The following is a 141137-nucleotide window of genomic DNA, read 5'->3' on the forward strand; positions in this document are numbered from 1 at the left end:
GCCAAGGGATTGCGGGAAAGTTCTATAATGCTCCCAAAGTATCATGCCGCATTAGCAAACAGAGCAAACTTTTGCTTCGTGCATAAACTTCCAACTTATGATGAGATTAGGTACCGATTCCGACCGATCGCGCAAATACCCTAGCACCTTCGCCGTATTTGTGTTCCTTCCCACTGTACCTCTGCAAAAGGATACAAAAGGGGATAAAAGGACGCGTGAGCAGAAAAATGCAATATTGAATAACAATGTTGGCAACTCCAGCTTCAGCTTCTTGCGCTGGAAAGCATAATCTCCGTCGGTCACGTGCACGATCGACTGTCGTTCCCAGACCTGTCGCACTGTCGACCACCCGGACCGGTATCGGTACGGGGTACCTGCCCTGTCCGACCTGTCCTACGTTTATGGACATATGCCATTTCTCAAGCCATGCACGCGCACTGCACTGGGACAATCATAAATTAGCATTTTTGCAGCACGAGCAGTGCGAGCGACGAAGAACGGAACCGTGCCAACACTGCGTCCGTACACTTGCATGTTAATGGAAATATTATGTACCACCGTTGCGGGTGGCGTTGGCTGACGGCTCCGTTGGCTCCTAGGGCTCTCGAAGGAAATGCAAAATCAAGATAGAATTCACTACCTTCTACCGCTCTGCCGGTGCTTGGTGTTGGTGGCCGCACGACGCCCGAAAGGCATTTGTTTTATTGCGTTTTATTCTGCGTTTGGTGCGTGTGTAATTCATCTTGCTCTTGGCAATCAATTACAATTTTGTAAACCATTTTTGAATAATAAATTAAGCATTCTTTTTTTTTTATTGCTGTACGAATTGAGTACAGTGCAAAGCAGTTTCCATGCTACATAACATAACATAATGCAATTATGAAGTGCGTGGAATCAGTTTGGTTTTGGAGCAAAAACTAAAACAGCTTTCATTTATCACAACTACCGAATAAATTGTATAAACTGTAGTTATAACATTCATATAAAAATTGTCTATTGTGGAAATTTGTGTATTGTCTGAGGGAAATCAAAGAGGACAATCGTGGAGTGTCATACACATCGCCCAAGATCGCTTTGAGGATTTTTGTATAATTAATGGCAGATAAGTGGCCCGAAAACAAATACAGTCATTACCCGAGATACGCTAATAACAAATTCGTGTAACTCAAATTTGCGGGTAAGTCGATTACCCTTTAAAATATCTTTTGTATCGAATAGTCAGGGATGTAATACTTCTTTTCAGGTTAGGAAGTACATTCATAAGTTTAATTTCTGAGTTTTGTTTCGATAATTCCATAGTAAAATTTTACCAAAAGTATTCTTTATAAGAGGAAAATTTAACGTATTTTTTAAAAGCTTCAATTCCACATATAAAATTACACGAAATGTCAAAACTTTGAGCGCGTATCTCGTTACGCATTTGCGTACCTCGGGAAATTACCGTACAGTAAAAATCTTTTTATTGATTGATTTAATACATCTCTACCTTGTTTTTACATGTGTGACTCTACAAACAGTGTGCAACTCTTTATCATTTTCAGCCAGGTGACAATGACAGCTCTAATGGCCCATCGGCGATTTAAAAAGCTCACAGGTCATAGATTATCATTTATCATTTGCCTGTTCATGAGCATCTCAAATGAACTTACCAATGATTGAAATACGTATATTATTTAAAACTGGTCTTAAAACTGGTTAAAGTTGTCGTTAATTGGTTAGTAGTAGACGCAGTATTAAATTACTAGTCTTTACTATTCTTAAGTGCTAGTCAAAATTGCCAGTAACATATCGCAATAGTCAAATGTTGTCAATTATCAAATATAATAACAATTTTACGTATATCGATAAGAACTGTGCCGTAACTCACGAACAAATATGAATGTGTGGATAATTCAAATCTCATATATACAACAGTATCAACAGTTGTATCAACATCAGTTAGAGTAATGTAAGTTTGCATCCAACATGCTCATACAACTTTCATCATATCTGTGTGTAATACAGATTGTAAGAATTTTTATTAAAAAGTAACTAAGGCAACTAACATTGAATCTTACTATGGAGAGTCATTCCCAATTCCAACTACTTGCCTTAATGAGGAGCATGAGTGGAATTGCTAACTAAGAGTTTCATTTTTTTTTTCGTTGAGCTTACATCTTACAGGGGTTACACAGTCAATCGGTCATCGTAAATCTGCTAAATGTCGTTATCAACAGTCACTTGTCATTGAGAATTTCAAATCGGTCACCATGGTTACCTTATTTGGCCATTTCGATTTCATTTGATTCTGACCTAATAAATTGGCTGCACAGAAGAAACCACATGATTGCTTTTAGGAAATAATTGTTGTAATTTAATTATAATTTTGCTAGATTATATGGTTATCATTAAAAACTACATTTTATTAAATTTTCTTCATGCTGTAATGCATAAATGCATACATTTTCCCATTCGTTTTAAATTCTTTACTATTGCTGAGTTTGTTTCTGTTTTAAGTTTGCTGAAATTTAAAGAAATATATAATTTTATCATATTAACCATTAAAAATATAATCTTAAAAAGGTATTTAACCAGGTTGAATAAGGTATTTATGGTGACCGATCCCAAGTTCTTAACGCCATTGCTGGATTGCTATTGCCGAATTTTTGGTTTACAGTGGCAAAGTGATTTACGATGACTGATTTGCTATGTAAACCCTGTACGATTGATTGAATGAGTCTTTGAATTTCACTAATACAAAATGTCCATTTATGGTCTATGGAGCTATTTTTATACCTCACAACACGTTACACAATTGTGAAGGAAAATAATCGAACTTCCACATAAAACGTACCGATTGGGATTCAATTACCTTACCCATTATCTTTCCTCGACCACAAATACACACTGCTGGACCCACACCGCCCGTCGGCGTCACAAATCATTGGGGTATATTTAATGTATGCCTCTCTAGCGTGCAATGCCCGCGATACGTACGTTTAATAGACTTTCGTACACTCTACGAAACACACACAAATCAATTTTCTTTCCTTTCGCGTGCACCCAATGCTCATTTGTGCATAATATCGGTTTTTTTTCCATGGCGCGCATCATATCAGTGATTGGGTCTGCATTATTAACGTTCACCGCACCGCCTAGAAAGTAAGCATGGTCCAGTAACGGGCATCGGAAACCGAGGCTTCCGAGGCATACACACAGAGATAAGAAATAGAGCCATAAACTCACTGATCACGTGATTAGGGTCAATATACATTCAATTGGAAGCGATCAAAACCCGGTCGGTGGAGTGTTGTGATGCCGGGCCCCCGCACAGTTTTCGCCGATGGATCGAGATTTAGTTAACGTGCAGGAATTTCGGTAGCCGTCGGATAATAAAAGCAAAACACAAAAAAAACACACCTCCAACAGACTTCCGCAATTCCGGTTGGTAAACGGTTTCATTAGCGACCAATTGAATGATCGCGGTACGTGATGAATAATTCAACAAGCTGGTACGAGTGCTTTGAACTTCAAAAAGGATATCCCGAGTGAAGCGAGCAAAGAAAAGGACGTTCGAGGTCATAACCAACCCTGGGATGATGTACAGCGCTCCCACGCCACTCGCCGTTAAACGTTAATCAATTAAGCGGTGATTATCCTCTCGAATCTCGTCGGCGTTTTTGGTGTCTTGTTAAAAACTCGATCGTTACTGGAAGGAGCGCGTATTGCTAATGGCGTTGCCCAGCGTTTGCCGACGTTCAGCCTGCCCGCCTAATAGTGGCATAAATGAACTCCGCTTTGAGCAAATGTAGCATTACTGCCGGGGGCTAGAGAAGTTGGGTGTTACTAAACGTATCGCTTGTGTATTTTCTCCCATTCTAGACATCAACCATCAATCGGCACATAATAGCACGAATGCCCACGGCGCGCGTTGAGCAGGTAAAGTGAAGCAATAAGAAAGCCATCGCTCAGCAAAAAGATTGCCCAAAAAAAAAAAAACAATTCACACAACCTAGGCCGCACCAGCGCGCGATAGTGTGTTGTTGATTTCCCCAAATTAAGTTCTACCGCTTCTATCTGAGCAAGCCTTGGAACTGAGCAGGCTCTGTTCGGGCTGATGTGATAGGATCGTGATTTAGATATTTGAAAAAGGACATCCCGCCGTTAGAAATACAGTGTGCAGTGAAGTGTTGGAAGTGTATGAGCGGTTCGGAGTTGGATCACCGTTGGACATTGGAAGGCACCAGTCGGTACTGGAATCGTTCGCCATGCTCCGTCGGGGCCAGGAATGTACGTAATATTTCCGGCGGATGAACTCATATTGTTGACATACGGACACGCCGTACCGAGAGTACCGCCCAGACCAACTCTGGACAACCTGCGGGAGCCTCTTGTTCCCACAGGCAGTAGGCCTACATCCACCACCACCACCACCACCACCACCACCTCCAAAACCACCACCACCACCGTCACTACCTCATCCACCTCCAACGCCACCTCATCCAAACACGCATCCACCAAATCGGCCAAAAGCACCGCGAGCAAAGCGAACACCCCGACCAGCGCCGCCGTGAAAAAGGCAAACGAACCGACGAAAGCGAACGTCCCGACGACGTCCAGCCGGCGCCAGGAGTCGGGCGAGTCGTACGAATTGGACGACCCGAGCGGTACCGCCCTAGCAGACGCGAGCGAGCTGGCCACCTTCATCGACGATGCTAGCCCGCGCAACGGCATCCCTGCCCCGGTGGCCGCCCGTGGTCCGGCCGGTACCGCGTCGCCGAAGGGGGGCGGTGGTGGCCCCAAGTCCAAGTCGAAGCTGCAGCTAAAGCTCGGCCGGCTGCGACCACATTCCTCGATCGAGCAGTGCGAGACGGCGGCCCGGGTCCGCGAGGACCAGCACATCCATGTGTCGAACCCGGTCTTCACGCGCGACAATCTGCGCCAGCGCAACTTCGACGCGTTCTTCGAGTCGGGCGAGCAGGTGTACTCGCTGGAGGTGCGCGAAAAACCGTCGGCCCGGTCGCTCGATGCGCTCGGGACGAGCGGTTCCGATCCGGGGCTGGCGGATGCCGACGGCGGGTTGCGCAGTGCCGGTCCCGGCTACGACCAGCGGCCGACCTCGCTAGGGTTCTTCCGGAAGCCCAAGTCGCCGCTTAGCATACGTTCCAAGAGTGCCGAGCACGAGTTCGCCGACGTCGAGACGTCCCAGAAAGGTGACGACAGGTGCCCCTGACCAACTAGTTGTGGTTGCTATTCTATTTTCTAATTTCTGAGTGAGTTCACAGACATTCGTGCCGCCTGTCCCGATCCGCCCTTCGTGTCCCCTCCTCCTTCGCGTCTCCATGCGTCTCATCATCCTAACCCGAAAACCCCCTGCAAATCCGCATCCGGCCAGGGGTTGGCAAGTGTATGCGGCTTCTGCAGAGTTGCAGAGTTTGGCATCCGGAATCACATTCTTCTAAAGAGAGAGAGAGAGAACAAAAAATCCTTGAAGAAGCATTTCGGATGCCGCTGAGCACGTTCTGCGCCATTCGCTCGCTTCGTACCACGTTGTACTTCCTGCATCATTAACTACTGCTCCATCGTACTGCTCCATCAACCATGCATTCATCGTTTGTCTGTTTTAAGTGTGTGTGTTTGTGTGTGTTTTATTTGTGTGTGTGTGTGCGCGCGCGCCTGTGTTAACTATTCTAGTGCGATCCAGACCGGGCGGACCTGATCCGATGGATGCGATGTGGTCCCCTGGAACAGACCAGATTATTGGGGGGGTTGCTTCTCGGACATTCGAGAAAAAAACAAATACAAACCACCCCCTAAGGAGGACCACATCAAACGTCCATTTTATGCACGATACCGCAAATGCATTTTCACGACCAAACCATCCGGCCATACCCACACATCCCGTTTTGTCACTTCAAACTCCATTTGTTCCGCTGACCCGACACAGGGAAAGGCAAATAGCATTGGTCATGGCAAGTCGTTCATTGGTACTGCAGTTCGTTGCATTCGTTCCATTCCAACGCTGTTTCTCACAACCAACCACTGGCTACTTGGACCTAGCAGTGCAGACCCGGGTGCAGGACTTTAATGACGCAACATAAACTGGTCCTGTCCCCGTACCAAAACATAAATAGTTCCCCGATGTTTTTGCCGAGTGCTTTGAGTGCCGTTTTGTTGTTGTTTTTTTTTCCTGTTCTCCAACCCCCACCCGCTCCCCCAAGGGGGCGCACATCCGGCAAGGCGGGATCGTTACTACTAATGCGAGGCTTCCGAGGCATCGCCGCATCGTTAGTGCCCTGGGAGACACACACCCGGCATTTCCCGGGCATGGGAGATTTTATGCAAAAATATGCCGCTAAATGGGATTATAATAAATAGCTTAATCAACGCAGTGATTTCGGGTCGGCCGTCGTTTCGTGACGCTCCTGATTTTTTTGTTTTTGCTCGCTCTCTCGCTTTGTCTCTCTTTCTTTCTTCTTTACCGCGTGGTTTCTCTAACTTTAGCGCACCGTTTTTTTTAGCTTTTTGTTGTTTTTTTTTTCTAGACAATTCACTAGTACCACCCAAATACGCCGGGGGGACGGTTTGTTTCCCCTGTTTCGGCACGATGTATTGATAAAACTGTGTCTATTTTCTCTCTTTCTTCCTCTCCTTCCGTGTCGTTAAACCCACCACCACCGCCACCGTCTGGGGTTTGGGGGCGCAGAATCATCAAAAAGCCATCGACATAACATATTCAGCAAGCGTGGAGCGACGCCGAGTGCGGGCCCCGCGTTCCAGGCACTCGGAGGCAGCATGTCCACCGCCGGTGGTGCGGGCGTGCTCAAGGATCTGGGCCATCCCGGCCTAAATGAGGCGCTCAAGTCACACAACAGTGTAACGTTTAAGCTAGTGAAGACAGGTAAGTAAGGATTAGGGTACCGTGCCGTGAGCATGAAGGAGTAGCAGATCTTGCAGGACATTCGGGCGGTTTACTGGTTATTGTGGTATTGCTACACTGTGTACGTACAAGCCCAGGTGCTCTGTGCCCACCATCCGAATCCATCCGGCCACCCTTACCACCCACCGTGTCCGTAAAGGAAATGAGAATTAAGAATTTATAAGCCACAAATATCGATTGTTTGGGCAAGTTTTTCGTACAAAACTAACAACTGTGTTCGGTTAGTGTGCGGTTGCAGAGTTGATAAGCAATTCTCAGGTGCAAAAAAGTACTCGTTCGTAATGTTTGTTTTCGTACTTCTGGGCGAGGCAGAGTTTTTTTCGAAACAAATAACATTGATTATTCTATTCATAATTAATGCTTTTATCATTCGTAAACGTAACGTGTGGTTTGTGTTTGGGAAGTGTTGGTCCATTTTTTGGCGAGGACTTTGCATTTTAAATTTTGATTGCTTTTTTATATTATTTAGTCATCAGTGTTGTTAACATTATCGTGCTTCAGGGTTGTTTACACCTTCTGGATTATGTTTGAAGTAATGTGGTTTTAAACAAGTTTTTCCTTCGTTTGCTTAACGATGATTTCCAATTATTAAAAGTCTTGAAAAAAGCAAAACAAATGAAAAGTGCTTCTGACATCGATAACACCACTCAGCAAATTGTTGTTTTTCTTAAACTTTAAACATTTATGTAATAATTGGGGTGTTTTGAGAAGCTTATAAAATCTGCTACAAGATATTTTTCCATTTTTTAGAACAACGGTTGAGTTCAATGTCGAACGATTACGAAATTGAGCTTCGTATGTTTATATGTTATTTCCTAAAGGAAGTATTCCCAGATGCGTTATAAAGACTGGGAACCAAAAGCGAAAAGTAGATTAATAATTGAAAAAAAACTCAGAAACAAACGAAATTTCAAAAATCGCTTAAAACAATTCCTCATCTCAAATGGCAAACAGTAATTTAAAAAACAAATATTTTCCAGTATTTAAAGCATATAAAGGCAGTCCCCGAGATACGCTATTATAGCGGACCGCTTTAACCCGAGAAGAATTCTCCTAAGTCGAATCCTGGTATAATTTCGTTTATGCTTCAGAGTCGACTTCCTTCTCTGAACTCAATTTATCTAGTAAGTTAGGCGATTTTTAAAAAGATGACATTAAAATAAATAAGAAAGAAAGGTTTTACATGACAAAAAAAGTGATTTTCCGATTTTCCTTCAATTTTGTGCTTTAAACTAGCTCAGCTGTAAAATTTCCAAAAACCGCGTATCTCGGGGACCGCCAGTACTAACATAATAAATAGTAAATATCGGAATGGTCCTACACCCTGTATGTCCTAAATGTTATAAAAAAATACCTGTTTACAAATTCCAATATTTTTTTTGTTATAATTACATCAAATTCCAATGCATCCTTTCACCAAACTGAACGAATCAAACTATAAGTTGATTGATATATTTAGTACGAAAGTTAGTACACTTGGAGCGTGCTTATAAATATTTCCAGTTACTGCTAGATTAAAACGCACCCAACCACAATGTCTGGGGCGCGCCTAAATAAATAGCATTCGTTTTTTGATTTATTTTGTTACCATTAACCGAACCGTGCACCGTGAACGGAATGAAGATTGATAGCCGCGTACTAATGCAGTCATTTCTCTTGATGAACATTTCCGAGAATCCGCGTGGTTCGATTCAGTGTACACGTGTTCTCGATATGACGAGTCTGTGTGTTTTTTCAGGGTTGTCTTTTTTTATTGGGGGGGGGGTGAGACGGAACACTTGAACCCAAGAGCACCTTGAAGCAGCGTTTGCCAATTAGCTGAGATTGAGTTACAAAACTGCAAAAGACGATCAAACCTGATGAAGGATGCTATTTTCGTACTGTTTTATCCATATCGCTTCGGACCGATTGGTGTCCTATTTTTTTCTCGTTTCGTTAAAACGTCGTAAATGAAGCCACACGGCTATCTACCTAACGCAACGACTGTGGGCTAAAGGTCAACGGAGCAGATCTGCTTTGAATGAAGTATACCAAAACGAGAAGATTAATAAAAAAGCAGGAAAAATGTCTTCCACTTCGGTGGGTTTGAAGTAAAATTAATATGTTGTTGTTATGCTAATCCAGACTTCAGATAGTCCTACCATGGTCAATATTTTTAGAAACTAGATGCACGAGCGTTTATTCTTAGACACCACCGCCAGGTTTTGCCCCCAACCGGTGGTCGGATTTTTCAGGTTTCCACCAGCAAACACGGTACGATCGATGCAGGAATTGCTGCCTATGCTGAGATATTTGGTGTTAGGTGATTTCATGTTTTATTACCACTGCCATCTAGTGGATAAGCCGAACAGAGGGAGGACGAGAGAAAGAGGTGCTTCCAATAGTTTGTTAGCATCTGCACTGTAACGGAAACATTGTGCAAGGGAGCGAATGTTTTATTCAACCAAATAGACAACATGTGGCTGGGGTGTAAGAAAGAAAGTAGTATACACTTCTCAAATTGAAGCTCAACTCCATGTCCTGTAAGGTGTCATGGTTTTGGTAAGCGGTCGAAAGTAAACTCACTAGCGAGTTGAAACTCGTTGTCTCCCCGAGGAAAGTAAAAGAATTTGTTGAAAAAACATATTACTTATTGAGCCGTCTAATCGAAAACTGCAGCAGAGTTCGGTTAGGAAATAGCTAATAAATAATTCATATACCTCCATTACTGATATTGACATATTAAACAAGAACACACAGGCGCAAAAAAACGGTGGAATACGAGAAATCAATCAGATGAAATCAATCAATTGGACGTTATAAATAAATATAGCTCATAAAGTTCGCATTAGTAAGGCACCGGACGGATGGAATTAGATGAAATCGATACAGTTGTTGATTGACGGTATTGATAGTTATGAGAATTAATTATTCAACAGCACTATTCCAGCGAGAAGACTGCCCGGAGTTACTAATAAAACGGTGAATGAATCGTTCATGAATGGTACCATGTAGCTTTAATGCTTACCAAACTCAATTCCATTCCAACCTTTTTGTGCGGTTTCACCGTAATGTAAATGTCGCGAGCAGAAGCTAAAACCACAACATGCTTTATTTATCCTGGACCGGTTAGTGTAAGGCGAAACTAAAACAAACCCCTTGATCAGCTTTAGTTGGTAGTCGGCGAGTAGTAGAGTAGAGTTAGGAGGAGTTTTTGATCATTTATTCCTGTGGTGGTGTGTATCTGATTCAGATTGAGGGATGTGAATGAATTTGAAAATTCTCTAACGAAGATATGGAAACAGTTGAAGAAGTTCCAAGGATTCAAGGAATTTTAATGATTGTAAGCACTTTCGTGATTTTAAAGCTACACATTAAACTTCGTCTACATAAACCATTTTAGCAGAAACCTTATTATGTTTAAATATAAACTGTAATTCTTAATTAGAGAACTAGAACACACTGATAAGCTAGAACAGAGAATTCACGGGAGTAAACTGAATTGAAACATACAAAATCATGCATCTGAATGCTTCTTTGATCTGAATTAATTAATTTCAGTTAGTTAATTTATTTAATTAGCTTTAGAGTTAATTAATTCATTTTATTAGCATAAAATATTATTTGAATAAATAAAATAATTCAGTAGAATTGGTTGAGAAGCGATTCCTTATTTGAATGAATCCACCAGGAAAGAGTCACATGATTGACTCTTCTCAAAAGATTCATTAAGCACAACAGCATAACATAAAATTCTAATAAATAAAATAATTCAGTAGAATTGGTTGCGAAGCGATTAATCATCTGAATGAATCCTCGCGAAAGAGTCATTTGAATCAAAAGATGAATGATTCTTTCTGCACAACAGCATAAAATAGAGTTAAAAAAAAATAAATGAATTCAATAGAATTAGTTTACGCAACGAACAAATACTAGCAGTACTTGACACAAGTTTCACAAGTACAAAACAGCTCTATTGCAGTCCATTTATTTTTTTCAAGCGCAATAATACTTCAGTAAGATGGCATTTAATGTACCTCATCCAATCGAAGCTCATCAATAGAATCAACCCGAACCATTCCCTTCCGATTGGATTGTAGTTTTTATTTAAAATATTCAATCATCCTCAATGGACGAGCGCGTGGGGAAAAAACGGCAAAGTAAACAGGTGCTGAATGGCGTTGGGCAAACGGGGAACACGAGGAAAGACATTTTCTTGCAGTACGGTCTAAGTATCTCCCCAGCTGGGTACCACTAATGCCGAGCGCCATGTGATTACCTCATTACTCGCTAATGGTTCGTAAACAAAAATATCGGCATGCCTTTTTCTCCATCGCGCCGCCTCTCGATTGTATCGATGCGCGATGCCACAGGAAAAATGGGTTGTACGATAAGTTGTGCGAAATATTTTAGCTCGACATTAAAGCACTGAGCTAAAATGCGCTAGAGCAGCTCAATGTTCATATAATTCTTTAGATTTTCATAATATCCCAGAAAAAAACCTGAACCATTATTACTCAATCAGAACAAAATGCCGATACGCCCCGGCTCGGATTGACACCGAGCACAAGGTAGAGAGCGATATTTTCGTCACAACGCAGGCAATGGCAGACCATTAGCTAGCTCGAAACCTTAGCAAATGAATGTACGAATTTTAATTGAGTGTTCCTGCACAAACCTTCTCCGCTACGGGGCCTGGGCACCGATCGCTGACACACCGAAACAGCACGCGCTTGGACGGTTGATTAACTTTCCAATCATTCGTATCTTCGTTCACATATTTCGGCAGTTTCGGATTTCAGCGAAACCTTGGCGCAGCTGTACGAGCAGCATGCCGAGGCACTGCAAGTGTTGGTCGCGAACTACCGCAAACGGAACAGCGAGCTGCGCAAGGAACGGTGCGTACCGATGGAACACCCCAGCGTGCTAAATATATATGCATTAAAGCAAACGTTGACTTTACTTCCGGTCCACAGGCCCGCCTGTCAGTCGAACCTGTTCACGGCATGGGAAACGCTGCTGCAGGAAATCGAAGCGGACTCGCAGGCAACAATCGACGTGGCCAGCACGCTCTCCAGACAGGTGAGTACCGATCAGACGCATGGCGTCATACCAGCTGCCCTTTTTTACCGCGTGGGCGTGCAATAAATCATGCGTCAACGCATCGAATACGACAGCAACAAACGCACCGAAAATAACGCAAACAAACGCTCTGCGTGTTAAGCCATTGTTTTCTTCGATACGGCTGGAGATTAGTGACTGGGAAGTTAATGAAAACGTCTTGCGGAGTAATCAATCACACAGTATTTCTCCGCCATTTTTTTGTTTCGTGTGTGTGTCGGTGAGTTTGTGTAGGAGATGGATTAATTTGCTGCCATTTACACCGTAGCTTTCGGACTGGTTGACCTCTTCGGGTGGAAAAACGAAAAAAAAAAACAGCAACCTGGCGTGACTTATCGTTTTAGGTGCACTGTTGGTGTTGTGAGTCGGTTACTTGGATCATTTAGTTCACTTTTCCAATACTCTTTTGCTATTTGCTTGGTTTTATCTCACTCTCACACTCTCTCTCCTTCTCTACTTCTTCATCTGACATCTGACAGGTCGCACGTCCGCTGCTGGAGCGGTCGTTCTATCGGAAGGTCCAAAGTAGGAAAGTATTTACACACCGGGAGTCGTTCGATACAATCATTACCAAGACTGAAGAGAAACTATCCAAGTGCCGAATCGAATACAAACAATGCTACATCGCTCACCGTCAGAGCCCGACCCAGCACACGCTGACGCAGTACATCGACTCGCACAATGCGTACGTGCAGCAGCTGCACGCCACCAACGCGATGCTCGAGGCGTACCATTGCGAAACGCTGCCGCAGCTGATGCAGGAGCTCGAGGACATCTACAACGATCTGTGCAATATCGTGTCGGAAGCTGTGCTGCAGGGTGCCGAAGCCATCGCCAACAAGGTAAGCGGGTCGCTCTGTTCCCCGTGCATAGCATCGTTCCGCTTGCTTGATAGATGGAAATTACCTCGAAGCATAACTACCGGTTGTGCTGGAGATCCGATAATAGTCGGGCCACCTGCGGGCCACAGACAAATTGCCACTGCTCGGGCCGACACTGGCGTACCTGGCTGAAACTGCTTCAACACTGACGAACGTCATTAGCCGGAACCGGGGACAGGGGATTCCGGGGGGAGAACCACAGGTTCACTTTCCAAGCACACTCCCAATTCCTCAAAGAGAACGCACTCCGGAAAAAAGATGTCCTCTTGAGGGGGTGGGGGGAGGACACACGGTGTGAACCTCACCGCTTCCGGCACGCTCATCGTCAGACGCCAGTCTCTTCATGTTTGCCGAGCTGCTTGACGACGAACGTGACAGAAGCAAGAAATAATCATCCCGAATGGGACGTCCTAAGTAACGTGCCTGTCTGGAACTCATCAGAACTCCTGCCGTATTCCTATCCCTTTCTCACTCTCAAGCTCCTTGCTCAAAGGCGAAGACACCGGGAAGGAGATTAGAATTTCCAAATTGGCGAATCCCCAAAGTACGGACGGTACGTCGGAAATGGCATGATTGTGTCACGCCCCGCCACCCTCTTCTCCCCTCCCCCCTTCCTCTCCTCCGTCACCCTAGCAACATACAACAATTAAGCGGTGGGATCTTGTAACGAGTCGTCCCTTTTTAAATTGAATGATCCACTGGATCGTCCCAGGGCAGGTTCCGTGTCGAGAACGTAGGCTTACGAAAAGGTTCCAACCGCTTCCGGTCGTACCAGAAATAGAATTGACATCACCAAATCTATAGTGCCACTTCCTTCCTTCCGTGTTGCTGCTACCTTCTGGTTGACCCATTATTATTGCCTATGCTTTGATAAGATGCTCGCTCCAAGATGGGTGGGCTTTCGGCATTCGAGGCGGACCCTTTTCGAGTTTCGAGCATGCCCGGTTGAAAATATTCCGTTTTTGCAAGCGCCACATTGAGCGAAGCAACACGTGGCCGGAAGGAAGCTTAAGCTATCCCAAACCTATATAGACACGGCATTGTCGTCAGCTGGCGCCCGACCGACGTGTGTGTGTGTGTGTGTGTGAAGGGGGATAAGCCGTGAAAACGCACGGACAATCTTGCCCCACACCCCTCGGTAACGCTGGGCCCATTCAATCAAGTTTTATTTTTGGTTTCGCTCGTTAATCGATTGTCGTTGAGGTTGCAAAACAGTGCGTACCAAAAAGTGGCGTCGCATGTCGCACCGGGGCAGGTATGACAAAATTTATACCCATCCCTCCAACCTGCCATCGGTTTGAGCTCGCCACGGACGACTTAAATCGGGATGTGTGATTGTGAATATTTTATCGCACCATCGCTGTTGTGTGTGGCAGGTGGTTGATGGCAACCAGCTTAAGCGCAAGCAACACATTTCGCTCCACACACACACTCACGCACGATTACGTGTTGATACGCGAGCGGTTGTTGTTGTTGTTTCTGCTTATAGAGACTTTGCGACTTGCGGCGACATTCGTCTCTTGTTTGTAGATGGCTCGTGTTATTTACTTTTTTTTTTTTTTATATTTGGTGGTAAAGGTCGGTAGCTTTAAGGAATTTAAGCAGGTTAGATTGGCTTATAGGGTTATCGGACAGAATGAAGTCTACGTTGTTAGATATATTAAATTTGTTGCGTTGAATGGTGTAGCCGTAGCATTCAGTTAAGATATGGGGTACGGTGATTGTTACTCCGCAATAGCAACAAAGTGGAGGGTCTGATTTGGAGAGTCGGTATCTATGTGTCAAGTTTGTATGTCCTATGCGTAGGCGTGTGAGTACTTTTTGATCTATATTGGATTTTACATCTTCCCAAGTGTGAGTGTTTGATTTGGTTAGTCTTAGTAGTCTGTGGTGTTGGACGTCCCAGTATTTGTACCAGGTATTTTTTATAGTTGAAGTGGCCCAGGTTATCATATCTTGCTTTGATATTTCGGTATTCTGACTATTTGCTTCTTCACGGGCTTTGTTTGCTAATTGGTCAGCAGTTTCGTTCCCTTTTATACCAATGTGACTTGGTATCCAACAGTAGGTGATATTTGCTTGGGTATTTAGGTCTTCAAGTCTTTGGATATGTGGATTACGTGATCTACCATTTTCTAACGCTTTGAGTACGCTAAGACTGATACGCGAGCGGTGACAAGCAAACGAGGCAAGATAAGTTCATTAATAAAACATAAGGAAGCAAGCCCGGTGGAGGAGTTGGTTACGGTTGGTTAATGGTGATACTGCACCACTGGCTCTGGCTCTAGGATGATACGCTTCCGTGTGAACAGCGCCGAGCACTTCGTTTACAAGATGGTTTGTTTATCTTCGTCGTGTGATTACATTTATTCATCACTAGTTTGGGTTTTAAAGTTCAATATTAACATTACTTTAATTTGAAGCATAGAAAAGAATTGGCACGATTGTGGTCTAGAGACCGGGGGTCATAAATCCTCGTACTTGAAGCATAGCATGCTTGAACTATATAACTTTGGAATAATTTCCTAACCTTGAATGCTTCTTAAATGAAAATTTGTATCATGTTCATTTAATCAACATTTTTTTATATAAATATTTTCGTTACAAAATCAACTAAGCATTACATTGATTTAAGTAGTATTTTCTATTGCTAAAGTATCATTTTTTTAATGCTACAGTGCGTAAAGTAACTATAGAAATATTTGTACATTCCATTATTTTTCAAAATATTCAAAGGAGTTAAATTAAATTAAATTAAATTCAAGAATTCAAATTGAAGGAAAACATAAATAGAGATTAAATTGTATTTCGAATAGCTTATAACAAATAGCTTTGCTGAAGTTATTTAATTTTGAAGAACAACGCTGTTTTTTCAGGCATTTCTTCCATGTTCAAAAACATGGCAGAGTTATATTAACAATTCAAACTTCGTTAATATTTCTTTAAAATTTAGTAAATAAAACATTTTTCAACGTTAAAATTTTTTTTGAGGTATAGTTCAAAATAGTTATAAAAGTGTTCATATAGCGATGTTATGCACTGTACTTCGATACTTTGATTATTATTTTAGCTTTCTGAGAGTAAAGCTTCGTTTTAGAAAGGATTTTACTAAACCTTGATCGTTTAATCTCCGAAAATTTCCGAAATAAATTTTCTATTGATCTGTTCATATGTGGCCCAGGATCTTTTAGACAGTTTTGTATGGAAATATTACTGATATTAAATAACTTCTTTAAGGTTATTGTTACTGGTTAATATTTGTGCTCGATCCTTCTGTAAGAAACCCAAAATTGTCACGTGCTGCATGTTGCATGTTTCAGTACTTCATGTGAAGAATTTTAGACAGACAGAGTAGCGATAATTAAGATAAACACTTCACCTGACCCAAAAAGTTCCTCGTTAAAGCGAAGCGTCGTGACTGAGTAGAGTAGAGTTTCGAAACATAGATTACTCTGCACGATTGGATTTCGAAAAGCGTGTGCAAAGAGATCGTAATTTGTTTACAGAAATCTTCCCTCCCATCTTGACTGAGACGTCTCTTCACACATATCCTCCAAAATTAAATTCATTATTTTTATGTGTGAAAAAGCTCGCGGAAAAGTTTCTACACTCGCCCGCATTCCACAACAACCCTTAAGATATCGCGTAAAAAATTAAGGCCAATTAAAATCTTAATCCCTGCAGCATATTAGAAACAAATTCTTACGACCTGCGTTCCGTAATTGAATTAAACACTCCAAACTCCATCGTTCATTTACAACCCGGACGTTACCACTTGACAATCTCGAGCACACGCACCGCGCCGTTTCGCAACAGATCGTTGTAAGCAGATTAACCGCTGCCAAGTCAGTTTAGAGGGCAATTTTCTCAATGAAAACTCATTAATAAAGCATAACTGAACGCCATACGATAAAAGACTCCCCACGGCGAGCAAAAAAGCTCGATTCATCTCGCGTTTCGGGCGTGCCTGTTTTGCATAGAAATTGTAATGCCGAAATTGACGTCGATGTTACGCGATGTTACCTTCGCGCTCATCGCATTTTTGATGTTCTGGACGTTGCAGGATTAATCAAATATGCAAGAATCTGCTTTGGTTTTATGATGGTTGCTTTTCTTTTTGCGCTCGGAACCTCGCCCCGTCGATTGATCCATCATTCGCAGGATGTAGTCGACGTGGGTAATTCTCTTCCGTTGGTGCCGGTGCCAATGTTTGCGTAAAGCACCAAGCGATATCCCAGCAGGAACGCTCCGGGATGCTAATAGGTCCATGATCCATTAGCCTCGATAATGCTGATAAATTGGATGAAACAAAACGAGGCCTCGAACCACCGTGTCCAGTGGCCAGTTGGGGCAGTAAGTCAACTATTCTTCCGTGGCGTGTGTTTTTCCCTTTGCTCCATCAGCAGCAAGCGATGTTAACCGGAGTTCCAATCAAGCTGCGCCATAAACAATGGTGGCGAGCGAAAATAAAACTGTTCCACATAAACGCCGTTCATCTACGCGGCCTGTGGAGCGTGTACCGCGATAATAAAATATTAATTTTCACCCCTTTCAACGTCATTTACGAATTCGCCGAAGAGACCTACCGGATGGGTGGATACAGCGGGAGGAGGGAAAAAGAACGTCAACCCGGAAAACCTCGGTGAGGGAGTTGTAAGAGGATACTTTATAAATCTGGTGGATGTGTTTTTTTTTGTTGCTTTGTTACGTCCGCCGGTGGTTCTCCGTTTTAATGGACTCCAAACAGACCGATTCCAACATTCATTCCAGAACGCTCGCGCCGGAACTCGAAGGGCGATCGTAACGATCGTTAAAAGCGCGCTGGGTAATTAATGAGCCGACGGAACAAAAACATCGAATCGCTAATGAGGATTCTATTTGTATTATTCACCTGCCCCGAAAACCCCGTTGCCATACGACCACGCGCAACTTACGTCGTGCTCGGAGGCAAAAGTTTAAACACAAACACACACACAAAACCCATCGCGTTTGTAAATTCGCGCGCCGTAGCATACCGGGTGGGTAATTTCCGTCTTTAATGAACCCTGCCTCGAACCTTGGCGTCGAGATGGTGGGGAGAAAAAAAATCCTCAAAACTGTTGTACTCTCCCGTTGCCAGCGGAAAAAGGCGAAAAGCCACACCGAAATAACTCCATCAATTTCGACGCTTCACTTATGGATTGTTCACGGTGAAAGTGGATGGCCAAAGTGCAGTGAAAAATCCAATTAAATTCCAGCATCAATATTTGTCACCCGAGCTGAAAGTTGCGCTTTCACCAAAACAAGCCCTAACGGCGAGATAGTTCCTCGAGAGGAGCCCACCACCACCATCACCATCGCACCGTGGCAGAATGAAGTGGCTTGGAACATTCGTGTTCGTATTCGGAAATGTCACAAAACAGCGGCCCATTTGGCATTTCCATTAACTTCGCAGTGGTGTGAAAATCGTTTGACGATCGCAACCGAACCGATACCGCTCGCATCGGAAGTCGTTAAATTCCCTGATAAAATTCTTGCCAATTACCTTCGGCCACGCGCGCGGAAGAAAAACCCGGCCGAACGAGAAAGCACTCAAGATGCTGTATGCCGTGTCGTTACCGTCGGGTACAATGTCTTTCTTGCGCTCTGGTGGCAGCAAAACTGTTGTAGCAACACATCGAGCTTTTGGGAAAGTATTTTACTAGGAACTTCTCCTCCTCCTCTTTCTTGAAGTTCCACGCCAAGCTCCTATAAGAAGCGAAGATTTGGCTTTAAAAGAAGGCATCATTACAAGACCAAATCATATCTCAACGATGGTACAACTACAGCCAGGGAAGCGAGTTCCTTCGCGCTTATTCAATCATGTCATCCTCTACTTCTGGTGAAGCGAAAATGTGCTCCAGTCGAGAGAGCACCAAGCGACACCACTTGAAGATGCCCGAGTAATTCTACCTCCAGCTCTGAAGTGTTGTTGATTCTAACGAAATGTGACTTGTTTTAATGTTTAAACAAAACGTGAAGAATTTCGCCGTCATTGACACCTTCCGACACCGACGTGGCGAACCTTTGGTGTCTTACGGTGTCAGCGTTGCTTACGCTTCTCTTGCGCTCGTTTGGAACAAAACTACTCACACCCTACTACTACCACTTTTGCATCGGTGCATTTCCGTTTCCAACCGGTTTTTCAGGCAGCGGAGCAGGCGAAGCGCTACGATGGGTTGGCCGTACAGTGCAAGAACGTTTCGCCGGCGCTCGATCTCGGGTACTTCGTGCGGACGCTTCCGGTGCCGCAAACCATGCAGCGGATTCCGCGCAAAGCATTCGCCCCACCGCAGTCGGCCAATGCAGCGAACGAGCCCGGTGCCGAGGATATGCCGGACTATGGCGGGGTAGGTACGGGAGGGGGGGGGGCCGTCTCGAGAGCGGCCATATTTAATTGGGAATCGGAAACCGGCACGAATGCCCACAATTACCGTGCTGACCGTGTTGACTGACGATCTTCCCATTTCTGCCCCACACAGCCGGACCCCATGCAGCCGGTGTTCAAGGATGAGCTCGTCGTCGACAGGGGCGCATCCATCCAAGTGCGGCCCTCGCTGGAAGCGCTACGCCGGGAGTCGCAGGAATTAGAAATTCAAATCAAACAACTACAGGTTGGTAGCTGCGCTTGCATCTGTCCAGCTTCCTGTCCAGCTTGCTTGCATGTCCGCTGCGTCACCAGATGTGGCACAAGTTTGATGTTTTTTTGTTATGAAAAATACAAAACTGCACCTCGAGTCGAGATGCGTCCTGATTGTATTTGCACTCTGCACGGAGAAGTCTTTCATTTCCACCGTGTACACGTGCGCCCACTTTGTGTGTGTGTGTGTGTGTGTTTCTTTTAGTTCTGTCTGTGAAGTGTTTTACTCGATTGTTATGGTTGTGTTGTGTTCTTTCGCTTAATTAATTCTAGCTCTTGCTGCCATCCAGTTTGTTATTTTGTGTGTTCATGGTTCCGATTCGCTGGATATCACCTTGTGTGTGTGTGTGTGGTGTCGTTAAAAACTTTTCTCTCACAATTTATCGTTTGTTCTTGTTTTTTGTTTGTTGCTCATGATCGATTTTCCAATATGCGCTCAATCGCTGTGACGACCCGGTTGTCGTTGTCGTTTTCCCGATGGGGGTTTTTCACGGTAGCCGTAGGTGCGCGTCAATTAAATTTATGGTTGTTTCTTTTTTCTCCTCCGTTACCGTTTGTTTGCATCCGTTTCTGTAGGATTCTGTAGACGCTTTAGTTCGCACACAGATCCGCGGCATCGAGGGCCAGCTGTACAGTAAGGCGAACGAGATCCAGGAGGATATCTCGATGAAAAAGTTCGACGTACGGGCGAAACAGATCCATCTCGCGGCAGTCCGTGCCCAGGTGAGTGGTTGTTTTCTCCCTTCCCTACTTTCCCCCCTCCTATTTTAGCTTTCTTTGTTGTTGGCGTATAGGAATTTGTAGAAAACAGCAGCTTAACATTTTGATAGTATTTTGAAGCCGAAAAAAAACATCAATAGACTAATATTTTACTATTATGAGTGTTATTTAGTTAGAGTAGGGCGTACGTTGTGGTTATTGAGCTTTTAGTAAGATTAGAAACAAACCTTTTTTCTATAACAAATTACACACACTCACATACACACTTATTACACACTGACACACGCTGAAACGTTGCAGGATAAGAAACATGGAAACTATTCACTCATCGGGCTAGAGCATTCGTATTGAAACTTTTCACGGTTGAAATATTTCATCGCTAAGAAGCTTTCGAATGGTGCTTGGTTTGGAGCATAAATAAAAGCTCCATTTGATGAATAGCTTGCACACACGTTTCGTCCTTCTCAAATAATTATGTTTAATGAAAAGAAATGATTCTATATTTATTACTAAAATTAGAATTATTTTTAAATTGCAAATACTCAATTGGTCTCATTTAGTCGCGATGCTCATGGCTTTTTTATTTTACAACTTTAATTAAATAGATCTATATCGAATTACTTTCGTAACGATAATAACAATTTTCGTTTGAAGAACACTCTACATAACGATATACAAACACCTAAAGGCTTTGTAAAAAACAATATTAATAACAATTGTAAATTGGAAAGATAAAAACAGAGCCTAATATGCATTTAACAAATATAATTTTGTTAGTTATTTTTCGACTAAACGTAAAAAATAATGCAGAAAGACATGGCGTATTGCTTAAATCAATTCTATTCTTAAGCTTAAGTATAAACCCCATTAGTTTAACGGTATTTTCCTTCTCCGAATAGTGAAAGGGCACCTCATTCTCGGTGTACTTGGCGAGAATTTTAACAATTTTATCAACTTAAAAACACACAAAAAAAGCCTTTCTCTTGGTAACAGCGTTAGATTCTTAATTTCATTTCAAAATACGATAATTTTTAAACATTCTAAACATTCCCAACGGTAAGTGAAACACCAGGCGTCTCCATCGAATCACGCGCCTCCATCGGACCAGGCGCCTCCATCGAAAACCGGTTTTAAAATACAATAACATTTTTTTCACATAAGTTTCTTATTGCTACGGAACCCAGTGTTACATACAATCAGAGATAGTTTTAAATTACCACATACCACCCAAATCAATACCGTTCGTCTGTAGGGAAATTTTCAACCATTTCAACCACGGCTGCCTTTTTGCCGTCCTGGCACACCAGCACATCCGACTTGCCCAGCGAACAGTGAAACCTGCTGTCACGGGGCGGTTAACACGCTTCGCAAGATGTAATGTGCCAAAACGATTCTGCTATTGCCATTAGTAAATTGCCCCACCAAAAATTGATCTCTTTTCGTTCGAATACACGACGACGGCGACCGGGCGAAGATGGTTTAACTTTTTTTCCGACCACCGTGCGCCTCACAAAGCGAAGAACCGCGGGCAGAACCCATTGATGCTGGTTCTGCTGTTCCGGTACCTACCGTTCCGTTGATTGGATCGGTGCAATCGTGTTTCGTGTTTCGTGTTTCGCCTGCCGTTTGCGTTACTTATCAATATTGCACAACCACCGCGGCGGCCGAGGCCGCGGGAATGTTTCATTCAGAAAACGTGTCCGTGTGGCCCACGAAACCCCGCAAAACATAAACACACCCACACACACACGCGCGCACGCATCTGTGCTGGAATGCTGCTTGCAACACCCCGGCCCCGGTGTGCCGCTGGAAGCAGCGCCGAAAATGGTGGAACGGTGCGCATGTGCGGCCCACCACCACTACCAAGACGTTCGCTGGCTGGCGAGTGCGAAAGCTTGCACCACCACAGAGGCACGAAAAAATAAAGGGAACCGACCGAACAGGGACGGGCACACGCAAGCGATACTCCGATACCGTCGGTCAGTTACGAGCGACCGAGCCGAGCGAAAGCTCTCTAGCGCTTCTACTGCTGCTGCTGCTGCTGGTGCTGCTGTTGCTGCCCAAGTTGGGCACCGTCGGTCGGTGGTCTATCACCTGTTCCGAGTTGTTTTCTTCGGGTCTGTCAACCCCGGTGGCGGTGGCATTTGCAACCAGGTCGCGAACCAGACAGCAGCTCCTGCCCGGAAATAAAAGCAAAGGCCTAGTAGACCCGGAAGCCTCTTCGTCCGGAGGTTGTTGTTTTTTTTTGTTCGTACTTAGTGTGAGTGTGTGGACATTTTGCAAGTGCCAAGTGCCTCCGGAGCCTGTGCTGTATTACGCCCCGAAAGGAACGAAGAAAAAACGGAAAACATATCGCCATATTCCATGTGCCGGAGCAGTTTTCGGCTGTTGGTTACATCGTTACACGCCGTACCCAAGCTGTCAGCTTTTTTTTTTTCGTTCGTTGGGTCCTGCATCGCTAGCCGAGAGCTGTCAGTTGGTTGGGTCCCGTTGTTGCGTCCCAAGCGGTGCATCCGCGGATGGTGTTGCTAGGTGCCTGTTACCAGCGCGTGGGAAGACCCAGTGCTCACTCAGTGCCCACCCAACAAAGACATCCCCGTTCGGGTTTTGTGCGGGGCCAAATGATTTTTCACGCCTGATAACAAAACAACACCGAACCGCGTGAAACAGAGAGAGAGAGAGAGAGAGAGAGAGAGAGAGAGAGAGAGAGACAGTGAGCCGAGGTGGATTTTTTTGGTAACGGACACGACACGGTACCGTTTCGGGTTTCGTCCTTCGCACGGACCAATCTCGCATCCGCATATGTCAACGTTCGGGCGTCGTAAGTTGTCAGTTGATGTGTGTTATTCCGTGCATTTGTTTTTTCACGCTCGGATCGGAGCCGGAAGGATCCGGTTTTCGGCGTATCGGGCGGCAGTGATTGTGGCACAGTGCACTTTGTCCGACTCACGGCGGTTCGAACCCATTTGCGCTCCCCGGTGCATGGCGAGGATGGCATCGGAATGCACCCAATAGCTGGCCCGCGTAACGTAACCACGGGGTGTGGGTGTGTGTGTGAGTGTGTGTGATTGTGTTACCAGTTTACATACAATCATTGTGATATCGTTGCGCGTGTGATTCGGGCTCACAGCATTCATTTGTGTATACGGCAGTGTGTGTGTGCGAAAGTGCCGTGTTTGTGTTGCGACCGTGTAGCGGCGTGTAGCGGTGTGTATGTTTATGAGCTAATCGTGCGGAAATAACCATTTTACTGCATTCGAAGACTATTCTCTTTGCCGACCCGCCCTGACCCGACGGTTTGTTTAGCGGACGCGGGTTTACCGTCGCCAAAGCTGCTAACAAAACAAAACAAAACAAAACACCCACACAAATACACACGTACACATACACAACCCACTGAAAGGATTGTGGAAAGGACGACGCGTTCGTGTCGCGCACTGTTTAGCGCTGTTCGATTACGATTATTATACAACGTAAAGGCGGTCACCCCCCAAACACCTACGATTGAAACGAAACGATTTTTTTTGTTTCGGGGCCGTTACAATTGCCACGAGAGAGTGCACAACAACAACAACAACAAACAAAAAACCCCTGCCGCACAACCTTGTTACACGTATGTAGTTATGAAAGTACGGTTTGATAGGTATTTACTGCAACAACAAAATATATACTCGCCCTCCGCCCCCCCAAACACTCGATTGTTATGCGATCACGAAATCGAAATCGAATAGTTAAGCGAATATTTTCCTAAACAAATCAACAAATTAAAAAACAAATTAAAATAACAAACAAACCAAAACATTGTGATAACAAAACGTCAAACGTCGGCAAGCAAAAGGAGCCTCCCCCTCCCTTCACCCCCTCTTTCACTCTGATTACACTGAAAACAGTGTTGTGTATGGGGAGATAGTCGAAGCTGCACCCAACCCGAGTGGCCAAATCCCGTAAGGCCACCACAAACAGCGTTGGGCGAAAACAACAACACACACAAACAAAAACAAGCGAAGCGAGAAGAAAGTGTGTGATGTGTGGAGATTTTTCGTTGTGTATGTGTGTATGTGTGTGTGCGTGTGTGTGAAAAGCAACTGATAGCGCTTATCAGCGCATCGCGATGGCGGTTCAGGCGTGATCGATTTGGCTAAAAGCATCCAGCTGATTGAGTCCAGGCGCTGCGCCGTTATCCTGACACACCACCACCACCCTGGACTTTCCCGGGGGGTTCCGGTTCCCCACCAGAAGCGAGATCCACCAGATTCGGCCCAGATAGAAGCGATACAAACCAAAAATCACAACGAAAAAAAAAAAAACTATACTTCCTCCCGGCTGGAAAAGAAAGGTACGGGCGAAACCCGTGGCCAAAGTAACGAAGAAGCGAACCAAAGAAGGAGAGAGAGAGAGAGAGGGAGTGAGAGAAAAAAAAAGCTAGCCAAGTGCGTGAGTGTAATGAAATATCATCAATTATCCTTCCCACGAGCGAATCCATTTTTGGGGGAAACGGTTTTATTGTCTCGTCCCAAACCCAACTACACACAACAGTTGTTTTTTTGTTTATTTTCCGTTGTTGCTTTCTTGGTGAGGGGTGAGAGCGGTGCTGCTTTTTACTCCAAACCGGACGTTACACAGGAGGGACACAAACACACACGCTCACACAACCTAACCTAATAGTGCCGGCAGCAGCAACTGGCGGCAGTGACAGACAGACGGGATACGGTGTGTGGCGCGAGCTGTCCGGTGCTCGATTGTCCGATCGTCATTTCCCGTGGGAGGAAAATGAGCTCCTGTCTACCCGGTGGAAAAGAAGGTTCATTTTTTCTGATGCTTTCTTACTCTACTGCACTAGTTTTGTTGTCTGTAATAAGCATTCACTATGGAAATACAGTCGTTGCCCCCAAATTTTGTCTCGTAGTCACCAATTTTTGACAGTAGGCATCAATTTTTGTCTCGTGATCACCAATTTCGGTCATTTATACCTTTGTGTATGTACACAATATTGAGCGAAAAATACTGCTTTTTATTTTAATGATAAATAACATTAAATTTATTGTGTATAAAGTATATAATTTTATGAACCTATGTAAAAACATTGAGTTTTATCAGTAATTTTGTGGTACTGAAATAGACATTTTTGTTTTCAACTTAACAAGTGAGAATCAATTTAAATTTCAATTGAATTATTTTACGCTGAATTAAACATAACGTCAACGTTAATTGTATTTGATGTTTTATTGATCGATTGATCGATTGATTCTACGTGGAGTACTTCACAAGGTGAGACAAAAATGTATGCTTTCTGTCAAAAATTGGTGATCAGGAGACAAAAATTCATGCGATAGAGACAAAATTTAGCGGCTACGACTGTAAGCAAGCCATGGACGGTGCGTGCCATACACTCACACACGCTAAAATCCCCATAGTAACGGTGGAAAAACTATATGCGCACACACAACCGGTCGCGACCGGCCATGTCGTTTTATTTTTTCTTTCGTTTTCCTTTTCGCCCGGAAAAACCCAAATCAGAAAGTTAAACAAAATCCAACCATCGAACCAACGGCAACGGGACTTTCGGCAATGCAAACAAACGGGCGCGCATGATGCCCCGGGAGCAGTCCATTGCCGGGCCACTGTCAACCAGCACTAACGAAAGCAACGCACATATGAGCACACACACACACCCACACACGCACACGTATCGTACCGAAAGCATCAAAGCAAGCGGGGGAAAAAAGGCAGTCCAGGATCGTTGGTCGCGCTTGCGGGTATCAGTTTGCGTTTAGCTCACTTGTCCAAATGGGCCTGATAGCGATCCGTTATCGTGTTGTAAGTTTCTTGTTTCTATCAACCCCCCCACCCCAACACCATCACGCTAAACGCTAGCGTGAGAGTGTGTGTGTGTGTGTTTTTGTTGTATCTTCCCAAAACTCGATCGATCGATTCTTTCCATCATCATGATGTGCCTTCTTGCTGCTTGCTGCACGCAAAAACCCATCCCACCGTGGGTTTCCTCGGTTCTATTGTTTCCGTGGCATGGCGCATCCAAACCGAATGCTCGTTTCTGTTTTACGGTTTCGACGCTAGTTACAGGGTTGTTACAGTTGGGACCGTGTGCTGGTGTTTCTTTTCTCCTAAGCTGCATTGGAACAGGTAGAGATAGATGAGGTAGCACCTGAGCAACCTTTCTGAGGTTTTAGCAAGAAGAAATCAATTATTTGCGATGATTTTTTCGTTCTTTATTCCACATTATAGGAATTTATGTATGGCTTTTTTTGTGGCTTGAACTCTATACTACAGGATATCTGCAATAAATAACCACAGGCGTAAAGAAGTAGTAATTCACCTGCGATAAGTGACCTTGAATAGCTGATGTTAAAGTGATCGTAAAGACCTTTATAATCCTCTTCCTACTTAATAAGCAATCTGGCTATTAAAAAGGGTGATCAATTGATATGATTGGAGGTGAATGTTAATCGAAAATGCTCCAATTAAAATCACATTGGGCCCTCTTACATCCACAAACAAAAATATTGTGTATAACAGACAAACATTTACTCAAGCAGATTTGTTGATCTGGAGACGGAAATCAATAAATCGGATTGGACACTCAAAGAACCCTTAAGCTTGGGACGCATTAATTTCACAGAATAATCGAGCTTAACTGAAAAACAGTTTTCAGTTCAAAAAACAAAATTTTCTAGGACTTTAGCAAAGGCAATTTGAATTGATTGCAGAAAGTAACTTCCAAAGTTACGTCGACACATTCTAGTTCCACAAGAGTGGAATCCAGAAATGAATCCGACAATTGCCATTTAAACTTGAAAACCCTGTAATATCTAGGAAAATGATCCAAGAATTCACTAACGTGATTGAAATAGTTATCCAATGTAGTTTTATTTTTTAGGACACCTACAAGATCGTGATCCTCAGTAATGTGATTAAAACCTTCATCTAATAAGTAATTAATCTGTTTGATCAGTGCTGACTTATAGACAGAGCAGTTTTATCTGGCATAGTCGAAGCAATTTCCTTCCCGGCAAAGATTTTGTTCAAACTCACCCAGGATGGAAGTTGATTCTGGTCTAAACTTTCTTGACATCCACACTGAAAGCATTGTGAATATATCAACAGTATCAATTGCCTTCTTGAAATGATCCAATAAGTACGAAGGATCGGAAGAATTTAATTCGGGACATTGCAGTTCAATTTAAAAAGAAGCCAGATATGACTCTAAGCTTGCCTATTGATCTTGAGTAACTCCAAAATTGTAGATCCCAGCTACACAATCTACATCTTCACGTGTATGATCTCAATGTCTAATAAAACTGATCTTTGGTGTGAAAGATATTAAATTTCGAAAGCTTTCCAACATGACATATTTTGAGAAAGCTCTTTGCAGAATCCGTTTCAGTTTGCATAAGTTTCAGAAGGTGTGAAACCTACCTGTACCTGTTCCACTTCAACTCGAATAAGAACCCAGAAATGGTCCTAACTTGCTCAGTTCAATTTGGGAAAAACCCTGCAAGGCACGTGGCTCGTGGCCATTTTCCGTTCTCATCTAACCATTTTGCTGTCTTGTGTTGTATTCTATCTGTTTGTTTGTGTTTCTTCTACTCTTCCTTCTTCTTCACGCCGTTACATGGCGCACGGTTCTCTCACTCTTTCTCTCTCTCTCTCTCTCCTCTGTCGCTGCCTTCCGTCTGCTCTGCTACGCTATTGTTGTGTTTTGTTTTATCTACTCAGTAGTCCCCGAACCATCCACCGTACACCAACGGCTGCCCGCGTACATCTGCACTAAATCACACTTTATCTATTCTTTTCACCCATCCACAAACTCACCCTCCATTTCACCCTCCCCCACGCATCCGCGTGGGTGGGTTTGACTGTTTGGGGCGAAAATCGATGGCCAAACTTACATACAAACACTCACCCACACACCCGTTTACCGCCCCACCTTTCGGCCACAACAGTAAAGGGGGTTTGTGCCCTGCCAGTGCCGGGTGTCGGCCACATTTCCCGGCCTTTCCGACTGGAAAAGCACTCCTTCCTCCGCCCTCGGAAAGCTTAGTTTCGAACGGCTGCAAATGGACCCGGATGGCCCCTGGTGCCACAATTGACGTCGGCCGCGGCGTCAGCAGCAACAGCAGTTCGCCGCCATCGCCTTAACGATTGCCTGGGCATAACACACAGACATACACGCGCGCGCCCCCGTTCATCCCGCTGCAGGGTCCGCTTTGTCTTTTGCAGCCGTCTCTCGCGCACTATGCGATTGTTTCACGCTCCTAGCATCTTACGATTGCAGGATGCACTTCAGCACTTGCGGATTGGTAAATTAGTTTTCATTAGTTCTGTTCCCGTGTTTTCGCTCTCGCGCTCGCTCGTTTTCCACTTTCTTGTTCTGTTTTGTTTTGTTTTGTTTTGTGTTTGCTCCCCGAGTTTTGTGCCTTTTGCTTCCTTTCCATTCTGGTTATGAAGTTCGTTCGTTCGCTCGTTTCACTGAAACCGATGTTGCACGGTTCAGCTGCTCAAGGTTTTATTTTGTGTTTCTTTGTTTTTTTTTCGTACGCTTTACGAGATTTGCTTGTGCCATTCCGATTCCGTTGTTTTACCCTTGCATTTTAAACCAATTTGACAACGGCTCCAAATCAAAATTCTTTACATGCGGATGATTTTGTTGATGCAACCATAGCAGTAGCGTTTTTTTTTTCGTTGTACTTCTCCACTCGTTTTGTTTTTGGTAAAATGATTCACCACCCTGGGCTAGGTTTTGTGCTAACCGTAGGCAAATGTTGTAATGTTATTCAAAAATAACAAACATATCGCTTATCAGGCAAGCAGCGGCTACGAGCGCGCAAAAGCTCTTAATACGGTAGCATCAAGTTCAAGCACGACGTTTAGCAGAGTTTGCAGTAGTTTTTCTTCAACAACAAGTTTTATTATATGACACAAAATTGCTACATATTCTATCTTTTCTATCTATCGACAAATAACTGATTGTATTTGCATGGCAAATCCACCAAATTGCAGCACCGTTCGCTGTTTGAGCTTCGCTGTTTGAATTTTACATTATTCTAAACAATTTTATTACGCAGAAACACCTTAAAGAACAAGTCAAACGAAGTGAATTACTTCCCTAATCAACAGCCGTGCGTCAACGTTTCTATAACAGTTCCAATTATTGCATAAATCTAGCGATAAATAAAACAAATCATAACTTGCAACCTATGCCAAGGCACGGCCAAACAAAGCCATCGACTCCATTAATTATTTCCTCCGGCGGGGAACGCTGCCGGACAACACTTTCAGCGTTCAATTTGGGTCAATTTCAGTGCCGGTGCCAGTGTAAAATAAATTTCGCAACACTCCCCGAACCGACCGACAGCCGGTGACTTCGGGAACATAAAGTACGGTGTAATTGGGTTATATTCTGCGGGATATGCAAGCGGGATATACCCGCTACCGGCGTTGAATGAATGGCTAATTATAAAGGCAGATAGCTGGCGGAAATAGCAACAACAAAAAAACAAACAAACACAACCCAGAAGCCTTTTAAAAAGCATCTTCGAAGTAACCCGCTGCAGGGTGGAAAATATAATTACGACGCCATTGGGCAGCAAATCATCAAACTCCCTTCAACCCCCTCGAAAATGTTAAGTTATTAATTGGGGGGGCGGGTTTTTCGACCCAAAACATAAATATTTGCACGAGCCGAGAAATAAAGCAATCGATTGGAACAAATCGGATAACGTTTGCACAATACATCTTGCATTGAGCACATTATCGTCATGAATGGAAGCGAATAGTGAATAGGGTTGGGAAGAAACCGTACGCCGATGCCCCGAAAGGTGTTCCACATATGTGCTGCTGATTGTATTCACTTTCTAAATACAGCTTAGCTTTAATCGGTGTTGATAAAAACCACCAGGTTCAGTTGTAAGAGTTCTTTTGAATTACTTTCCAGGCTTGTGTTGGTTTTTTTTGCCATTTTGTGGGGACTTTTCTCAAAGACACCTTTCAAACTTGCCCAAAACTGATCGTTGATTCACTAAACTTAGTGATTTTATTTTGGTTTGGAACACATCTTAATGTCTTGGTGTAATACATAATATACAGTATGGTAAATGTATATTCGTACAACTACATTGTGACATTTGTGGTATGGTAATGAAAATTAATGACTTATTTTTACAATTTATTTTCTATAATCTTCTATCCAATGCCTTTTTTGTAATTTTAAGGAGGCAACAAAAGCTGTAGACGATTATTGAAACCCATTGTGATTCACGCAACTACAGTTATAACATAGTTATGGGACAAATCATACCATAAGCTGTAAAGCTAAAGCTTTCAGAGTCAATCTATCAAATAACCCAGGTACTGGGCTGTATCATTGTGAGAAGATTCGTAGAGGACGTACAGAATGGCATAATGGATGATTTTTACGGAACCTCAATTAGAGAAAAATCAATTAAAGTTTGGAAAATCAAAAAAAAATTGGAAAATTTAAATTAGATGATTAAATTAAATTAATGTTTAAATTTAAAATAAATAAAATGACGTGGCTCGATCATGTATTGGTAGGGGCGTCGGTCTTTACACGACAAGACTGAAGAAAGTCAAATAATAATAAAAAATAAGTCGACACGGCCTGGCCGTTCTAATGAAAATACAAAAATATATATTACAAAATCTGGTTCATTAATCCTTTTTGTGGTATTTTCATGAAAAAAATCTGTTCCTTAAGTTTAGACCATTTTGCTTGAGCCGAACCACTCATTATAGCAGCTTATCGATACACATTTTCTAGAGAGCTTAGATCAGGTCTAACTGCCGGGTCATTTTAATCCAGGAATGCTACGACACTCTCTAATATGATATCATGATGAAAGCTATCTTTAACAACCATTTTTAATCTCAGAAAAACGATGTACAAGAGAGCTTTTACTAACAGATTGCAATACTTCATCAAACCCACTCGGGTTGATGTGAAGCAAATTGCAAAGTCGACATAACTAAACTTTGCACCTTGTTAGTGGTCTCTTGTCTCTTTGCATTCCACTTGCTACCGGCATCAATCAGCTCTCATCCAAGCTGATTGTTTTCTTTCTTTCCATCCTTTCAAATCAACATTTGACCATTTGACGTGGACACTAGTCGACCAAAGCCAAAGCTTGTTTGAAGCGTTGCAGTGGTCTAGATGTTGGGTTGTGTGTTTGGTGAATGGAATGAATTTGCCCTTGCTAAACTGGGTCATAATTCAAATTGCATCCTGCAGCCATATTTATCATCAATTTTAAGGTGTACAAAAATCTCTGCTCCTGCTTGTGTTGAAGGTCAGCTTCAGGAGGTGTTAATCCTCACAAAGGAAGTCTCCACAGTCTCATCTTTTAGTAAACAGATATCATGAGCTGTGAAATAATATCATCGTGATGTCTAAATAGCTCGTGGTTGATTATTTTTTAATACAAAATTTAAAGGATACTAATATTATAAACTTCGCACTACACCTTCTAGTGAACCAACTTACTACTTGCTGACTTCTCTGCTTCTCCACTCAGCTATTGATGTGAGTTGCTGAGACATTATCACAGGAATAGATCAAGCAAATTCTTTCCATTTGCTGTTTTCCATCAGCGTCTCTTTTCCCATTAGTGTTTGAAGTAACTCAACCACTCAACAAAAGGGCCCAACGAACACCCATCTCATCATTTGTCCCGTGCAGTTGATTATAAGCGTATAACAAGAATAAAACTCTGCTACGCCAGTCCGCCAGTCAGTTACGCTTGCTACCTTATTTGTCATCCCGCTGATCTCTTTCTCAATAGTTTAATGATCTTTCCAAACCCTCTCCCACGTGGTACGTGGTTGCGTACCGAGCGGAGACACGAGTGCCTGTCGCATCATCGAACGAGCGTGAACATGAAGTAATCTTTCCCGCCGTGACAAGAGGGATCAATATAATTAACAACGCTCTACGCGGCGAAAGCAAAAGAAAAAAAACCCCTCGTCGAGCGCTGACAATGACTTTCGAGTTTTCCGAGCACCATCGCTCCATCGGGTTGGCTAGTTGGGGAAAGCTTTCCTGCTTGAGCAGAAGTGTCACTTTCTTTAGCATACTATCGCACACCACCGCCCAACGCATCCAACCATCAGCAGCAGCAACAGGCAGCTTCAGCTCCGAAATGGCGGATGTCGGCGAGGGCTTTTCCGATTTCGAGGGCTTTTGTGTGTTCTAACACCTGCCCAATGAAAACATTTTGAACGCGTCCGTGTGTGTGTGTGTGTGTGTGTGTGTGTGCGTGGGAGGCATCCCATGCCTAACCAATTCAGTACCAGCTGGGAAGCATTAGGCAACACTCATAAGTAGTGTCGGTTCGTTAGCGGCACAAAGAACGTCACGGCAAAGTGTGTGACCATGATGAGGCGCACTGGAATGCAGGTTTCAGGCGCGGAAGACAACGCGCAAAACGAAACGAAGAAGAGAAGGATAGATGAAGAAAAAAAAAACAGTTCGTTTGCGGTCAACCTCAGCAAGGTCGATCCAACGATCCATTCAAAGGGTCGTCCCCGTGTATGGTGAATAGCATCGGTGGTCGGACCAAGTGGGGTATATTACACCCATCATCCGCCATCTTTCCACCAGCTGCCTCTGGTACGGGCGATTCTTCCACGGGGTTAATATCTTTCGGGCCACTTCTCTTTTGATAACCGCCTGAGAACCAGTCGCAGGCGCTAGAGTCGATAAAAGTCGTGCACACACACACGCACACACGCACACATACATACATGAGCATGTCCTTGCATGTGGGGGGATGGTTGCGAATGGTGAAAATTTGTTTGAGTTTCATATCCCACCTTTTTTATTGCCATTTGTCCAATGTGTTGGCCGGCGGGTGGAGGAGAAGAGTTAGTGGAGAAAGTGAAGGAGACAGCTCACCAAGTGCTTGTTTATAAATGTTGACCCCGAGAACAAGATGGACCACCGTGACGGGAGGGAGGAGGAAAAAAAAGCACTCGACATTGCACCCGTGTGTTTTCTGGCGACTGGTTGCGCCGTATGATTTATTAGAGCATTCATCGTTTTGAAGAACATCACGCATGAAAGCCCATCACTAACCATCCCGGTTGGGTTGGGTGAAGCCGTCGGTAAAAGGGCATCTCGTTGAAGCTGACTGGCTGGCTAACACACACACACACACACACACGAGCGCGACCTAACACCGTCGTGTGGTGCCCAAGCACTCCTGGCAGAAACAACCTGCACCAGCTGCAGCAGATCGGGATGCAGAGCTCTTGACCTGAATAAACTAGGAACCATAATAGTTGGCTGGGATTTTACCAAAGCAATCCCGGGGTTTTAAAACTGCTCTCCAACCAAAGCAAACGTCAGTTGGCGGGTGTGTGTGCGGGTGTGTTTATATGCTCTGGTTGCCCACTTCAACACATGATTGGATATGCAATCCATTTCTTAGCAATAACATTGCCCAGCGCCTCCTTCTCTCCTCTGCTACTACTACTACTACTACTACTTCTTCATCATCAAAACACGCCACTCCACAAGTTGCCACGCCATCTAGGAGTAGAATTGTGTACTATCTTAACGCTAGTGAATCCGCCGTTAGCTTTAGCCCACCTTTAGCGGAGGTTTTTGGAAGTGTCTTGAAACGTGTTTTACTTACTGTAGGTTTTGTTTTTCTTCTGCCCATTTTAGCCTTACTTATTTCTACCATCTTTATATACATATACTACTACTTGCTCTGGTTTTGTGCTCTACTGCTGCTGCTAATAGTGTTCATGGCATACTAGATTATTAGCATTTTCTTTCCTGTTAGCTAGTGGATACATATTTAATCACCATGAAACGAGTTTCCATAGAAGCATAGCCCGAATGTATGGATAGATAGTAAGAACACACTTACACACAGCTACCCAACACACACACACACACGTACACACACCACCAAAAACCGATCACCGGCACGCCTGCTAGTGACGGATCGGGATTTATTGGGATTGCTAGATAGTTTTGGAGTTGCCAAAAAAACGAACCAAAAAAAACACTTAACACCGATAAACACTATACCTAGCCATCGGCTAAATTAGCTGAAACCTGTCCGTATTTTACACACTGTTTCTCTTTTTTATCTTCCCATTTTTCTTTTCTTCTTTTCCCTTCTTCTACCAATTGCGTACTTCTCGTTACAGAAAGAGTTGTTTTTGGGTAGAATAGAGCCTGGTTCACCTCGCGGTGAACGTAAAATGTCTTCTTCTAGCTCTTCCTCAATGAAGACTAAGTGGCTAAAAGCGTTCCGTAGCCTGAAACCGGCAGGTTCGGCGAACGATAGGTAAGTGGAAAAAACGCTCGCTGCGCTCGTCGTAGCGTTTGTCGTAGGTAGCGAAAAATTTTACTGTTTTCTCTCATTTCCCTTTTTTTTTTGTTTTTGCCGATAACCTTCCGTTTTTCCGCCTTCCGTTTTTCCAACTACCTCTGTTAGTGCCAACTTTAAAAATCCTTTCAGTCTTGCTTGAGACACTCACCTCTTCCCGTCCAAAACAAAAAATACTCCATTGTTATTCCCGTGTATCCTCCCATAGTCCCAACTAAACACTGTGCAATATCTTAAGTTTCAAGTCTTTCTTCGCATTTATCGCTCGCTTTATGTTCGCTTAACGTTTTATTCCTCCTTCCCCGGTGTAACTCCATACTCCTTTCACTCGTACCCCCTTAACTTTCACCGATGACTTTTCCATTTTCTTCTGCGCGAATTACTCACGCCTTGTCCAAAAGCTCCGGGCCTTCGAAGGTTTTTTTTTCTCTTCTCTTCTTTACAATCCTTTATAATGTCTTAACGCCGCTCGCGCTTTTAAAAGTACTCTTCATCCACCTCAACCCCAACACATCCCACCCAACCTCTCTTTCCCTTCTTTGGCTCCTTCTTCCTTCCATCGACCGGAACCCATCGCACAAAAACCATTCAATCTCCCATGGCAGCCTCTCGGGGTCCAGGTTCATTACCGGGAACCATCCATTAGGCAAAGAGTCCCTCCCTACCTCTATCCCTCCCCACATTCACCACCCATTCATGGGCGTGTGGCGCAAATGGTTGTAGTTGGCACACGAATCTCCTTTCACGAATGCGACTGTCTGCAGGGCATCATCATTCGCCTTCATTCGCCTAGATGATAACGTGGCGTTTGGGGGCCGTGTAACCTTGCTTTTCTATTTTCCCGCCTGCACGATTCGACCATCGGGCGGGGGAGCAACGAAAAAAAAAAACCTTCCCTCACGGGCGGCCCAGCATCATATAATGGTTGTGCAAAGGATCCTGAAGGATCTGTGTCAGCGGGCACGGGGCATCATTTTCATCTCGCTCGCTTTTGCTGCCACACTGCTGCCGCACTGCTAACTGCCTGTGAATTAACTGTTTCTGTTTGCCGCTTTGATCACACACAGCACATGGTGTCTATTGGCATGTTATTTTCGTTGCTGTTGCCGTTGTCTTGCGTGATCACCGCGCTTGTCTCAATTTGGATGCAATGACTTACTGTTTCTATTGTTACGTGCCATAAGGCAACCATTATTGAGCGAATTATTTGCAAACGATGGCTAATGGTGTGCTGCATAAAATGGGGGAGTTTGGATTTACTTTTTTTGATCAAAAAAATATTGGTTTTTTTTCGTAAACTTTAGCAAAAGCTCATTACATAAAAGGGCTGTTAAAAAGTTACCGACCGACCACAAGCACTTACCCAGTAGGCGATCATAAAACACCCAAAGCAATTGTCTAAAAAAATGTTTTTAAAGTAAAATAACGTATCAACTTTTTTGTTTTTTGAAAAGAAATATTGCTGTCATCGTACTTGCCGTTTTCTCATGAAAAATCACACTTCATTGCAAAAAGTTGATTCAAGAATGAACAAGAATTGTTATTTAAAACGTTTAAAAATGATTAATTTATAATATTATCAAAACATCCTACGTACAATGGCAGGAAACTTCAACTTAGAACTTAGAAAAAAGTACTCATTTAATTTAAAGTTTACGTTATAGTTAAAGAATTAAGTTAAGTTAATTTAAAGTCATTTAATCTAACTTTAACCGTGTGGATTTTATTGTGTCCGCCAATTAGCAGGTTGGCAGGAAAAAGGAGCCACGATGGGTGAAGGAAATTGCCTTTCAAGAAGTTAACGAATTATTTATTTAGTCCGACTAAAGGAGTCTTTTTGATAAATGTTTTTATCGGACATTTATAGTCAGCTTGAAAAACAAATCCGAGTGTAATTACGGTGGAATCAATTGGGTAGAGATTAGCATTTTTGTCACCACGAGTGACCTCGATCACAACAAAAAAATAATAATTTAGATCAAAAACTTCCCAATAAGAGTAAATTTGTTATATAACTCGTATTACTACAACGACTACAGATTAAAGATTATCGAAAGTGAACGAACACATTAGCGAAAGATTAAGCTCTGTAATACGGTCGCATTCAATAAACCCCCCCGGGTTCCATTTCCTTTTCGTCAAAACTTCTACCAAAAAAAAACTTTTCGAAACTATACCCCCCCCACCACCACCCCCTTCCCTCCTTAGCCCCCCCCCCCCCACCTCTTTCTCTTCCAGTATAGGCACTGTCCTGTCTGTTCTAGAACACGCAATTATAACTGACACACCATACGTGTGTGTACGTGTGTATATTACCGTGTAATATCAATCTGTTTGTTAACGAAAACTTTCATTTGATTTCTTTATTGCCTTCCTATTACTTTTGCCAAATTCGGTAAACACAATTAGTACCAAATCCAATCAAATGTACCACGCAGTGTCAACGGTGTTGACTATGAGGTAACAACATTTATACGGAATATCAAGCAAATAATATCGAAATATCGTGTGTTGTATAAACATATCTATACCTATATATCTATATATATATATATATAATGCATTTGCTGTCGTAGTGTGTGATCCATATGTAAACCCAACAAATTATATATTTTTAAAAATTTTATATATATATATAACTTATTACCACATATATAACCACCTATAAGAGTTGAATACGTTATAGTGTTCTGTTTTGGTGTATACATAACCATATTTGCCATCTGCACAGTACCAAACGTCAGTGCGCTACCCTTATTTAGCTCGAACTCGTTAATAGTAACGTGTTTCTAGCAATAATTCCCCCACTATGCTAGCTAGTTTCGGTCAATAGTACCCTCGGAACCGTAAAACGTTTCGGACGAATTAGGTAAAATCAGTTCCTAGTATCGCCGTATCTTCCGTTCTAGATGTGACAAACCATTGTGTTTGGTCGAAAGCGATAGATTAGTTTCGCACAGTTTTGCGCTCAATACAAGCTGTTCTGGATTTTTTTGTTTTGTTCTTGTTTTGGCTTACGTTTAATTTCGCTTATAGTTTGCATAGCAATAATAATGTAAGGCAACATCCAACCATTAGTGTGGCTAACACAGTTCCTTTCCACGCTGGAAAACTCTATTCTTTCGTTTCGCTGAACAAAACCCGCTTCTTAAAACCAACCGTATCGCTGTACCGCTGTCTAACGTTAATCTGTATCTGTTCGAGCAGTTTTACTGCGGTTTTCTTGTGGATGGTTAACTGAAACTGTGACTGAGCTCGTAGTTTTATATACATTTTACCACAGCAAATAAAGAAAGCTAGAAATATTGTGCAAATACTGTTTTGCTTTGTGGCAATTCGCAAACTATTCCCTTGCCATTGTAAAGAATTGAATTTCCCATCGTTGGCAGTGCATAATCGAGTAGCAACATGCGACCGCAGCGTGTTGTAGTGAATGCCGATGGATTTACAGTACATCAACCAAATCATTACCGCCCTTGAAAAACGGTCCGTGTGAACAACCCCCCGTTTTGGTCGCGCAGGCCCACATATCTTACACAATAAGCCTTTTCTTTTGCGCTGAATGTCTACTTGCACGTATGCGAACGTATGGTTTCCATAGTGGAAACGGTCCTTCCAATTCCGCAACGGTCCCACTAATATCGATCTTTACTACAAATCCTTACAGGAAGAGCGGTAATGGAGCACAAATCCGCTTCGATGGCACCGATAATCACAATCTGCAGGAGTACACCTACAAAAAGATCACACCGTGCGACGTCTGCTCGCAGGTTCTACGAGGTACGTATATCATCCGCAGGAACGAAACAACATCGAAACCCAGAACCCAGTGCGATCGATTCCGAGCACACGTGGCCGCCCCGTTCGTGCTGTGCTGATTTGGTTTGATGAAATTTTTTAGTCCGAGGCATATCCCACCGAGAAATAAAACTTTATCGTCCATCCAGCAACACACGCTGCAGCGCAAATCGACCATGTCCACATGTCCCGCCCCCTTCGATTCCTTCCCGCCATCGAGATCTCCCACGAAAATAGAACACACATAACTTCTGCCGGGCTGGATAGCGCAAAACGAAACTACGACAATTTCGGCCGCCTCGGAGTGCCGCCGAAAGCCTCCGTTTCTCCGTCCATGTGTGCAATGTGTGAATCCGCCGGCCCCGTCTTTGCGCTTTTGCATTATAAATGCGGAACTCAATCATCTTCCCAAAATGCCCGAGCACGGTCCCGAAACCACTGTCACTGTTTGGCGGGGGACTCCCCGGTTGGTCCCGGCATTACATTTATGAAGACTGGCAGCGTGCAAAAGATGCCCTTCGGAAAGACATGTTTACCGTTTTAGCTTCATCATTAAATAATTCACTTTGGCCTTCTCGATCCATCCGACGGACGGACGGACGGACGGAAAGTTTTCAAATCGTACAATCGTACCAGCGATAAAGCGGGTGGCATGTACAGCCGTGTGCCGGTACAGTTATGCTCCTTAGCAAAGGTAGCATTACCTGCTGCATAAATCAATAAGCTTACAGCATTACATGTACGGAAATAAAAACCCAATTACTCGCATCATTTCACCTTGTTTTTACGTAATGCTTTTCGGTTAGAATATGTGCCGTTGCAATGTTAGGACAACTTTAGGACACTTTAGCTTGAGGAGGTTCGTTGATTTGTTTGTTGAGAATAGAGGGATTTTGAGCAATTTAAGCTTTAATTCATCATTCCTGAGGAGGTCTTTAACTGTATATTAAAAGGATTCTTTGACTTTTATACATTCATGGCTGTTAAAATCGGTCTTGTTATTGGAATAAAACGACCCAAATGAGATTTGGAATTGTTCCTGTCTGGTATTGTACTTAAAGGATCATTTGATGAGACTTATTCACATGATTCGTCAGTGAAGGATAATCTGAAGTCAGAAGTCACCTCTCAAAAGGTTCGAGAATTTCAAAAGATGAAGATCAATATCTTACGATCGTAGATAGCAAATATTTCGTGAAGCTTTTCAAAGATTAATAAAACTTTTGAAGATTCCAATAAATTTGAGAGATCATTTAACTTATCGTTAGAGCCTCAAAATTCAAAAACCCATGTGGAGTTTGATATATATTCAAAAACTGTATGCATCTTCTAAACAGAACTTTCTAGCTTAGTGAGTTTAGCGGTAGCACCCTACAACAGTCCTGCCGTTGAAGGGTTTTGAAATGTAGTATGAAGGTAGGACACCCAGTGAAGGAAATTTCGTTAAATTATCATTAAATCACCCCTAATTTAGCGGGTAATTTAAGGGTAAATTAAGGGAAATTTAGCAGTTCCTATTTTATTGTTTCGTGCAGTTTTGGCATGTTTCCATTGAGCCTTTCCCAGTCAGGCAGGCTGTATCATTCGCTCGTGTGTTGTGGAGGTAATGTGATGGCGTCCCAGAATGCATCAAATAAAACAATGTTTTTCTATGCTATTCATGTTTTAAAAATGGTTTTAAAACGTTTCACAACATTTACTCCACCCATTGGTGCATGCTCAGTGCAAAATTTTCCCCTAATTTACCGTTTAATTACGCGGTAAATTAAGGGAAAATGCCAGCATGCCTCAATGGCAAACATGTCAAAACTGCTCGACCGGTAAAGGTAAATTAAGGACTGCGAATTTTCCCCTAATTCACCCTTAAATTACCCGGAAAATTAGGGGTTATTTAAAGGTATTTACCAAAATTTCCCTCACTGGGTGTAGCTTAGTGAATTTAGCGGTAGCACCCTACAACAGTCCTGCCGTTGTAGGGCTTTGAAATATTGTATAATGGTTGGACTGCTCAATTGGTAAACTGCTCACCAGGGTAAATTTAGGAATGCTAATTTACCCCTAATTTACCCTTAAATTACCCGAAAAATTAAGGGATATTTACAGCACTTTGGTTCACTGGGTGTAGCTTAGTGAATTTAGCGATAGCACCCTACAACAGTCCTGCCGTTGTAGGGCTTTGAAATATAGTATAATGGTTGGACTGCTCAATTGGTAAACTGCTCGCTAGGGCAAATTAAAGACTGCTTATTTTCCCCCAATTTACCCTTAAATTACCCGAAAAATTAGGGGATATTTACAGCACTTTGGTTCACTGGGTGTAGCTTAGTGAATTTAGTCGTTGTAAGGCTTTGAAATGTAGTATGATGGTAGGACAGTGCTCAAAAGAGTTCTCGCATTTCGAAACATTCGTATATTTCTCTCATAACTCTCATCAGAGGTGGAAAAAAATACCTTTCCAATGGCCCAAAACTATCTCCCTTTAAAAATCCCGATTCTGCACTCATGTATCTTCAAAGGCTCGTGCAGCTGAAAGTGCCGTGCCCGATGGTTTCCCATATGCTCACGCTACACAGAGGCGCATTATAATTTAATTTCCAAATTATGGACACCACTGTTGAATTGATCCGTCATGGACGAGTGTCCCCCCCCCTCTCCCTTCTCTCCCACCTCCCCACACGGTAGCGAATAAATTATGAACGTTCATGGAATGCTCGAGGTCAGCAATCCGGTGTACGGTTTTTGGGGTACACGGTACACATTTCAAACCCATCGACAACAGACTCTGATGACTCTGCCGCCCATAAATACACAAACACGGCAGTGCAGAGTGGGCTGCAGGGATGGCTGTTGGGTTGTTTCTGCTGTGCTTGGCATTGTGTCAAAATTTTCCCATGAGTGGTTAGACATGAAACACACATTCGGCTCCAGTCCCAGTGGCAAGATGAACTCTCCTGTTCCATTATGCTGTGTCGCTTCATTTTTTTTTGCCATTCCACTGTTGGCAAGTGTCACTGTATGAATATATATACGGTGCACCTGATGCACGGAACGTGTTCCTTGAGCGAACACGAACAAAAAAGGGCCATACAATACGTCGATTGTCGTGCAGCGCTCGTTCGTGTCTACAGGTGTCATTTTAACGTAATTATTCAGCTAACGAAAGCATTTTTAATTGATTCCACATTTCCCACCGGGGGGGGAATAACCGTCGTGCGCCGTACGCCACACCTGCGCCGCTCAGGGATGGAGCTACGATTAATGGAATTATCCATTTCCCTTTTTTTCTCTCTCCTTCGCACAGGACACACCCGACAGGGGCTACGCTGCCGTATATGCAAGGTGAACGTGCACGCCGACTGTGCATCGCAGCTGCCAAAGTGTCAGGTGAAGCAGAAGCTGCTACGCCGCCAGAAGAGCACCTCCGAAATCGAAAACCGTGCCACCGAGGTTGAGGAAGAAAGTGAGTAGCAACAACCCAAACCTCCCAAACCACCCAGGAACCCTAGTACATGGCATGGCCGCATACCATATTTAGCCATTCCATCTATTCGGCTTATTGTTTTTCGGCTCGCGAGCCCAGTCCGTTGCGGGACGGGACGGGAGCCGGGACGGGTCTCATGTATCCTCACTCAATCCGTATTGCGGGCCTGGCCCGCAAACAGTACCGACCGAACGATCATCATCACCATCGCCATCATTATCATCATCATCGCTCTATCGTAATTTTTTCATTATTCATCGCTACCTGCTAACAAACAATCGAGGCGCAACAAAAAAAAAAGAAAGGAATTGAGAGCAAAAGCAAAAACAAAAAAAAACATACCCCACTACTAACACTACTTACAATCGATTACTTAGCCTAACCTGCTTGGGCGAATATGCCATTGCTGCTCTCCATTCCGACTGGCACCCCCCATTTTTGTTTTTGTTTTGTTGCTCCACAAAACCTCAGCAAAAAAAAAAGCGATTGCGACATTTGTAGGGTTCCTCCCTATTGTGTGTGGCCCAAAAAGCAGTTGTATGTGGCTTGCGCCTTGCGGTAGTGTATTCATCGTGTGAATGATGTGTATTTTTGCCAAATGTCAGTTTACTACTCGTTGTGTTGTACTCGTTTTGTTTTTGTCCACCTATTGAATAGTGCTTCCGCCCTATCGCCCCGCATCGAACAAAATGCAAATGTCAAAGGCAAAGCAAATGTGAGTCGACGATGATCGGGCGTACTCAAAAACAAACAAAAAAACACTACTAAACCAGACACATCCAAAACATCCAACAGCTATTCAACTGCGTAATAATGATTATGTTTTTACAGTGCTGTGTAAATATATTTATATCTTGTTGGTCCCTTGTTTTCCCGTTTTCCCAAAACCGTCCGACCAATGTTTGTTTTATTCCAGATCGTCTCTCTCTCTCTCTCTCTCCCTGTCTCTCTTCTTGGCTACTGCCGTAAACGCTGTCTTCCTACTGTCTTTCCTCCTGTCTATCGTCCTATCTCTAGCGTACTCGTCCGAAGTTTTTCGACCCCCTCGGGAGGGGGTAGGTGCCTTGTTTAACTCTTGCAAACAAAACAAAAAACAACAAAACAAACAAAAATACCCCCCACGTTTCCAACATGCAGCTCAACTAACACAACTGATCCCTCACTGATCCCTCCCCAACAGAACCAACCGATGTCGATCAGATATATCAGGTCCTTAAGCAGGCGGGCGAAATTTCCAGCGGCAAAATTGTTGTCGATCCGTCAAAGGGCCCAGGAGCGACCGGGACGGTGGCGTCGGCTGCCGGACACAACCAAACCGTCGCGAACCCTCCGCTAGACATTCCCGTAGTGAAAGTGCCTGAATATCCGGACCGTGCGCCATGGCGGGGACCAGTCAAATCTCAGGGGCCAAATTATCCACACCAGAAACAGGGACTGACTGCGCCCGTTGCAACGGACATGTCATGCTCAGGTCCGCGGTTCTTTCCGTTTCGCTTTTGGCGAATGAGTTTTCTTCTCTCTTTCTCTCTCTCTCTCTATCTATCTCTTTTTTTTTTCTTTAATTCATTACTAGTTTTTCACTTTCTGTTTTATTTATATTTTTTTTTTTTCGTTAACTTTTACTCTAGTACTTGTTCCGTTGTACTGTTTCTATTTTATTTTGCCATTTCGGTTGTTACGTTTCACTGTATCACAGCACCCAGTGTCCCGTTCGGTTTTTTGTTTTAATGCTACAGTTTTTTTTTTCGTTGTTGTTTAATCTTCTACTATACGCGCTGTGATAAATCGCTCTATTTTTTTCTCTCCTTCTCTCTCTCTCTGTTTCCCCTCTTTCGCCTTCACATATTTTCTTCTTCTTCGCTCTCTATCTTCCCCACCCTGTATTATTGCTTGCGTAGTACGAGTGATTCGTTTATTTTTACTTCCATTTGACGCGCAATTCGTTCAGATGGACCCGTACCAGTCTGTAGATACTGTACCGAAATTATTGCTTCACCACTGTTATACTCCTTGCATTCGCCTTGTACTAGCCGCGAGTTGCACGCGAACCGTACTTTCGTTTTTTTTTTTCATCTGTACATAGATCTACAGCCGTATTGTTACTATTCTAGTGCGTTTTCAATTAAATTACGTAGCTCAATACTCTTGTCTGTTCGTTCTATTCTGGTACTCACTAGCGCTCTGCAAAATACTAGCATTATGGTAGAGCATTGTTAGTGTTCAAACAAATTTGAACCACACTTATATAGTTTAGTGTTGTAGAAAAATCCTTTCACCATTTGATACACATTTGAGTTTCAACTGACATTTCACCTCAAGTACGACAAAGTCGGGATATAGTTTAAGTCACTGTTACACTACTTAACCATCGAATTTCACGTCTTGCTACCTTCGCATCGTGTAAAATATCTCTGCAAAGTGTGTTTATATATTTTATTTTTGGGACAATATATCTCCAAACTCCAATTTGCCAACTCCCGATCCGATCATTTGCATTCAGAGTACGATCGTGGGGGGTTTGCGGATAAAAACGAATTTCTCCAGTAACAGTGCTCCAATCGACAAGCTAATCAAATAATTGATCTTTCCAACATCCGATGATGCCGGTGCTGCAACAAAAAAAAGGCTCACACCACCAATACTTAATTACTTTTGGCCGAATTCATTCACCAAACTCACGCTCATACACAGCGATGCTTACTCGTTCATGCTGGAGGGAGGGAAAGGGAGGGGGTTGCAACACATTGGGGGAGGTGGGGCGGGGGAAAGACACTATAAATCGTTCCATCCTTGTGTTCCATCATTATCATCTATCGCTTCACGCTGCATCACTGCACCAGCCCCGAAACCCCGTGGCGTGATGTGTGCGTGACCATCGGGTTACCCCGTATTACCCGCCATATTAAAACCGTCACTTGTTTGTTGTCCCTTTTTCCCCATTCACATTGGCCAACCAGATATACGCGTACCCACCCAAAACCCAAACACGCACCACCAGGCGGCGGCGGTGGCCCCGGCGTCAGCCATCGATTCCGGCGCGAGGCGTCGGCTGTTCGCGGGCTTCCGGCCCATGTCCGGCTTCGGCATATTACGGCTACGATCGGCACAGCATCGATCGATCTCGCTACCTGAAAGTAATTAAAACTGCAGTGCCCCTGCATTCTTCCCACCTTTACTTCTTTTTCCGTTTTTGGTTTTTGTCTCACCACTCTCGCCCGTTTCGTGTGCTGTACTTCTCGTTTGGTTGTTTTTTTTTCGATCTTCTTTTCTCTACTCAATTTACAAAATTTATACAAAAAAATTAAAGTTTTGGATTTTGTTTTGTGTTACCATCTAATGCATTCGATGCGTTGCAAGTGATTTCAGTTTTTTCTTTGCGTGTACGTCTGTGCGTGTGTGCCGAATAATCGAATTTGAATGTTCTGCTCCTTAGGTGTCCTGTTATAAGCTGTCAGTGTTTACCTGCGTGTTATTTTGCATTGTTTTTCTTTTTGTTGGTTTTTTAAACCCCGCCCAATCTACCTAACATGTGCAACACTGATTTGTGTGTTTGTGTGTTTTTACATAAATTTCCCTCATTTTTGGACTCGAATTTCCCTGCCCGGGGAGGCATATATGACATATTATTTCACCTTGTTCTACTGGCAGATTAAGCGATTGTCGCAAAACCACTACACCTTCGTGAGTGTGTCCCCATCCGGGATGTTGTTGTTGTCGCACCGACCTATGCCATGTTTTATGTGACCCTGGCACTGGTTACGGAGGCTGCATAACCAGCTGCATCATTGCTTTCGAAGGGGGGGGGGAGGGAATTATTTTTCCATGCTGTGCTCGCTTGCCTCCATCTAAGTCGTGTGTATGTGTGTGTGTGTGGGTAATGTGTTTTGAGTGTGCTGTGATTTTATGTGCCACCGACAGAGCATCTGTGCCAAGCAAACACCACAATGAATCCTTCTCACATACACGCTCACACACACAAACACTATGCTACGGTGCTATTACCACATAAATGCAACACATCCGACATCGATTGATCGATCGCGTTTCGCGCTTGTTGGCACGATGGCATGATAGAGCGGCGAAGAACCGGCCCCGACCAGTTCCTGCATGATGGAAAACCAATTAGACGCTCTACAGATGATTTCTCGTGCCTGCTTTATTATTTCTTCCATTTTGCCGACTCTTTGTCTTCCTTCTTTTCCTGTCCTGCTCGTCTGTGGCTACTAAGACCGACAATCGGTTGCCTTAACGCTGCTGCTGCTCCATTTTAAAAATAAAAACCGAACGGGAACACACAACAACAACAACAACAACAACCAAACACAAAAAAAAACACCGGCCTCCACATACACTTTAGGCGAGGGCTATTGTTCGCCTTTGGGGAAATCGGGGTTTTTCCTTTTGCGCCGCGGGATCACTCCATTGTGCAACCTTCATCAATAACAAACTTCCATGGATTTGTTGTTGGACTGGCCCACACGGTCGCATTGCTGTGCAAACATAGGAGGCTGAGGCTTTTTTTTCCCCGCAAAAAAAAAATGTTCGATAACAATCAACGAAAACCTCTCCAAAAATATGTGCAAATAAACGTGTGTGTGTGATTTTTCGGCTTTTTTCCCCCTCTCTTTGTGCTTGTTTGATAACCTTCACTACTAACAGACACACAAACTGCCTGCCCTTTGGATTGGATGACGCTTTAGACTAACCTTTACAACTAACCAAGGATCGTTTGCCGATCGCTAACCACGAAACGAATTAATTGTTTGGTGTATTTTGGCTTTTGCAAACTGGATAATAGTTTTGTGATTTGCCCCATGATGAATGGTTTTTTTTGGAACGTCAAATCAGCAAACCGAACAAGCGTCACACTTTATTGTTTCTTTCTACCTATTTTGTTTTTCTAGCGGAAGAGGATGACATTATGATTTCGACTCGTCCCTTCGGTCAACCACTTTGCTTCGTGGTGGAAGAACCGCCCCCGGAGGAGCTGCAGGCGGGCAAGAAAGATGGCAAACGAAAGAAGTGAAGCGCCGGTCGGTATGACCTGCAAAAGGAAGAAAGCGCCTAAGAGCGGTTTCGATACTGATACTGATACGAGGTTACTGGCAAGAAGCGTTTAATCTTAAGCAAGCAGACAAAGGACAGTTTTACCGCCGGTTTAAACATTAGCCATTAGGTTTTGACATCCTGATGCGAGCCACACACAACCAACCCTCACTCTCCCCTACTCGAATCATCGAATATAGCGAAAGGCATTGAATGGAGTTTTTAAATTCCCTTCCCCGGTTTAATTACGACGTTTTTTAAAAAAAACTGCATCTCGAGTGTGTACGCGTGTGAAGCGATTGGCCGCTTTGCGCGAGTGTATTTTGCTTCGAACGCACATACCTAGTTGAACGAACGCACATACCCGTTGACCAAAAACCGTTGAATAATGTAAAGATTTAAAGACATTCTGCTCGTTACAAGCCGACGATCTCATCGACGATCGAACCAAAAAAAACGACGATTCGATCGAGATTGTAATAAGTAACGCGCCGCTAGTCAGATGTTTGTGGTTCACTAAGGCAATGAGGATGTTCGCGGTCAGTCAATTGTGACAGGTTAGGTGTAGTAAAATAAGCTTAGAATATGTTTTACTCAATTAACGGGAACTCAAGCAGCAAAGGGCAAAGAAAGAATGTGCAAACCGTTGGGGTATATTTTTAAGTGAATAATTCTTATTTGTTTGTATGTTTCTTGAAGTAAAAAAAACACTCACACACACACAGGAGCATAAATAAGTTCGTGCGAGTTCGTGGAGCGAATAATAGCGAAGAATTCACATTTATTGTCCTTCGTCAACAGCAAACAGCACTTGTCATTTGAGTTGCTCAAAGTATGATTGAATTAAAGTTTAAAAATAAATTTTGTCATGTATTTCGGTGCATGAGGGGCAGTTTTTTTCACGCACTTTCCCAAGGGCTCGCAGCTCGTAATACAATACCCCTAGCTGGTCCCACCAAATACACAAAGCGCCCTCTTCTTCTTGATTTAATTTTCCCTTCCCAGCTTGGTCATTGAAATAGTAAAACACTTATGAATGGTTTACAAAAATGGTAAACATGTGCTATAATTCTTCATACTATTTTACTCTTTGATCTTCTCCAGCCCAACGACATTTTAAAATGAATCGAATATCCTTGGTTTATTGATATTATATTTTGTAATTTCTCCGTTTTTGAAGTTAAGTTAGACAGACGCAACAGTTCTAATCGTTAACTTTATGCTTTAAATGTCTTTTGTTTTAAGCAACAGCTGAAAATAATTAGCTGTATATTTGTTGTCCACTTAAAGACCACTTTGCTATAAACAGAGATATGGCGCGATCACCATAAACAGACAAGTACCAAACTCCCTAACAAAAACACAATTTCTGGTACGAACACTGAAAACCAACGCTATATGATAAGCTATAACAGTGACAGTGGGAGTTGCTATAAAATCGCACTAAGTACTAAGCCAGTGGCGACATCTGGTGTCAAAACGGTAACGAACTTATTTATACTCCTAATGGACGCGACGCGAATGTCAAACGGACCTAAATAAAGCATCTCCCTCTTCTCAAATTTACCAAAATCTAGCCCCTTTTGCCCCTTTTTGTACAATGAGCTAATATACTCTCACACCTTTACACCTTTTGCTACACTGGTCCATTGCTATGGGACGCATTTTTCTGCCACTCAGCAGTGTGTACACGTGTTTCGCACGTGTTTCGCACGGCCAAAACAGTAAAAAAAGAGATTAGCGAAAACGGTTATCGAACGGACTGTGATAAATACGAACTTAGCTAGCGAAGGTCTTTACTAATGCTACCACAACACGAAACGAAACTCCACTTCCGTCCCATCCACCCGCCTAAACCTTAAACACCCCCGTCAGATGCTGCCAGATGCTGAGAGCACTTTATCTCGAATGATTGCGAAGGCAATCACACACTCGCGCGCTACACATATGCGTCTTAAATGCAACAATAAATAGGTGCCAAGCACGCGAATCAAACTGCAACCACGAGAAAAGGGAATCCAATAAATATCGCGCAATCCTCAATGCGGTGCTGATGGCGGGATGCCTTGGGTGGAATTGGAATGCTCGACATCCGAAAAAAAAAATGGCGCCCGCATTCAGCGGACCCCGATCGCTCCAACAAAGCGATCATTTGCGTTCGCTTCGAATAGCCTAATTCCAGAACGAGCTCGTTGCTGTAAGATGGTGCGACGTATCTCGCCATTGCATACGCGCTGCCTTGCCCTCCTTTATAGCTTTCTCGTTATCACGTTGTTTGTCGTTCGCTTTAAGACAACGGAATGCTCGCACCTCTCGCTCTCGTTCCGTTCGTTAATGTGTGTTGCAAGCTACAAGCCAGCTTAATGTTTCAATTGCCGGCCATCATTTTTCTACTGCCGGTACGCCCGTCAGGTCCCGGCTGGCTGGGGATAAGCTGTTCCCTTTGCCCCACACATTCGTAAGCAAATGAGGAAAAGCTCGCCTTCGTGGTGCGGGCACGGAAGATACAAGAAAACACATTAAGGTTGAATATGAAAATTTGATCTCGGCAGTATTTGCACAAATTATACGAGCCTTTGCTCGTGTATCCCAGCCCAAAACCACCGCAACCGCTTCGGGTTGCCTCCCCGGTTCACACCAGTTTTACACACGGCGTACCAGACAGATACCAGGAATGGTTCGATGGATCGGGATGCGGATCATTAAAATACGTATTATACAAAAGAAACAAACATACTGCCCATTATGCTCCGCGCGCGCGGGCTGGTTTGTTTCATCTTTTTCGCACCACCGTTGCGTTTGCCGGCGCACAGCGCAAACGGTCTGATGGCGAGCGCCGAATCGTCGGTTAATGATGGAGAGGCAGCCCCGGTAGACTGGGATACTGCCACATCAGGCTCCATTTGGTTTTGCTCGAAACAAACAAACGAAATGAAACGAAAAAAAAAACACAGGCAAACAAAACCCGAACCCAACAGGGCCGAGTCGGCATCGGGACGGTTTCGAATAATGAAAGAAAACGAGGATTAAATACGGCAAGAAAGGTCCTCCCGGAACGACGGTGGAGAACCCTGCCAACTGTCAAGATGCAAATAAACTGTGCACAGTGTGGCGCAGAATAAATGGTACGATTACTTTTGGGCATCGTTTGGTTTTACGATTATTCTATGCAATGCAATGTACACGCTTCAATTGGCCACATGATACACGTATTCCCACCGTTCCGATCGTAATGTAAATGGAATGTAACTCAATGTGGTGGGCCCACGGCGCCAGCTTTCGCCAGTTCAGCAGATAGTCCAATTTATAGGATCAAATGAAATAAGCTTATGAGAAGAGGATCTTTGTTGGTACGACATGTTTAAATTTTCCAAATTGCATTTAAAGTATAAAGAGAATAACACATTTTTGGATACAAGAAAACATAAAATTGGATAAAACTGTTGATACGATCATGAAACAGAATTTATAACACTCAATACCGAAATTGGTGCTTTTTAGTTGAATTTTGAATTGTGTTCCTTCTCCACGTAGAACCGCTGTGTACACTTTTACTTATATGGATGTATTGTGCTTAGTGTAGAACAGTTTTCATGGGTAGAACAGTTGCTGCAGGTAGTGTACTTTATAGCATCGTTTAAGAAGGGAGCAACCTGATTTGATTATAGTGGTCCGCTATAATAGTGTATCTCGACTGACTGACTGTACTATTATTTCTTTCGATATAATTAATTTGCAACAGTTTTTATGGCTAGTATAGTTACTTACAAGTGTACTTTATAGCATGTTTTAAGAAGAAAGATATGCAATACACTAAATAGAAAAATGATTTGTAGAATCTCATATCTAACCAGTTGGAGAAATATCAAGTTAGGCCCTCAAAGCAATAAACTGTCACATAATCAACAATGTTTAGAGAGTCTCCGAGATACACTATTATAGCAAAGCCTGGTAATTGGCATGCTTCGAATTTCTAACTAACTGGGCTTCCAAAGATCCTCATTCATTTACTTTCGTAATCTCTTATTGTGTATATCGGAGAAGACCAGTACCCACAAACCCAAAATATCCTGTGAACCAATTGACTATAATTTTGTATGTGTTTTCTACGTCTTCGTTTAAGTTAAGAAGGTAAAATAAGGACTTCCATCAATAATTCCATCAATTTTATTTAAAGCCGAAATTTATCATAAATCTGGCTTGGCAATTAATATTTTATCAATTCGTATTGGGAACAAAAGTTTGAATATGACTCGGAAAAAGGTATTTAACTAAACTTTAAATTCCCAATCCTGATTTTTCCACATATACTTGATCTTGTATACTTTCTTAATAATACATTATCGATGAAATATTTAAAAAATCCCCAAAATAACCCTTCAATAACCATACAGGTAGTCCCCGAGAAACGCTAATATAGCGGACCACTAATCCCGGGAAAATTCCGCCTTAGTCCCAGGATTCGACTCAATTCGTTTATACTGCAAAATCACAGAGTCGACTTCCTTCTCAGAACTTTCAGAGACTCTGAACTTTTTTTTCTCCTTTTCTACTAAGATTTTGTACTATAAACTAGCTGCTTAGCTGTCAAATTGTAACTCCGAATTAATTTTTAAGTCCTTCTCTCCATGTAGCACGCGTTTTGTAGTATTCCTATTCGATGTATTGTGTTGGGTAGTGTGTAAACTTAATTTTATGGTGGTAAGTGTACTTTATAGTAACCCATTCCTTCATGCATGGCCCAATTCGTTGTAACCCTGTACAGTTTACCACTCCCCCCCCCCCCCCAACTTCTTATCAATCACTTTCGTTGACTTCGTCATCTCATGCTCGACTGCAAAATGCTTTTAACAAACAGTAGAAACAAAAAAAACTACCCTCCATGATCCAAAATGTCTTCGTCATTCGCGACCCACGCGGGTGCACACTGAAAAACCCCAATAATTCTATTCTTCCCATAAACGAAAAAAAAACACATAACCGATTCATCCAGTCCAGGCCGAGCAACATGACCAACCCAACCGAGTAGGGGTTGGATAAATCATATCGCGATTTTAAACGCGAAACACCCTGTGTAAGGGAGTGCAGGGGGGGGGGGGGGTTTTATAATCAGCGTTGAATAATGCAAATATATCATCGCTTCAAATAATCAACCTCATTTCACCCCACACACACACACACACATGTGATCGATACGTATGATTTAAAGCGGACGATCTCTTTGGCATTGATTACATGCACATGCACGCGATGGTTTATGCATTTATGTGCATCACTCTTCACACTGTGCGTCTGTGAAGCATGAGCGTTGATTGCTGCTCCACTACGTGTGGGCTGGTGTGGAATCAAATGTAGTAACATCAAATGATATTTTCCATCGGTTATGATAATGCATGCACGTGCCGGGCACGTGCAAGTGATTGATGCATTTAGCATGCAGTCCGGAGCTCTGACTACACTCTGTACATTTTTGCACCGCTTTAAGGCACTCGGCTTTAATAAACCACCCACACAGCATCCTTCTAAAGGGCTAGGGCTGTATCACAGCTGTAACACTGTATCGATTTCGACCCATCACCCGATCGCTTCCACTTGGCACCCAGCGAGAGAGAGGGTGCCAAAACTTGCTACCACCAACCATGTTGTGCCGGTGGCAGATGGTTCCTGCATGTTTCACGCTTATCTTAAAACTCACACCACCACCCTCCAACACCGTGCTAGATATATTTTGGCTTGGTGATCGCTTTTCTATTGTTTTCGTTGTTGTTTTGAAGCTTTTTGTTTTTATTTTCTGTTGTTGTTGTTGTTATTGTTACAAAACCGCTTTTCCGTTACACCAGCAGCCAACCCTGTTTGGCGCTGGGCCGCTGCAGTACGAGAACGCCATAAAATAATGTACCTCTCTGTGTACTCCCGTTGTGTGTACTGATTGCTGAACATTTGTAGCACCGCATTCACCACGACGCCAAAAGCTGAACCTTAGAATGAAATCACTCAGCTTGGACTCACCAGAATCGTCCGAATTGCATGGGCAAATACGGCGGCGACTCCCGGGACCGACCGGTCACGGTGGCCACGGCGGTTCTGGTGGTCACTTAGAACACAGCACGCCGCCATCTAACAATAGTAGGTTACACTGTAAGTATTTAGCAGTGCTGGGATGGGATGGGCGCAATAAATGCGGAAAATATCATCCATCCTTAGCGCAACCGAATTGCACCCCTTCGCGTATTAGTTTCCGAACAATTCCCCTAGCGGGTTGTGTCCTAACCTGGTCCTTTTTTATTTCGGTTTTTTTGCTTCTACTTTCCTTTGGCTGTATAGTTTTTCTCTTTAAATTATTTCCCATTTCCCTTCCTGCCCACCACTAATCCCTCGTTATGCTCCTGCGCTCGGCACGTCCTGGTCCAACAGTCGACCGAGTGTCGTTTCTTTTCTGCACCAAATTCCCCCCAAAACTGGCAACGCGCTTATGCGGTACGGGATCAAACGATTGAACGAATTTCGAATTTATCGACGGGTGGTGGTCTGTTGTACCTGTACCGCACACGCGCACGTTCCCCAAATAACAATACCCCCGTTCCGTTCCCGTTCGTTTGTGTATCACGATGTACTTTTCCCGCACACAGCACCATCCAGCCCGTCCGGTACGCAGAGAAAATTCCTGTACGCTACGCGCGGCATGAAGACCGGTTCCGTCGATCTGCCGGATGAAATCGAGAAAAGCCTCTCGTCGGCCAGCACCTCACCCTGCCCATCACCGGTACGTCAAAATCAGGTAACTGTCGGTGCGGGGGGTTTTGGGGTGTTTTTTCAGGAACCGCGGAAAAGCATTTCACCCTCTGCCCCGGGACCGAACATTGGCCCACTGCAGCCGTTTCTTCTTTTGCGGCGTGGAGTGGATCTTCCCGGTTTTTTTTTTGTGCCTACAAGATTCAATTTTCCTGTCGTTGTTTTTATTTTATTGCGTGATAACAAGGTGCCGTAAAGAATTTTGGGTGCAATCGAACACACTGCAGTATTTCAATGCTTCTTATTGTCTTATAACTTTTCTCCATGATGTGATGAAAAACGATTCATCGAGGCACTTTTAAAGATGTAGGCAGAAGGAGATTGTTGGAAATAACGGTTGGGAAATTATGCTTTAATCATGATTGAAGGTGAATAAGATGAACTATCAGTTAATTGTTACCCAATATCAACTCAGGGGTTAACTGAATTTGAAACTGAACCCTCAGCAAAACAATATCTAGAAGAGAGAAATAAAGTATTCTATGTATTGTAATTTAACACTAATATAGACGAAAAACAGGGTTCAAAAAGGAAATAGACAATATTACAGGGTTTCCCGAAGTAGTTAGCCGTTGGAGAATAATTGCCGGGGACTATCCAGCTACTTCTACAACCATATAGAGAGTTTAACTACTTATCATCTAGTACTGATCGTAATTTAAACTAATATAGACGAAAAACTGGGTACAAAGAGGAAATCGACGATGTTACAGGGTTACCCAAAGTATTTAGCAGTTGGAGAATAATTTCCCGGGACTTTCGAGCTAACTCTATTATCATACAGAGAGGTTATCGACTAATCAGCTACTATTGATCGTAATTTAGAACTAATACAGACGAAAAACTGGGTACAAAGAGAAAATAAACGATATTACAGGGTTTCCCGATGTATTTGGCCATTAAAGAAACTACTTCTATAATTATACAGAGAGTTTATCCACGAACCATCTACTGCTGATCGTAATTTAAAACTAATATAGATGAAAAAAAGGGTACAGAGAAGAAAAAGATGATATTACAGGGTTACCCGAAATAGAAAAAAGACGGTTACCCGCAGTATTTGGCCATTTGGGAATATTTTCCCAGCGTCAAACCTTCCGTAGCAAAGACTGGCTATCTAACTGCGTACTGAAATAAAGTTTAGTAAGCGATAGGTAGGCATCTTAATACTAAGGACACCCCTGATGATGATATCGTTTGCGAGGTTGGGATAAAATACAAACATTAAAATTAACACAACTAAGAGGCACTAAAACTCATCCATCCTTTTCAAACATTCCAGAAATCCCATCGTCTTCTACCAACAAACCTATACGTGGTGCTGTACAACTTCAAGTCCCGCCATCAGGATGAGCTGGACCTTAAAGCCGGTTACAAGGTATGGTATGGTTTGGCGCAGAACAGCAGAACAACCGCCTAAAATCACGGCACACCGACATTTGCAGGTCACTGTGATCGATACGTCCGATCCGGACTGGTGGAAGGGAAAGTGTCTCGGGAAGGTCGGTTACTTCCCATCGAAATACTGTGCAAAGCTTGCAGCGTCGGAAAAACCCCTGCAGGTCACACACAACCTGCAGGTGACGGATAATGAGCGAGGAGACGGCACGTTAACGCTACTTCGCGATCAGATTGTTATACAGGTGAGTACGGCACTGTGGAGATCGTTCTAGAGGCTTGATGTTAATCTGTTGTATCTCTCACCCGCGGTCTTTAGGTGGGCGAAGAGGTCAATGGTATGGTGATGGTGCGCTCGGCCGACAACCGACAGGGCGTATGTCCGGTCAAGTACTTGCAGGAGGTCTGACAACCGGAAGAGGAAAAACTCGACCGGGACCGTGATAAAGACCACAGACAGCATACGGGCGCCACCGGCAAGGGTGCGGGTTCTAGCGTATCCAATGCGAAGGCAAGCCGGAAGGAGGCAACGACGGGCGGGCAACGGCACGAGGGCCGCCCAGACCAGAAAGACCAATGCCACGCGGGCGGACACCATTACCACCGGGAGAGTCGCAACAACTTCCACAAGTCGTACGATCGGAGCTGGGAAAAGTGGGAGAAGTTCCGCGAGAAGAAGATGGAGATGATGAAGGCCCACAAGTACAACGTGGAGCACCGGCTGAAGTACGACAACCAGGAGCGCATCCTCTACCGGCACCATTTCAACTACTACCCGGTGAAGCGACCCCGGCCGCGTAAAACCTCCCTCGAGCCCAACTGGTACACGGAGAACATTTACTCGAACCAATCCATCGACAACTCGGACGGTGAGCTGGGCGTGGGCTTCCAGCGCCCCATGCCACATCTGACGTCCGGCGCACCGGGCGGGCGGGATATCAACGGTAACATGAGCATGGGTGGACTGGAGGACGACGGTATCTTTACGATCGATGGCCATTTCGAGCGGCGGCACAACTATCCAAAATCCAACAGCTGTTGCTTCGGCGTTAACCGCATGCGCGACATTGACGAGCTCGGCGATGGGTTGGAGCGCGATGGGTGGACGGAGCGTTACCCAAAGATACCGAAATCCTACTCGTTCAGTACGTCCCGCAGCATGGGCGTCGGGTTCAACATGGCGAAGCTGTACAACCGCAACAGCTTTGAGATGCCGGAATTCCCGAGCCATCGCCGGCGCCACCCGGAAGGGGGTCGGGCGGTCGTGCGGCTCTGCGACCGGGAGGGTTGCTTCAACGAGACGTGCTTCAGCAAGGACGAGAAGAACTTTTACAACAACAATAATCTACACAACAATAACGTAAATAATAACAATAACAACATGCACAGCACCATCAACAACAACAACGGCAGCAGCAACACGTATCGGCACAACAACAGCAACATCATTAGCGAGTGGAATCTGCGGAATCGAAACAATCTGCGGATCGGTGCGGGCGGTGTGGGTGATGCTATTGCACCACGGCCACAGTACGTCATGGAGGAGGACTTTGATCTGTTCGACGAGGACGACGATGACGGGGAGGACGAGGAGGCCACCGATCGGGAGGATCAGGAGGAGATGGAGAGTGATCTGAACACGCTTTACGCCGAGGATCGTCATTCGATCGCCTGCGGTGACTACGGTGGAGTGGCCCGCGAACTGTACGGCCATCCATCGCGGGCAGGAGGTGCGGGCCACGCAGCCGATCTGTATCGGGGGCAACGCTCGAAACCGCTGCACCGTGGGCGGCTCGATCGTGTGGCGAAGTACGCGGACGCGGAGTACACCGACAACTACAGACGATCGTTTGAGGATTTCTTCAACCAGAACTGCTGCATCGAGCGGAACCATCGGCAGCTGCAGGACGCCGGACGGTTCCTGCTGAAGGCCCCCGTTACGCCGCCGAAGAACAAGAGCATGCTGGAGGTGAAGCCACCGAATCGCTTCGATGACACCTCGTCCGACTCGACCGATCTGGAGCTGGATGATTTTAACTTCGACTTTGAGAAGTATTGGGAGGAGCTGGAGAAACCGTCCCCCACGTCACCGAGCGAGCTGGAGGAGCGCAAGAGCGCGGGTCGGAGTGCGATGGCCGGCGGGACGGCGGCCCCCACCAAGAAGGTGAAGAACGTCAATCTCAGCCGGTGCTACAACAACGGTACGGTTATCGACATCTACCACGACGATGATCCGTACCATCGGGACCACTACCACTACCGGGAGGGTGGCATCGGCAAGGCGACCAATCACAACCACAGCCACCGGCATCGCACCGGGCCGGCGGCGAGGAGTAAAGGGTCGCGCCACAAGGTTTATCCGGCGGAGCGTGACAAGCGGCTGGCGGAAGACACTGGCCACCTTTCCGACAAGGGACCGGCCGCGCATGAGCCCAACGGTGGCAAGACGCTGGACGCAGCCGGGAACGCGATAGGCGGCAACAGCAATGCGATCAGCTTCCTCAACAACATCTTCTCGATCTACAAGCCGAACAAGTACTCGCCGCTCAACTGTCACGTGGAGCAGAACTATCTGAAAAACATACCCGCGAAGAAGATGAACATTGTGGCAAGTTCGGCCAGCCGACCGTTGGGGGCTGGCGGTGACACCCGCCACACAGCCGGCGGTGATCCATCCTCGACCAAGCGGCCGCTGACGGTGCACCCGAGCAAACCGTCCGTTGCGTCGGTGGCGACGGCGGCCCGGCGCAATGCGTCCCGCCCGCAGCCCACCAAGGACCCGCAGGCCCGGTTCCAGATCATACCGGAGAAGACGGGCGTCAAGATTTCGCCCCTTTATCGGCTGGATGCGCAGGACTATAGGCGGGCGCGCTATAAACTGAAAAGCACCTCCCGGCCCCTGTCATTCTGGTGAAAATTGCTCGACTGTTCGTACTATTCGGATGGCCGGCTGGACGGATTGCCGGTGGTGAAGAAGACGCGGCGTCACACCAAGTATCTCAAGTACTGAAAAACGGCGAAGATACCAAACCAAAAGGAACAACAACAACAAAAACCAAACCGCGCACACAACAACACCTCCAACGGAGGTCTTTCTGTCACCACGTCACCACGTCACTCGTACATAAAAAAAAACCGAACGACATCTGCCGTTGCTCAGACGTTGCTCCATCTCTCGGCTCCAAGCATAACCTCCCCAACATATACCGATCAACCCAACATCGGGAAGCATTGCCGAAAGCGATCGCCATTTTACCACCCCACACAACCACCACCACCTTACCACCGCCCACCCCTTCAAAAGCACGCAACCATTCACCATCACCATTGTATTGGCTGTACATCCAGATCGGTGTCTTTCGATGTTCTTTGTATCAGTGTGTGTGTGTGTATGTATCATTGTCACCATTGTCCTTTAGCGCGCGGATTGCGAGGAGTTAAACCAAAAAAAGAAAGGACGATCCCCCAAAACAAACCAAACCATTTGCCATCTGCCACTAACTCGCATAAACAACAAGAAGAAAAAAAAAGACAAAACAAAACAAAAACATATAACAAAAAAATCGATTTTGATACATTTTTGCCTCCCGTTGGTCGGGAGCGAGTTTTTTATAGCAAACAACAAAAACGAAACGAACAAAGCGAACCCCGGCCCGGCAACACAAAAACAAACAACCAACCAAAGACCAAACAAAAACAAAACAACAAACGCGCATTGTTACACTGGGTCAAGATGCGGGATGGGGGTGTTTAAAAATGGTGGCGCACACGTTCATCCACGCAACGAAGCGATCGACGCGATCGCTGCGCAGATCGCAGACGATACACACCCCCGCGGCGCGCGCAAACAAATTTTGATAGCAAAAAACGCCGACGTTGCGCCAACGAGTTACGCCTAGCAAAATGCATTTATTTGGAGAAACTTTATAGCGCAAAAGGTTCCGAACCTCCACAAGACCCGGGAGTGAGGGAAAGGAAGGATGAGGAAGTAAATTTGCCTTTTAAAAGGTGTGCTGATAAACAACGTATCTTTACAAAACAAACTCCCCCCCATTCAACTCCAATTCCCTTGCATAGTTCATCCGATTTTACTGTACTCCCGGTTGGAAAGCTCCCGGTTGGAAAGCTCCCGCTGGTTTGTTTCAGTAGGACTCCGAAAGCATGGCTCAGACGCAACAAAGACTAAAACAATAGATACGAACTTACGTGCGCATGTATGTTTATTCGTACTCTTTCATCCTTCTATTATTAAACACATTGTAACACATTTAGAAACAATCGCAACGCGAGAGTGGTGTTAGAAGCGGAGAGGAATGTAATATCTATCATCGTTACCTGTACATACCCACAGCGTACCCCTTGTTTTGTTGACTCATTAGAAAATTTTAATACGAAGTGTGGTGTGAAGTAAATTAAAGTAGAAAAAAAACAACCCCGGAATGGTTGAGCTTTTTCCACATCTAAAATAGGATCTTGCAAAGCGTGGAGTACGGTTCCACACCCATCATTCTCCACATAATCCTGTACATTAAGCCACCTGTATACACATACACGCGAACAAACGCCCGCGGAACGATAGAATTCCGGGACCGAACAATAGAGGCTGACCAATGGCGTTAGTGGTGACCACCAGTGTGAGAGTGTGTGCCGGAAGCACTCATCAACAGCAAAAGTACATACCAAGTTTACATCCATACCACATTGCGAGCCTTTTTTTAGCGCGCACATCCTTTACTGTAGAAGAAGAAAAGAAAAGCGTTACCTCTTCCATTTGAATAGCTCTCTCTCTCTTTCTCTCCAAGTTTGCGCCTTTTTATCCGCAATTGTTTACAAAACTAAATACAATTCCCTCATTAGTGATCCTCCATTTCCTTTCGACGGTTTTGTGTAGTATAAGCCGAGTTGCAGTAGTTTGACAGCTCGATTCTAATGTTTGAATTAGCAAAGCTCCTTAGCGAAAGCTCCTTTCCTCTCTCAAACACAACAAAAAAACACAATAGACGGAAACTGTGAAATGGCTTTCGAGTGTTGGAATGCTACACCCAAAAGTATCTTCGAAACCCTTCCCCCCCTTTCTCTTAATACACAAAGTGTCCAGAGCGTAGGACGGTAGATCCTCACCTTGGTAATTACTTGGTGTTGGACAAACGAAGATAGTGTTCCGAACTCAACCCCCAAAAGACAGCCTCCTCCTCCACCGGAGCCTTATATTGTGCTCTCTATCTATCTCTCTCTCTCTCTCTCTCTCTCTCTCTCTATCTCTCTTCCCTTTTTCTGCCAAACAAGCGACAACTTCCACTATACTGGAATGATAGAAAAGGCATACAAACCAGCGGCCAGTGCATGATTGCCCGAATACTACGAACGCGGTATAGACATCTTGACGCAAACTTTAGCAATTACCGACCATCGACTCCGCTGACCCAGTGCTACTGATGGTCGGTAACTGTTGGCGAAAGTTCGCAGATACAATAGTGCAGTTATCATATTAGTTCAGCAAAACGGTTGCACCCGGAAAGTTTAGTTCCGAATTGGCACCACATCGGGGTGCCCCTTTTTACGCAAGGATTAGGGGGACTACCATATTTCTAGTGACTTTGTTTCGTGTGTGGGTGTGTGTGGCCCACCGATGGATGGTGGGCATTCTGAATACATTTGATTGAGGTGGGGGGACTTTCCACCGTGAGTGCACATCGCTTTACGCTTGATTTGAAGTACGGAACAGAACTCTCAGTTTGTTGGACATTTTTGCCATATGCCACAAAACACACAGTGAAGCTTGGTTTTGTGGCAGTTTACTAACGAAAAATACACACTCACACACACTAATTACAATGGATTTATAAGCATGCAGATAGAATAGCGGCTACAGAACATAACTAACAGCATTTCGAAAGGAGCTTTCGAGGCGTTTCTTACAGAACTCTAGCTAGATCTAATACGTAACACAAACTAACCAGCAACTGAAACTACACGGAATACATAGAACGAATACTAAATAGGCACTAAACTAAAGCGATCGGTAGGAAAAGAGTAGTGAAAAGCAAAACACCTCCCCGTTCAGCCAATAGCTTTCCTGTCCATTTGCGCTCACCACACTCACACACACACACCCTAGATGTCGCATTGTTTCCCAGAATATCCGGTAGAGGGCTTTCAGCTTTGCTTGGGCACGTTTCGTTCTGTCAAAACAGCGAAACTGACACGCGTTTATGGTGGAAGCTAGTAGTCTCACACAAGAATTTATGGTAGTTAATAGCAACCCCCCTCCCCCTCCCTCCCCTTCCGTAGGTTAAAAGCTGTTTTTCACGTAGATGTGTAACAAAAGTGTGTTTGCTGCGAAGAGTGGCGTCCTGCATCTAGTAGCCATAGATCGCTGCTATGGGAGTCACCGAAAGCAACGCACAATACACACACACACACAACAGAAACAAGCAAACAACACACATTTGATTTGTTATCTTTAGCGAATGAACGTTATGCCGCATTTCTTTCTTATGGTGCATCGTGTCAAGCGTGACCGAATCGTTTTCCCGTGTAGTGCACGTGTGCGCATCTCGGTACGCTTGCACCGATCGATCGATGTAGCGCATGAATGGATACCTTATACCCCATTCCCTGATGCGATCCGGTGCGTTAATTAGATATGTGTGTAGCGGAGTGGAGTATTCCTTCGCGGGTGTCCCACCCGTCTCTCACCCTTCCCCTGTTGCCCAATGGGGGTGTTACTCCCTACCGATAGAGAGGGGACGACGACAGGGATGCAAACTTTGTGCATTGCCAGACGCATAATTACCACGGAGCTTACAGAGTACTGTGTTTTACCGCACGACCGAGCATGGTACGCTCAATTTTTAAATCAAGTACCCGGCAACTCTCCACTTAACCTATACGAACTAGTAGCGGGGTGTATTTTTATGTAGTGGAAAGGCACCAACAGCCCATGCTAGCGATCAGCAACAGAACCCCCACACAGTCAGTATATGAACGAACGGAAGCTAGCAGTAGTATACATGCATTTACAGGAACACATCACATGTCACCTGCACACTATACGAGAGATGTCACTAGTAGCACACGCAAAGCAAAGCAAAGCAAAAAAAAACGCTTCATCTGTCATCGTTGTCTAGAGCCACACTGTCATGACCATTAATCGCGGGCGGCCCAACAAATGGATAGGGGGCGTGTAGAGTGTTTTAGGGTGCGACACGCGAGATCGCATCGGGCCACCCCTCTTATACACGACAGCCAACCAGCTATACCAAATAAATGTGATGTAAACTAAGCGCTAGCTCAACTCACTCACTCATTGCGATACTATTTTACATGCGCTACACACTCCATGGGAAAGGTTAGAAAAAAACGAAACTATCAACGGTGCAGTTTTAGTGATGGGAAATGGGAGGCTCAATTCGAAGATCGGGTTTAGTCTGAGAGACCTAGATCGGATCAGATCAAGTGATCTCAAGGATCTCAGGGCATTTGATCCCATGTTATTGGATGGATGGAATCTGTTTTGGAATCCCGGCCAAACTTGCCAGACTAGTACGAATGATAATGACCAACGTCACAAGCCAGGTGATAGTGGAAGGAACACTCTCAGGGCCCTTTGCTACCACCAACGGACTGTGCTAGATGGATGGGATAGCTTGTCTACTCTTCACCCTGGCGCAAGAGGGGGTCATCCGCGACTCAGATGTGGAATCTTCGGGGACCATCTTCCCTATGAGTTAGTCCAGGTATACGACTCTTCTACTTAGCGCGTCAAGTTGATGGTGACATCACCAACGGCTAACAACGTACGCAGAGATAACATCAAAATAGGTGAACGCACCTTTGAAGTCATCTATCTTGGATCAAAGATCAACACCGACAACAACATTTATGTTGAGATACGCTGATCTTTTTACAGTTTGCTGAGAGCACCTGTCGCGACGAATGAAGCTCCAGCATTCACGTACGGCTCTGAAATATCAGAAGGAGCACTGTCGTACAGAGAACAGGGGACTCACCAACTCTCCGGTGGGCTGATCACGTCATGAGAATGACATCGGACGACCCAACTCGTAAAGTCCTTTTAGTGATGGCGTTGATGGGTCCAGAAAGGCCGGGATAAAGGAATGAAGTGCAGACCAGCAAGGTTGTAGCGCTTGATAAGTAACTAAGTATTGGATTGGATCACATTTTTTAAAAGATTAGATCGGATCAGTTCAACCGATCCACCTTCAACTTCTCATCACTAGTACAGGTGCGTCCGTCTGGGAGTTCAAACGAAGCAACGGCGCTTGTGTAGCGTTCGGTGTGCTGCACTACCAAGATGCAAGTAGATACAGCGAGGAATAGTATCATTCAAGCACATTATTTGTCACAACAAACAACATCCATTCTGTGTTTGCTTTGTTGTACAAAAAAAAAAAAAAAACACGAAACAAAAAACTGCTTCCAACCAGAGAAAGGGCGGAACACTTCAACTGCAGTGCTCTGTGTCCCGATCCAACACACTGTCGAATAGGTTTAACGCAGAAAAGCAGAATTATCAATTGGTTAAAATACCCGCACACAGGATCAGAGTTTCTAGTACCCGGGGGGAGTTGGATTACTCGCACCGGGTTGCATTTGTCACAGTGATATCACAACACGGAACGGTAATAAACAACACAAACATCTATCACAAAACCCCTTTCACATTTGCCTTAATATAATGGGAGCATGACGCAACGCGTACATTCGCGTGCCCGTAATTTGGTGGAAGACGAATGTCCTCGAACCGCCCATCCACAAATGTCACGTTAGCCCCCAAAGTTAGCTTCCCAAACAGACAAACAGCCTCGGTCTTACGCACGATGTACGCGTTGCTCGGGTCAGTCTCTCCGTCGTAAAGAATTGTTGGAATGAACTTTGTTGAATGAATGATTTTCGTTGCTTCGTTTTGTGGTTTGATCCTGCTAGCAGAACAAGAAGAAGAAGAAGAAGAAAAACAACAACAACGTATGTGATAACTAATGGTAGAGCTGAAATGATGTTGATGATGATGATGATGATTTTCCAAAGATGAACACTAGGCGATGCAAATGTAGTAGTACGTAAAGAAAACCTCCCCGGTAGCCGCCGGATGTCACCGGATGTCCCTGATATCCCGGCGCGAATATAACCTTTAACCACAGCAATGGAAAATGAAACACAATACATCCGCCGTATGATTGTATTGCAGTGATTGTGTTACGCATAAATGATGTTTTACGTGTGTCGCCGCACCGAACAAAAAAAAAACATTTCTGGTGGATGTCCAGTGGCAGTCTTTTTTGTTACTTTTACTTTTTTGGTCACAAGTTTTACTACAAAACCCAAACGCTGCTGGAGCGAAGCCAAGCTTTCCAAAAGGTTAAAACAGAAAAAAAAGAACAAACGCATGCGTAACGCTGTGGTAGAGTGGTGGTCGCAAACTCGTAATGAATCGCACTGTGTTTAAACGTAGTATGTGGAACAAAACAAAACCAACATTTTAAATATGAAACAAAACAAACAAACAAACAAACAAAAGAAGCAAAAAAAAAAGAAAGACAACATAATGGTGTTAAAAATGTGTTATGATTGTGGTAGTAATTGTTAGTAGAGAGAACAAAAAATCCAACAAAACAACCAAAAAAACACACACACAAACTCATCAAAATATGCTTTAATAAGATCGCGTCACTCATCCATCACTCCGTCACGAACAAAATGGTGGTGATAAAACTGATCCCGTGTGCAAACACACAACAAAACTGCATACATAACGCATAACGCCCGTTGTTCCTGAGTGCATTTCCGAACTGATCGGGCGAACCGAAATATCATGCCACATTATATTGTTGATCATTTGTTTTGCTTCGGTTCACACGTTTACCTCAGCCACCAAACACACATACTCACACAACATTCGTTCCCAGTTCTCGCTCTTCCACAAGATGGCGTTCGTTTTACCTAAATACACAAACAAAGGACAAACAAATAAATAAAACAAAACTTTCAAGATGCAACAGAGAAAACTTTAATGCAAATGGGCATAATAAAAACAAGCGCGAAACGTGAGAGGGGAAATTTTCGGTTTTTAGAACAATTTACAAGTTTTGTGCGCAAGCGATTGGATAAAAAACGGAGAAGAGGAAAACAAAACACAAAACACACGAAAACCCCATTAATGGATGGCTTTACAAACTAATGCGTGTTAGATTACGAAAAAAAAGCAAACCCCCCCAGGCAACGTTGGTCCTCCAAAGCGTAAGGCACCACCACACAACACTTTTACAGCGGATAATGCAGTGGAAAGTGTTGAAAAGAGCCAACCAAAACCAGAGGAAACAACAAGTTTCACGCATATATGTATGCAGGACTCCATTCCTATGCCATGTTTTAAAGGAACAACCATTCAACCATTTTAGAGATGCAACAAATAAATACACTCCTAACGTGCACTCGTGAAGCCCGTGATACAATAGAAACGCGTGACTACTGGCGAACTTATATTCTGACTGGAACTTCATCAACCCATCTTCATGGATCATACAAACCCACTCGCACCCATTTCAACCCCCTGCCGGCGTCATATCACGTACATGAATGGAAATAAAATTCTTTTTTTCGCGCCTTTTTTTTGTCCGCTTCATTACCGGGGGCATTCATCAGTAGCCGGGGAGTTTCCGACAATTGATATCACAAATCGATCATACGAAAGGGGATTAGAATAGTTGTAACTCAGTTGATAAACGTAAGTTGATGCTATTATATGAACCACATTTACAATTATGGGCAGATAGTGTTGAAGATACGCTTTGATGCGTCAGTTGGTTCTGAACTCTCATATCATCAGCCAGTTTATGTTTTAAACATTCGGCATAACACAATGGAGGCGCCCAGTTTGATCGTGTTTCTGTGCCGTGATTCGCACAGGAAAAGTTCTACATCTTCAAAACGCAATTATTCACCAGGATCGTTAACCAGGTTTGCTGTAAGTCCCCTCAACTGCTGCGTGATCTGGACTCTCTAGAAGTCCGCCATATTCAATCTTCCTTGATTGCCATTCCCCTTTCAGGTTATACCAATGCGTCTGATTTACTCTCCTCCATTGCTTTGTATATCCCTTCCCGTGTTTTACGCAATCATCCACCTCTATAAATTACAACTCGTCGAACAGGGCGCAGAGATCCTCTTATATCTGCAGTTCGGTAGCTTAACTCCGGTTCGTATTTGTTCGATTTGCACCTTACTCTGTTCCTTTTTAACTCTTTATTTCCACTCTGTTCCCGTCTCGGATCCCCTGGTCAAATTACCCTTCTTACTGCTTATCAATGCTAGTCTAGCTTTTAGGTTTGTTTGGATATAGATATAGGTCCATTTGCGTTACTCCTCCAGGAAGATAAATTAAACAATAAACGTCAAACTTACCTGAATACACTGAAGGCGCTGGTCGGTGTATCTTTCATAAACTGTTACCAATACCTCAGTCTGCCGATCGTCAATCAATTCTGGTCGTTTCGAATGATACAGTTCTCAGCTTCGATCGGGACTTCCAATTCATGGAAATAAGGCCATCTTCAATGTCCTCCGCTTTCTCAAAGGGCTCCCATTTACCTACGAATAGTTAAGAGAGCTTATAATTTAAGAATCTTTGGTAGTGTACTGAAAGAAATTAAGTTAAGCTGTTACCATCCAGTGTGTCAAACGGCTTACCTTGGCTTTAGTTACCTTTTGGTTCACTGATGTGATGTGAACGTGTAGATCTCTTTATGACTTCGACTAATTAGATGACTACTGACTAATCAGGTAAATTAGACACGATTTGAGCACCTTAGCGCTCTATGTACCGAAGCATCTAGATAGTCCCGGATCTCGGACACTTAGGTCCCTCTAGCATTGAGTGGCAGAGTAAACAAACTGTTTTACCTCTTTCGCGCTGGCCTTCGTTGGTATCTGACATGTGACGCTGTTGCTCTTACAAGTCTACTAAGCCATCGCTGACGTAAATGTCCTAGCGGACCATCCGACAGAGGTTCTGAGGCTTGAGGAGTTGTTAGTCCGCAGGCGCTTCGGCGAATCGGGCATTTTTTCTCTCCTCTAACAATCCAACAAGTCTACTAAGCTTTGACAGGATTCCTCATTGAGTGGGAACGCTTTCAATTGCATAAATGAAACAAGTTGAGCTTAAACCATACATTAGGGAGAACATCAATTCGGGACTATGAGTAAGATAAAGAAAAAACTGTAAACATTAGTCAATGTAAATTCCATGATTAAATGAGGTAGGTAATATAATAATTAATAAGATCGTTGTGCGGTATGTCATACTGCAACAGAGGCGTGCAGCGTTCAGAAATTAGCTAAACTAAACAGTAATACGAAAAAATCTAAATAAATACATAACACGCTCAGCCACGTGGTTGATTCATTTCATAAAACTTGCTTTGTTTTATTATCAGTATTTTGTTCGATTTTTCAATGCAAAAACGACGTATTCTACAGTAGAATTTGATCTGTTTCATTTTTTTTTTATTTTATTTTCTTTGTATTTTACTATCTCTGTACTGTGTTCTTGCTTGCTGTTACCACTGCAATGTCTCTGTTTTGTTAAATAACTTTCTTTTTTTCCATATTTTTACACTTCGTTTCCTTGTTTTTTTAAACGGTAAATCACATGCATTCGACAAATTTTAAACAGAACTTGTCTTTACAACTTACATTATCGTTCGCCAGCGCCGTACTGACCTACCCCAAACGTAGCGTACGTCGGTGAAGGTGGAACATACTGAACCGTTGGCCCGAACAATGTGGAACAATGATCGTTGCGTGATTGTGAGTGGATCGAGCGTTTGCACGTTCGACGGTGTCGGCCATGTTTTGTTTTGTTTTGTTTTGTTTTTGTTTTTATCCATTTTTGTTCGTTACAATTACGCCATGATGCACACAAGGTGGAATATCTTATCGTCTAGCTCTCGCCCCCTCCCTATAGTACAAAACCTGTCCACTGTTTGCTTAAACCGTACACTAATTCGAAGTAAACTATGGCTCGTTTAAGAATAAAATGTTTGTCATGACGCTACGTAGTGTTTCGATTTGCTCATTACATCTCCAAATACAAAAATATCTTTGTATAAGAACCATGGCGCGACGTCTAAAGAGATGGGCTTTTCCTATACGGTTACATTAAACTAAAACATTGTTTCCATCTTACGTGCATTTTTAAATGTATATATATATATTTATATATATTTATAGTTTAATAAGCCAAACACGTTGCCTACCAGCTTCGTCGCTAGTGGAGAAGGTTTAAAATTTGCATCTGTTTCCCGTTCCCGGAAACCGGAAGAAATTAAATGTTTTGCTAGCCCGCCCAAAAGATACACTTACTAAGGATGCGGTTGAAACTTTATCGTTTAACTGAACTGGCTAGTGTTGTTCGAGGAACTGACTATATACACCATTGATATTGAACTGTTCCATACTGTGCCGAACCTGCTGTTAATGGATTGTTGAGAGATTCGTCGTTCGTAATAATGTTGGTTCTGTCCATCTATCCATCAAATAATACAAAACAAATAAAAAAAAACATTTAAGACCAAATATTGGAAACAAAAGAACCACAATGAGAGTATTCTATCCAGGAAAATGTGGAATGTTATCAAAACGTTCAGATACAGATGTGGATCCAAACAAAATAAATAGTTTTTTTTTCTCACAGAAACCGTTTTTTGTGCATTTCTTTTAGGAGAATTCGCATATCCGTCACACATTTACAATTTTCGACAGTCCCGCACTAAAAGCGACATAACCATAATGCCAAAACTATATCATTTGCTGTTGCTCTTCAGCTATTGGGACGATTGAATATCGAATCGATCCATTTTGACTGTCGAGCGCACACAACAACAATGTGCTGGACAGTACCGGGTACATAAATACGTAAACAATAGTAAATGATCTACTAAATTGTAAAAAGGCAGATAGGCCTGGAGATTGTTAAAAGCTACACAGACGGAAACAAAGGTTGGCAACATTAATTGTAAAATGATAAAAAAAACTAGCAAAACATTTTCGGAACGTTCGAATTGTTTCTCTTCACTAGAAAAAAAAACAAGCAACCGTATCCCTTCGCGCACGAGAAGCCATTGAATCGGCACTGCATTCGCTCGTATTCATACTGAAGTAGGTGACAAGAGGGTTTTTTTTTCTATTTAAGTGATTATGTGCAAATTATGAACACGTTACATTTTACACCGTACTGTTAAACAGTAATCTTATAAAAGCTTCCTTGTATACCACACATACACACATGCACCCATACCGCTTTGCATACTTCATTCTCAATTCCAAACGCTGCTACTGTTACATTCTCTCTCATCGCGTCACCTTCGGCATTACAATATGCGGAAATGCAACGTGCTAGCTAAAATGATTCTCACTCGATCAGTCATATCTCCATTGAAGTTAATCAATCTCTTTCATCACATGATATTCATGACGCACTCGTTGTCAAACTAACCGTCCCCTTCTTACCTGCCTTGCCTTCCTTCTTCAGCTGCTTCGTCGCTGCTAGCGTTGGTGCGGAAGCAACCTCCCTACTGACCGAGGCCACCTCACCACCATCGCTAGGTTCCTTCGGAGCGGCGTGCAGTTGACAAAACGATTGGAAATCTTCAGTCATCTTCCAGCTCTGTTTGTGCGCACAAATGTAGTGCGCCTTTGCGTGACAGCCCTGATGCAGACAGCTCAGCACAGCACCATAGTTTCGGCACAGCTGGCACTGGTGCCGACAGCAGTTCCAGATGGCCGCCTCCAGACCGACGATGCGCGTCCCTACCATATAAACACCAGGGGCCCACACTAAGCAGTCCTCGTGCGTCCATACCTCGTACGTGTTATCACTTGCTTTAATCATGCCGTAAAAAATCTCTGTCGATGTTTGCTGTTCCGTACCGAGGGTATCGTCGCATTTCTCCTCCTTCAGTGCCAGCTCTTTTACGTTGCTGGGTCCTGGCATGGGTATCAGACCGACGTTCACAGCAGCTCCTGTTGCGTTTTTCCGTTTTTTACTTTTCGTCTAGAATGAGGAACGGAAAAACAATTAAATTAAATAACAAGGAAATCATTCATATAAAACTTAATTGAAGAGTGAGTAAGTCCTTTTTGAAGATCTTTGAGATTTTTTAATCTCTCTGATCATAAAAAATCCTTGAATCTCCGAAGACCTTCAAACATTCTTAAGATTCATTTATTCTGAAGATCTTTTTAGATTTATATAATTTTTAATATATAAATATCTGATGATCTTTGAACTTTAAAAACTATTCGAAAATCTTTATAGATACATGAATCTCTAAAGATCTCTCTCTCTCTATAAACTCTCTATAATCCAACTCAACAACTTATTTTAAACATGAACGAACATCAAAAATGTTCACCTAACCATAAAATTCAGTTAACCCATACTTACACCGCATTGTTGCTGCTCTTTCAGCTTCTCGACAGTACGCTTTTGCTTCGCTTGGTTCGATTCAAGATCGTCACGCGTTCGACGCACACTAAAATAATCCACATCGACCTGGCTCTGTTCGAACTCGCTGGAACCGGTGCTTATTATATACGGACCAAATAGATCCCCGAGCCGAAATTTGTGCGGGCCGGTTTTGCAAAACACACACATCCAGCTCGTATCCGTCGTGTCCGCATCGTATTTGGTGCTGAGTGTGCTTACGTGCAGGCCACGAATTTTACTTCGCTCCGAACTGTTGAGACTGTTGCTGAACTTTTTCGTCTTGTTCTGGGTCTTCTCGCTGTCCTCTTCGTTGAGCGGCGTATTGATGACGGTGTGGCATCCGTCCGACCTGACCTGAACGTAAGGTCCCTTATACTTCCCGTTCGCCTCTATACTAGCAGCAGCTCCTGCAGACCATGCCGCACTCGCTGACGTTTCCCGCTCATCGGACTTGCTTCCGGCCTTCCCTTTTGTCGCTTTACCTTTCTTACCCGTACCGCCGGCAGCTGCTTTCTTGTTCTTTCCTTTCTTTTTGTTGTTCAACGACTTTAGACCCAACATTGCGGGTCCTGCCGGTTCCATGAACGGACTGATGGCGGGTTTGCTGTGTGCGTTTGATTTCTTCTTCGGTCCGCGTTTACGTTTCGCCACCGGTGTACTTGAGATCATTTCTCCCACCGGCTGTGCGATCGCTTTGCTACCGATGCCACGCTTTTGTGCTGGAGTTAGTGGTTTCTTCCCGCTACCATTGCTGGAACTGCCCGGAATTTCACTCGCCCGATCTGCCAATAATAAATCATTCGACAGCTGTTTCATCACGTCACCGTCTGGAACATCCGTCGCATGATCGCGTCCGATCGACGATGGTAAGCTTCCAACGTTCTCATGGTTATCACTAGCGTCTGACAATTCTTTCTGTACGCCCGAAACGACACAATTCCCCGGCTGCTCTTCAATGCCCGCAAACATTTCCTCAAGCTTATTTTCAACCTGTAAGAGAAGAGGAATTTGTCGGTATTAGTGGGTTGGGTACGTGAAAAAAATCGGCACACGTATATACCTCCTCATAGCTGCTGTCCGAAGCATTTGCTTTTTTCTCCGCCTTTCGGCCATTTTTCTCCTCTAGCTGTGTGTTCTTTTGGAGCGGCGCAGGTCCATTACAGTTCATCTCCGGCGTGTTTGCCATCGACCCTACGATACCATTATCGTTCGTCGGTTCCGTCACTTTGTCTAGGCAAAACTTTCTCGCCAGCGCATTCGTAGACGCTACCATGGCAGCAATTTTATCGATCGTTTCACAATCGTTCGCTGCGTGCTGCTTTTGCAACGCAATGCTATCTTCCGCAGTCCTCGGAACGATGGAACTATTCGATGCTGCGGATGGTGCTGTCCCATTGTTGTTCATATTGCTTTGGATAAGGGTTTCTAGTAGCTTTTGCTGATCTTGAGTCGTTTCCGTTGGGGGCTTTCGTTGCGTATGGTGCGGCAGAAAGATATCGTGCGGTGTGTGCATGGCGCTCGCTTCCCGAGCATTATTCTCCGACATGCTGACCAGCGGTGCACCTTGACTGAGATCGCACTGTGTCCCGGACAGGCCGTGGCTGAGCGCATTAATACCTTCGATCGCTAGTGCAGTAATATCGTTTCGTGCCGCGTGATTAGTACGCAAACTGTCCAATTCTTCCATTCCCGTCATCCCTCCGTCCACGGCTTTTGCAACAGGGAAAAGTGACTTTCCATCCTCGAGCGGGAACACCGCATTCATTTTGTTGGTTTTTTCCGGCTTTCTTCTTCTTCGCGTGTTGTTACTCCTGCTGTTGGACGAATCGACCGAATCTTCACTCGAGGCCATACTGTTCCCTGTCGGTGAGGCGGAAGGATTGATTGGACAAGGTATCGAGGTACCGGTGGTCAGTTCGCTACCAGTCCCGGCCAGCAATGTACCAATCGCTCTAGCCGTAACGGTGCCAATATCCGTCCCCTCCAGTGTTGGAGCAGGTGCAGAAGAATCAGAACTCAGTGATGGCACTGCAGTGTTGTTGTTCGGCAGGGGAAACGCGCTGTTTAAACAATCTACACCGAGCTTACCGTCAATAGCGGACGGTCCAATCAATAAGTTTAACGGTGGACTTCGACTTCTGTTCGGGCTTAAAGCCGTCTGCACCGATGATCTTGCTGGAGATGCTGGAGGGTGAATTGTTAAAGATGTGTTAGTATGGAACGATCGCAACTAGAACCAAACACACATACTTCGCTTTGGTGAAACCGATAACGCGTTGCAATGCATCGTTTGCAAGACGAACTCTTTCACCAGATCGGCCGAGTCCGTAAGGTGCGAAAACTTGACAGATGAGAAAACAGTGCTATTAGCCGTGTACGATCGTGAGATTCTTGATATACTTACACAATCGCGACCATTTTTACTATCCATTTCGCTGTTGATTTGCTTCGCATCCTTCACCAATAGACCACCGGTAACGAGCGCTGCAAGGTCGCTCGCAGTGCGATTGCTCAACCCGGTTCCGAAACCATTGCCTCCACGTACCATACTAGTGCCGATCGTGGCATTACTACTGTCGTTGATTGTATTCATCATTCCAAAGTTATTTGATGTGCTACCCGGCCCACTAGGTGCCATACTGGAGCCACCGGGTCCTTGCATGCGTTCTTTCAGTGCTGCTACGTTGGTCGACTGAATTACACCGCCCGAAGCCGGTACAACGTTAGCCAAGGTGCCAGAGGGTCGCGCTTGGTGATTGCTACGAAATTGAAACAATTTATCAAAAACAGGTTCAGTTTGATGGGGTCACTTCTACGCTTACCTTCCCGAAAGCCCACTATCTCCGGCCATGCTGTGAACGCCACTGGTGGGAATGTTTGATGGCAGTGTGGTTGTCGTTGACGACGAGGTATGCGAAGAATGTGAAGAACTCGTGGAAGCAGTCTGAATATTGTTGTGGACCCCTTTGGGTGAAGGTGTGCTGCGTGCGGCGGACGACAGTGTCAGATCCACCGATCCCAGCGGCATACCGACGTTTCGTCCATAGCCTTGCAATAGTGGATTCATATCAAGGTTCTACAATAACAAAATGTGCGAGAGAATAAAGTTTAGTGTGCATCCGGTAACAGTAATGAAATGGCCATCCCGAAAAACCCAGGAATAGGAACAGAACAATTACATTCATTAGATTGCCGGCCATTAAATTGTACACTTTATCCTGATGCGTTGTCGGTGGTGTAGGCCACGTTAGTGGAGAGCGTGCCATTGATCTTTCGCTCGACATGTGTGCTAACTGCGGTTGTCGGGGAACATACGACGGAACCTAGGAAAAAGGGACGTATAATTTGGCATTTGCTGCAACGTTAGGCTTAATGTGGACGTTTTCTCCCCAAATACCTGTAACGGATTCCACGTAGTGTTCGGTTGTCCCAGTCGTCCGTGTGGCGGATTGTGGCCAGACATTGTTATCGTTTATGCGCTGAAGCTACACTGTGGTAAATAGGACATTCGAAGTTTTGCCTTCCCGGTTCCTTTCTTCTTCTGCGTTTTCTTATTCTGCTTCTTTAATACATTAATCGCGCGAGGATCGCTTCGATAAATCACAACTTTACGCGAATACCACTAGAATGAATCTTTAAAATCCAATAATAGAGAAAGAGAGATCGAAAGAGAACAAACTTTAAATCAGCTTTAAACACTACACAAATACAACAATCCGCTTAGCATCGGTCGAAGGATGCTGTGCTATTGTTTGTCCAATCTCGTAAACGCACCAGGGGTGACATACGGACAGAACGACGCAGCGCGCTAGACAGGTGTTTTTTTTGCACGTGAGAAAAAAAAACCTGTAATTCACTTTAGAACATTCTACAAACCGGCTTGAACATTTACCCAACAAAAACTAGCAATCTATTCAGCATAACGCACATAAATGTCCGCCTAATTGATCTCACGAGTGGGAAAACAAAAAAAAACAGCTCGCCAATGATGTTCTGCCTCTGATGGGATATAACGAAAAAGGATCTAGCAGCACTTCAGGACGCATGAATGGGAACACAAAAACCTGGCTAGCGTTCGTCCGTCCGCTGGTCAGCCAGTTGTTGATCATCCGGCATATCGGAAGGATATTTAAGGATACCGCCGGTTTGCCGTATCGTAACGCATTGTGTAAAAATCGATCTGCCAAAGTTATGCCGTCAGAAGGGGCTGCTGACTGCTTGCTTATGCTCCGACCATCCGACGGCTGCACGCATATACACAGCTTCTTCCACATACATATACGCACGCACCTTTCTCACGCGAGAGACCGAGGATACGCAAGCCTTCTGCGGGGCACACGGTTTTACGCCATCCGGACCAGTTGGGCCGATAGTCTTTGCACCAGTCTAGCACTCCGTAGCATGTTTATCGTGGGGAAACTGCTTTTTACACGGCACTAATAACTCCGGGGCAATCACAGAACGATGCGTATGCTTTTCATTCGCTAAGGGGTAGAACGGCAAGAGCAAGAGTCCCCCATCATCGGTTTGAGGGAAAAACACCGCATCAATCATCGCCGCAAGCTGTCAAATGGCAACCGTACGGTGTTTTTGCGACGTTTTATGTCAGGGGTGCTGCACGTTGGTCGATTCTCGAAAAGTTTTACCTTTTAAAAAAAATATTTGTCCTTTATTCAAATAAGCAATTTAAGGAAATCGAGCACACAAAAGGAGGTATGTATTCCAATTTATAAACTTAAAAAGAATTAGAGAATTAGATAATTGTTATAGGAAATGATTGGCAAAACTTTTGTATGATCTCTGTAAATAAACTTTTTAAGTAAAACAAAGTTTCTAGAGTCTTGGCTTTCGATCGGTTTTCCATTCTTTTTTTAGGTAACACAATTATCTAAACAATTATCGCGATAGGCAAACTAACTGTGACTTGTATATTTATACACCGATTTATACAAGGACCAGCAATATCTTTTTTAGAGATGAGCGCTCCGGGCCGGAATCATGATTCCGATCCGATCCGATGAAGTACTGAGTCCGATCCGATCCATAAAAGTGATTCCGATTGAGTCCGAGTGATCCGGTTTCAATCAATATGCTTGCAATAATAGTCCAAAAAATGTTTTTATAATGAGAATGATTCCGATCAGAGTTATAATCAGCTAAAAAGGGATGAAAATACTTTGAATACATGCGAAAACGACAAGAAAACCAAAGGACATTTTTTAAAAAATCACTGGAACTACTGGATTATTGTTAACAACTGAACAAGAAAAATTGAGGATCGTGGGATTTAGCACGATTACTCCTAGAAAGTTGATTTAAAGATAATTTATAATATAAACCTGCTTTCAGTGTTTCATACACACGTGTCAGACTATTTGCGCTCAAAATTGTTTGTTCTCATTCGTCTCTCTCGTAAGCTACACACTTTCTCCTTTTTTATGAATTCATATCACGTTGATTATGCGCATTGGGGTGTTAGTATTTTTGCTACAAGTATATCAAAAATATATTCAATAAATTTGCGTTAAATTTAGATTTTACAAGCTAATTAATATCTGTAATAAAAAGAAACATACATTGTCGCTGACGACAATTTAGGCTTAAAACAAAGCGTTGCCAGGTCAATAAAAGCTGACTAGCTACGTTATGCAACGCGCCAGCGATGCGCGCTGGTTTAAATAACTTAATGGAAAACATAGGCTAAAAAGAATATGCTAATCGAAAACGGTCAGCATTTTTAGAGTATAAATTCAATTGAATAAATTAATGAATCGCTTATTTGCCAAGATCCAGTTGGTGCGTCCAATTATTGTGCTTAAACCGGCGTGTACTGTGCCTGTCTCAAGCTGCTGCTCTGAAAGACACTTTTGTGTGCGCGACATACATCTTATCGATCGATTAAAGAATGTTAAATGTTAAATAATCACACAAATGCTCCTGTTACAATTACTCCACAATAGAATGTTACTACTGCCCACAATAGATTTCACATTATTAATATCATAAAAATTCTTGAAATGTATGGTTACTTTACTAATTGCATTTGTAGCGACCGTCGTAACGGTCAACGAGACCTGCGACCGTGGTGACAGTAGCTGTCACTCCAAAAAAACCAACACATGACAGTTGTGCAAGACGCCAACTGTCAGGATCATTCCTTCTCAAGTCGCACGTGTCGAATGCAGAGCACTAGCGTGATAAGTTCTGGAAATAAGCTATTTGACGGTTTATTATAAAAGTAGTGCCACTGGACGGTGCTAAAACTGGTGACCCCGACGTGATTACGTCAAATCGAAATAACCACGATCCTCCGCTCGTGCTCTCCGCGCCCTCGATACACGTGCTTGCCAACAGTGCCCGGGCGACGACCATTTTGTGTCAGTACCACGTGCCAACGCCGTGAAGGTGCGATATATATCACCCACGGAGCGTTCAGGTATAACAGACTCCACAGACAAATACCGAGAAGTGAATCACCAATAATCGTCGGTTGTGGTCTTCCGAAGAGACTCCGAAAAACTACGTTTAAACTCGAACACATTGGGACATTCGGGAGAGTTTTCTCAGTGTATGTGTGGTGAAAAAACGACGCCAAGTGGCGTGCGCATTTTATACAACAAAAGCCGTCATTGAGGTTTGTTCTCACCCAGCATTTTATCGCTGCACTCGACGTTTTAACCTCGCCACGAGGAAATTGTCCTTCGGAATCGGAAACTCCACAACGTTCCCTGTGAATCGAAGACACCCAGCCAATCGACGCCGCCACCGCCGAACGTGTGCCTTCCACGTGTGTGAAGCCGCCATTTTTTTCATCTCGTGAAGGAAGCCCAAGCCGTACCGACATCGAAACACGCGTCGAGGCGCCTCACTGGGATTGAAGACAGCTACAAGGGCGACGCCTCCGATTAAGGTAAGATCCACCCTTTTTTACTTTTAATCCGTGTGGAAAAATGATGCACAGCCCGAAAAACGTGGAACCACTGGTCGTAGATCCGCCGAAAGACGTTAGCTCTAACATCGCCAACTCTACTCAAAAGTCGTTGAGTGTCGAAATACCTCCAACGCGTGAGGTCTCTACCGGGTTACGTGAGCTGCAAGTGGAATCGCTAAACGCCATGCAGTTTAAACCACCCGAGCTGGACACCGCCGATGTCCACACCTTTTTCTTCGCCCTGGAAAACTGGTTTGACGCGGGGAACATTCCGGCGAGCCAGCATGCTCGACGCTTCAATATCCTGAAGACACGCATTCCTATCCGGGTCCTTCCCGAGTTGCGTCATCTCCTCGAGAACATACCAACCACCGAGCGCTACGAAACAGCGAAGAAAGCGATCATTCAGCATTTGGAGGAGTCGCAGCGAAGTCGTTTGCATCGCTTGCTGTCGGAAATGACCCTTGGGGATCGGAAACCATCGCAGTTGCTGGCCGAGATGCGACGCACCGCGAACGGAGCGATGACCGATTCCATGCTCATCGATCTCTGGATCGGACGCTTACCGCCATATGCACAGTCTGCCGTGATCGCTGCTTCACCGAACGTCGAGGATAAGGTACGGGTAGCCAACTCCGTTATGGATTCCTTTGCGTTATACCACCGTACGGGTCCGTACCACACCGTTTCCGAAGTACGAAATGATGAAGTCGAACGCCTCTCGCGACAGGTGGCCGAACTGAGCCAACGCTTGGAAGAGGTATTGAAGCGGACCACTCGCCCGGAACATGCCCGACCTCGTTCGCGATCCCGTCCACGCCAAATGCATCGTACTGTTACCCCAACTCCTAACGGGTTGTGCTTCTATCATGAACGATATGGTCAGGAAGCGCGAAAGTGCAGAGCACCTTGCTCCTTTAACAGCCGGCAGCAACGTGCCCACACTCCATCATCCTGACTTTCTCACCGAGACGTTGTACCGGAGGTCCATGCCGTTTCATCATCCAGCTATCGGCTCGTTGTAGTGGACCGTAACACAAACAAGAAGTTTCTAATAGATACCGGTGCTGACGTCTCTGTGATACCCAGGCAGCACAGCTCCGTCCCGTGCAAGCCATCATCGATGCAATTATTTGCCGCAAACAGTTCCCCGATTCGCGTTTATGGAGAATCTCTCTACACTTTAGATCTTGGCCTAAGGCGAGCGTTCCTATGGAACTTCGTAATCGCAGATGTAGGGACTGCAATCATCGGAGCCGATTTTCTTTTGCATTTTCACCTCCTGGTGGATCTTCGAAATAAATGCCTCGTCGATGCTTTAACCGAACTACGTATACCTGGTGTTCCGGACCGAAATCTGCAAGAACCAACCGTCAAAGTGTGTGATGCAACGTCACCCATCGCTTCGTTGTTGAAGGAGTTCCCAAGATTAACAGGATTGATCGCACCGGGTACGCACCAGCAATCTGAAATCGCGCACCGCATCGAGACCACTGGTCAGCCGACCTTCGCCCGACCTCGCCGACTGTCTCCCGAGAAGTACGCTGCTGCTCGGGCTGAATTCGATTCCCTGGTGCAGCTCGGAGTGTGCCGCCCTTCCAACAGCAGCTGGGCCAGTCCACTTCATATGACGAAAAAAGCCGACGGCACTTGGCGACCCTGTGGCGATTACAGGGCCCTTAACGCGAAAACGGTCCCCGATCGTTACCCTCTACCATTTTTGCAGGATTTTACAATGTCATTGCAGGGCAAGACTGTCTTTTCTAAAGTCGACCTGCATAAGGCATATCACCAAATCCCAATACACCCAGAGGATATTCCGAAAACGGCGATAACGACGCCTTTCGGTTTGTTTGAGTTTACGACAATGCCGTTCGGATTGAGAAACGCCGCGCAAACCTTCCAGCGCCTCATCCATCACGTTCTGCAGGGACTTGATTTCGTCTTCCCTTATATTGACGATATGATCGTCGCCTCATCGTCAGAAGCAGAACATCACGACCATCTTCGTCAACTATTCCAACGGTTGGAACTACACCACTTGACCATTAATCCAGCGAAATGCGAGTTCTATAAGACCGAAATTTCTTTTCTGGGCCACCTGGTTAACACCGAAGGAATACGTCCCCTCCCTGAGCGAGTTAAGGCAATTAGCGAGTTGGATAGGCCGACAAACGTAATGGAACTAAAAAAATTCCTTGCTATGGTAAATTACTACCGTCGTTTCTTGCCTCACGCTCTTGAAGCGCAGGGCATCCTGCTCGAAATGACCCCAGGAAACAAAAAAAAGGATAAGACGTTACTCAACTGGACAACTGAAGCTTCCGAAGCGTTTGACAGATGCAAGGAACAGCTGCAACGCGCCGCGCTATTGGCACACCCCGCGGCAGATGGAGAACTTTCGTTGTGGACGGATGCCTCCGATTACGCCGCCGGAGCCGTACTTCACCAACTAGTCGACGGCGAACGACAACCTCTTGGTTTTTTTTTCAAAAAAGTTTGAGAAAGCGCAACGTAAGTACTCCACGTATGACCGTGAGCTCACGGCAATTTATCTAGCCATCAAGCATTTTAGATACCAGTTAGAAGGACGCGAGTTCAGTATATATACTGACCACAAGCCGCTGGTGTACGCCTCACCGCGTAGAGCCAGGCAGTTAGATTTTATTGCACAATTTTCGACGGACATCCGCCACGTTGCCGGAGAAGAAAACGTCACAGCTGATCTACTCTCACGTGTGGAGATCGTGCACGGCGCTCCGTCGATTGATTTTAACGAACTAGCTGAAGAACAAGCCTGCGATCCCGAAATTACTGATATTATCAGCGGAAAAGTAAGGACAGAATTGTTGCTTCAAAAAACACCGATACCTGGAAGCTCACATTCGCTCTACGCCGACTGCCCCGGAGGAATCATTCGCCCATATATTACTAAATCGTTACGGAAAAAGCTGCTTCACGCGGTACACGATTTGAGCCATCCAGGAGCACGAGCTACAGCCAAGCTCATGACAGAGCGCTTTGTGTGGCTGGGCATCAACAAGGACGCACGAGAATTCGCCAGGAACTGTTTGGCCTGTCAACGCGCCAAGGTAGGCAGACACACTAAAAGTCCTCTAACGCAGTATCCCACGACATCGTCCCGATTCAGCCATATCAACGTGGACATTATCGGACCTTTCCCGATCAGTAACGGCAACCGATATTGTCTAACGATTATCGACCGCTTCACACGCTGGCCAGAAGCGATACCGATCCCGGATATCACCGCGTCTACAGTCGTATCGGCACTGCTGTTCCACTGGATTGCTAGGTTCGGCGTACCGTCCTATATAACGACCGACCAGGGACGTCAATTCGAATCCTCCTTGTTTAACGAGTTGACAAAAGCTCTCGGAACGAAGCACATCAGAACCACAGCCTACCATCCACAGGCGAACGGGTTGATCGAAAGGTGGCACCGTACTCTCAAGGCAGCGATGATTTGCAAAGACACCTCCCGGTGGAGTGAACATCTACCGCTGATTCTGCTTGGTTTACGTACCACCTTCAAAACCGACATCAACGCTTCACCGGCTGAGCTGGTATATGGTACAACACTTACCATACCCGCTGAATTCGTTTGCGAAAAACCTACAACATTGTTGGCCGACCAGTCCGACTTTGTCAATACACTCCGCGAAGCAATGGGCAATATCAGACCGACGAGTACCGCCTGGCACAGCAACCGAAACTCCTTCGTTCACCCGGATCTCAGTAGCTGTACGCACGTGTTCGTACGAAACGACACCATCCGACCCGCATTGACGACGCCATATCACGGTCCTTATCAGGTTCTTACACGGAATTCCAAGTCTTTTCAGATTCACATGCACGGACAGTCCTCGCGGATTTCTGTGGACCGCCTGAAGCCGGCTTATGGTCTAATGGAAGAAGCTAGCTCAACGCCTCAGCAGCAACATGGACCTAATACTCCGATGTCGCAGCCTCCATCAGACGAGCAACAACCGACGAACCGGGACAGCGATACTGACACCCCCCAGTTGTCATCATCCGAGCATCAGCGGACGACCCTGAAGCACACTCGACCGGCAAAACAAACACCGTCGCTACAACATTCCGGAGCGACCACCAACAGCGCCCCACCACCATCTATCCTACGTCGAAAGGACCAGGTATCGACCGGTGTCACCAGGTCCCAACGGAAGGTTACCATTCCACTACGCTACCGATGACACCGCTCTAGGAGGGGAGCACTGTAGCGACCGTCGTAACGGTCAACGAGACCTGCGACCGTGGTGACAGTAGCTGTCACTCCAAAAAAACCAACACATGACAGTTGTGCAAGACGCCAACTGTCAGGATCATTCCTTCTCAAGTCGCACGTGTCGAATGCAGAGCACTAGCGTGATAAGTTCTGGAAATAAGCTATTTGACGGTTTATTATAAAAGTAGTGCCACTGGACGGTGCTAAACATTGCATTGTTTTGCAAAGTTATGCTGTTGATAACCATGTTGACTTTATTGACAAATGTTTTTTTTTTAGTCTCTCTCGTAAGCTACACACTTTCTCCTTTTTTATGAATTCATATCACGTTGATTATGCGCATTGGGGTGTTAGTATTTTTGCTACAAGTATATCAAAAATATATTCAATAAATTTGCGTTAAATTTAGATTTTACAAGCTAATTAATATCTGTAATAAAAAGAAACATACATTGTCGCTGGCGACAATTTAGGCTTAAAACAAAGCGTTGCCAGGTCAATAAAAGCTGACTAGCTACGTTATGCAACGCGCCAGCGATGCGCGCTGGTTTAAATAACTTAATGGAAAACATAGGCTAAAAAGAATATGCTAATCGAAAACGGTCAGCATTTTTAGAGTATAAATTCAATTGAATAAATTAATGAATCGCTTATTTGCCAAGATCCAGTTGGTGCGTCCAATTATTGTGCTTAAACCGGCGTGTACTGTGCCTGTCTCAAGCTGCATTAGATATCATAAAGGGAACGAGATATCATAAAAATTCTTGAAATGTATGGTTATTTACTAATTGCATTGCATTGTTTTGCTAAGTTATGCTGTTGATAACCATGTTGAGTTTATTGACAAATGTTTTTTTCAGTATCATGTCGCCATGTTTGTATTTTGTTGGCATCAAGTTTTGGCATGATTTTAAATCAAGACAATCGATTATGACTCCTTGAGATATCAACAACTTATGTATGGAATAGCATATTCGTGTAAGTAATGGGGCGCAAAGGTATACCGGATTGATCCGATCCGGCAAAAGGTCGGATCAACCCATCTTTAGTAGGAATGCTTGGTAACCAACAAAGGGTATAATCTGACGCAAGAATGTTAAGGAGTGCTTAAGTGTAATTTGGAATATTCATGTTAAAATGATATGATCCAGATGGGAGTGATAACTGACCAAGATTCAGGACTAAACTACTACAATGACCAAATATCTAAAACACGACGCAGGCGAATTGCTATATCAGACTGGGAGAAGAACGAAGCCATCAAGGTTCAAGTTCTGTTAAAACCTATAGTACAACAGTAGCTAAATGTGACTTGGAATAAGCTTTCTTGAATAGTTTTTTTATGAGAGCCAAAGAGCCAAATTTATTATGAGGTGGCTAGAGATGAGAAATTTGACAACTTATTAAACTAAATGAATGAAAATTAACAACGTCCACCAATTGGAAAGAACTCCTCTTTTTAAACATCATTGAGTTTGCATGCACATCGGGGTCTGTTGCATAGCCTTGTAACCGGGCCGATTAGTTAGTTTTAATTAAAACAAAGTTTCTAGAGTCTTGGCTTCCGATCGGTCTTAATTTCTTTTTTTTAGGTAACTTCCCCATCCTAAACAATTATCGCGATAGGCGAAACTGTGACTTATATATTTATATACCGATTTATACTCAGACCAGCAATATCTTTTTGAATTATTCCCGAAAAATGCAATAAAAGCTTTCATATAGCACTCATTGTGAGTAGTTGTTTCACCGGGAAATCATCGAAAAATTATCATACGTTGCGGCTAGTGTTGGGTAATTCAGATTCAGATTCATGAATCTGAATGAATCCGAATCTGTATTCCGAAGATTCAAGAATGCTCGAGATTCTTGAATCCTCGAGATTAACGAATCCTCGAGATTAACGAATCATCGAGATTCATGAATCATAACAGATTAACGAATCCTCGAGATACTTTTGAGAATAGACTCATGATTTGAATGACTCCTCGTTAAAGATTCATATGAATGACTCTTTTTAAAAAATGCATTAAGCACAACACTAGTTGCGACGTGGTTTCAGTGCACCCGGAGAAAAATTTACATCTTTTCCAGCCGTATTGCTAATATTCTTGATACGTTCCATAGATTTTGTATTGCACCGTTAGTACATAGATATTTAATACAATGTTCCAACTTTAATGTAAATCAAACCAAAAAAATCACTCATCATCGGGATAACTTATATTTGAATCAAGACTTTACAACACCACACATAAAAACTCCCTTCTGGAATCGTCGCACATTAAAAATAATGTTGACAATATGAATAACTTTGATTTACCTATTCGTTTCAATTGTTTTAAATGCCACAAACGGTTCACCACAACTTCTCCAGAGGTTTGTCACCAGCATTTTCAATCGCACGTACTACTTCTTCGTATAGACAGGCCGTGAGATCGTCGAACGATTTATCTGCATCTATTGCTTTCCAGTATCGATCATCCTTCAGCATTGAATACTTTTCAATCACTTTCTTTTGAAATGCAGGAACTTCATAGCGTTCGTCCCCGAACCCACCGCGCCTGGCTAATGCTTCAGTGGATAAGGTAAGCAGTATTACAAGGTCCGGTTTTAGAAGTCCGGACTCGGGCGCTTTGCACCACTCCATATCGAGACCCTTCGCACTGCTGAACGCAACTCCCGAGTATGAGTACCGATCGACGATAAGGCTAACACCGCTTTTAAGAAGCTTCTCCATTTCCTTCATCCTTTCCCATCGATTCAGCGTAAACAGCAGATGAATACCCTCGTCAGTGAAATCATCTTTACGCGTCAGATATCCATTTATCAACTGGCCACACTGTGTCGACCTGTCGGGAAAGTTCATGTACTGTGCCTGAACATTCGCCTGCACCAGCTCAGCAACTGAAAGCAAAAAAGCCGGTTATGCATGGTGCCTCTCGGTGCCTTGGTGCACGGTAGGACACACTTACCGAGTGTTTTACACTGCGAAGTTTTACCGGTGCGGTCACATCCCTCCAACACGATAAAGGCACCCCGTTTTCCCAGTGTAGCCGACATTATCTTTAGTGTGCGCTGTTCGCCAAATGATCGTATGTTTTGGCGCAATTGTGCAGTCACCAATTTGGCAAGCAGACGAGCCATCAAACTTCAACCGAATGACACCGTGTTTATGTTTTCTTTAGCTCAGTGAAACTGCGGATAAAGGGGAAAGCAGTTTTAAATGTGCATGCAGAAGCCATAATGTTATACTTTTAAACAATATAAAGTTCACATTTTTAGGATTTAATTTTAATACACAAAATATTGATTCTTTTGATGGATACAACAAAATAACAGTTTTGCTGTGACAGTTGCTTGGTGGAGCTATTTTCACTGGGCAAGCGTGACGTTTACAAAACAGCAAACAACAAACATTTCGGAAAAATCTTCTTGTGTGGAAAGAAAATATAAAATAGGTGTTTTTAAAGAGTGTATCGATTGTAAAAACGATATGTTCAGTTGCTGAATTGAGCTAACGTTTATATTCATCAAAGTTTCCATATTGAAACAACAAAAGCGAGCAGAATGAGTGCTAAAAAGTATCTGAAGATGCCTGCCCAACAGCCGACGCAGCCTGCGGCCAAAACAGAAAAGGAAGAGAAATTATGGAGCGCACTTAAGCGGCACATCATGCGAGAACGTGAACGGAAGAAGCAAGGTACGTTGAACGAAAAAATCATACGGAAAAAGCCACGCATGTTTTCCTAAAACTGTGGAATGATTTTACCTTTCGTAGAGCTTGAAGCAGAGGTAGAGGAGGAACGCCTTCGAAGGGAACGGGAGGAACGGGAAAAACAGGACGTGATGACGCTCGGCGAAACGAAGGAGCAAATACTGATGCTGGAGAAAAATTTGGATGAGCTAAGGAACGAAAAGCAGCAGCTGTTTTTGCAGTTGAAAAAAGTGCTGAACGAGGACGATAACAGGAAACGGCAGATGAAAGAGTTAGTGATGCAACAAACCCTGTGGGGTGGATGCTTCCTGGAGCGCATTCCATACTCACTGCTGCTGTTCTGTTCATTTGCAGGGAGATGTTTGCGATACAGAATATTCCGCAGCAAATATTTCTACCGCAGCGGCCGATGCCACCGCATCAGCAACACATGATGCATAAAGTGAGTCCACCCGAAGTTCTTCTTACGTCGGAACGCATATTCACCGACGCTTACCCCAACTTGCAGGGCAATCCGCAGGTAAATGCGGCCAAACGCACGCACAGCCCTTCACCGTCCCAGCACATCCAGGGCTACTATAAACAGCCCAATCCGAACAATCAACCGTACCCGCCGCAGCAGAGTAAGTACCACGAAACTCATCCCCAATGTCTACCGTTCCGATAGCGAGATACAGACAGCAAGGGCGACACTGGAGAGAGAGAAAGCGTGCAGTGCGTTGGACTGCACTGAGCGCTACTGCAAGGACTTATGTTTTGCGCACACGGCTGCTCTCCCCCGTGATTCAACTGTTTCGGGTTTTCGGGTGATCATTTTGCCAAATTCCTGACTTCAAACTTGTTGCTACATGTTTTAATCATACACATTTTTGTTTCTAGCCTTCAGTAGCCAAAAGGCATCTCCCATTTCCGGATGGTTCGCTGCGAATCTGAAACCTATTGTACTATTTCACCTGTTAATGATTTTCCCACTTTTGTGCCTCTCTTACGTGAACAATCAGCAGTGAAATTCCATTAATATTGCAATCATTTGGCATCATCCTACTTTCGTTTTCATCCCCGGATCGCTCTGACCAGATGCTTCCGAGCGTCTTGTTTTGCTATCTTTAATTTATGTATCGTTCGTTTTGAAAAAGAAAAAAATCATTTCTTTCGTTTCATTATTTCCTTCTGTCTTTCTCTTTCTCTCTCTCTTCTCTCTTCTTTCTGTATACTTCCTTCCATGCTCCGTATGATTTCCTTCATCGTTACCAAATATGTTTCCGATTCATGTTTCAACTGATCAATTTTTGAATAACAGAGATCGAGGAAGGTAGACGGGGCGGAGAAGTGGCCCGTGCCGTTTTGTGGAACAGTGAGTTGAATTCAATATTGTCTAACATATTTTGTTCACGTTTTATTTTTAAATATATATTTTGTTTGATTTGTTACTCAATGCACTAAAAACCAGCATGATGGGATGGCGCAAACGTTCACAACTCCGATATAGTTACACATTTTAGATTCAATTCACCTCCTTAAAGTTATGAGAGAATTCTTCAGAGAAAATCCAGTTAAAATGTAAACACTGCAACTATTTCCCAATGGTCGTGTGTTGAAATGGTGGCGCTGTCACTAAACATCGCTTAACATGTGCGTTGAGTAACTTTTATTAGCTTTGCTTTCATTTTCGTTTTTCACTTCCGCATCGTTCCCCGTGTGCTTTGGTACCTTTTGCACCTTGGTTTTTTTGCATTCACCACATTCTAAATCTGCTTGTTATATATCCTTCATTATCCTAATTCATTCATGCTTCCGGTAATTGGTATACCTAGTGATCATCGATCTTAGTTTGGCACGAATCGATCCCACCACATGTTGAAGTGAGCTCATTATCTACCTTTCCCTTTGCTTAGTTGCTTCTATTTTCATTACATTAGTAGCGTGCATAACCAACTAAATTGCGACTCTTTTCACCTTAAATGTTGTATCATCGTAATACAGTGAGTGCATTATTTCAACATGATTTTGTTCGTTTAGCAACTTCCCAAGTAGTATACTCATTGTTTTGGATTTTTGTTTGTGTTGTGTTGTTTGTGAGGTGTAATTATTGTTTGCAGCAATATGGCACAACACCCTTTTAAAACCGGATAGTGCCAAATGGAGCCTTTAGATGTGTAATGATTTATGTGTGTGTATGTGTGTTGATGGGGATAACGGCTACACTCGTGGAATTGAAAAAAATACATTAAGATCAATGATCAACACATTGCGCACCACATGACAGATTTCGTTTCGTTAATTCCGTTCCCTACGGACAGCTGTTGTAGGTTTGCATAAATATGCATATGCAGCAAAGGATTCTGTCCCAATTTCGGATATGAAAATAATGATTTTACCTGGTCTAACACAATTTAACACATATTTGCTTAAGTTTGAAGAGAGATACACAAAGAAGATATTAGGAAATAGTTTAAAATGTATTCTTTTCTGAAAGGAAATACTTCAGGTATATCTACCCAGTACTCAGAATCCTTCGGAGATCATGGCTCCTATTTTTTTTATTTTTCCATTATGACGGCCGAGGACCGTATGATCAAATGGCTCCTATTAATTTACAAAATTTTAATAAGATAAGATGTACAACTTTAAACGTCCAGATGTGATGAATTTGAGTCTTTCATATGAATCTTTCGCTAAGAGTCATTTGACTCAGGAGCCGACTCTCAAATGGATCCTCAAAGATGCATGTGTCTCAGAAGAATCATAAGAATCAATTAAAATTCAATAGAGATTCAGAATCATTCATTCATTTGAGAGATTCAGTTAGATTCGTGATTCCGAATCAGATTTATCCTACACTGAATCATCAATTCGATTATACTTCTGCGTGGGTACCATCCCCTTACCGTGTAAAGTAGATTGGCGCTATATGATTAATTACCTCTTACTTGTGAGTTGGTTTGGTTTCTTGTAAGGTGTAACTTAGAAACAAAATTAGTAGCATGGTGAAGAGACAGTATCTGCAATGATCAGCACATTGTAACAACACGTAACACGATCACGATCACGCTAACAAATGGCAAAAAGGTTGGAGATTTTTTTTCACATAAAACAAAAGAACAAAACAATCACATTTTGCTCGCCCTTATTGTAAATATGTAGCAAAATCTGGTGATGTGCGAATGTATGTGTGCGTGTGTATGTGTGTGTGTGTGGTGTGCGTATAACATGTAAATTAAAGAATCATATTTAGAAGGAAAGCTAATCATTTTCTTTTGGAAGAAATAATAAAGCACGTCAAGCCGTCTTGGTGCGAGGCACTAATAATTCACCTTCCATTGTCTGTACCCTTATTGCAGAATCGCAATACTGTCCTCCGGTTGGTTTCTATCCCGGAACGCCACCCACGAACCCGCAGGATGGCCGGCAGCCGCCGCCACAGATTTTGTACCCGTACCAGAGCAGCCTAACGATTCCCATGCGCCAATACGTCGACATACCGTCCCAGCCGGGACCGCCAACGCAACCGAAACCCGAACAGCTGGTCGTCAGCGGTAAGGTGGGTCCGCTGCCACCGTCCCAGGCAAACATTTACCACATCAGTCTGGATCAGACGGCGGTCGCGATCCACAGCCAGCAGCCCCCACCGCAGATGAAAACGATCACGATCGAGAAGATACCGCAGGAGCGCATTGTACCGTACCATATCGAGCTGCAGGCGAAGCACGACGAGCGCACGAAGGATCTGCGGCAGTTGCAGGGTCCGCCGCCACCGTCCCAGCCGGGTGTCGTTGCAACGCATCTGCCGGAAGGGATCGTTTATGCGCCCGGTCTGCGTCCCGGTGCTATACAGATGCACACGATTGCTACCAATCAGCAAGTAAGCGCCATTGACTTATCCAAGTATAGCTGAAGCTTGTTTCTTTTTGTTTTCTTTGATTATCGCTTTTACTCACACGCATTCGCACGATTTCCGCTACTGTAGCACATTAGATCGGGGTTTTCTTTCGCTCCTCTTCCACATTTGATCCGTTGATCCTTTGAACGCGGTATGTGTATCCGAACAAACAAGAACTATGCACTACACATACTGATGATTTATATCTTTTTCGTACGCTTTATGTTAACCTTTCTGCACTCGAAATCGAACCGAATTACCACAAGCCTATTAATATGCACTTGATCGCTACTAAAACCACATGTAAACAAATCCAACCTTAAATTTTAATTCAATTAAAATGGCGTCGTACTCGCCAAGCAAAGGCATGGTTACTAAACAATCGCACTTCCTGTTTTAAGCTAACCCAGTTTAAGGTTATTTTCAACCAAACTTTTCAATAAACAAACAACACCCCAAACCGTACAAATCAGGTGCTGCTTTCGTAATTTATTTAGTTTGCTTCCCAACCCAGCATCGGGTCACGCGTTCTGTGCAAAACACTCTAACCCCCTCATAACCCTCTGTCTGTTCTGAAAGCCATCACACAATACGTTACATTACCGTTCTAACTGCACCAACAATACATACCAGCACCTCCTAGGCAAAAAAAAAGCAACGATCAGTTCTTTTTCTCTTGCGCCATTTAGTTACCGAAAGGTGGAAGCATTACACAGGGCTACCCGTCGGCAAGGCCGCCCCCGATCAGCAATCCACAGCAACCGCCACCTTCACAGATGCATTACAATCGCCACCGTTACTGAGCGTGTTGGATGGGCGCGATCAACAAGTTTTACTGAGTTGGGTGGTATAGGGTAAGAAGCGCGCAGTTACTCTTACTTCGGCATTTATTGCGCGGCTGTCCTCTCTTGAGGTAATCTTTATGTATTGTCTTACGACAGGATAACGCCAGTGCAACATTACAATGATAATAGTAATAAAGCTATACAAACCTTACGAAAGACTTCGAGTATTGTAGTATGATATATTGAGAAACTGGATATCGTCCTGCTGGAAAATGGCTTTAAGAATAGCTCGATTTGAAATTCCAAGTCTTAATTGAAGATTTTACCCAGTCGACTTATGAGAAACCAATTACGTATCTTTCCGAAATCTCTTCCACAGTCTAACAAACGCTTATCATTCGGCACCTAAGTTGGTGCCAAGCACCTTCTGCTTAAAAGCGATTAACTAATTCGGTTGCTCCACCAGCACAAGACCAGATGTGATCTCCAGAGAGATCTCTAGAGAGTATTCCAGGATCCCTCTGTATCCCAGTCACGATACCTTCAATATCTTTGATTCCACTTCCCGAAAATTCTCCAGTTCTTCAAAAGTTCGCTGGCATAGGTTCCAGATATCTTGTCTAAAGGTTGAAGTGAAATTCCTTAATGAAAAAGTTACTACAAAATGGTTCTGAGGAACGTGACACGAGTAGTGGGTGCGAAATATCCCATATATCGCGATCAAGTAAGTTGATCATTAAACAAATTTGAGGATGTTCCCGAGTTCCGAAGAAGTTTTGGTCATATTTCTCGATCAAGTAAGTTAATCATTGAACAAACTTGAGGATGTTCCCGGGTTCTGGAGAAATTTTGGTCGAAAGATTTGTAATTCGCTTGCAGTCCGGATCTAAACCCTTTGTATTCTTCGATGTGATCGTATATTAAAGACCAAACCAGCAACTCATCTCACCTGTTGGAGTCTTCTGGATTGTAGGAGTTTGTGGAGCCGGGCTCCAGGAGCCCATAGTCTGTAAGAGAGATAAAAGCGGTAAGAGAGTTGTGATCGGTAGAAAGAAGTGTTTGCTGCGATCAAAAGGAGCTTATGCTGATTTCTTCCGATCTCTTTGGTCGGAAGATCGTTGCTTTCTCTGATGTAACGTATCGTTTTCTTTGACGGTTTCTCATTATTTAGCAAAGAAGTAATTAAGCGCCATAACCCATCCAAGGGTAGTATTTTAAAAATTTTATTAAGCCAAAAATGTTAGAAAATAAATTATCGAGGAAAGTAGGAAGGTGCTAAGGAAAGTGTGTGTTCGCGTGTGCGACAGTGCACACACAACCAAAAACGGAATCGCTTTCTGCCATCAATCCGCACACCCTCACTATATTTTCCAACATCATTTTCCGCCATCGCACTAATCTAGATCGAAAGAAACATCACATAAGTGTTTGCGTTTGTGTGTATGTTTGATTATTACTTTTAACACTCGTATTGCCCTATTTTCATCACTGTTGTTTACTGACTATTTAAATGACTGACGGCCACGCCCAATGTTCTCGTAATGCTGAGGATGCCCGTTTGTGGCGTTCGCACACACTACTGACCTACGCTACGGGATCGATCGTTGATGTTATTCGTAATTAAATCGTATCTAATACATATTGGATGTGCCGACTGCACCGAAATGCTCTACGTACTTGCGCATGTATATATTGTAACTTCAATCCCCGACGCTTCGTCTTCCACGTCAAAGAACTTGAAAGCGAATGATTAAGTGTGCTCACGGTGTGCGGTTGTATATTAACTATTTGCTTGCTTTTGCAACAGCAACGTTTGGAGAATAGTTGTGTGAAAGAAAACAAAACGCTTGATCAATGTGCAAACACATACGCACAGCGAGCGAATAGAAGAAAGAAGTTGCAATTTCAACTGTTTGGTTCATCGGTTCACGTCCTCCGTAGATACTAACATGGTTTTCTACACCTCCAACTACATTCGAACTTCAAACGCTACCATTATCTTAGTATAGTCGGAGTATTTGGGCTTCGTTTAAGTCATTGAAAACATTGCTTACCATTTGCGTTCTATCCGTAATTCATTGTTTTGTCGATTTATATTTGCAACAAATTTGTATGCCGTGTATCAAAGAGTGTGGTGTGTACCAAACTACTCTCAAACATGATGTATATATATATAATATATTTGTTATGTTCGTGATTTTCTGCATATACGCATTTAACTTCGTGTTTCGAGGCTTTTTTCTGTTTTCAGGTTAAGATACTTTATGCAAATGCAGTAAAATACTGTTGATATTGTTTCTTTTTTTTGTTTGTTTTCCTTTTATAAGAATAATCTTATCGTTAGACGCTAATATCTCTGGCTAGCTTTAACGGGCTAAATTTAAGCAGCGGCCACTCCTTCGTGTGGCCCGCGACTCTACTATCTATTTTAAATATTAAGCGCTCACAAGGTGAGGCATAAAAATATATACTTCTATCTCTATCTTAGGTTTGGAAGGAAGAGTGCTTTTAAACGGATAGCGGTAAGAGCTAGTTGGAAATGGGAAAGGGCATTAAGCATATGTAATCATTGTATGCATTTTTTAATTCTATGTGCAATCATTTTGTTTTATCTCGCTCTACATTGTGGTTTTCTTATCCTGCAAGCATCTCAACTCGCTCCGAAAGGTATTAAGTGGGGATGGTGCATACACACTGTGGGCTATTATCAACTTTCACTACACAGGTGCATGTGTAACTGTGATGATGATCGAGGTAATACCAGCTTAAATATGATCTCTTAAGTTCTACAGAAAAAAGAACTGCATTAACCTCTGAATAATAATACCACTTCTGTATTGAGGGCGCTAATCTGGGTTGCTCCTCTACACTACCGTGTGTTACCTGCCTGTCCCCCGCGATGCCACAGGTGTGTCGATGTGCATTGTTTCTTTTGTTGCTTTTCCGAATCCGTTGCATTATTTCACTGTTCGCCGGTCGCTTATTTGATATTCATTGGTTAAGTTATGCTTTTTGCACCTTTCGTAAACGAAAAGCGGACACATGTTTTGTATCTTCGCTTGGATTCTAAACTAATTCTTCCTAATATTATTCCATTTCAATGCTGGTTATGTAAATTAAAGCTTACGCTGTAAATTGCTCTTGATAATGTGCGCACACTCTATTGCAATCGGTGCACGGCAAACGTAAAGTGCCTCAAACATAGATTCACTCAATGAAAGTTGCAATCGATTTCCTGTCGCAATGGGCGTTGAATATGATGCAAAACTGGTAGCTAATTCGTTTTACAAATTATGCATTATTTACTGCTGCTTATATTACGCTACACATGTAAACGTAAAACCTGTTTACCTAACTCCCAAAAAGGTAGATTCTCTCGATTCAGATTGTCACAAAAATTGGGTACAGAATGGGTTGTTTTTTTTTAATGATCGCATTCATCCTAATGGCGATCTATTCTATTCACACACGCGTGTGTTGGTGTATGGTTTGTAAGTAAATGTCTATTGCTTCATATGTGTAAATAACGGCCTTTCGCACGACGGGACCGGTACCGAAATCCCATTAAAATTAAGTGTAGTAAGTCAAGTGTGTGTTTTTTTTAAACGAAAAATTACCTATTAAAATTGGATAAGAAGCGTTTCCTTGTGTTTTTGTTTTGCATTACCCGGTTGGGCTGTAACTTCATAATTTATATTTGAAATTTCTGTCTGTATATCTCCCCATTAAGACAGGCATCACCTTAGAGTAGACGGTTACGCTAAGAAGAGATCAGACTGGTCCTCCATACAAGACATTCGCTGGTCGAAACGGCCACCATTGCATTGGGTGGGGTGTTTGTGCGCACAGTGCCATAAATAAACAATCGTTAATTGAAAGGAATCTTTATCGATCCGCCCCGCAGGTGCAGGCTTTCCTCGATGCCGGATGTTTTGCAACGATTCGTTCAAAGCGTACAGTACTCCACCATGCTGGGTATGGTTTTCAGCAGCTCCTCTATGTTATGTTCCCGCAGATGGGCCACCAGCGCATCGCTCGATGATTGCAACTGCTTTACGAACGTTTGTAAATTTTCCACTAGCTCTTTCGTCATCGATTCACCGTTCAGCGTGATCTGTTCGGCAATCTTTGCACCAACGCCGGCTTGTATCAGCAGCGCATCCAGTGCGTTACTCTCGGTTGCTGCTTTGTTGTGGAAAATGGTGGTCAAAATGCTCAGGGCGATCAGTGCCTCATTTTGCATCACCAGGTGTGTTGACGCGAGCATACCGACCATGCTAGCGACCGCTCCCTCGATCGATACGAATTTCCGCAAACCGGTATCATCCATCGTTTGCTGATCGGCTTCCTTCTGGCGGTAGGCATGTTTGATCAACCAAGCCATCAATCGCAACGACTCACCGAGCACTCCCGTGAATTCTGATGTTTGGCTCCAGTGGACTAGCTGTTTGACTAGCTTCTCGTTTTGCAGTAGCTCCGAGGCAAGTTTTTCTGTTAAAGAAATACACTATCGTTACTGAACTGTATGTAGAAAAGGGAAATGAATAGTCACCTTGTCCATCGACGGTCATGCGTAATGTACCGAGCAGTTTGAAAACTACTGGCGCTTGGTGTATTTCCAGCATTGGCAATATGATGTCCACCAAACCCGCCTCTATAACGGCGGCCTTGTTCGGTTTCGGGATTACCAAGTTTTTTAGCGTGCTTAGTAGCGCGTGCTGCAGCGTCATCTGATGTTCGGTTCCATTGTTTTTGGCCAAGATTGCTACAAAATTGTAATGTAAGGGTGCAATTAATTATCAGAGTCATTGTACACAATATCGGCTATGCTTTCACTTACACAGCAGTTTGTGCATTATTTTCTTCTCCACCATATGGATGCAGTGACTGTCCGTTCGGGCAAAATTGCCAAGAGCAAGCACCCCGGTAGTCAGCAGCTCCACATCGTACGAATCCAGCCAATCTTCCATGCATTTCAGTAATGGTGTTGAGTAGAGATAGTGCATCGATTTGTCTGTAAAGTAATAATAAAACGTTACAAACGTACCTAAACTACGACAAGCTTCCATTCATCCAAAGCTTCTTACCTCCCGTCAGTATGAGAACAATCAAGTCGCAAGCCAGTTTCATCAGCACACGTGCCTCGTCCGTGTTGGCAAACGTTTTGTACTTTTCCAACAACTGGTAGATCGTTTCACAGAGACCTTCTTCCGCCAGCAGCAGCTTAACATCATCATTCTGTGCCTCGTAATGTAGCAAAGCGAGACACGATTCGGCAATATCCGGATTGGTACATTTGGCCAATATCTTTGCGATCGTTTTGTTAAGCGAAGGTGCAAAGTACAGATCGCTTATCTGCTCGGTTAAGATGCTCAGCGGAGGCAGAATGCTCAACAGCAGCTCCTCATGCTGATCGACATCCGCCAAACAACGGGTTAGTATCTTTTCCAGCTTTTCAATCAGCTTTAGCTCAACCGCCCGTTCGGCAATCTCATCACTGCCCAGGAGGTAGTTGGAAATGAGACCACACCGCACGCGTACGAACTGATCGCGATCCTCGTCGTCCGTATTCACATCGTAATCGAGTAGCGCAAAGATATGCTTATCCGCACCAAGCTCTTTGATGATGTTCCGTGCGTCATCGTTTGCGTAGCAAATGTTGCCCAACGCTCGGCAAATTTGTGTCGCCAGTTCGAGCGATGCGTCTTTTGCGGTGCTTTCCTTCGCACTTGCCGGAATTTGGAGCAATTCCGTCAGCCGGCGTATGACGTCCTCCTTCGAGAACTTGGTTCTTTGATTATCGGTTTTTGCCACCTCGGCAATGCAACGGGCCACCTGTATCTGCACGCTCACATTGTTCAGCTGCAGCAGCTCGAGCAGATCGTTCTTAATGTCGTATTTATCACAGAGGTTCGTTTCCGCGTCGGAAATTTGCTTCAGCAAGGGTAGGGCACGTTCTGAACTTTTCTCCAACGTTGCGTTCTTCAACCCGGCGATGATTTCATCCATTTCAGCTGTTAACAGAACGATAAGAATGATAGGGACTGAGTGAATTTCTACTGTTTCAAAGTTCACGAAGAGCGTGAACAATTTCAATACTGAATTTTGTCAGGAGTAAAGAGAACCGAGGGCACACCCGATTAGAGGTTTAAAGTTTATGGTTTCACCGATGCCAGATGTGCATTAAATCGGTCGTATATTCTTCGCACCGCACTGTTCGTATACGTTTGGGTTGATGCCTTTATTTTCCCTGCACCACGAAACAATGCTGCAACCGCAAATGTAAACAGTGCCCCGCGCATAGACTTCTGACGCCCTTTGGTGCGATGCGTTTAAGTGATAAAAATAACATCAACTCTCTGGAACAAAACAGGAGTTTGTTTTCCGCATTCTAGCACAACATATTTAAGTTGGATTCAATGTGAATCGCAGGACACTTTGATTTAGACCTAAAAAATTCCCTTCACGTAGATGCATTCCATTCACTCCGTTTATCGATCGGGAATCAAACTGGGTTGCTACGGATGCTTGCGTTGGCGTTACCTTCCATCCTGTTAGCCGGATCCGCGTTGTGTGGTCTGCGAGATGTGTACGTTAGTAATGTGCGCAAAATCCAGCTTTCAATGCATCTAGAACTATCAACACTCTGCAGGTTTTGACGCCACAAGCGGTATACTGTTCACTCAACACTTAATATGCGGAATATAGTCGTTCGGAAGGAATAATGCAAAATTTGCTCTGCTTTTCCACTCTTGCCTCCAAGTCCGAGTTTAATTAAAAACATTCCAACCAAAGTCAAACGGCGCAGCTTACCCAAGCAACAGTGCTGTCACTTCGCTACTGACGGAAACGTGGAAAGGCGGTGGTCTCGTTCGAACTGATCCGACAGAAAATATTTACTTCTGTGATCTTGGACAAAAAAAACGCAAAGCCGCATCGCAGACTCTGGGATTGTAGACTTTGTTTCAAAACGAGAGAAGACTGGGTAAAGCTGTTTCTTTAAAAAGTTATGCAAATGTAATTTAAAGTCTAAATAGTACGGACTGGCCGTTCTCATGAGTATGACACAAAACTCAAATCTAGAGCAATTCACTGTCAGAAGTAAGAAATTAAACATCTTTTAGTCGTTGCGAAAAGATTTAGCAGTTTCTAACAGTAAGTAAACATCTTTGTCATCCGAGCAGCCTGCTGGAAACTGTTATTTGGTTATTCTGAAAGTTGTGCATAAAGATCTAGACTGCTTAAAAAAGATTAAGTCAGAACGTATTGGACCGACCAGCAAGCAACAGCTCGTTTAATCTTTTGGTGTCTTGAGAATTTGTAACGGAGTTGATTTAAATAAAGTAAATAAGTAGTACATCCTGCGTTCGCCCCATCCTCCCGTATCATCGATGCGGATTTTCTTCGCCACTTCGACTTGTTAGTCGACCTTAAAAGAAACCAGATCGATAACACTACCAGCCACCAAACCATCGGTTCCTTAACTCGGGTACAGCTAACTTAAGAGTACAGCTCGACTAAATCCTTCGACGCTACGTCACCATACGCAGAACTACTAAAAGAATTTCTAGAACCACGTAAAGTTCAACCACTTGGTTTTTTATCTAAGAAATTTGACAAAGCGCAACTCCGGTATAGTACCTATGATCGGGAACTGACTGCAATCTTTCTAGCAATTCGGCATTTCAAATATATGCTAGAAGGTCGAGATTGTCATGTAAACAACGACCACAAACCCATAATTTTCGCCTTTCGTCAGAAGCTGGACAATGCTTCAAATCGCCAGGCTCGCCAGCTTGATTACATAGGCAAATAACAGATATTCGACACGTTGAAGGAAAAAATAACGTAGTAGCCGATCTACTCCCTAGAATCGCTAGTACTCGCTCAACATCTATTCTCGACTACGATGAATTAGCAGGAGGCCAGCAACACGATGTCAAACTAGAATCAATTCTGAACGGTACTAAGAAGTCATCCTTGCAACTGAAATTTTTCATCGTGCCTGGCGGCAGTAAATAAATTTATTACGATTATTCTACCAATCGAATTTGTCCGTTTGTCACCGAACATTTCCGTGACACCGCGCTACAAGTCACTCATAGTTTATCTCATCCAGGGTCACGAGCTGTGGTCAAATTGATTAGTCAACGATTCGTTTGGCCTAGCATTCGCCGCGACAGCGCAGCATTCGCCAGGAACTGTCTACTATGTTAACGTTCTCAAATGACACGGCACACGAAGTCACCGCTCTCTCAGTACTCTTCACTGGATCAACGCTTCTCACCCATAAACATCGACAGTATCGGGTCATTTCCGCCAAACAGAGGACAACGTTATTGTTTAACTATTATTGATCGATACAGCAGATGGCCTGAAACTGTTCCTATTCCGGACATCACAGCTTCAACTATTGCTGACTTCTTGCTACATGGATAGCCCTTTTCGGCGTACCGAGTTACATCACATCCGATCAAGGAAGACGATTTGGGACAGCCGGTGCAGAGCAGCAGAGTTCGCCAGGTTTGAAGACAAGGAGGCTGATCCCGAACATCAGTTCATGGGTTGGCCGCAAGCACGAGGAAATAGATTTCTATCTTACCCAAGTCCTAACGGGACACGGGTTCCTGCGGAGCTACTTCGTCAACAAAGGTATCCTGGAGGGCTCGCCTAACTGCCCGGTGTGTGAGCATGACGTGGAAGATGTCGACCACGTGATGTTCCATTGTCCACGGTTCGCCCGAGCACAACATGAGATGCAGCAACAGAGCCACACCCGCTTGACGATGGACAACCTTGCCACGGAAATGTGTGCCAGCCGCAGCACATGGGAAGCAGTCCGGACGGCCGCACGGACAATCTTCAAAAGCCTCCAAGTGAGGTGGAATGAGGAGAGTCCGCCGACGGCCAGAAGACGACGGCAGCAGCGACGGAGGAACGCGGATCAACGGGGGCAGCAATAGCGGCCCCCGCCACCAACAACACCAGGACAACGGAAAACAGAAGCAGCAGCGGTAGCGACGAGTAACCAGAGCAGCAGCAGGAGCTAGGACCCACCCGAGAGTGGCGGCCACGGACGGGTGGATTCGGAACAACAGCAGCAGCAGCAGACGGAAGACACGAAGCGGCAGCAGCAGCGAGGACAACCAGGAAGGACGACGCAGCAGTGCGCAACAGCAAGGGTGCTACGCACACACGACCCCGCATGGAGTACTACGCACATCAGCGCATCGGCAGGGTTCGGATCAGGTCGAGGAGTGGTTTAGTGCGGTTGCATCGGTTGCTTGACTCGCTTCACGGGTCAAGCTTCATGATGAATCCCACATAACCCATCTCGAGGGGCGGTGTCTAGCCGCGATATGCCCCTCTAGGTGGGTACCTTTTGAAGGTTCCCTCCCCGTTAACAAAAAAAAAAAAAAAAAAAGACGACGACGATTTGAGAAGACGATTTGAGTTTTCACTTTTCACTGAGCTCACGCGACTTCTCGATGCTAAACATCTTCGTACCACGTCGTATCATCCACAGACCAACAGGATCATCGAACGGTTTCACAGAACGCTAAAAACGTCCATCCTTTGCCATGATCCTACTCACTGGTGTGAGCATCTCTCAGTGATACTACTAGGCTTGTGCAGCGCTTATTGGACCGACCGGCAATCAACAGCTTGTTTAATCGTTTGGTGTCTTGAGAAGTTGTAACGGAGCTGATTTAAATAAAGTAAATAAGTAGTACACCTAGCTAATATTTGTTAATTTGCTATTTTCAGTAAGCCAGCGATGGAACGTATTTTCTTGCATTGATAAAGCTTTTGAAAAGTTAAACGATAAAAAGGCCCAAGCTCGTGGGGCCGTATCCACATGGGCGTAAAACTGTCGTTGTTAATACAGAACTTCGGGTCGGCTCGGCTCTGCTGGATCCGCGTCGGTTGTCAAATTTTCCGCGGTTGCTCTCCCGCAGAGTTGTCCATCTTGAACAAAGCCACGTTTTCGCGCTTGTTTAACAGTCTGCCGCGGAGATTTGACAGCTTGTCGTGGAGATTTGACAGCCGACCGCGGCGAGGTGGCCTAGAAGTTATACGCGTTTTCCGCAGTTTTTCGGCGGCCGCGGTCCGTGTGTAGTCGGCCTGAGAAATTGTCTTGTCCTAGCGAAAAAAAGATTAGAACAAAAGAAAATCATCAGCTTCTACTACCGGAAGATACTTTTTTTTATATGACTTCTGACGGACTTAGATCGACCGATCGTGCAAAGAAGTAGTGTCAGTAGTTTAGCTTGCATTTGAATAGCTTTTTTATGTAAATAGCTTTGTAAATGGATATCATTCATGTATGACCTAGGACGAATGGCGATGAGCACGGATAAACGGGTTGTCACAATCATTTGTTACGTGGGAATTCGAGAAATTTTGACAACTTCACATGGTGGGCCACGTAACATAGCTGTCAAACACCACTTTCGCATCTTTTCCTCCTTTCGCTCAGTTTCGGGTATCGGTGGTGCATATTTTTACTTTGATTGTGGCCAAGTTGTGGATAGTCTTCGCTGAAAGCAATCGCCACGTTAGCCTAAAACGTAAGCATTCGTTTCGTTAATTGTGCACCATCTGTGGATAAAGGATTTTCCAATGCACAGGCTGTAAACGATGAGGGTGTGAAGTGCGTGCGATATTGTACGATTTCTGGTCGCAGCGCCTGTGGTGTCTCTTGATTGGCAATGTAAAATGATTACGAAAATCAGCTCTCGGTTCGTGATGAGTTGGAAGTGGTGTTGTGTATGGTGTTGGGTGTAGGGATTTTCTCGAAATCAACGGTGAACCGTTGCTTACATTATAGTGCGTATGATGAAAAGAGTTGCTGTTTGGGGTGGAACAGTTTGGTGCAAAGTTGAAGCAAGAATGAAAAAAAAAAACACACACACGTCCAGAACTGCCCCTTGGAAACGCATTATGTATGGTTCATTGATTGAGTGGGCCATTCGGTTACTCATGCAGTGGTTCCTTCGAAAGGGGTTGTTTTTTGGAACCTATGTTTGCGGAATGTATAAATGTGTGCGAGTGTGTGTGTGTGTTTAAGTGTCCTTAAACCGATGGTCACCGTGTTATGGCGAAAGGAATTGCTGTCTGTTTGGTTTCTTGAATGAAATTAATGTCCTCGAGCTCGACTCGACATTCATAATCCCATTGGCTTTCCCAACGGCCTTCGTCGCATGGTCGCACGATGGTGGCGGTGGGGTGTGTGTATGTTTGCATATCTGTGTGTGTGTGTGTGCCTCATAAAGGAAGCATAGCTCCATCACAAAGTGGGTCATTAACATCGCAGAAGGACACTCGTGGATCGAATGACGATCGATGTGTTGTATTGCATTGTTTCGAATTCCGTGTCAGCACAGAGACCACAGTCATTGACTAGATGGTTTATTGGTCCAATATCAGTTATTTATTTAATGATTCAATTAACGAAACTCATTTCTAAATTGATGGAACGCAGGTAACTTTGCGCTAGCTAGAGTTGGACAGAAACAACGATCGCACATCTTTGCAGATCATCTACGTTTGCATATTATTGACGTATAATCACGATCGTGCGTCATCATCACAGTGATTCAGCTATAAAGTTTTGGGATTTGTGTGTTTGCCTTGACGAATTTAGCTTCCTGAGCCCCTTTATCAAGTGTGACGAAGCCAATGTAGTTTAAAACTAGCATATAGCTTGGTTTTATTCTTTCGCTTTCAATTTTACACACAATTTACAATTTCTCAGACACATTTTCTTTGTTTCCTTGAATAATTCGAATGTGGAAAGTTAATTTTACGACGTCGACGAAGCTGCGAATGAAGAATTTTTATCACTGCCTCGCTTATCTTGATATGTGTCGAGTGCTTGAATGGTTTTAATTTTACCTACAGTTGGAACAAGGCTTTTATTTCTATGTAGTGTGTTAATTATCTACTCTTGTAATCATCTGAAATGTAGCAAAGATTATCAACAGATATACAAAAATTACATAAAGCAAATTAAAGCCACCACGTTTAGGTTTGCTCTACCTTATCTTTGAAGCCCTTTTTGTGAAATTTTACGTGACATTTGAACGGTTGGAAACTAGATTGCTTTTGTGTACTCTCACTATCCCAAGGCACGTGGCCAGACATGTGCTGGTCGTTCGAAAAGTTAGGACAAGTGCATCAATGACACTCGGTATAGAAACTAGCTTGGAATCATTGCTATAAACAGTCTAGATTGGACCGTTCAGATTTTCTGCCATGGCCTGCTGAATTGCCCCGTGATAAGACAAGATCGTTTTGCCCCATCCCAATATGCCTTTCTACGAAACGCACTAGTCATTGTATGCTACTGGACGTTGTTCGCTGTCAAGTTTACTGCGGGTTGAAGGAAGTTCATTTGAACGCATCGCCTTGAAACGAACGCAGTAACCAGTGGCACATTTTCTGCAGCAGGTTAGAAATAACGCGGAATAAGTAGTATACCGCTGTTGTTGTAGTGGTGAAGCATCCCTGCCACCCTCAGGTGGAATAACATTTCACGAACAGTCGCTTTTTGGCTGTGTGTATTTGTATGTTGCTGACACTGAAATATTGCTGATGAACTTGTAATTACCAACGCACGTGTGTATTCATCGTTGGAATGCAGCACACACATACACACTTGGCTGTTTTTTTTGCAATTCCAAATGATCTGTTTATATTACAATTAATCAGTAACGAAGCTGCTGTCTGTTGCCGATTCGATGGCGTCATGTTGAGAGAGAATCCATCAGGTTTATGGACCCGTCAGGACAGTTTGCTAGAGAATGCGTAGAAAGGGTTCATCTAGAGAAGAATATATTTCAAAACAATGATATGTGAAAAGGATTACATTAGCCAAACTGTTTTGTTATTTCTCGTAAAGTGGATTGTCTTAAACATTACTTATTTCTATCTTTTAGCTAACAGCAAAACGTCTCTTACATCTGGATGATGTCTTATCCACCACAATATTATGGAATGCCAAATGGTTTCCCACACACTTCCAATGGCCAAAATCAACAGCACCAGTTTCCACAACAACAGCAAAGCCAAGATCAGCAGCACTATACAAATCGACCGGGAGATGCAACAAATCCACCCAAAGGGCCGATGCTGCCCAACGGACCACCGGCGCCGATAGTAAATAGTCAACCAACTGTAGCTCAACCAATGAATGCTGTTGCGGGGGCACAACTACCCCCGAAAGCACACCCATCCATGCCGCCGCAAGAAGCGATGCCGGTCCAGCAACAGCCGAACAGTAACTGGGTGCAAAATTGGGCAGCTACCAATGGCAACAGTACCACCTCGTCACGTACATCATCACCGGCTTTGGGAAGCAATGGTATGCCACCGATGGCCGGTGCTACCAAGGTAGCTCCCATCTCGTCCGAGGCAGTCCGGGGTTACGCAAATAACAATAACAATCTTCCGCCGATGGCATCTAGTCAAAGTCAAGCAGCACCGACGGTGTCTCAGGCTGCAGCTGGTTACAACGTCAGTCCGAACAATAATTGGTCCAGTGGGAACAAGCTGAATGTTGCTGGTGGAGTCAATCACGTTAACACACCACCGAAAAGTGCATCGGGCATGTCGACGCCGCTGAATGCGTCTACGCCCACTTTAACCGGTCCGACCGTACTGAGCGGACAGCAGCAAGCTATGCAAAAGCTGACGTCTAGCGTACAGGATCTGAGTCTTCAGCGGCCACCTGTGATGGGTAGTGTTCCGCAACCAGCTGGTACCGTAACGCATCAACAGAACTTCCCGCAAGCGCAACAACTTTCAACACCTATGACTAATGGCAACAGTGGACAGACGGGGACAAATGTTAACAGCAGCAGTACAATGGCTGCGTCGAATTCTTCCACGCAAATGGGAATGAATCACCGGGCATATGGTCATGTACCGCCAGCTATGAATCAACAATATCAATCCCCTCAACAAACGCAGCCCCTTCATCAACCGCAGCCACAACAGCAACAACCTGCTCCATCTTCTATACCCCAAGGCCCACCACCAATGACAAATGGACCGGGCAGTACTAATTATGCGTACGGTTCTGTTGGTGCGGTAACAACACAGCAACCACAGCCGCAACAACAATCGCCACCGATGCAACAACAACCACAACATCCAGCTCTTTCCCAAGGGCCACCAATGGCAAAAGGTCCAGTCGGCTCTAATCAAATCGTTAATGCTGGTATGCTCACATCACAACAACATCCTGCGGGAAATTTGAATGCTCCCCCAACAACGGCACCGATGACTGGGAATGTACCCAGCGGAGGACAACAACCGCTAATGAAAAGGCCAATGTATCCCCCGACATCAAATTTGCCACCGTTAGGTGCGAACAGTGGCCAAGGTCAGTCTCAGAATGCTTACAGCAGTATGCCGCAACAACCCGGTGTTCCTATGCAGTCGCAACAGCAACAACAACATCATCAACAGTATCAGCAGCAGCAACAGTATCAGCAACATCAACAACAACAACAGCAGCAGCAGCAGCAACAAATGCATCAGCTTCACCAACAACAACAGCATCCTCAGCAACAGATGCATCAACAACAACAGCATCAACAGCGAAATGATGCAGGTGGATATTATCCGCGGAACGTTGTGCGCAGCGGGTTTGATAGGTTGTGGGGTACCAACACCATTGATTTGCTGCAAAATCGTAACGTTTTACCCACCGATCGAGTTATACCACCGCCAATCCATTTGGTGAATCCACTCCATAGCTCGGTCAATTGCAATCCGGAGTAAGCATAGCAATGTTTTTTAATGTTTTAATGTTTCGTTTCATGCTAATGGTTTTTGAAATATGTTTTCAGCATATTCCGATGCACCCTGAACAAGATACCGGAATCGTTATCGTTGCTGAACAAATCTCGTTTGCCGTTGGGGTTATTGATTCATCCGTTCCGAGACTTAAATGTAAGAAATTGTACAGAAGAGGCAAGTAGTAGTATAGCTCAAGTAATAACACCTTTGTTTTGTTAAACGCCTTAGTACAACCAATTAATTAATAGTAATGTTTAAGAATTGTACCGCCATACGGTAAATGGTAGCAGCAGAAACAAGTGAATCTAACGTTCAATTTCTTTTTGTAAAACTTTCAGAACTTGCCGGTCATATCGTGTAATGCAATTGTGCGCTGCAAAACATGCCGAACGTACATTAATCCGTTCGTGTTTTTTACTGATAGTAAAAAGTGGCAATGTAATCTTTGTTATCGAACTAACGAACGTATGTATACGTTTTCCTGTATAATTTTCTTTAGTAATGAACACATCAATTAAATTAAGTCTTGTATCTTCCCACTTCTTACAGTACCAGAAGAGTTCCAGTACGATCCCGTCACCAAAACCTATGGCGATCCAACCAGAAGGCCTGAGATCAAATCCAGTACGATAGAATTTATTGCTCCATCGGAATATATGGTATGATGTCAATTAATATGCCATTTATGGTATGGTATGGTAATGATTTGATAACGCATATTGTTTTGCTTTGCAGTTGCGTCCACCACAACCGGCCATCTATTTGTTCCTGTTGGACGTATCGTCGCTAGCACAGCAGTCGGGCTATTTGTACACGGTTTGCAATACCCTGATGGAACATTTAGACAATCTTCCCGGTGATGCCCGCACGCAGGTCGGTTTCATTGCGTACAACAGTGCTATCCATTTCTACAACATTTCCGAAGAATACAATCAACCGCATGAAGTGACGGTTTTGGACGTTGACGGTAAATTATAGCACGATTCGTTTTGAGTGATGGTTTTCAATTACATTTAAACTCTCCTTCTTCTCTACTCTGCTCCAAATAGACGTTTTTCTTCCGTATCCGGACAATCTGCTAGTGAATTTGAAGGAGTGCAAAGAAATGATCATGCAGCTGTTGAAACAGTTGCCGAAGCGATTCGAACACACACACGACACGCACAGTGCATTGGGAGCAGCTTTACAAGTTGCATATAAGCTGATGGTAAGAATGTTGGATTTTATTTTATGTTTTTGTATGTAAGTTTTTCCAACGAAAAAACATAGTTTTTTGCGAGAAGCGTTGGGTAGGAAGCTAGGAAGGAAGCGATGGGATTCAGGGAGGCATTCAGATAGAAAATTCGACCTAACTCACATTAAAGTCCAGACTTGGCTCCATCCGATATTATACGATATTGTAATTAATTGCGAATTTCCGTTTGTAATTAAATTATACGCTAATATTCTCCTTTTTTGCCGTCAGATTCATTGTCGGTCTAAAAAACGATTTTTTTTTATTTAATTTGGGTTAATCATTGGTAGAGATTAGAACAAAATTAGGTAAAATTCCAAACATAGAATAAAATTCGTTGGAAATTTACTTTCAAAACTAATATAATGAATGCAAGAATGCGATGATATAACAAATATAAAATATGATTCCAAATGCTTCCTTGTAGAGCGCTTCCGGTGGACGTGTTACGGTGTTTCAAACGTGTTTACCAAACTATGGTCCAGGAGCATTGCAATCAAGGTAATAACGTGGCAGTAATGCAATTTCAAGTAATTTGAATGAATAAATGAATTTTGTTAAAAATTCTAGGGAAAATCCAAACAATCGTTCGTCGAAAGAAGTGGCCCATTTAGGACCGGCTACCGATTTCTACAAACGTCTTGCGTTGGAGTGCTCGGGTCAGCAGATTGCTGTGGATTTATTTTTACTAAATAGTCAATACTGTGATTTAGCCACTATTTGTAAGTACGATAGAACGCCGGAGCTAGCGGATATAAAGATAACGAACCATGTTCTTGCTCTTACAGCTGGCATTAGTAAATTTAGTGGTGGATGCATGCATCATATTCCGCTGTACAGTGAAACCAAGCCGCAGCTAGTGAAAACGCTACGCAAGTCTTTGGAGCGTTACCTGACGCGAAAGATCGGGTTTGAGGCAGTGATGCGCGTACGTTGCACGCGCGGATTGACAATACACACATTCCACGGTAATTTCTTCGTCCGCTCAACGGATTTGCTGTCCTTGCCGAATGTAAATCCTGACGCCGGTTTCGGCATGCAGGTAAGGTGTTGTGAGCAATATATGCGTAGCAAGCATTACATACCATGCTTTGGAAGCGCGAACACTAACGAATCGACAAACAATTCGTTTCAGATAACGTATGAAGAAAGTTTGACCAAAGTCAAGACGGTTTGCTTCCAAGCGGCACTGCTCTATACGAGCAGCAAAGCGGAACGGCGCATTCGCGTCCACACGCTATGCATACCGGTCACGGAAAGCTTATCGGAAGTGATGTACTCGGCCGATCCGCAGTGTATAGTCGGGCTGCTCTCGAAGATGGCCGTCGACCGTTCGGTTACCTCAAGCCTGTCAGATGCCAGAGATGCCTTTGTTAATGCGACCGTCGATATAATTAGCGCGTTTAGGCTAGTCCAAAATCTGGCACAAATTTCAAGCAAATTGGTGGTACCAGAAAATCTGAAATTGTTGCCTTTGTACATTTTGGCTATGTTGAAGCATGTAAGTTTTACGATGAAGCATCATTGCATGCTGTTTTGCGGCATCGGAACATGCACCGGAATAAACGTTTGCTGTTTATTTTCAGCCCGCTTTTCGAACCGGCACCAGCACTCGGTTAGACGATCGCGTGTTTGCTATGAGTGAAATGAAATCGCTTCCGTTGGATCAACTGATACGATACATCTATCCGGATTTCTATCTATTAGATTGTTTGTTCGTGTCCGGCAGCAACGGTTACGTTGACGATGGACACAAGCTGGAGCCCATCCGGTTGCAGTTATCGGCAGAGAAGTAAGTATCAGATCGTGAATTAGCGTTGTAATCATTTGGGATAACAATTGCTCTTTTTTCGTTCCTTCAGGCTAGATTCTCGATCCATGTTTTTGCTTGATTGTGGCCCGTTCATGTATATTTATATTGGTTCTAATGTGGCATCTAGCATCGTGCAGGATATTTTAGGTACGGAAATGCGAGCTGCACATGGTTGAGGAAATAAGACATTCACTTATTACGTTCTTTTATTTGCAGGATACAATTCAGTTGCCGAAATACCTGATTTCTGCATTGAGCTACCGAGCCGCAAGAATAAAGCAAGCGAAGCTCTGTTGACTTTCTTGGAAAGCATCGATGACGAAAAGCCGTACGCCTCTTATGTGCAAGTTATTCGGTAAGATGAAAAAGCCATTTGAGTACATTACATAGCATTACATTTTTGCTCGTTTCCCCCTTACAGTGATACTAGCCAATTTAGATCGGTGATGATTGAAAAGTTCGTAGATGATCGCAATCCAAATTCACTGTCGTACTACGAGTTCATGCAGCATTTAAGTGCACAGGTAAAGTAAAAGTGAAGAAAACCCCCGGATTTCGAATGAAAATGGCAACAAGAAAAAAAAACGGAGCAGTTAATATAACCGGGCATCTTCAAAGATAAAGTTATTTCGCTATTTAAAAAAAAAACCCCACTCGTATATGTATGTATTATAGCATACCAATTACTGAAAGTACTCCAAAAGTATCGTGACGCAAAACGTTTTTCTCCCCCATTCACACAGTTCATTGTCTATAGTGAAGCAAGGGATCCGAGCAGAAAATGGGTCGAACGATTTTAAAATATAAATTTAAATTACAAAAAAACGCATATGTCGAAACCATTAACACGATCCTTCAAATCGAGCTAGTAACATGAGTGTGCGTGCGTGTGTCTGTCTAGGGGCGTCGCTTTAGAATAGGTTGAACTATAATCCCGCAAGCGGTTTGTGGTCGGAATAGTCGGCACTGTTAGCAAATTATAAACAATGGAGGAACATGCTGCAAAAACAAGTCCGTAGTAGGTGGCAAGTGTGGTTGCATGTGGAGATGGAACACACATTGTCGCGTCGGAAATTATGAGTAGCTAGCGCGTGGCAGGTACGATATATATATGTAGTTTTAATTTAGGAAACAAATAACAAATAAAAGAATTATCCGATACTGAATGGGCATACACCAATGAACCAAAACCCGATTTGTTATAAGCGAAGTATAAAAAAAAACAAACAAATGTTGTAGCAATGTTAGGACAGCGGAAGGCAGAGAGACAGCGGTTTACGATCAGTTTGTTTTTCTCTCGCATAGTTAATTACAACGTTTTCCTAACACTAGGCAATTTATTCGAACCAGCACCTCAACCGTTAAGAAAAACCGTAATAGGAAATCGGTGCAAACTGTGCGGAATAATTCTAGATAACTTTACAATTTGATATATCTGATGATAGCCAACGGACGTTGTTTGATGGTAGTAACATTCGTGCAAATGGCACGTCCGTTGACAGGTGAAACTCGAAAGTAATAGTTATTGGTTCTGCTGTTGCTGTTCTGTTCTGTTTTTTTTTATTTAATGTGGTGTAAGAACCCATATGACCCTTTACCTTTGCGGTAGGTTTTCTGTATTGTTTGTGAATTGCATACAGCCAGATTAGTCCTGCTGTTGAGGTTTTCAATTAAGTCTACATTTCATATTCGAGCACTGCTGTGTTGTTAAACCGTGTGGTTATGCTTTTGGGGCTGGAAAACAAAACAACTCAACCGTGGGTAGTGGTGCAAGCTTTAGTAAGTCTTGCAAAAGGCGCATATAATGTGCACATTTTTATCATTTAGCAGTATGTTTACTTTTCATAAGTTATTCGAAGGAAGGCATCCACAAGGGGCCGATCGAGTGTAGCTTTGTTCGTGTTATATAGATGGCATAGCAAACGAACACCTAGCTGTATACTTTGTTTGGGTTTGTTTCTGCTTTACTGTTGTTTAATTTTGTGTTGTCGTTCGGTTTAGCCGTCCAGTTCGAGATATGATTGCAGAGAAACAATACACAACCCTGGAAAAATTACATTGAAAATGTAAATCGAAGCGAATTAATGTTTGCTAGTTAAGACGTTCAGGCAAAGGGGAAAGGTTCAGCATAGGCTATTGAGAAGGATTATATGTAGTATGGGGAGCTAGCTGGAGCATTCGGTGTAATGTATATCTTTATCACGTAAGGCTTATAAATTTGAGATAAAATATCGATCATCGCATCTTGTTTTTTCGGGAGACTGTCGATTGCGTATTTTATGATTCAAAATATTGAGAACAATTTATGTATTCTGAACTAAATGATGTAGTGCGTATGGACGTTTTTGAAACGGATCAATCATGTGAATCTTGAGGGAACCATCATGAGTCATGAGTCAACTCCCAAAAGATTCATGAAACATTGAGGTTATATTAATCTTGGAAGATTTATGGATCACCCAAGATCAATCTCTGAATAAAAGGAATAATTCTTGGTCTATCAAAGATTCATTATTTTAGGAATATTTCCTCTTCTCCAATCAAAACTTTATGTATACATGAAACATTTCAAATACAGGTTGTCCTCGAGACATGCGGAATCTCTTATGTGTGGATTTGAGTAGAGCACATGAGCTTGAGCACAAAATTCAAGCATATAAGTAAAGAAAACGCATTAAATATTCTTTTCATTATTGGAACAAAATTTCTCTTAATTTTCATAAAGTTTTCTTTCAAAAAGTCGTCTAAAATGCTGAATATATTACGAGCAGGGAAAGAGGACTGCTTTCGGGGTTCGGAGAATAAACGGTTTTGCTGTACTGCCGATTGTGATACATGGTACTGGACTGCCTGTATGTATCTTTAAATAATGAAAAAAATGAATCTTTATACCAGAGATTCCAAATTATTCGTTCGTTATAAAGACTCCTTTAAGATTCATAGGTCTGAAACACCTGTATTATCTAATTCTAATTCCTTTTTTTCATTTGTTTTAGAAGATTGAAAATAAAACAATCAATGGTACGGTAAATACGTCGTAGAGTTTTATGTCCACGTGCAGTTCAGATCAAAGTGCAATCAGTAGAATGGTTCAGACGCACTAGGTGATTTGATATAATGGAACGGCATTAGACAGAAGCGACTGAAGAGAAAACAATCAATGGCACGATTATATCCAGCGTGGCTGCAATATGAAAGAAGAAAAAAGCCATCGAGTGCACCGAAACAACTCATTGTGCTGTAATATTTGCTGGATAACAACGCCGTACACCGTGGTCCGACGATAACCATTGTATCTCCATTTTAAGTGGTTTTATTTGATTACCGCAGCGTTGCGGCACGATGGACGACCAATTACGGTTGCAGTGTATGTCAGAGATTAATTAACACCTGTTGCTTACTGTGAGCATTACCGCAGCTTGGGATGGCAGATAGTTTCCGAACTGCACCGATAACAGTATGGAAACTAACGAAGCTTATGATTAACGATATTGGGATCGAATTTCAGCTCTACGTTGTTGAAAGTTGCGATATAAAGCGCAAGTAAACAGGAAGGTGCAGACCTCGGAATTGTTGAGCTGAGAAAATATGATGTAACACGAGATGTCCTCTTCCGCTCGATCAGGTTAATCTCTCAAGAATGTAACTGAATGTGTTATTTTGATAACTAACCACATAAAGTTTCATTTTAACATGCCATTTGACGTAGCACAATTTCACCGACAAACTTAATTGTGGATCAAAATGGTAATCGGCTCGCTTGAATGTTGTTTTCCCGCAAACAACGGTGGTGCGGTTCCCGGTTTTGAACGGTATGATAATTTATGACCCTTTATCAAATATTCATCGGCATGCACGAGCCATTAATAATCACGGTGATTATCGTGCCACTTAGTGATGCCAACTTCACCACACAACAAGCGAGACCCTTGCCTTGTACCGAAGTATATTCGCTTAATGCCGGAATAAATTGGACATTGATTTTGGGGGCCCAGAACCATCGGGGACAGCACAACCGAACGTTCTGGTGAGGTCAGGGAACTTCACGGAATATATTACGGGGGTTTCCGCCAGTCGCTTTCCCGTGGTAATTTGCATGAAGATGAAAGGGCACCCCTTGTAAGCCTGGGAAGCTGTGGCTGGGTTCAAATAATCGAACAAATTTGTTTTTGGTTCCCAATTCTGAGAAGAACCTTTACTGCCTCCATAAAACAGGACATGAAAAGAAAGGATTCAAGCGTGTAACCAATGGGCATGTAATCTGAAGCAAAAAATAGACATTCCATAATCGATACTGAGAAACCGGTAACTTGTTCCGGATGGTGCGTGTGTGTGAGTGATTTTTCGTATGAACCCACATGCAACGAACCACAAAATGGGGACGACAGATTAGGGTGTGCAGTTAATGTTAAGATTATTTCTTAAAAATTGAAACGAAATTCGAAGTAAATGTGTCAAAAATATGAGTTGCTAAATTGTTGTGCTGTGTGGAGAATGTTCCGTCCCAAAAATTTCTTTGATCAAAATTCAATCAGTTCCAACGATAAACTCACGCCCCAAACCAATTACCAGTAATAGCCGATAATTATCTCTTCATTCATCAAATTGACGCGCTTTGTTCCCATGCTGCTCGAGCATAATTGACCCATCCGCTATTTTTGGCACCGTTTAAATCAATTAATGTTCGACGATCGCACTTCATTTTCCTCACGGGGCGCAAAAGCACACAAAGTGAGGACGGCACTCTGTTTCTTTTGTTTTATTTTCGTTTTTTTATCTGGGGGGGGGAGAAAGTTATAATTGACACAAGAGCAGTACTTTTCGGTAGGACAAAAAATGACCTTTGCCTCAGAACAAAGATAGCGTGTTGTAGCGATAGTACATAATTTCTTTTGGGATACGCGTATAAAAATACCCTTGATGGAAAATGGGGAGACGACGAAACATGTTTTTTTCTCGGATTTTTCAAAGTAATTAACTAAATAGCTTTATAAAAAAGCATCATCTGCTTCATTGCTTAATTGCCTTCGCCGTTGTGGAAACTCTCCATTGTGGATAATCCATCATGCCTTCTTTTTTTTTTATTTAGTTGTCAATTAGTTTCTTTTATGACTCTTAATCGAATAAATATTTCGTACTTATAACTACACGCTAGTGGAGGCGCCCAGTACTTCACTCGCGTCAGTATGTGTACATTCTTTTCTATTTCCATTTCCTACGTTTTTTTTAATACTTCTATTTATTTTGATTTTGTATTGTATATTTTTCTTGATAAATGTATTGCACTTATAAATAACTACTGTAACACTATCTACCAGTAACGAACATTTTTATAGGCGCATTATAATCCTACACATGTTTGCTGGAGGCGCCTAGTACTTCACTGTTCTAGCAATACTTAGTACATAGCATCTTCTTCCTGGCGTAACGGCCTACTAGGATATCATGCCCGCCATTTCTGGCTTACTAGACTTATTTTCCCCGTGGTCCGCGTAGTTCGTCCTTGCTATGGGGAATTAGTCCGGATGGAATTTCGAATCCCGGTCGTGACATACGAAGACCGGTGGAGATATCTAAGATGGTAGGTCCAGATAAGACTGATTTCATAATCTAGAAGGGTTTCAGTGGAACTTTTTGCAGAACTTTCCATAGCTCATATGCGTTAGGGAAAGAGGAATTAATACAATACCTTTACATAACTTAGAATTCATCAGCAGTGTAGTTGGTTGCGGTTGGTGAAATTATCTAATAAGCTTTCACTTCCCAGGACATTCTACGTCAGTCAGTCCGATAAAGTAGGTCTAGTAAGCCGGAAAAGCCTGGCAAGATTTAGTAGGTCGTTACGTCAAGAAGAAGTGGTCATCGTATGATGACAATAACTACAATAATTTGCAAAAAAAAAAACTAACAAATTCCGAGAACTTCACCTTCTCGGTATTGGTGAGTTTCGCACTAAACTCCCATTCCGAGTTGGTTTTCATGTCGTGCAGAACAGTATCATGTGTCACCATTAACCGAAGCTGTGGTAACCGGGCAGATTCGCAGACCTAAGGCAGTAAGTGGTAATGTCAGGTAAGCATTTCGAAGAACTGGATTACTTTACTTAGTTGGGGGAAAGGAGTTCTGGGGAGGATCGTTTGTTTCGAAAAAAAAGAAACAAATCACTACTCAGTATTGGCACATTATCTTCCATTACACCACTTAAAGTCAGCATTCTTCGATGGAAAGCTTTCGGTGGAAAGACCATTAAATACGGCAAATAACATTAAACAATTTGCTTTCCGTTTGGTTTACATGGAAATCTTTTCGAAATTTATTTCAAGCAAAGATTATTTGGTCTATAAAAGGTCAACAAAACCGAAATAAAACAGCTCTACACGCAAAACAATATAATTTATTTCCTCCCTTGAAATTTGTTTTCCTTCAGAACGTTTCGTCCACCAGCAAAACTGCAGTAAAAGGGCAGATTCGTCACCGCTTAAAGATAAATCACATTAGTTCGAATCGTGAAACGCACTCTGCACCACGTGAATCAGTGACCGGTTGACACATTTTGTGCCGTACCATTCATATGCCATAAGCGCGCGCTGAGCTTTTGAGTAGTTTAATGGGCTTAATGATACTGTTCACGCTGAGTGCAATTTGAGGCAAATCAAATTTGTCTGTGAAAAATGATGCGGGCCTGTTTGTGTTGTGTTTGTTTACCCCGGGGGAGCAGCGCTGAGTGTGTGTGTGTGTTTGTTTCTGGCACTGCACTCCACGCTATTTGGTCGGTGGCATGAAAGCGTTGGGAGTCCATTCCATATGAATATTTCATATTGCAATCGCTCGGCAAATGTTTGCCCACCGCATATGATGCTCGGTGTTGGAAAAAGTTGAAAAAAAAAATCATCTTAAAACGTTAAAAGCCGACTGTTACATTTTTATGCTTTAAAGTAATGTAGTTTTCAATAATGCATCTTAAACGTACATTGAAGTTAACAAATTTGAATCACAAAATTGGAATGTTAAAACGTAAAATGTTTAATTTTCTATTTAAATAATATTGTAATGCAGTAGCCCATGTTATTTATGTAGTAAATATTATCAAATTTAAATATACGACATTATTCATTCGTTGCATGTGGAGTAAATTAAATTTAAATTACCTGCAAGCTAACAACATTTTGCTTTCCACCAAATTAGTCCAAAACACCACATCCGTTTGCAAAACTGTGACTGACTGTTATACTATCAAACCCTCTGTCGCGCTCTAATTTGTATTTGCTTTTAGATTTGTTTTGTTCGGATTACCGGATGGCCGCAGGGAGCTTTAGCTTTCCAGTGCAATGCAATGCAATGCTGAAATTTGCACAGCAACTGCAGTGTGTGTGTGTCTGTGTGTTTGGCATGCCGGTTACCTAATTTTCCGCCCAAGTGCATTACCTTAATTGAGTTGGTAGGACGTATCGAATCCGTACCGCCGCGGGTGTGAATGGGAGTGGTTTGTGTGTTTTTTTTATTATTTATCCGTTGCCATTGAACATTAATTTACGTGCAAAATGGGGCAATGTTTTATGCAAGAGCATAACGCGCACAATAACAATGGAAAATGTAAAGGTGCATTCATGTGTAGCATTTAAAAATTTGATACACTTCCAGCAATAGTTATACAATTTAAAAATGTTATTCAAACATTTCACAAATAGCGCAATATTAAAAACATTTCCTTCTTTGCCAAGTGGATGGAAAACGGATGTTAATTGGATATAACTAGCAGATCAAGTAATACAGCATTGAGCAGATCAGTAATACAGCAGCAAACTAGTACAAATCAATTGGTTCTATCGTTTATGTTTGGTGGGATTGAAAGGAAATATTTTATTATGAGTTCCTATTAAGTCTAACAGCTAATTATGATCTATACTGTTAACCACTAGACCGTTTGAGGTCAGAAATGTCCCGAAATGGCCAATAGAAGTTATGTTGTGAACCATCATAGTAACAACAGGCCACTAAAGCTTAGGTCTTTAGTGACTTGTCAAAAACTCAAGATTTATTCACCATAAAATCTGGTGCCGGCACCAAACAGTGGCTCTCTTTTCCTGTGATCAGAAATTGTGATCAAGAAAAGATTTTAGAAACCAGATTTCTTGAGTTTTTTTTCCATTAATATGAAAGACTTGGATGAAAAAGGAATTATATGTCTACAGAAACAAAAATATAAAAGAATTTGTAAAATCGAAATATAAAACTTAACTCAAACAATAAATTTGTGAAAATTATTTTCTGTTACCTCATATAAATGGATAACAATATATGAAAATCCTATAAAATATAAAACTACAAAACGGTGATGTATAAATATATTGCAGAAAATATTGGGTGAAAATATGTTATGTACTATAACAGTGATGGTAGCGAACGAAGGGAAAATCGATTCTTGTAGCAAAATGGAAACAAAAACTTAAAATAAAAACAGGTAAAAACCACGGAAGCAATATTGTTGTGTCACATCAATTTCCAGTGTTTCCACTTATGAGATTTTCCTCGTGTTAACCCATTTTCGAGAGCGGCAAAAAAGGGTACACAGCCCCAAAGTCGTTTTTTGTCGTCACGAGACGAGTGTGTGTGAATGTGGGGGTTATTCCTTCTCACTCACCCAGGGTTCTCGTGGTGGCTTTTCTTGTTTCCTTTTGCCTGAAGTATATAGTACACCGTTTGGCGCCCACCTTCAGCTCGATCCCCAGCACAACCGGTATTCGTCAATTCGTGCTTAATGGTGGTAAAATCGAAAGAATGGCGATATCAGCGGGTAAAGGGAACCATAGTTTGATGACCCGGAGGAAGGGTGGGACCGAGATGGAATGCACTCGAACCTGCGGTTGGCCGAGAGGATGCGGGCATCAGTGACAGCATCCATCATGGCGTGACACTTGGATGGGAGTGAATTTATGAGATATAGGTAATGTGCTAGAATATTTACACTTATTCGAAAAGGTTGTTCGGTTTCGTTTCGTGCGGGTTTGGCAAGTAAAATGGCGAAGTTTATGCAGCCGAAAGCGGGAATTCATTCCCTTTCGTAGACGATGAAGAGACGATGTTCACAAAAAATAAATAAATAACACATAATACATAGTGTACAAAAGGGGTCTGCATTAGCTATAATACATTGGATGAAACGTCGCGCACATTTGCTCACTTGAACGCATGGCAGGTGGACCAAAGTCGTTCGGCGCGCACCTTGAATTGTGTGCAAATAAGGCGAATGTCGAATTTAGGTAAATTTCCCACCCATGTGGAACCATGGACGGATCCCTCGTACAGCACCGGGATAGCGTAAAACATTCACACAAGTTTGCCCCATGTGTTGTGACACCGGGAATCCGGGCACCATCCTCCTTCAATTCTCGGTCGCTTTTGGCGTCGTACACCCGTACACCGTACGCCCCGGACCAGGTGTCAACATCAACAGAACCTTGCCAAGGTAAGCTTACCTCGGCGAATCAATAATAGATGGTACGTGCGGTGTGAATTGAGGCAACTACAGTGCTGTTGACTGTTCGTGCGGATGTTGTGGAAGGGCAGCAAAAAAAGGTATCCCGGTGTCCTGGAAGGGGCGGAACGAAGCGGGAGCAGGGCAACGTCGCGGGTTTCGGTGGGTTGGTGAGCCAAATTCAGACCATTTCCTATTCACGTCAACTGGCGTGGAAAGAGTGATGGGATTCTGTGTAAAATTTTGCAAAGTACAAGCCATATTATATTATAACAAGATGTTTCCGGCCATTTCTTGCTTCTGGCAAACCCCAGGTTGGGTTTTTGGCTAGGAACTCATCCATTATCGCAACTGCTGCTAGTGTTGTTTAGAAAGGGATTTGTAAGTGAATAATTTACATAGTTTTGCTGATTGTTTATTTGGAACATTTTCATGCACAACTAGTAGTCAGTTATTTGTTGTAGTTGTTTATTTTTACTGTTTTCACGTTCTTTTGTTTCTTTGTTTATTTATTGTTCGGTTTATGTGACTGTTATATTTCATTTAATATGATATTGTTAGTTTGTTTATTTTATTCTAATTCTTTATTTCTTTATCGATTTATTTCTTTTCTTTTATTTTATTCCTATTTATCCATACAACTATACATCTTTTCAATTCTTTATCTTATTATTTAGTTTCTTTTTTATTTATATATTTATTTATTTCTCTTCTTGTTGGCGTAAAGTCTTACTATGTTTTGGCTGCCATTTCTGGCTTATTTTTCTTTATTATATTTGTTTTTTTTTATTTATTTATTGATATAATTATTCCTTCATTTGTCCCAGTGTCGCTTGCAAATAAATGTGCTGTTACGTATCAAGCCCATAACTTACACACTTTATTGATCGTTACCATACGAACACTACAATCTCTATTTCCATGCCATCCAGTTAGACCCCAAAACTTCCTGCCAGTTCGATTTGCCGGCTTGTCGTCATCATGCTAAACCGGCTATGCTGGGGCACAGGATGTGGTAATACGTAATTGTATAATTTAATTCATTTCCAAAAAGCGACACAAAACGTCGCAAAATAGGCCGAAAGCGTGAACCGGGGGCCTGACTGTAATGAGCACGGACCCAGGATGTTCTCGGCCGTGTGTCGTATTCGATAGCGCTGTCACTGTGACGGCAGGTGGAACACTTTAAGCTCAGTTCAAGGCGAACCCAACCGAAACCGAAACCGAAGAGACCGAACGTCGCTGTTTACCACTCGACATTCGCTGTTGCGCCGTTGTACGGTAAAACTTTCGTTGCCGGTGTGCTTCTTTTGCATTAAAATTTAAGGTAATCTCATCAAACGTCCACCGGGAGCAGAAACCGGTATCCCGGAAGGGGGGGAAGAGGGTGCTGTCGTTGTCGCTGTTGTTGTTTGGATGTGTTTTCGATCCGCGCCCGATAGGTCGTGTGCTGATGTGGGATAGGATGTGTTTTGATTACGTGATTAATTTGCTCCAACTTCCTCCGTGCGGCAAGTTTCGGGTTCGGGGCGCTGTTCATTTCGGGACAAAATGGTTGGTTCTCTCTCACTGTTTTTTTTTCCTGTACAAATGGGAAACTTTTCCGATGTACGTTTTTAACAAGTCGTGAGCTCGTGATTAGGCAGTTCGTTAACGGTGTGCGGACCCCGTTCAACTTGAACATTCACCGTTGATGCGTAAATAATGTTGTGCGGAAAAAGGGAAAGTCATTATCGTGAGTGATGATGGCGAATGTGTTACATGCAAGCTAAACTTCTGCCAGCTAGCAAAGTGTTTAGTTTGCGGGTGCTTTAAGGCAACGGCATACGTGCAACAAATAGGTGTAACGAGTCGCACAAACTAGTCGCATGTTGATGCTGACTGATAAGACGATGAACACTGCAGTGTCATCGGTGGGGGTTTTACCCATGAGCTTTCCCATTACATTTAAATATGTTATGGAAAAATAACCGACATTGTGGGTAATATTCCATTCCGTTGTCCGTTACATCCACCTACATGCGTCGTAAATTTTCATAATGACTTTGTTTCACACACATTTGCTAGATAGCGGATAAAAGCTCAAACTTCCGCGCCCTATGGTGGAGAGCTTCGGTCGCTTCACGGCACTTAATGGGCCCGGCTGCAACAGGACAAAGCGGCGTAGCGGTCGTAGAGAAATGGTTCAAAATTTTGTTGATCCCCCGGGAGTGCTTAAGCATCATCCAGAGATACTAAAACTTTTCCTACCTCACCGTCTTCGGTCGGTGTCACGAGGGTTGTGCGAGGGTGCCGGACACCGGAAAGAAGGTGGGCATATTTGCTCATGCAACACGTTCCATCCACGATACATCTGCGCCGTATGACGCTAGGGTGCGACTATGTTTACCTGGAAGTTATGGTTTTGCCGTCTGCCAAGCTTGACCTGTTTCACTGTGTGCCGATCCCATTTCTTGCTACCGGGACTTCATTAAAGCTAGTGCACAAAAGGTAGAAAGGAATCCGGTCACTAACAGCCGGGTTCGGTCCCGGAAATTTGGACAAAAGGGAAGGCATCAGCCAGCCGCAAACTAGTTTGGTGGTGGTGCTTCCGATGACCGTGCCAATGGTGGCAAACCATTTTGTTTGTGTCGTGCTTTGCTGCTGCGTATATGCTGACAAAGGAGAAAACGTTCTCGACATATGGTAGTGCTGTTAAAATCATTCCTATCACGCATTTGCTTCACCTAGAAATTAAACGAATGATTGACTTTATGAGTTATTCTTATGGACACGATTGGACATTAATGATTTTTACTTATTATCATTTAAAATGTTTATATCTATTAAGAATTCTATGCAACAACTTCATTGGAGAAGAACCTTACACTTATTAAACTTATTACTTATACATAACAAATTTGTACTAAAAGACCCCGATTCGTTTTTCAATTTGTCATCTCATTGTATACATTAAGTAAAGGAAGAGACATTGATTCTATAAAGAAAACGGAACAAAAGCTCTAATCATCAAGTAGGCATTTCCAGAATTTAGTACAATGTACTAAACGATGCCGTTATTGCTAAAATCCTTGAAGGAACAGGAGAGTAATGAAGGACAAAGACTTTAGAATTGCATTCGACCAAATGTTTGCGAAAGATACAGAAACAATTTGAAAAATATTTTAGATATAATAAATAAATGAAACCAAATAAAAATAATAAAGAAAAGCCTCTTTCTTTGATACACAAAAAATTAAATTTAAACAAAAAACTAGAAACTTGTCATCCAACAAAGATGAAACGAGTGTAATTGTTTGCATACAATTTGATAATGACTTTTCGTCATCATATTTCATCGGTACCTAAATCAAACCAGGCGAAGCGAAGGTCTATATTGGCACTCTGGCAGCAGAAGGCACACACCGGTTTCGCAACTTTTCGCTTTTAATTTAACAAACCAATGAACCTATGTAACATACCCTGAAGTGCTTTTTCCAGAGTCCATCCATCCATCCATCCATTTCCAGCAATGTTCACTTTCGGCCAGTCGGCATTTGTTTGGTAAGCAACGTACAGAGCCGTACTCAGCGAGCAGTGCCGGGAAAAGCGTTGCATCTGTTGGGCGGTACGGGAAGTCTCATAAATTAATAGAAGTACCACCGTAAACAATGGTGCTCGTCGCCTAGAGTGGCCGTCTCGTTTTAGCCTCTTTTTATTTTTGGGAAAGTTTTTATTAAGCATGATGCGGAGGATGAAGTTTAATGAGATGTTTACACGTTTCATCCGTATGTTGCGATAGATGTGCGAATGGGAGGCAGTTTTCTATAGTTCAATAATTTTACTTTAATCATATGATTTATTCTTTCATTTAAAAGGAATTGTAAAATAAAAATCAAGAACATTAGTTATGAAAAACAAATAACATTTCAATGAAATTGCCCCTGGAATATTAAAATTCAGCACGATGAGTTCGTAGTTGGGAGGAATGCCTGGATGGTTCTTTTTTTTTTTTTTGGTGGCACAACACACACTCAGGTGGCTAAAGTTCAGTGATTAGTATCGAGAATAATTGTTTTCCATATGGCATCATTGCATACGTTCGACGATAGCAGGCAAATTGATTTACGCTCGAGGCGTCCGAAACGTGGCGCTCACCGTTCGTGTTCGTTCTCCGAAACGATGCCACAGACAAATGGGGCTGAGTAGCACGGTGAATGGCATTGGCCACCTTTGCCTACATGGAGGAAAGCAGCCTTTCGATAGCCACCGTTGGATGCTGCCGTGTATCGATTCGCACGCCCCAATCCTTGCGGTACGTTCGATTTTTCGGGGCCACACACTGTCTGTCCTTTATCTGGGCCGAGCGTACCGTGAATCGGGTGAAGGATCCCGTTACGGTACAGTGGAGTTTTAGTTCAGCTTAATGGATTTCCTTCGTAACGGTTCAATATGAATAATTTAGTATCTGTTCTACCCATCGCTGCCGCCTATCCGAACCGGGTGGACCGTGGACCTAGCCGGCCTTTTTATGACGTTAGCCGTAACGACGCTGTGGCTCATCATGCGGATCAGTTTTTGCGCGTACTTGAGGGCTTCGCGTCCTTCGCGGTGAAGGGGGGCTAGGGCTTTTCAGCGAGTGGAAGTGTGTGAGGGCATGATTGGATCAAACACACCCGTGCCACATCTTGCAAGCCTGGTGCAAACAAAAAAAAAAAACGGACGCGATTTTTCCGCATCGGAAGTTTTTCTTCTAAGCTCGGTTGGGCTTCTTTTTTTCTGTGTTGATTCGCTTTGATTCCCTTTCCATCAAGCATTATTTTAGCCATGCCGTACCGAAACGCATACTTGAGTGAAAATTCCCCATGGGATATTTGTGATGCACGACGGTGAAAGGAGGCCATGCGGGCGTAAAGATGCTGTATTTACATGATGGCAGCCTGTAGGGTGTTTGTAGGCCAAAGTGTAATCGAAGTACGCAAAACTATCGTGTGTTGGAGTGCGCGCGTCATAGGGGAAATTGCTTAGCAAGGAAAGTTGATAAGAGCAATTGGATTTGAGATTACATTAAGTGTTTGTCAGTTCGCCGTAAAATTCCGATTCATCAAAATGGGTTATGATTGAAAGCTTGACGAACAGTAAGTCACTGTCATATATTGGTACTAATGATGGAAATGATAATGCTTTTAAGAGAATCGGGTTTAGAGTGTGAGTGAGTTATAATAATGAGTTAACGCTTAATTCGCTCATAAACATTATACCGCAGGAGTGATTTAAATCATTTCGAGTGAAACCCAACTCCAGATAATATCCAACCGGTGTTAGAATAATGATTTAATTGCTCGTTTTATCATGCTTTATGTCGCTTAAAGCATTATAGATTACCGCTATTCTAACATGATACATTTGTTGCTAGCTTAATAATAGCTTATTAAGCATGTAGCTGTAACTTCAAAATTACCTTCCAACCGATTAGTGTCCAACAAACTTGTGCCGCTTTCGACAGTACGGAATAAATGCAGGACTGTGTAGACATTATGTCGAGGATGGATTAAAATGGAATTATCTACATTTTACACCGCAGCAGCTTAGCGGGCAAGCAAAATGTAGCCCTCCGTGCGATGGTTTTGAAGCATGGTTTATGGTTTTGCATTAGGATTTTACTAGAACGTACAACACACATTTTGGGCCCAACCAACCGTACGGAATTGGGGAAGTGATTTTTATCAACAAAACTTTTGTTTCGAGGGGAGGGAAAAAAAAAGTTAGCAAAAGTTCACCTACGCTGCTGGATGATGGTGATGATGATGAAAATGGATGAGAGTTTCGCTGGAAAAAAGTAAAGCACGAAAACACAGTATTTCCATTTTCACCACGAGTTCAGTCCTCGCTGCCGAATGATCGAGTTCGAGTTATTTTGGCTAACCTTGTTGAGGTATGTGTTGAGTGAGTATTTGCTCGGCTGTATTACATTTGTTCGGTGGATGTTTCGTTTGCGATTTCGTGATCGTGTCTGCTAGGGGAAGGGGGGGGGGGGAGGGGTAAAATAATTGTGTCTGCTTTTCCCGATTTTTCCATTTCCCGGTGTGGATCGCGCATCATCTCGTTACACGGAAAATCCCCCCTGGTTTTATTTTGGCGGTTAGCTTGATTTTTTGCTTGCACCTTATTGGTGAAGATGAGAACGTAAAATGTGTGATAAAGTTTTTTTGCTCGGTGGCTACTGCTGCTGTTATTGTTATAATAATCTAGCTGCTGGCCGTGAAGATATTTGAAACTTCTTTCATATTGTGTTAGCGTAGCAATTTTTAGGACTTTTGCGGCACACATACCCGGCGAGCAGAGTCAATTTGATTCAATTTCCGTCAAACCAATCAACTGTCCAATTGCTTCGAGCGATGAGCAGTTGGTTGTAGCACACAACTTTGGACGAACTTTCCCGCAGTGCGCTGTGCTTGTGTGCGGGTGGGAAGCTTGAGTTTGGAGGAATGAAATTGAAATTGTTATCTTCACGATAAAATTACATTAAAATGTTATTGATTTGAGGCCGGTAAGCAATAGCAGCTATTATTGATGAGGCTTTCCAACCACTATGGGTGTTCTAAAATACGCTTTGTTCTAAAATAAACTTTGGATCTTTAGTACAGAAGAATTCTCGGTTATCGTTTGAATCTTGTTTGCAATCCCACAGAACCGAACTGAACAGATGCTTGATATAATGAGAAACAGTAAGATACCGTTCGAAAAACCGAACGAAGCAAGGAAGTGGCTAAATCCGGCCCTACAACTGTGTAGTTTCCCCGTTTGGCATCCACAGTGCCTTGGCTCGGTTGAAGGCTCCGGTGCGAAGTTTACGCAGCGATAGAGATTAATCGTGCGCTTCATTTAATTCTCGGCTTTCCCATTTCATAAACAGGATGCTTTATCGCAAATCGTTGGGGCGTCGATTAAGTGTGGCTGCTGCCAGAATCGAGCAGCCGTGCGCTGGCTTCGGATACACCCAGGACCACCGTGTCGACCATTTGCCGTTCATAATTTATATTCCCGTTCTCGCTTGCACGAATCGATTTTACTGTCAGCGTGGCTACGGTGCCCCACGGTGTGGCAAAAGGGGCTGGCTGGTTGGTTGGTTTGCTACCTATGCGGGGAGGGGGGAATGCACGGTGACGGTGCGGACGGTTGCCAACTCGGAAGCAGAAAAGTTGGCCTAGACATAAGGTGAAGCATTCCGGGAATATTCATGCGGGACACGTCACGTTTCATCCGTACCATGCTAGACGAACCGGAAATTGGAAAGGAAATTGTATCATATTCAATCAATTAAATCTAGCATCTTCGTTGTACTAAATTTAGCAGGACTGTGTGTGCTTTCGTGTACTTTCTCTCGCTCTCTCTTTTCCTTTCTGTCATTACTAGCCTGCTACAAAACGCCTATACTGAAAGAGATGACGAATTTTAATGCATTTTACTACTAGTTGAAGCATGTAGGCCTATTTCGTGCTGTGACCTCATCACTAAGCATGCTTTAATTTAGTTTAACGCACATTCCAGGACATTCATATGGACATTTTGTAAGTTTCAAATAATGTTTTTTTCATCTGACTCTTTCGATCAGAGTCATTTAAAGCATAAATTAACTGTAAAAATGTTCACGAATGTTTGAAGAACAATCTTCTTAGATGTATGACTCTCAACGAATTTGTTTTCCTTCTTCCATCGTGGCTTAGTAACTTCAAGAGCTCAAGCGACTTATAATGTTATCATCAGAGATCTTTGAAATCCTCATTATCCTTTATTATGTTCCCATCTTTAGAATCCTTTAGTATTTTGATAGAAAAGATTCAGAGTCACTTATGCTCTGAATCTTAATGCATGAATCTAAGCCGGAATCATCAACCATCAAAGGGAAAATCTCTTATTAGTAGAGCTAATTTTTAGTACATGTTTTTATTTGACACTATGGGAATTAAATATTATTAAATTAGTAATTTAATATTGAATGATTTTTTTAATAAATAGGAATCTATGACTGATTCAAACGTGATACGCGGGGCGGCCCGCCGGCATGATGGTTGCGGCGCCGGTTTTCACCTCCGTAAAATTAGATCTAGTAAGCCAGAAATGGCAGGCATTTCCTAATACTCAGTCCTAATCCTGCATAAACTATCGAATTATATACACTGGTGGCAGGCCCCCATTTATGTGTTCTGCAAACGAATCCACTCCATCCATTATCTGTTTTTTCTATCCTTACATTTTTTTGTTGCCGAACATTAAACATCTAAGTTCAATTCAATCTGCTCGACGCTTTAACAAATAATTATTTCCTCGGAGTAAAATGCCTCCCATCCTTGTTGTAAATTTCATTTTTCAAAATTTGTACAAAACACGTGCAGCCACAAGGCAAAACAAAACCCCTGCGCGCAGTTGTTTGTCCAACGCAAAGAATGTTCGAAATGAAATATTTATTTCAGACCGAGACCCGAGATGCACCGAGAAGCCGGGTGCTGCCAACCCGGGAAGAAAATCATTAATATCTCACAAACACAACACACACACCCACCGCGATTCCGGTGATGGTTCGCCATTGCAGACTCGACCCCCTGGGGGAGGGGTCAGTGTGGTGTACACGGGTGTAAATATTTGTAACATTTTGCGCTGTTTGCGATAGCAGGTTGAACGTGTTTCGGAAATCGACACCGGGCCGATTAGCGGTGGTGGCCACTAATAAAATAATAAGCTGTTATTAAAATAATCATCACACAAAGCGTGCGAGTGTGAGCGGGCGTGTTCGACATACTAGCTATAATTATAGCAGAAATGGTGTGGCTTTTAGAAATTATATTACAGACAGTAGGTTAGTAATTACTCGCTGTAGTTAACACTAGTAATAATGCACTTCTTCAGTAGTTTGTTAGCGGATGCAGGTGTTCCGTGCTATCTCCACTCACCTCAGCAGCTCATGGCGCGGAAGGAGTACGGTTAATTAGATGCGAATCCTTCCCCACCACTAAGAAGATGACATTGCGTTGGCTCTCAAGTATCTTCAATGTGCATGGAGTATGTCAGTAGCAAAATGTTATCCGTCGGGCAGAACTTGTACTCGCAGTGACGATAGCATAATAAAGCGAAAGTGTAACACACTCAAGAGCAGCCAGCGAACTTTGTGTGCGCAAAGCTACTCTAAGCAGTAATAAACAGCCGGCGGAAAACGAAGCGGTCGACCACAGCGGTTGTTGCGTGGAAGTGGATGGAAATGTAAACACACTTCCCGGTGTTGTTACTCCATGGTTCCTCGTGGTCTCACAGGATGCATCTGTTCGAGGTCTCACTATTTCGAGTGGGACACACCGGGTGCAGCAAACTTGAAAGTCGGTCTTCGGTTAAGAAACGGCGTGTTTGAGTCAACACTGATTACGTAAGGTGGGAGTGGGTGCGGGGCCGGATAATGACATGGATGGTTTGAGTATGTGTGTGTTTGTGTCGGTCACAAAAGTAAACAGTGTGGTAAACACGAGTTGAGCAATTTATCTTATTTGAATGGGCCAACACCGGCACGGTTGTGTGCTAATTGTTTATACGCTTTTTTAAATATTGGACGAGACTTTTCGATGTGCCAAGCAGGTAATTTTTAATTTAAAATTGCACTTTTTATTCATAACAGTTGACCTACAACGAGAATTCATCCGTTCAAGCTTCTCACCTTATTCTGCTTCGTATGTGATAATAAAAGCATGCTTCTGCCCTGTTAAGCTTATATTGTTCCATCCCTCTACATAAATAAGCTTTGTTCCTTAACACAACGTTTAATACCTGATGAAATGCACCCTGAAACTTTCCTTTCCATCAACAAACCAAAAAAAAAGGATCCCCAACGGAACAGGAAGAGCCAGGAGCACACACAGCGTGTTCGGTGGAGTTTTAGTCGCGAGCGTGTTCGCTCGCTTTTTTTAGTTGCCTGGCGAGAGCCATACGCTCCAACTCGGCAGATCATCATGCGTGAGGGCTACGGGTAGTTGTCGTCTCAGTGGCACCAAATGCTCGGCCCGTTCTCTTTCGGCGAAGCGACACTCTCTTTGCCCAAGCTCAGTTCATTCCCATCCGAGCGTACTTGCTCACGCTCGTCCCGTCAGCCTGTGCTTGGCCATCCGCAAATACAATGGACGCGAAGCTCGGCTGATGCTGCCGACCTGCTGTAACAGGTTGGTATTGGGTTGTTCGCGCGCGCGAGAGCAGGTCAGTTCGAGATAAGCTTTCGATCAGTGCGGTTCGGTACGGGTTGGTTTCATTTTTGTTCTCACTCTCCAAAACCATCAACATTTAAGGTCCATTCCCCCATCCTCCCGTTATTACTGGTGGTCAGTGTAAGCATTTTTGTAAATCTCAGTGTTTCAGTTCAAGAAAAAAAAACACCTCCTTCATCCTGTTTTTTAGTACAAAAAAGCTTACAACTCACAAAAATTCATTCAATGTGTGCGAAGGTTCTGGTTTTGCGCGTATGAAATTCAATCCCTTCCACGGCAGATTGTGCTGTGCGCGATTAGCAGTTATCTTGTTTGCCCTGAAACCCCTCGTGGAAGGCGAAAAACGAAACAAACAAATACCAACAAAAAAAAAAGTGCATCAAGCTTCGTGTAACTTAGCGCAACCGATTCTGTGTGCGGAAAGGCTGATCTCATCGAGAGTGGAAGTGGAGTGGAAAAAAAGTCCCATACCTGGTGCTGCTGCTGCTCACTTATACTGCTTTCCTGGGTAGCAAAACATATAGCTTACGTGTACTATATTGCAGTTGCTGTCGGTTTAGTTTTCAAACTCATCGTGTGTGTCAATGTGAAGTGAAATATTACCCTGAAGAATAGTTTGAAAAATATGTGCTCGTGTACTAATTGTTCGCAGCATGTTCATTTAAATTGAAGATTGTGTTGTTGAATTTACAGCTATTGTATTTGAATCAGTATTTCAACTTATATTATTTATAATTGAAAAGCTTTTTATTTTTTAAACCAGTTACGATTTATTAAAATCATTCTTAACTGTACCGTCTGATGTGTTCATTTAATAATTAGTTTTCAGATTATTATTTATTTCTTGTGAACAGAAAGTTTGAAATGATAAACGTGTTATGAAGTGGGTAAAATATTTTATAAATAGTTTTTTAATTGTGGTTTTCTTCCAAAGTGCAGATTTTACGATTACTGGTGAAGAACGAGAATAACTTAAACATTATAGTGCCTACGAACAGTGAGGGAATTGGAAAACTAAGATAATGGATTAATCGACTTTGTGGAAGGGAAAAGGTAAGATTTCGCTTAATCTAAACCTTGTTAACACTAAATCACCTTGTTTTAACCACGATAAGAAAAGGGTTTGGACAAATGCAAACGATTGTGCCCGGTTTCCAGGATTTAGGCAACCATCAAACCATCCGAATGGATCTATTTTTAAATGCCCTTGGTTCCGTTAAAATAAACCACAGCTCATCTGATTTGATGGTTTTTACGGTTGCTCCTCATGTTTATCATCACCTATTTCTCCAGTTCATCATCTTGCGCATTTGTCTATCGAGTGAAATTGGGTTTGTTACTACCGGGCGGAATTTGTTTATAAGCAACCGTAGCACATCGGTTTTGAATGTTTAGTGGCAGATTAGGCACGGTGCGGTACGTTGTTTACATTGATGTTTCGTTGATTGTACAGCTTCTCCGCAGGGAGACATAAAATAACCGAAATGATTGGTGAAATCGTCTGCATACTGAAGGTATTTGATGGGGTTTGATGGCGATCTTTGGTTTGGTTTTGGTTTGGCAACATGGTTATCTAAAGTTTAAATTGTTTGCAAAAACGAAGCAATTTAATTGCAATGCATCGATTAGAACTGTTTAATTGATAAAATATCATTTTAAGTTTTAAAATATTTCGCTCGATTTTTTGTTTAAATTTCTATGAACTAAAAATGTCGGTGTATCGTTTGACATTTGCAGAACACTCTAATTCTGTGAATAAACATGTTTATTTGTTTTTTTTACTGAACTTAAAAGCATGGATTGCATCAAAACGTTACATATGTTCGTACTTATCTTTTTGCTGTTGATCATTTGTCGCAAAAAAAAAGAAATCAAAACAACCGAAACGATGAAAGGAATATGAAGCAAGGAGTAATATTCAAGAGCGGCTCCATGCAATGAACGCTTGTGATACAAACCTGAAGCACACAGCGAAAAAAAATCTCCGACACAAAATAACAAGATGCTGGAACGTACACTCGAACGTATAAACAAGTGATCATCATTATACAAACAAACAACTTCGCGTTGACTTGCACCTTGCGTTGTGACGTACGCCTGCCATAACCTTTCTCCCAGTAGCTGGCTTACCATCTTGGTCGCACAAGCTTGAGCTGAAAACAGTGAACCACCATGCGCCTCCATCGAAAAACTGAACCGACCAACTACCATGCGTCTCCATTGTGTTACACTGTACGGTCGTTACGAATTTAATAACCCCGGTACGAGTCAGCCTGTGCTGCATCAAAAGTCGTACAGTGAGGCAATCAAGCGGACGGCATCGAATGACGATGGATGACGAGCTAATGCATTGGAAACAATACATACTAAAGCTTTCCATTATGTATGTGTGTGTGCGTGTCGTTTTGCAATTGCACCATTAAGTGGTGCTGTAGTAATTAGTTTGCCATTACCATTTGTGTAGTGCTGCGGAGGAATGATGTTGTCTAAGAAACAGCGAGACAGCCCCACATCCGGATGTGTTCGGTAATCCGGCAACGGTGGCCTTATCGATTATTTACAAATTTTATCTGGTATAATGTTCCGTTCCAGCGGTTGGCGGTGGTCGTTGTATTATTGATGTTTATCAGCTGGTTTTGATCGCGTATAGATGCAACCTCCATGACATCCGTTGGTATGGCACGGAATGACCAAAAACATCACACGACAGCTGTGATGAATCTCAAATCGTTTATGGAATCAAATATGGTTACATGATGGATATTGATTAAGGGTTGTTATTTGAATCAATCATTAACATATTTGTGGGTTCGTTATTTTCCAAACTAGCTTTTAAAGTACGTATCAATCAAGCATCATTGTAGCAAGCACAACATAACCCTCTATAAGGTTTAACCAATTTAAATCCATCTCTTCTTTTTCATGTATTTGAGGTTATGTACACTTATGGCTTGAATTGTATCTATTGAATCAGCATAGTATTAAAAATCAGCAGTAGTATCAAATTAAATGAATATATACTGTGAGACATGTGAGACCCCCTAAAGCCTGCCTCTAGGTATTCATAGTTTCGTAATATTAAACATGCGCAAGAGGCATTTAACATTAAACAACGAGTTTAGTTTGAACCATCGCGACAAGGAGTGTTTTTGAAATATAGTAGAGTATATTTACTTGCTGCATTTTAGTTTTTTAACAGAACAACGCAGAAGAAACTACTGTGTAAACAATGTACAGAGAGAGACTTGAAAGAATAAAGATCATTTATTGAAACTGAGTGAAAGTGAAGAAAGTCTAACAGTTTCAGGGCTTCAGAGCTATTAGTCGTATATTGTTGAAAACGGTCCTCTGATTCACAAACATGACTGCTTACAAACAAGACTTTCCTTTCTAATATAGCTACAAAAATAATGTAATCAAACAGGATTGGTGATAAGCTATAATGACTCATTTGTGAGTGCTATAGGATCAGTAAGTTACCTGTAGTTTGATCAATATGGAATACCATTCTAAGACGGGATAAAAGACGCGATAAAGATAAGTTTTACACGCTCCAACGACACTTTCAGATATTTGTAGACAGCATAGAAGAAAAGTCTGATGATTCCAGCAACATAAAATTTTAGTATCGTTCCACTATTCATAATTTAATTTAAAAGAATCTAACGAGTGGAGTTAAGCGGTTGCAATGAGAGCGTACAGTTATGGTAATGAAGATGAACGGAATGAATACGTCAAAAACTTACAAATGGCTCAAATTTTATTGTCTGAAAGTTTAAAAAGGATCGGTTATCTAGAAAATTTTTGACAGCCATTTTTCCTCCGTGATGCAATCTGATGTGGGACACTCTTTACAGTTTTAGTTAGGACGGAGGCTTCTAAGATGATGCATTAGTATGCCACATGTACCAATCGGAAAGCAAAACATGAAAACAAATCCGCCATGATCGTCCCAAAAAAAAACTCGATAAAGAACTCCGTGCAGTACTTTCAAGTGTTTCTGTTCATTGAATCAAATAATGGAAGTTTCGTACACACGGCGCTCGAACACATGCTCGTTTGCGGTGCCGTTGCACCGTAACCGCATGTTCGATGCCGTTCAAAGCAAAACCGCAAGCCATTTTATCCCCATGTTTTGTTGATTTTTCACATTGCGTTTGTTTGTGTAGCCTCGTGTGAGACTGTTATTTTATCTTGTTTCCAACCCATCCACAAAACGCGTTGTGTCAACACGAGCGGTTGAATCTTCGGCGGCGCTCCCGGCCAAGATCGGTATCAGTGCGATAAGCGAGCGGCGGCGGCGGTCGGCACTTTGCTCACGGAGGGGTTTTTACGAGGGCGGCGGGATAGTGTTTAAATATTTACCTAAGCCATCCTGCTGCTGCTGATACCTTACGCTGCCGCCGGTCATGCCGCTGGCGTAGCGTATTTTTGATGGGGCGTTAACGAGCGAAAAACAGCGCCGGTATAGGTAGGTCGTCATAATTGTGTTAAGGGTTCGGTGTTCGGCTTCCGTATTATGCGGCCCGTTACGAGGAGGCCCCCTCCGAGGCTGGCTGTTCGTAAATTGCGACCAATGACGAACGAAATTAATTTATCACCAGTGAAGAAATTGTTTTTGTGCCGCGTTGCATGAAAACTGATTTTCCGTGGCATTATGTGTTTAGGGCAGGGGAGGGACTGTACCGACCGGAACGTAACCGGTTTGCTGGTTGTAATTATTAATCATACCCCCGAACGTTCCAACTGGCTTTTGCTGGTCTCTTAATTACGAGTCGGACGCTGTTTTTGCGAGCTTCCCGGCGCAGAGCCGCCCGGACTGTTATGTTTCATAACACTGCAATCAGACGGCGATGGTAAGCAAGAAAATATTACGTTATGATGTAATGATAATTAACATTTTCCGCTTACGCTGGGTGCTCTTTTTGCTTCCTTTTTTTTTTCTTGGTCGAAAAGACAAAACATTTACCACTTTACCCACCACGAGGCGCGCGTTCCGATCATGGCATTCTCGGTAGTTCACTTCACGACAGTTAGAATGCTTTGCTGGGCACAGTGTGTGTGCTTTTTCTCCTTTTGCTTGCGTCACAATGAATTACTTTTCCCCCGCGAATAAGCAAACTGGGCCGCTTTGTGGCGTAAAAATAGACCCCAATCGATGGACCAAGATGGATTAACTGGTATCATTGAGTATCATTGAGTAGCGAGCAGTAATTATTACTCCAGATCCGTTCGGGCCCCGATCGATCATTTGTCGTAAGGGCGTCTTCCCGCTGGCGATACGGTCGCTATCGGTTCAGGCTGCGGATAATGAATGCTGGTTAAGACAGCTGTAATGAATCGTGGGCTGTTGTTTGTTTTTTCCCACCTTGTTGCACTGGGGGGAATGGGTGGGTTTTTGCTTTCCTATTGTCGATTAGGGTCCAATCTGCGCTTGCCATTAAATGGTGTGCAATAAAATTGTTGGCTGAACGTTTTGGCGCTTCGACGGGTTTAAGGGAAAGAATTTTATCGACTATTTGTGCGTTAATTGCGTTCACGCGATTGCGGTCCGTTGGAGTGAAATTAGGACGAAAGCAAGCAAGCGGGTGTTGATAATGAATGTTATTCAAATTTAGTGCCGCATATAAACCACGTTTGTCGATGATGTTAAGATTATGCTGCGTGGCACAGCTCTTACGCCCGTTAGGGAAATTGTTTTCCAGGATAAATGGGCACATTTCTGGTGCGATTAGACCGTATAGAGACGAATGATTATCTTAACTGGTGCGATCAACGTTTAATATGTTTTTTTGTATTTTTAATTAAAAACTTTAACGGGGTGTAAGTCTGAATTGGAATCCACATCATGTATTCCCTGCCTTTTTAACTTTTCGTTAATAATATTAAAAAATAACTTTTCGTTAATTTTTCGTGAACACAATTCGCTGGTTGGACCAACGCGGTTTAAGCTACTAGAAAATTGTTGAAGTCGGATGATACCAACATTAGAGAACCTTAGCAAAGCTATTTAATAAAAGAAAACTGTGCTTTTTGTGAACTATAAAATATTAAACCTTAATATGTGAAAGTAACTATGCAATACGACTGCTGTTATACTTTCAAAAACTCCATCAACATGCGAACATTGAAAGCCCTTTGAATTCGTGGATTACATGAAAAAATAAGTTCGATTTTAGACTTAGAATTAAAAATCAATTAGAAAACTAGCCAAAAGTGATAAATAGCCATGAGAAATATATGCAGTAGCCTAAGATTTAAAACAATATTACTCCAAATGTGGAACATCTTCCGAAATTCGGTCGTTTCTTAAAGGTGTTTTTCAATTGACGATAAGAGTAACATTTCTCGTGTATTGAAGTTCCAAAAGAGTACGCACTGGAGCATATAAACTATGGATTTTTACTATACCTAACGTTGGATAATATCTTTGCAAAATATAAAGCTTGACGTTCGTGATAGAGCATGTCTAATAGAGCAGTGGTTAATACCCCGAAAAAGAGCAAGCGTGAAGGATAATGTGGAGTTACTTGAATGACTCACTCAGCCTTACTTCAGAAATTCAGACCAGGCGTATTCTTAGATGATAATTGAAGTGACCATGCTATCTTACTAGTCGTTGGTACCATCTTTTCCAAACCAAAAGAAAGGTCGTCTTCGCTATTCATAAAAGTAAGGCAAACGAAAGCATTTTCCCCAGAAAGCAGCCTTTCACCCGTTGAATGTTGGACAGCCAGATCTGTCTGTAGTTTAAAATTCTTTGAAGTAAGCATAATATCCCAATGCTACAGCAATCATATTTTCCTATGAATTGCAATCAGTTCACTGCAGCGATTTCCATTGCTACAAAGAATCTCGGAATGGTCTACAGATATTTAAGTTTTTTTTCGTTATTATCATTGGTTCAATAGTGTTCTTCGAAGATCAAGAGTCTGGTTGCAAAATATCTGTCCTTTACATTCCTCCCAAAGGCTCGCCCGTTCAATTTCAACCTGCAACGCGGCTGTATCACTGTGGGACCTTCACAGAACAAATACCTAGCGAAGGTCCGTTTGATGTTTCACTTGTGGAGTTCGGTATCGCTCCAAACATGTTTCATTTCCCACCGTCGACCGCCATTGAGCGACTGGCTTGCTTGGAAAAGGTACTGATTAGTGCTAGAAATACGCAACAACCAAACAAAAAAAGCAGACACGGTACAGTAAATTGGAAAATGGTGGGTTTCCTGCACGCGCGTTATATACGGCGCGTAGCAAGCTGTAAGTTAAGATGAAGATAATAACGATCTAATAAATGAAGTTTACCGACTGCCTACCATCAACTTCCGCTGCTGAGGGAAGTTTTAGTCCTGTCTGTGCCCTTCAGGCCGCTACCGTAACCTTTAGCCGGGCTTATACCGTACAAAACGCTGAGTCAAATTCGACCGAAAAGCTTCCTTCCAAAAATTTCAACCCTGTTGATTCTCGTGCCAGATTTGCGAACTCTTCGTAATTTGGTGCCCGGTGCCTGTGCCTGTGTGTGTTTTTTTTCATGTTCGTTTAATATTGAACGGCATTTTACACGCACGCTTTGGCTTTGGTCTTGCCTTGCAAAGCCCCGTACCGGGCAGGCAAACGGAACAACACTCGCACAAAGATACGCGTATAATCCTTGCGGATATTACAGCTCCCCTGGGGGTAGGCAGGAGACTGGGACGTTCCAATGGTGCTACGGCAGCAAAGCATGAATTTAATAACATTAATGATACGGCAGCGGTCCCATTGTTGGTCGGTTGGGTCCGCGCAACAGGTGTGCTGGTGTACGTAGCTGACGATGTGTTTACCCCAGTGTGTTATATATATAGCAGACTGAATGCGTAACTGCAGGATCTCTAGTTCTATATACACGTAAATAATGATACTTTTCAAGCGTCCAACACCTGCGTGTTTCTTGCTATTTCTTGCCAAGCTATTTCTTGTTCTATTTCCATGCAAGCTCTTAAAGCACACTACCTGTGCTGTTTTTGAAAAATTCAGTTATTTTACCGGAGCTTATTAAATTGTTTTCGCTTATACTCCATTTTCAAACACCATGGTATGGTGTATTTTAAGCTTGTAAAATAATGCCGTTTCAAAGGACACCCCTTATTAAAGTCGCAGTTAACCACCAGTATCAGTAAAGTTGACTTTTTTGCCACTCTGAAAGTTATGTGCGAAAGAAAGAAAGAAGGTGTGAAAATGGGTAATGGAAATTAATGTCTTTAAAACGATAGCATATGATTATGTACTGGTTTGCGTTTGTATGAATTTGTAAATTAAAATAACTATTTTCCTTTTTCAGTGATTTATTTATACGATTTAATCAAGATGTATTGGAAGGATAGTTGTGCATATCAAGTTTGTTATATTTGTTTCCTAATGACAACAAGTTATTGTGTAAACAGGACTTAGGAAGCCGTGGTATAGAGATTATTTTGAGCAATTTGAGATTATGGAAGTGGTGGTCTCAGACAGATAAGGCAATAGTTTTAAGACGAGGGAGGCCATGATTTATTTAAACGTTTTCACAGTTGACATTGAGTCGACATAATTCACCGTTACTACTTTATTGGCACAAAGAAACTAATTAACTAATTTAAACTAAAACACAACACACAAGCTCGAATCATGTATAGTATGTTGTGTCCATTAATTTGTGCTGCTTTATCGAGTATTATTAAAATCTCTAACCCAATTTTCCTACTACAGGGGATGTTTATATTATAAACAGGGTCGTAAAAATATGTTCTAAAGTTGTCTAACGAAATAACGAATAAACAGTAACAGTAAATTATTAATGTTAAATAATTTTTCCTTAAAACAACTAGAAATCAGTACGACTTATTTATTATAAAGCCTGAAAATCGATTGATTTTTAATTTTCATCAGGTATTGTTGGTGTAATTTACTAATGTAATTCGTTTCAGCTTAATATAGTTACTTTTATTGTCTAAAACCAGGTTGGCAATTTCAACGTAAATAGATAGAATTTCCCAAATTAAACCAATGCCAATTAATCAATAAGATTAGCCAAATGGCGTTTCTCGGAAGAACTACAAAGCGCGGAGTTAATAAAGTAAAGCAGAATTCAAATACTCGACACAATCTCCACCACCCTCCAACGGTCGGCTGCATTCGGCTGCGCTGATCGTGCGATAAACTGGGCCGATAAGCTTTGAATTACTTTCCCGCCTTGATTCTGCTTCGTGGAACAATCTTTGTGCCGATTGCACGAGGGATTAGCCCGGTTTCGCTAGGTAATTACATTTTCCAGCAAACAAAAGCCTGGACGAAAAAATAGTAACCCAACGTAATCAGGCCGCGGGAGAAGGAAAACCACATAAATGAAGATTACAAATTGTTGAGCTACTGTCCGATACTGCTGCGAAGCTTAATTTGTTTATACAGGACGGATCCCACAACCGAAGCGCCGACAACATGACATCAAGTTATTCTTCGACTGTGCGCCGTGCTTGTAGTATGCGCGGTGAGCAAGAAAATAACTTCACTAACGCCACTCCACTTCCCCGTCATCCGTGGCGCGGCGCACGGTGCGTAGAGGATCGGGCACGTTTCCTGTTCCTTCCGAAGAAAAGCACTGAACCGTGGCAGCGTGATAAAAACTTCTTACTGTTGGCAGTTCTGCTCGCTTTTTTTCACTCGGATTCACTTGTTTGGCAAAAGTTGAGCGAAATGTCTAGAATGTCGCCCGTTTGTCCATCTTCCATCGTTGCTTAACCCCTTAGGGGAATGCCGGAAAGGGAGGGTGGGTGTGTTGTATTTCACCACCGCTTTCAAATCCACCGTCATTTAGTTGACCGGTTGAGTCCTTCCTTTTTTTGGGTTGTTTTCCGCAAAGTCATCCAGCGCTTTTCCGGATGCATTCTTTTGTCGAGCGGTTGATAAATGAAGCGCAAACATAGCAGTGCCATACAGGGATGGAGGAAGCAACTAGGCCGATCTACGGGCGGATGATCAATTTTCCCAGCAATCGTAGCACAAAAAAATCTGTGTGTGTGTGATGAAAATACTCATCCGGAGCCATAACAGCGTGTGCAGAGTGTACCCAAAAGGAAGACAAGCGGAAGAAATCGAAACCCCGGTCTCTGACGTCTTGGGCCGACCCACATAAAACACTCGTTCGGACAGTGTCAATCTGAGAATTCGTAGAAATTTCATAGAAACGTGACACCACTGTTCTTTTTGAGTAAGTTTTCAGCTTTGTGTTCTGTACACATTCGGGCAAAGGGCTGTGCGAGCGTGAGTACGCTCTAGGCGTAACGCGAAAGTCATGCGGAACACAGCCGGAATTCATCAGTGGCAAATCCGGGAAAGCCGTGCGCTTTGACACATTTTTCCAGACCTTCCAGTTTGCCGGCGTTCGGCATTCAGAGCGAAGCTCATTTGCATTCGCTTTTCATTTGGCTGTTTTTACCAAGAAATGAAATAAAGCGAGTTGAACATGTTATGACGAAAAGCGGGGAAAAATGTGAAATTGATTCTTTCCAGGTATTCTCACAATCTTTGGCCGTGCTGGCCATTGCTTAAACGTAGTGGCGTTGCACAATCAGACACATCGAACATTGTTTGATTGTTTGACGTGCAATTCGTCTCATAACTATACGCTTTACTTCAGATTCGAATTTATAATAGGAAAATAAAGCTGTTGAAGATTACATTGCATTTTAAGTATTTCACGTCATATGTAGGTTGTCTATATGTTTTTTGTTCAACATTTATTAAAATATTGTTCATGCTGGAGGTATTACATCGTAATTTTATTCACTAAATCCTCGATTAACAATATAGTCGAAAATATAGTCCCATAAAGTCCTATATATCCTCAAACATCCGGTTATGTCAAATCCGGGAGCAATATCATTTATACTTGCAAATTGAAGAGTTGATTGCGTTTTTCACTTATTCAAACTCTTCCAAAATTTATTTTATTTGTGAAGCACATGTGTTAGTAAAACAATTAAATATTGCTTGCAACCATATCAATTGGAGTTTTTAAATAAGTTTTGAAAAATGTTTCCTCGAAAAGACTTTGTTTAGAGATTTGTTTAATTCCCAGTCTCATGTTAACAAAGGGTATTTGAAAATAATAACTTCATTTTCCATCTTCAAATTGGATTTATATTTTTATGTTTTATAAATAAAAGAAAACAGGGTTAACTTATGCCCAGCAGCATGTTATGTGCAGCATGATTTACAAATTTTTGCTACTCGTGTCCCCTGGCTACCATTAGGGCTAAACAACTCCGCTGGTTGCCCCACTCTCAGGCGACCCGATATCCGAAAACTAACAAAAAAGTATCGAACTGTCCCGAAGTCAGGCGTGCCATTTTCCGTCCATACCGAAAATGTTGCAAACAAAACTTTCCTTCTCCAAAAGAAAGGAAAACGAAAAATATATTATCACTAGCTCTAAACAATACAAAAAAAAAATCGGAAAACAAGCCAAGGGAATGAGAAAGTTAAAGCATTTTTCAACCGTTTATGGGCAACCGAACCGGGGCTGTCTGGTGGGGAACAAATACCAAAAATACAAAAAAACGCAAAATAAATCACTCAGCGATATCGCCACCACTCACACACAGCGGGGCGTGTTGCTTTTTGCATACCAGTAATCTGCCTCACGGTTAAGTTTTTCCGCATTTTGATGGGATTTTTGGCATGCTTCCGATGGCGTTTGCCGGTGGTGAGCACTGGTGAGATTTTCTTTCGCCCGCCAGTGGCAACCGCGAGCCGCGATCCGCGACCCAGTGCACCCGGTTGGGTGTTTACGTGCTGAAGATAGAAAGCATATTAAAGACCGCGGATGACCCCTCCCAGTGGGAATGGTTCAGCTCCGCACACTGGGGACGGTTGATTGTAAACCGGTTGCTTATGCAGACCTTGAGGTGTGAAACTTTGAGCAAACTTAGCGAAGTGGTGAGGTTTTTCCACCGATTCGTGGAGTGAATTTTAGATTGAATATTCGAGTAGGGGAATGGAAAAGTTTGCTGCACTCGAGAGCAGTAGCAGCAGTCGGAATATTTTCTCCGAGGAACTTCAACTTTAGTTTTACTGGCAATGAATGTATTCTTGTTGTTAAAAAAGTACCACCTTTAATATAAGGTTCATTAAACGTGTATATCTTCGTCTAAAAAGTAATTGGTCACGAACGTTGTAAGTAGGCGGCTTTTGCTACGTTTCAAGCTGGATTGCATATCTTTCAGGCGCATAAAATTGGACACACTGTCTAGGAGCAAGTTTTGAGCAACGGCTCTTTTCTAATTGGGCGATATCAAAGTAGGAGTGTCGTAAATTAGGGCGATTTAAACTATTTCCTGATGCAAACGGTGGTTATATCTGTTGGGAAGAAAGCCAACCTTACCTAGCAGTTGCTTGCGGTGTGGAACGTCTACCGACTTTACGTGTCGACTTACGGACCGACGATTGCTTGAAGCGTTTGCATGTGGTACACTACACACATATATGCCGTTTTTTTTTTGGTAGGGGGAAATAACTTTGCGCTAGTAATATGGTTGCATTGCAGTAGTCCCATATGGCTGCTGCCATAATGTAGCAGAACTTATAGCGCACGTTGATGGTGGGAGTAGCCGTAGTAGTAGTGGCCGTAGTCAACGGAACGGTGAACTAAATTCATATACACCATGTACGGTGTTCGTGAGCGTATGCAAATTTAATGACATTTAAATAATCTTCTACCATTTCCGTTGGTTGGCTACACTATCACGAACACGTATCACAAAATGTGAAGCGTTCAAGGCGGGCATCATCACACGACAGAACTCCATGTGGTGTTTTGCTTAAAATTGAATTTTGCACAGCTTTTTGTTTTTGTTGAGACCAAAAATATCGCCCCATCGTACGTCTTTACGGTATTAGATTAATTTATAGCAGTATTCGCGCGTCCAAATTGGAGCAGTGGGACATAAACGTTCGTTGCCGTTTGCTTGTTGCGCATATGCGGATAACGTTTTCGAGTGATTGGTTGAGGTGAAGTCAAGCAGTTGGAGCTTCTGAAAAATATTTCCTCTCCTACAACATGAACAATTCAGTATTACGAAACTAATTTCGTACAGTTTAGTGTAGCTGGACCTAGCAAATAATGTAAGTAGAAACAGACAGCAAATAATAGATTAATATTGCTTTATTTTATTTGCCCGCCAGTGTTGTTTAATTTTCGTTTCTCCAACATAGTTTTATGGACAGTTTAAAACTTAATAACGCACAATTTGCATCATGTGAAGTAATCACGAGCGGTAATCTTGGTAAGATAAATTTAACGATTGTGG

At 43.2% G+C, this 141137-nt stretch overlaps 7 protein-coding genes across 9 annotated transcripts; 4 read left to right on the plus strand and 3 right to left on the minus strand.

Moving 5' to 3' along the window:
• Nucleotides 1-4267: 4267 nt before the first annotated feature.
• On the plus strand, nucleotides 4268-55729 carry LOC128303005 (uncharacterized). Its single transcript, XM_053039856.1, is given in 18 exon segments — nucleotides 4268-4416; nucleotides 4513-5192; nucleotides 6686-6880; nucleotides 11688-11796; nucleotides 11875-11980; nucleotides 12499-12861; nucleotides 19068-19250; nucleotides 19407-19532; nucleotides 20135-20281; nucleotides 34475-34650; nucleotides 38330-38436; nucleotides 41756-41914; nucleotides 43116-43406; nucleotides 52928-53161; nucleotides 53602-53744; nucleotides 55056-55151; nucleotides 55219-55416; nucleotides 55491-55729. Coding segments are annotated over 18 exon segments (3552 nt in total). The 3' UTR covers nucleotides 55581-55729.
• On the plus strand, nucleotides 55584-59250 carry LOC128303006 (uncharacterized; the record flags this gene model as incomplete). The annotated part of the gene is made up of 1 exon (XM_053039857.1): nucleotides 55584-59250. A coding segment is annotated over one exon (2502 nt), but the record flags the coding sequence as incomplete, so codon positions are not given.
• Nucleotides 59251-67603: 8353 nt separating this feature from the next.
• LOC128303354 (uncharacterized protein CG5098) lies at nucleotides 67604-75190 on the minus strand. The gene is made up of 10 exons (XM_053040283.1): nucleotides 74970-75190; nucleotides 74077-74312; nucleotides 73859-74002; nucleotides 73502-73755; nucleotides 73084-73438; nucleotides 72930-73020; nucleotides 71740-72863; nucleotides 70638-71669; nucleotides 69701-70244; nucleotides 67604-68717 (listed from the first exon to the last, which is right to left on the minus strand). The coding sequence occupies exons 2-10, from the start codon at nucleotides 74140-74142 to the stop codon at nucleotides 68581-68583; spliced, it is 3747 nt and encodes a 1248-aa protein (XP_052896243.1). The 5' UTR covers nucleotides 74143-74312; nucleotides 74970-75190; the 3' UTR covers nucleotides 67604-68580.
• Nucleotides 75191-84095: 8905 nt separating this feature from the next.
• LOC128304209 (uncharacterized) lies at nucleotides 84096-85046 on the minus strand. Its single transcript, XM_053041370.1, has 2 exons — nucleotides 84853-85046; nucleotides 84096-84784 (listed from the first exon to the last, which is right to left on the minus strand). Exons 1-2 carry the CDS (start codon nucleotides 85022-85024, stop codon nucleotides 84237-84239), a joined length of 720 nt encoding a protein of 239 aa, XP_052897330.1. The 5' UTR covers nucleotides 85025-85046; the 3' UTR covers nucleotides 84096-84236.
• A 244-nt stretch (nucleotides 85047-85290) lies between these two features.
• On the plus strand, nucleotides 85291-90463 carry LOC128302127 (RNA-binding protein 33). Of its 3 annotated transcripts, XM_053038866.1 has the most exons (7): nucleotides 85291-85580; nucleotides 85659-85866; nucleotides 85950-86037; nucleotides 86104-86218; nucleotides 86896-86949; nucleotides 88937-89457; nucleotides 90165-90463. In XM_053038866.1, exons 1-7 carry the CDS (start codon nucleotides 85448-85450, stop codon nucleotides 90276-90278), a joined length of 1233 nt encoding a protein of 410 aa, XP_052894826.1. In that variant the 5' UTR covers nucleotides 85291-85447; the 3' UTR covers nucleotides 90279-90463. The 3 variants fall into 3 exon arrangements, with proteins under 3 accessions (XP_052894826.1, XP_052894825.1, XP_052894827.1); XM_053038865.1 differs by having other exon boundaries at nucleotides 85950-86218; XM_053038867.1 differs by lacking the exon at nucleotides 86896-86949.
• A 1009-nt stretch (nucleotides 90464-91472) lies between these two features.
• Nucleotides 91473-97003, minus strand: LOC128300396 (GTPase-GDP dissociation stimulator vimar). Its single transcript, XM_053036433.1, has 5 exons — nucleotides 96804-97003; nucleotides 95348-96274; nucleotides 95101-95274; nucleotides 94813-95025; nucleotides 91473-94751 (listed from the first exon to the last, which is right to left on the minus strand). The coding sequence occupies exons 1-5, from the start codon at nucleotides 96808-96810 to the stop codon at nucleotides 94207-94209; spliced, it is 1866 nt and encodes a 621-aa protein (XP_052892393.1). The 5' UTR covers nucleotides 96811-97003; the 3' UTR covers nucleotides 91473-94206.
• A 3716-nt stretch (nucleotides 97004-100719) lies between these two features.
• On the plus strand, nucleotides 100720-110377 carry LOC128302524 (protein transport protein Sec24A). The gene is made up of 15 exons (XM_053039364.1): nucleotides 100720-100831; nucleotides 103202-105046; nucleotides 105119-105242; nucleotides 105407-105533; nucleotides 105618-105727; nucleotides 105804-106035; nucleotides 106118-106275; nucleotides 106730-106803; nucleotides 106873-107024; nucleotides 107091-107344; nucleotides 107438-107803; nucleotides 107889-108094; nucleotides 108165-108262; nucleotides 108332-108470; nucleotides 108537-110377. The coding sequence occupies exons 2-15, from the start codon at nucleotides 103230-103232 to the stop codon at nucleotides 108646-108648; spliced, it is 3969 nt and encodes a 1322-aa protein (XP_052895324.1). The 5' UTR covers nucleotides 100720-100831; nucleotides 103202-103229; the 3' UTR covers nucleotides 108649-110377.
• The last annotated feature ends 30760 nt before the right edge of the window (nucleotides 110378-141137 follow it).

The sequence above is a fragment of the Anopheles moucheti genome, chromosome 3 (genome assembly GCF_943734755.1).
Source record: "Anopheles moucheti chromosome 3, idAnoMoucSN_F20_07, whole genome shotgun sequence".
Lineage (NCBI taxonomy): Eukaryota > Metazoa > Arthropoda > Insecta > Diptera > Culicidae > Anopheles > Anopheles moucheti.

Bases quoted from the DNA above. Each gene is read 5' to 3' on its own strand.
- LOC128303354 (XM_053040283.1), bottom strand. From the start codon at position 74,142: ATGTCTGGCCACAATCCGCCACACGGACGACTGGGACAACCGAACACT. The intron at 74,003-74,076 runs GTATTTGGGGAG...CCTTTTTCCTAG, and splicing joins CTACGTGGAATCCGTTACAG to GTTCCGTCGTATGTTCCCCG. The intron at 68,718-69,700 runs GTAAGAAGGGGA...TTTGATGGATAG, and splicing joins GAAGAAGGAAGGCAAGGCAG to ATGGACAGAACCAACATTAT.
- LOC128304209 (XM_053041370.1), bottom strand. From the start codon at position 85,024: ATGGCTCGTCTGCTTGCCAAATTGGTGACTGCACAATTGCGCCAAAAC. The intron at 84,785-84,852 runs GTAAGTGTGTCC...TTTTGCTTTCAG, and splicing joins TTCGCAGTGTAAAACACTCG to TTGCTGAGCTGGTGCAGGCG.
- LOC128302127 (XM_053038865.1), top strand. From the start codon at position 85,448: ATGAGTGCTAAAAAGTATCTGAAGATGCCTGCCCAACAGCCGACGCAG. The intron at 85,581-85,658 runs GTACGTTGAACG...TACCTTTCGTAG, and splicing joins ACGTGAACGGAAGAAGCAAG to AGCTTGAAGCAGAGGTAGAG. The intron at 89,458-90,164 runs GTAAGCGCCATT...TGCGCCATTTAG, and splicing joins CGATTGCTACCAATCAGCAA to TTACCGAAAGGTGGAAGCAT.
- LOC128300396 (XM_053036433.1), bottom strand. The intron at 95,275-95,347 runs GTAAGAAGCTTT...ATTACTTTACAG, and splicing joins TGTTCTCATACTGACGGGAG to ACAAATCGATGCACTATCTC. The intron at 95,026-95,100 runs GTAAGTGAAAGC...ACAATTTTGTAG, and splicing joins AATAATGCACAAACTGCTGT to CAATCTTGGCCAAAAACAAT.
- LOC128302524 (XM_053039364.1), top strand. From the start codon at position 103,230: ATGATGTCTTATCCACCACAATATTATGGAATGCCAAATGGTTTCCCA. The intron at 105,534-105,617 runs GTATGTATACGT...CACTTCTTACAG, and splicing joins TTGTTATCGAACTAACGAAC to TACCAGAAGAGTTCCAGTAC. The intron at 108,471-108,536 runs GTAAGATGAAAA...TCCCCCTTACAG, and splicing joins TCTTATGTGCAAGTTATTCG to TGATACTAGCCAATTTAGAT.